Here is a 121,259-nt window from a genome sequence, read left to right as displayed (position 1 = left end):
GCCAATTGTAATTCGCAGGTGGTATATGCTCCGTAGGACCTTGATGCTCTTGCTTTATCGCGACGTTGTCTTTAAGATGTCTACCGATAAACGACCACTTTTGACCGGTCACTATTATCACGTCAAGGGGCTCATAAGTAATGAACTCATTACATTGAAGCCGTTCTTACGAAAACACTCAGAATTCGTCAAGGGCGAAGAGACTTTTGACTTACCTTCAAAGCATATAGATGACCAATCATTCATTTAGAAATTTCACGGCTGAATCTATGGTTGAGAAATAAAGTAGTCTAAACTGTTCTTAGTGACAGGAGAAGTTTAGAAGGATAAAAATTAAAATAGGGTGTGCTGAGTTCATAGAATGGATTTAGTAATGCATTTAAATTGTATGTGTACTCATGCGAAACCCAACTACTTGGACTCTGCCAGGAAATATCAGACTGCTTAGACAAAGGTAAAGAAATAGATGCAGTTATACTCGACTTCTCAAAAGCCTTCGACAGGGTTCCCCATGACAGATTGTTAGATAAAATTGGAAAACTAAATATTGATAAAAGAGTACTACTATGGACGAAGGCCTTCCTACAAGATAGAACCCAGCAGGTTCGTGTTGGGCACAAAATCTCAGAAGAAACCCGCGTCACATCCGGAGTACCTCAGGGTAGCGTGCTTGGTCCTCCTCTGTTTCTTTGTTACGTGAATGACCTTGCGGAATGTGTCAATTACAAAATACGATTGTTCGCTGATGACTGTATACTCTATAGGGAAATCAGCAGCAGCAGTGATCGCGACGTTCTGCAGGGTGACATAGATAACGTGGCTAATTGGATCAAAATCAACAAAATGGAGATAAACATTGCAAAAACTATCCACATCTCATTCTCCAAAAGGAAGGCAGGTGAGGGAAGGGTATATAAAATAATGGGAGAAACGATTGTAACAAAAGATAATTGTAAATATCTAGGGGTACACCTAAGTAAAGACTTAGGGTGGGGACTTCACACAGATTATGTGGTAGGCAAGGCCTTTAAATCGCTCCACTGGGTCATGCGGAGCCTCAAAGGAAGCACTAAATCAACTAAAGAATTGGCCTACAAAACAATTGTAAGGCCTATTGTCGAATATGCGACCACAGTATGGGATCCCTTTGAAATAGGGCATGTGAAAAAATTAGAAGCAGTGCAAAGGAAGGCTGCCAGGTACGTTTTAGGGCGACATAGGCAGACTGACAGTGTAATTGACATGCTAGGCTCACTAGGATGGGGGTCACTAAAGAACAGACGGAAGCTGAATAGACTGTGTGCCATTTTTAAAATATTGAAAGCTGACGGAGGCTGGAAAGAACTGAACGAGAGTGTAAATAAGCCATGTTATCTCGGCAGGAATGATCACCCGCTTAAAATCAAATACATGCCCCAAAGGACAAACACCGCCAAGTTTTCGTTCCTAAATATGGGAATCAAAGAGTGGAACCAGCTGCCTGATGAACTCTTTAAGCCCTTACCCAAAAGCATTAAATCATTTAGGCGTGAATGCAAAAGGTATACATGATGGGATTGTTAAATGCAATACGGCAGGTGTATGGCTGTATCAAAATATATTGTTTTTTCTCTTTTTTTTATTTTGTAAGTCTACTATACGACTATTTAATGACACTGTGATATGTTTTAAGAATGACTACTGTTTGTTATATCATGTCATTGCCACCCGGCTTATCGCCTAACAGCAATGTATCCCAAATAATAATAATAAAATTACTGAAAACTCTCTGGTATCGAGCGTTATTTCAACTTTGACATTGTCGGCATAGGATGCGATAACTCAGCTGGTAACGCTTTGAGATACTGCTTGGGGGACCCGGGTTCGAATAATGGTAACATATGCACACTCCCACATTCGGCTAATCCGTTTGAATTTTGTGTACCCTTGGAAATTTCAGGCGGTTCAGGGTAAGGAACTGGGGGTCCGCCTACCCTGGATCTGTGAATTTCTTAAACCAATGGGTTTAGTGCTAAGTGAAGCTATGCCATCAAATATCAAACCACTCTTCAGGCTGAGTGTTGTGTTTGACTTCATACCAACTGAGCATACCCGTTCTTTGCAAGTGTTGCCCAAAGAAATTATTTCCATTGTACTCCTTTCTGTAAATCATGGAAACCGAGGTATTCCCGGGGTCATCACTCGGGACATATGCTGTGTTTCCTCCTATTTCAGTAGATTATTATTATTGCTATTCTCCAGGCTAAGATAGATTTTGGGTAGTCACATACTTTATACGACGGCACGTCGATATTTTAAGTGAATAATAACAGAGTTAATTCGCGTGGTATAAACTAAGTTATTCATGAATATCTATTTTATTCTCAATCTAGCTATATGCCAGTCAACTTTTTCCTGTGCAGTAGCATCTAGATTAGTCACTTTGAATTGGAGAGCAATAGGACAATGTCGCTTATTTTTCACCTCGAAACACTGAAAACATCCCCATTTAAGGTCAAATTCTCGAGAGTGCATGTCATGAGAATCTCGTTAGATACTCGAGGATTAACAACGGGACCCATTCCAGAATTTTCAAAATAATTACCTCTTAATGCTTAATCACTATAGCATGGCCGAAAAATATTTATTAAATCCTTCTTCAGGTTGTTCGTTTTTCTTCGAAGTGGTACCCTGAAAGCCACAGTAAGGCTGTGTGGCAGGGGGAAATTAAAAAATTCAGTTTTTCCGTAAAAATATATATATAGTATATATTTGCGTGTGTATAAATATATATTATACATGTATATAATTAAAAATATTATGTGCAAGGAGCTCTGGGCACCTGCAGCTCCATCCAAGCTAAAGTGATTTTGCGGGTAACAGGTCTTCCTGGGAAACCATAACCGGCACAGGGAAAGGAACTGCCCCCTCTACCCTGATGTGTAAATTTCACACTTAGCACTGGGTGAACTCTACCATCACCTACCAAACCGACCTTAGGGTTTTTTTATGGTATATACTGTAAAAAAATTAAATCAATGCAGATCATGAAACTATAAGTACATGCATGCACTGTGGTATCTTAGCATGAAATACTTCTCTAGGTATAAGTGATGGGCTGTTAGTAAAAAGAGGGACAAAAACTTTTGGCATGTTTGCGTTTAATAGCCGGCCTTTTACTGTTCTTCGCGTATATGTCGCCCATCTCTACTGACGAAATACTCGACATAGGCCTCACTCAGCATAGGTTATTTGGCATTCCGTTCTTTCGAGGCTCAAGGGAGTGCGAAGTATGCAGGGAGAATTTGAGGGTTTGCGACATTCGTTTATTTTGGGAGTACCGAACGTCAATTTTATTTCGTTCAACGTCCGCACAATATTCTTCAAGCCGTCACGAAAGCGTTCGACAGGGGGTGTTAGGGCATCAGCCATTCATGCATAGATAGGAACTTATGTATAAATATGAATATATATTTTCTCATACGAATATATATGAATTGAATACATATATGTTTGCTCATGTACACATAAACCCACACGTATTGCTGTCTACATCATTCAATAATAAGTGTGTGTTTCGCTATGTCATTAATTTCTTCTTTCATAATCGAAATGAGGTGTAGTAGTCCAGCGGGCAGAGCCCTGAACTACTGAACGGAGTGCCTGGATTCGATTCCCGGGGATGCCTCTGGGAACCCTTAGCTTCACACAAGCTGAATGTTTTTCAGTTATCATATCTTCCGGGGAAAACATAGGTGGCAAAGAAAAAGGAACTGTCTGACTATAACCTGATGTCAAAGTTTCACATGCTTGCAATGCCATATTTATACCTGTATTAATTCTGCAGCTATACAAATATAGAGTGATCCGTCAAAAATGTGTGTGGCATGGGGTGCAAACACCAGGTGGAAAGGGTAAAGGATAAGAGAGAGAGAAAGGGTTTTTTCAAGGGCTTTTAAATTCAGCTCTAACTTCACCTATCAAACCAACCCTCGGACCGATTACTGTGATTTTTTTAATTAAAAATACTCCGGTGATTTGTTTCAATTTTGATATGATTTTGCACCGTGTGAAGAAACAAGGAGTAGGCACTTGGACCTGTCCGTAACGGTGCCTATATCTCTTGTCTTATTTTCGGTGGTAAAATTTTCCAGGATGGGGTGAAAATGACTGTAATTCCTTCGTTTTCAAGTACTCTTTCTTACCTCGTACAATACCCAATCATAACATAATCAAGTCCAAAAGTCCGAGAAAATCAAATTAAAGTGAATACTAGAATTTGATAAATTGGTAAAACGTAACCATTATGTAGTGGTATATAGGCATAAATATGCGCGAGATTTGTAAATGATCTAACATGTATTCAAGTGTATCTTAAGACATGATTCTACATACATTTGTTAGGAGCGTCGAATTAAATTATTGGGATCGGGATCTAAAATTAGAATAAAGGGTTGTTTAGAAAAGGCTACTAAAAAAAATGATGTGGAGCGTGGTTTTGTTCGACACGGAAACATTGGTCTTTGAGGCAAATTACAATTAGTAGTTGTTGTAGATTGGAGACTTTTGAAAGGTGGATGTAAGGAAGAATGGAAAAGGTGAATAGAGAGGAAAACAGAGGTGAAATGGGCAGAGAGGAAAACGAACGAGGAAGTGCTAGTTACGATGGGGGAGGAGAGGGGATTTGTAGGAGAAAGTCAATGGAGGCAGGGAAGGTAGATGCACAGCATTTTGATTGATGATGAAATCTTAAAGATTGTGACTGTGGGAAGAACGTTAGACAAGTGAGAGAGGGGAAGAGTTGTGTCTTCTTGGATTTGGGAAGTGTATCGATGATAAGCCTATGCTCATCCAAAACCAATATTAAACGGTCGAATCAAAATTAAAACCGATATAATAGTATTTGCAAATATTAAGATAAAACCATCTATGATAGCAGCAAAATGAAGAGTGTAATGATTAAAAAAATTAAACCCTATGTATGTAATATTTTCCTTACACACAATTTGTGATGGAGCACAATGTAGATTCCGATGACTATTATAAAAATTATACCGATGCATTAACAATTAGGAAATACGAGAATTAGATAGTAAGAAAGAAGATTGACGAGAACTCCAATTATAACGTTTATTTTCAGGAGCAGTATATACTACTTTGCTCCTATGTCCCCCAGTGCAAACACGGCACAAAATACCCTTAAACCCCATATTTTGATAATGTCTTTTTTATCCTCGCACGCATCTGCATCTACAGACTACCCCTCAATCCGTCGCAAGGACGTGTGGCAGGGGGTGTTAGGTCACCAGCCATACTACGTACATCTCCTTCAATACTTCCACAAACACAGGGCACCCCGTAATCCTCTTAAAGGGAACGCGGGTATCAATCACGCAGAGCCCGTTGTGAACATTACGAATATTATAATTTTAGTTGCCACTCCATAGATTACATTTAGAAGGCAAAGGAGGAAACCCATTTAAAAAGGCCGGGTCACATGCAACGCTTTCGTCAATTGTCAGGCAGATTTCTACTCATGCAGGGTGGCTATCTGGAAATGCGTTAGATCTACAAATTTATTTACATGACAACCCACCAATCGGCCCAAGTTGCAATATTTTCTGCTTCCCTTATCGTAAATCCATCCCAAATGCCTATTATTTTTGTCTCTCTGCCTCGCTTTTCCAGCCCTCTCTATCACTGAAATACTCCAATGGGCATTTTAATATACATCGTGAAATCGATACATTACAAACATTTGGTTTCCTTATATACCGATGTATATTTTAAATATCTCCAGTTTGTATTGTGGAGCTAAGTTTATTTAATTCCCCCTAAGTCAGCGATAAAAATCATTCGATTAATTCGTAGCTAATGCTATCGCGTCGCTGGCATGCGTTAAGTCCTTATCTTCTGGAGACGCGTACCCGCGTGTTGCCGTCAGGTCTGTTGCGTAGAATCTGTATCGATTTCCGTGCCTTGGTGTCTCTAAAGCCTGTGGTTTTAACCATGTTTCCTGTCGCAAAAGTGTAGTAGAACACCCGAGGGTAGGCTCCTCGTACGCTTAGGAAGTGAATATTAGGTACGTATGGTATCTCGGGCGAGGGTCCAAGCGTTCAATGTCTTATTTTTAGGGGCAATTTGTTTCCATCCCGCCAGGGTCAACATTGCATAAGTCTCTGTGCAATCGCTTTGATTTCATCCCGTAAACCCCATTTATCATTGGGACAGAAATGTAGAGTTACCCACCGAGGGACTGACATTTCGTTGCCCCCACTGTTCGGGATCTTGTCACACCGTGAATAATTTTCAAATGGACCACTGTATCACATTGTTCGGGTCCGAAGAGGCAATGTTAGGCGTGCTTAACCGTTAAAAGGGCGTCTCCTGGCCAAACGCGCTACCTTGAATGTGTTGGTTATGATAGTTTATGCATGAATTGTAGTAGTATTAGTTTGATGGGAGGCGACCGACAGCTAAGGTCATTTGCGCCATTAAGGATGGATGGGAAAGGAAGGGTGGAGAGGAACCCGGCGTCGGCATTAGCCTACTCTTGTCGAAACGCGCCATGGGGTCCGCTATTTAACGTCCCATCCGACGGACGCCCTACTCACTCAAAGTGCTCTCCACAAAGCACCTCAAGTAAGGATCGGGATACCTCTGAAAAATATTTTTTGTCGTCAGTATTTGAACCCGGGCCCTCTCGGTGGGAAGCCTGTACGTTAGCCACCGCACGATCCCGATCCCGTATGAACTGTGGAAAGAGATAATGACGGAGAGAATTTATTAGATGACATCCGACTACCCTTAAGCGTCAGATACAGCAGAAGTGTTCGAGTTTGACGAATCATCAGAAACAAAACACTAATTTATCGGTTTTCTCCAAGTAGTATCGAAGTACGTACTGAAATGACAATTAACACAGTCATGTAATTCAATCCGATCCTCTAAATCAATTTTATTACGAAACAGACCGCAATTTCTAGACAAAAGCATCATTATTAAGTTTTACATAGTATGAAGGCCTTTTTTTTAAAGGAGAGGCGGCCGATACCTGTCATGAGCAAAGTCATGTGCTTCATTAGAGGTAGGTGGGTAATTTAGTAGGAATAGGACGCTCAGGGAACAGAGGAAAGGCGGAGAGAAACCCGGAGTAGGCATTACATTTAATGAATTAAGTTATTGAAACTAAGTTAGGCGCTAACTTGTAAAAAATTTGTGCTCCACCTTGCACGTCTTTTGCAGAAGTTTTGAGTGAATGCTTTTTTCCCTTTTCCTAGCAGTCTTATCCTCCCTTATCCCTAAATCCTTCCCCCTTGGTGCTAGCACCCCAGTCACACACACTTTTAGTGGTGTGATGGGTGTATTTGTGAAAACAGCTAAGATATGAAGAATTCTGCATGTCCGGGTTTTCACCGCGTTGTTGTTTGAAGCCGACAACAGTTTCGCCGAAGTTTCATCCGGCGTCTTCAGGTCGAAGTTCTTCGACCTGAAGACGCCGGATGAAACTTCGGCGAAACTGTTGTCGGCTTCAAACAACAACGCGGTGAAAACCCGGACATGCAGAATTCTTCAAGCCACCGCCGCGAAAATCTACGCAGCCAACAGCTAAGATATAATCAAATACATGTCTGAGCTAATATTTCTGCATGTTTGGCTGGCGCCTTAACACTCCCCGCCACCCACCCTTGCGGCAGCTCTCGGGCTATTGTGCAGCCGTAGATTCATTTAACAAAAAAGAACTTCGTACCTTGTAGATTTTCGCAATTCCTTATATTTTTACACGACCTTATAACGTCATCTTCAGGTCACTTGAAGATGACGTTAATCGTCGAAAACATGGTCGTGTAAAATAGAAGAAATTATGGAAATATACAAAGCATGAAGTTTTAATCAAAATTAGTAGTAGTAAGTTCCATTAAGTCACCCCGGAAGCCATCAACTTAATCGTAGATGTTGTTCGAAATCCGAGGTTATTAAAAATTTGAGTAGAAATCAAATATCAGAACAATGAATGCAGTGAAATTCTCATGTTTTTGACCAAATATCATTGCGCACAACGTATTTAATTAGGACATCTTGTGGAGAATGTAATTAACAGTTGACTTCATCTTGTCTGATAAATCTATAACCAAGTCACCGGTAATCCCCAATCCTTCAACTTGCCAAGTGATACCTCGTCAAGCACACACCTAGGTAGATGTGAAGACGAACGAGAGGGGCGTGCGGAGGGAAGCTGTTGACGAGTTCCCATCTCTGGTTTTCCCTACTCCTTTCTTTCCTTGATTTCAAGCTGTCAGAGTAGACGTTCGGAGGGATAGTAGCGACCATATTATTCATTCATATTCTTTCAATATGAGCCGTACCGAAGCACTTTCATTACAAAATATGGTCAAGGTAGCGGGAACATGGTGCCGTTTTCGGTCTTATAATAATAGATTGCTCTTATCAATGGAGCACTTGGATTCACTCTGAGTCACACTAGTCTAGAAAGTGATTGGAATCACTTCAAAACTTGCCAGGTTAGTCAAATTTATCGATGTAGAAATTTCACTAATGGGAACATTAACACGATTGCGACGCACGCAAAGTTTGCCGCACTTCTTTAATTTAGAATGTTTAAATGATGTGTACTTTACTACACATAAGAGATATGTTATCTGTTACATGAAAGTCAATAAACTAAGGTGAAATGAAATAATGACAACATACTAGGTTACATAGATTGAATAAAATTAAAATACACCCCCCTCTCACCCCATCGCTTACAGTTATTCTGATCCCTCGTACCTTGGGAAATTACATCTAAAATCTATCAGTTCTACTATGAATCTCTCTAATCGTATTGTCATGATATCTCCTACCGTGGTACATTGAGGTTGATAATGCATTTTTAAAACCATTATCAATCTCTGCTTCCAATTTATGCAAGAAATTTAATCAGTAATTTAACCTTTGCTCCGTGAGTGATTCCCAACCTAGTTCCTCTAAGATAATTACCTTGATACACTACTTATTTTGTCATAACAACAATTTACAAATACTCGTATATGGCAGCTACTCTACGCTGCATTCGATCCAATGCGGCAATCAATCCAACTTCATGAGGATCCCATACTCTAGCAGCATATTCTAAATGGAACCTAACGAGCGAAAGATAACATTGCTCCTTAAATCTTTTCTTAACATTTCCCAAACACTTTTAATAAATCCTAAACTATCGTGCTTCAGACGGTGTCCAATTGGTTCTCCTCTTCTCCTCGTGAATGTCCTCCATTGCTTCTCTCTCCTCGCGCACTCTTCGAAGTACTTCATTTATTACTCAGTCTATTCAAATACATGGACTAGGAGTCAGTATGCGATTTCATTGGATGAACACCCCCGGCTCCTCATTCTCCTGACTTGGAAGCACATGGATCAAATCGCCGTCGACACAACGAAAATTTTCTTAGAGATTATAAGTTTTGGCAGTCTTTCGTTTAAGATATGTTTTGAATGGGCATATTGTACTAGGCTTCTCAGCTTCGTCTAACAAGATATCCTGACACCCCACACTAAAATAAACCCTTCTTCAATTCAGCATATTTTCTATTTCCATTCATTCCGTCCAACATGCCTATCCTTTTCCCTCTCCCTCTTCCTCGCCTATCTAACGTTCTCTCCTCTGTGTCACAGTGCTCAGTATTCCATCACCTAATTCGTGTATTTATACGCGAAACAGGATTTAGACGAGGGCGATAGCCTCCATTCCCCTGAATTGATAAGTACAGTAGGAGGGAACGTTTTTGTCTACTCATCGTGTGCGAGCCGTCACACTCTTCGCCCTTAATCATTTGGTGGACTTTGCACCAAGGTTGGACTCCGAAGCCGTTTGTGGAGATATAAAATTCCCCGCGCTCACCCTCCGAATGCATTTCTTGTCTCGCCTGTGAAGTTGGGACTTCGATCCTTCCTCCCGGACCAAAGGGAAGGAGTATACACTCGGGCACGTGTGGCGGAGTATTCCAGAGTACAAGCAGATCGCATATGACTGGATCGTCCCGATTGCGGGAAATTTCAACTTAAGAAATAATTGCTGCAAAAAGTTATTTATGTATCACTTATTCATTGGTGTAGTTCATAGAACGTGTTACATGCTTACTGGCGACGTTTCGTGGAACGTCCACCGAAAAGCGATCTAGAAAGTGGATAAAAAAAGTAATGATCTGCACAATATCCTAGCAGCCGCAAGGACGTGTGGCGGGGGGTGTTAAAGCACCAGCTATTTATGCCCAAATATGAGTTGATGCAATAATATGAATACACATTCGTTAATATACATAAACACATACAATACATCATACACAATGGATGTGTAGTTCTAAATCTTTAACTTATGCTTTTTAAATAAAAATATTCTGCTAATTACGTAGGAATTTGTTGTGAGTGTGCATCGTCTGTAGGAATGACGCTTGTTTGAGTCTGTCATTGACTGTATTAACCTCTCTTACGATATTTTATTATCATGTTCAATTGTACCAATATGATTTGGCGCGGCAATGCGTGACTTTTTGTCACAAGAAAATTGAAGTGTCCTCTATCTTGTTAAATGGCTGAAAAGTCTTGTCTGCTCTCTTCGTGAATCAAAGGGCTCGAACCGAATTCCTTCAACATAACCTCCACGCTTACACTTTTCTTGAAGGAATTTTTGACGATTCAAACTGAATTTCTCTGAACTTTTTCTGCTTCCGTAATTAACATTTCTTCACCTACATCCCATGCAGCGTCGTCTAATTGTGACCAAAGGAATACATTGTAACATCACTCTACTACTTTTTTATGACAGTTTCCTTCAACCCGTCTAGTAAAACCTGAAATCATTGCATCTGCAACTATGCACTATCGAGAAAGCCATCGCAAGGATGAGTGGCAGGGAGTGTTAGGTCATTCCACTTTCACGTACACGTGACACTCCGCGATCCACCGAAAGGGAGAATGGAAAGGAAATGACCCGACACCATCCATACAACATCCGTTATGCAAATTACATATATTTATGCTATTATTAACTACTTCACGGAGTACACTAAGAAGACAAATAAGAAAACCTATTAAAAATGCCTCACATGCAAAGCGTTCAATACCAGGTGGTATTTCATTCATTACGGATGGGAGGTTCACAAATACTTTTGATCTACAATTTTATTTACATGGCACACCATCACCCGGCCCTGGGAGACGTGGCGGAGAGTAATTTAGAGGAGCTCATAGAGCCATGGTTCCGGGTTAAATGCACCAGGGGGCGTGTGATTGTATCCGATCGTGGCATCTTAGCAGATAATGAAGAACGGATAGTTGTAATTTTCCACTAAATAAGACTTATTGACCGGGTTTAGATGTATTGGATCATCTTCAGGTGATGATGATGATGTAATACATCGAAACCCGGTCAATAAATCGTATTTAGTGGAAAATTTATATACTTAAGTACCCTTAAAGTCATCACTAGGGTGTGTGGCAGGGATGAATACACACCAGACTAATTTTGACCCGGATATTTTACCCCTACCGCGTTCGATCCATGTTATTGTAATCCCTTATCGTTCGTGGGAAAAATAGCATCTTAAAACTATCTGTTCCACACTTAATATTAAAAATAAAATAAAGCTGCTACTATCCGTTCTATAATATGTTCGAATTCCACTACATCACGCCCGAAACTACTCAATTTGGTCTTAGCGGATGGCTGAGAACTACATGGAGAAGAGAACTAGATAGATAGATAGATAGATAGTGGTCTTTATTTGGGCGAAATTGAGACCAAATGGTCCCTTCTTCCATTTAACCCATCGTCATATACATATTATATTAGCCATTAAACTTATAAATACAGTCATATGTACACATAAATACATGTAGACAGACATCAATTCATTAACACAGATTTGCACATCGAAAAGAAAACAGTATATACATATATATAGACACACACATACACATACATACACATACACACACATACATACCTATATTCATACACATACCTACACATATACATACATATCCACACACACATACACACATAAACATACATACATGCATTCATACACATACATAAATACAAACATAAGTACGCACATACACACCCATACATACATACATATACGAGGGTCATCCGGAAAGTAGTACCCGTTCGTGAAATAAAGACACAAAAGTAAATATTAACAAACATAAAAAATTTTATTTGAAAGAGGATACTTTAAACTACTTCTCAACATAATCTCCAAGCAAATTAAGGCATTTGTCATAACGTGTGACAAGTTTCTGTATTCCTACTGCATAGTCCTTCGCCGCCAGCTCATTGAGATACGCGAGGGACCCATCTTGCACAAATTTTTGCATAATGCAGATGGTGTTTAACAATTTCATGAACAATTGTTCGAGAAACATTGGGAAAATGCTCACAGATGTCATCAATTGTGACGCGCCGATCGTTCCTCACGAATTCGTCAACTGAGCTCACCAGTTGGTCTGTAATGACAGACGGTCTCCCCGAACGCTCATCGTCGTGTGTGTTCCCCCTCCCCATGTTGAAGTTGCGACACCACCGCCGAACAGACGACTCGTCCATTACATTGTCTCCATACACCTCCTTTAATTGGCGATGAATATCACATGGGCGAACGTTTCTTGCATTGAGGAATTTAATCACTGCCCTCACTTCACAACTGGCGGCGTTCTCAATTTTTTTAAACATTGTAAACAATCACAGAAACAACACAGGCAATGCTAGCGTCACGCAACTTGGCTCAGAGAAGGCAGACAAGCCACTGAAGCTATCTGACCTCGTCCAGCGGCTACTCGCGTCGTCAGCACTTCATGCGGCACGAACGGGTACTACTTTCCGGATGACCCTCGTACATATACATATATAAATTAAGAATACACCTACATATACTCAAATTAAATGACAGTGAAGTCAACAGTACAATAAAATGAGGAAAGTCTGAGCAAAGAATGAGGTTTGTGGGAAAAGCTAGGGAGAGCGTGGCATTGCTCAACTAGTAAAAACCCACGCAGGAAAAACACCCACGAAGAGAAGGGGGGTGTGAAAAACCTGCGAAAACCCTATTAATTAGAGGAAAGATACATGTACATTGTAACAATCATTTTTACAGAGTATACATATTATTAAGTTACTGAAATTGAAATGGAGAAATTAAATACATTGACAACACATGCGGAGTAATGAGAAGCGTGATGTTTCTAAAAATAATTACGCAAACTCCTACCGCTTGAGATGACAAAACAAAAAGCAGGGTAAAAAACAAAGTAGACACAGTGATCTGTATAACAGCTGAGTGGAATGACGGAGGGATACTGGTTAAGTTAAGTACCTGAGGAAAATGAACTTGTGAAGTGCTCTTCTAAATGTTGTTGTTGATGAAGAGTTTTTTATGTCATCTGGGAGAGAGTTCCACAGACGGCATGCTGTAACATGAAAAGATTTGTGATAGATTTCCGTGCGATGGTGTGGGACAAGAAGTTTGTTATTACCCCTGGTATTTCTGTTGTGGATTGAGTTGATGAAGAGGAAGTTTTTGTATAGATAATTAGGGGTGTGCTTAGCTACGGCACTACTACTAGCTTAACTAGCTACGGCACTCAGCTGAGAAACCAAACCGGCGACACCGCAGACACCCAGAGATAAAGACCCCTTACCCAGACAATGCCGGGAAGATAGATACCGTGCCAAGATAAAGTGGCAAACTTCCCCTCCATCTTTGCTCACCCAGCCAATAGGAAGGTGGATACTATTCATTCAGGACGGGCAATTCGCAAATACGAGTACATAGCTCTACAACTTAACTCTCAAGACATCCGACCAAAGGGTGCGTTAGGACGACGACCATGAAGTGCATTGAGGGGAATGTAACTTATTCCTTACTGTTCCTAACTATTTTCTCCAGTGCTTATTCATATTTGTGTTAATGTTTTGCCCTTGAGTTTTTATCGCGAATAGTGGGCGAGAAAACCGAGTGCTTGAATCTATCCGTTCGGCAGTCTTTCCTCTTTTGTAAAAATTCTGTTTTGCCGATACAATTGGCGGGCTGAATTATATCTTCCTAAAAAGGATTTTTCACGAATCCTTTTCCCTGCCTTGGCTAAATATATAAAATCATTGTTTTTCTTAGGTGGATCCTATATGCTCTCTACGTACTCTATGTGAGTTGTTACCAAAGAAAAATAGGACGTCTCTTTCACTTTCTCATCGCCACATTCAACAAGCTCACGTTTGATGAAAGACAGCTTCGTAAGTCCCCCTCCGTAAATAGTGCGTATGTGTTTTGGTATGATAATGTTTTCGTAAATAACATTCATATATAAATATGATAACATTCATGTATAAATAAGTTAACACCAAAGACTCAGTAAATAGTGGGTATATGTCTTCTCACTTGTAAGATCCGATGTGATGATGACACCCAAGTATTGTGCGTGGACAACGATCATCCAATTACCTCCCAGCGTATAGATTGGTAATTTCCGCTCGTGGTTTTTTTTTAATTTTCATATAAATTCATCGCCATTCATGTTTTTAGTATTTCTTTTCATATCCCATCCATAAAACCTTTTTGGAATGTTAAGTCATTCTTTAGTATTTGAGAACCTTTGCCGTTCGATAGTTCCATGTAGATTACAGTGTCGCAGGCAAAAATTCTTAATTTGATTTTTTTTTAAATGATATCATTAATGTACATTGGAAAGCGTGCAAGAATTTTGAACGCCGCCCTGATGGACGCCGGATGTTATTTGTGCATAAGTAGACCTTGAGCCATCAAGCCATTACTACCTTGTTAGTAAGGGAGTCCTGAATCCAGTTTTATTAGGAGAGCAAATAAATTTATAATGATTCAGTCTGTGCCCATCTAAAACCTGCCTAAAGCCTGCCTACGCAGTAGACTACGTAATAATAATACCCTGATATGTGAACATCAATCGCCGTAAGTTTAAATAGGTACGATGGGATCTCTCCCCTCATCTATCATTCCGGCTTTCGTGTTGGTTATTAAGGTCTAGACTTCTATGCAATGAAAGCCGGCCACAGAAGAGATTGGCAATGTCGGATGCTGATAACCTATGGTTGCGGGTTCGATTCCCTACTCGGTTTGCTACTTTTCTACCTAGGATAAGCTATAATATGCTACTAAATAGAACGCCATTCAGAAAAACAGCCATATTGACTCTGTATTTTGAGTTTCTTCAATGTTTAATGGTAATAGCGTGAAGAGAAAACCCGAATTATATTGTCTCCTAACATTAATTCCAGAATAAAAAAGGAGTTCGTCACCGGGTAGGGATATTCCTTAGGTTTATGGTATTGTTGATAAGGTAAACGTCAGTCCCGATCTGATAGTAGTTTGTTGATATTCTGTGTTTACACATGTACATTAATAGTGCCACTGTGTTCAGAAATGAGCTTGATTACTTACGCCTAAACCTATGACGGGCGTGTTTTCTGTATTTTACGGACTCTATACCACGGCCTAGAGAGCGGGAGGAGAGTTTGGTCAAACAAATATTACGTAACTTTGACGGCTACAAAATTTGCGTCCAACATGAAGTAATATATTTACGCAGAGGGGAAAATTTTTATCTTTTGGAAGACAAATAGAAAATATTTGGGGGTCTGTCCCTTGGAAGCACGTCGCGGAGCGAAAGAAGTCCGAAGCTCGCTTTTCCATGTGACGTTGAATTACGAGCAGCGTGACAGCGGCGTCGGTTGCGTGCTCAAATGAATGTTCTGCGTCTGATGGTGGGTGGCCGTGGAAGAGGATGAATAGAATGATACGGACGACGAGGCAAACATACGAAGATGTTCTAAGCATTAAAGTGAGAGGAGAAAAGTTTGTAGGAAGAAATTCGAAGAGAGCAGAAAATGTGAAAGCAGGCTATATGGAATGATAGTGGTTTGTACGAGATTTTGATGAGAGAGGAGTATACTGGGTAAATGAGGAAGAGAGGGGAGGGAAAGAATAGTTATATTGGACGGAAAGAAGCGAAGCAGGAATAACGTGGATTTAAAGAATGGTTCCTTGTAATTCTTGCGTAGCGTTAGGCGTGATTTCGAAATGTAGCTGATATTAATTGGTGGATCCATCAAAATCTCACGTTAACCAGCATACTACTCTCATTAATAGGGATAACATTTAACCAACACCTGAACCTGAATAAAATGAAATTACACTTCTCCCCTGCTATTTCATTGCATTCACCATCCTGCCCGGTTTGACTCGGTTTTTGGTGTTGACTTGGATTGGTAATGGGATTGATTGTACACCAAAGCAGACGTTTGATAACGCCCCCCGAACAAATGAGATTATTACGGCGAGCCTGGGATAAGCGTGACCACTGTGGTCATAACCGCCATCAAGAAGGGGTTGTTCGCCCCATCATGGCGGACGGGGGGGGGAGGAGTATGGGTGTGAACGCTGCCCTCCAGAATCGATTATATTTTGAAATTACAGGGATCAGAATACCCATCATAGATCACGCTTTTTTATAGGAGGTCCTAAATGACATAGATTTTAAAATAACGAAAAGTGACCTCACCCTAACCAGCAACTGCACCGTTGTCGAAGGATACCAATTTCACGAGGGATATGGCCGTTGATAGGGTCCAGTCATTGGTTAATCCGGAAAATATTTAGAATTCAATTGCTTCATCATTCGATAGAGGGGCACCTTGATTTCATTATTAATTGGCAATTTTACACAAAATAAAATTTAATGCGGCCGGTTTCAATGTAACTAAATCATCGTCAGGTAACAGTCATACATGGAAAATTGCCAATTTTCAAATAATCATGATTTCCACCCTATCACGCCTGAAACGCCACTTTTTATTGATTTCGTTAGTAGTCATGCATTAGTAGTTGCAAATTTTCAGCTGTTTACAAGTTAGATGCATACTAATTGTGGATTAGCCTCCTATCCCTCCAATGTAATTCTATTTACTGCATTAGATTTATTAATTCTAACCAATTAAATCTATTAAATGCCTTTTCTAAATCTGCAGCACAGACAAATACATTCTGATCGTATTCTATCCTCCTCTCTATTAGTTACATTATTACTACAATGGCATCACCTATGTCTCTCCCCTTCCTGATCCCATACTGACCATCCCCTAAGTATTCATTTGCCCTGTTCTCTCTCTTCTTGATGATCGTGAGAACCATTTCAACTGCGTTCGAAATCAAACTCAAAATCAATGTATTGTTCTATAGTCCTCGCATATGGCTGCCTATCTCTTTTTTTAAGGATGGGAACTAACTCTTATCTGACGAAATATTCCGACCAAATACCTCCCTCGTAAGTGCTATGAAGTAGTCCATGTAAAATCTTCCTTCCACTCTTAATCCTTAAGAAAAATGATATTTTTCTATTAATCATCCTTGGATATAATGTGAATATCATAGTATTTATTTGTGAATGTTATCATATTTATTTATGTGGACGTTATCATGTCAAAAAAAATATGTTCTATTTACGGGGGGACCTAAAGAATCTGACTTTCAATAAACTTAGAATTGGAAAATGCAGCCGTGAAAAAGTCAAAGGGAACGTGCTATTTTTCTTTAGTAGGATAGAGTATGTAGTGAGCGTATGGAATCCATTTCAAAAAACACTCACTACAAAATTGGTCGAGGCACTGAGAAGGGCGGGCAGATTATGTGTATGGCAGATGTTTCATGGATAATGTTCCGTCACCTCCCTTCCACGTGCCCTTTCGGTGAATTGCGGAGTGCCATGTGAGGGCGGTAATAGCGTGGTAGAAGAAGAATGGTTGGTGGCCTAACACCCCCTGCTACTTGTCCCTGCGACGCCTGGCGGAGTAGCGAGTGGATGTATAGATATAGTATTTTCTATACAGCGATGTGAAATATTAAATGAGAAACGAAAGTAATAAGAATACGAATGAGAAGAATATCCATAAAAATACATCTTTATTTTAGTTGAATTATGTATATATATATAGAAAATATATGTACATATATGTGGGTTTCGGTAGTCCAGGGGTAGAGTGTTGGACTACTGACCGGAGGGCTCGGTTTTGATTCCCGGGGAAGCCTCTCTGGGCACCTGCACCTCCACCCAAGCTATGTGATCTTTCGGGTACCAGGTCTTCCTGGGAAACCATAACCAGCGCAGGGAAAGGAACTGGCCCCCCTACCCTGATGTGTGCATTTTACACGCCTAAGAGGGCTTAGTACTGGCTAAACTCTACCATCACCTAACAAACCGACCTTCGGGTTGATTAGTGTTTTTATGGTTTTCTTTTATATTGAAAAAATCGGGCGAAAACATTGGGAAAAATTTTTGTAATAGATGCATTCATACCAGGAGCGTCTAAACCCCGCATTTAGAAGAATAAGTAGGTATATTGAATACACATTTGTCATATAAATAAGATGTGTGATACCCTAATTGTCTGAAATTCCCCTATCCATTTCTCATATATTTTGATTCCTCAGCAAGATCTAATCGTTACCGACCATGTCCATTTATCCTGTGGATAATGATTTGTAGGGAAAGAGCGGAGTCCATAGTAAACAGTTAAAACGGAGTCGGTATATAATGCGGAAGTTTATCCATGAAACCGGTTTCAGATACATTACAGTCATACTTATCCCGATTCAGTAGAGATGAGGCAAATTTTCATGTTTCACAACTTATCCGCATTCGCATTTCAAGATGAGATTGAATCTCACTAATCTCCAGTATCCTCGGGACCAAGCACGGGCTGGATTATTGAAAATCCCAATTTTTTTTAACAATTACGTATTGCATGGCTGCCAATTGGCGGAAAATTTCGTCAAAGTTCACCGTAATTTTAAATACGCTGAGTGGTAATATATATTCGTACATTATACACAAAGGGGTATAAGTATGTCATGTATTTCAAAAGTTAAAAATTGGTATAGTGCCAAGTTAAGTATTATTTTAAGATCAAGGCTGGTTATATGGGTTATAGTTCATCCATCGTTCCATCTAGATAAACGTATACATTTCAAACCACAATCTTAATGTTTGAGGAGAGTTGAACCCTACCCCACAAAAATAAATACACTGATACATGTACAACTATTCTCAGAAAACATACATTTCACTAAACCATTCAAACAAATTTATACTTTGTTTAAATTTTCTTCAAAAGTATATTTTAGTGCGTCAAGAAACCTTCGTGCAATAGTTTTTCGCGAAAGACATCTTAGCTCACGAGCGAACCTGACTGTCGTGCGCCGTGAAAAAAAGAGTAAAGAATTGCGCATGAAACGATATTTTGTTGGAACGTTTCCCAACGGCTTGTGTAAATGTTGGGACTTAAAGCCGCGTGGGTTTTCGATTTTTGCCCCAACTCTCATTTTCTGGACCCACCCCTGGGCAGTGCATGGCGTGAGCTTCACTCATGGCGGGCCCCTGATCCTCTGGAGCGCACGGCGGGTAATTAACGCAGCGTCAAGTGGCGCGGCGATCTAAATTTCATCGGGAAGCATCCATGGGGTTCGCGGTTGGTTGAGGGAATTGTCGCGGCCGTCAGAGGGCGGAGGAGCCAACTTAGCTACTCAATCCCCCTCCCTTTCCACTCTTCCCCAGGCTAGTGATGTGATTTTTCGGTGCCCCTGGCAACGGACCAATCTAGACTACTTCCCTTCTCTCCGAGTGCGAAGAGACGTGGTAAAAGCATGCGTTGCCGCCGGAAGGTGCGGTTATGAAATTGTCACACCTCGCCGCCTCGGGACCTCTCGGCATTGTTGAGGACACCAATCGGAGGGGGTCGTTTCCGCTCAGTGGCTCAACACCGACGCTCCCTCCAACTCCGTCGCCGCAGACTGTAACCGTTCAACTCATGACGTTTTTCAAAAGTGCTCTCCGGGCAAAGCGGTCATCCCGCACTTCTATCGGCTCGGGGAACTTGTCGTTGCGCTAGTGTCACGCAATTTCATTGAGTGAAAAATCGTATTTTTAGAGGAGGCATCCGACGGCTGAGGTCATTCACGCCATTGAGAGATACTGTGGTTATGCGAGATCTGCTTTTTCATACCGGCACACGGTATCAGTGCAATGTCGAGCCCTCCTCAATAGTCCAAAGCTAACTTTTCTAATGCTCGCTGTCTCCAATAAAGACATTTCATCAAGCTCAATGAAGGTGCAAGAAGAACTCGCTAGATTTGTGAGAATTGGTCTTAAAAAAATAAGTGAAGTAATTTTCTACATTTATGTGTTTTAAATTAGGTATCGATGATGTCCGACGGCAATGGATGAGAAGAGAAAGGTGGAAATGACTTGAGAAGTCTAGGTACATAAAAGATAAATTACTACAACTATGAAACAAAAACAAATTACAACACTCACGATCTTATATTCCCAATATACTTGTATGTACCATCGCTTATACTTGTAGAGGACAAAGTGATAATTTCTATCAACGAAAACGTTCTCCAGAAGCAGTTTTTGAGCTTCTCCAAGACGGCCCAAATATACAACCTTAAGATACAAATATGCAACCTTAAGATCTCAACCAAAAATACCCAAATAATGGCTCTCACCGGAGCGATGGAGTTGTCAATTCGGAAACAATTTAAATCAATACAAAGAACGAGTCACATTCATTTTCATGTTACCGTACTGCCTTGAAATAGATGTGCACTAGAAAATTTTCAGATTCAACTACAGTAACGATATAATACAGCTTATATAAAAAAGAGACGCACTGAAATTTTATAGAATGATGAAAATCCCTTTTGGAGCATGCGGCAGCGAGAACTAGACAATGACAAAAGCGAAAGAACAATGATTACGAACAAGTGAAAAGAGTGTACGAACAAGAAGAGCTACTGACTATTCGCCAATGGGCATAAAAATAATCGGATTTATGAGCAAACTCGGCGTAAAAGACATCGTAAGGATAAAATGATAAGGAAATGGATGTAGAGAACACTAAAAACGAATGGATAAAGAGAAAACCCAAGCATATATGAAAATACAGAGCGAGGAGATCTCTGGGACGTCCACGCTAAGTGGTGGATATACCAGAAATGAAGAAAGTCGTATGACAGGCTTAGTGCCTAATACTCGAAGACAGAGGATAGTAGGGTATGTTGCAAAGCTATTAAAGAAACTAAGGAAGGAAGTACTTCGAAAATGTTGAGAGTAAGAGAGATTAGTGCATTCTAGTGCCTAGGTGCCCTTACTTCAGGCGGGAAAAGTTTTGCACAGGCTCCAGAAAACAAAATCAAAGACTAGCCGTGTCTATTAATTCGATTCGCAGATCCTGTAAGCAATGAAATGGAAAATGCACTCGTGTTCTAGAAATATATTCAATTGAGACAGCGTGGAAGCTAATGAGTAGAGCGGCTACTGACCGGAGGGTCTGGCTGACTATTTAGACACCCCCCAGTTTCACCCGAACTGTACAATATTTCGGGTATCACTTCTTCCTAGGAAATCACAGGGATGAAAGCAGCAGGCACCACAAAGATATAATTGTCCCCTCCCCCTGATGAGTCAATTGAACACGTCATCAAGGATACATTTTCATCTCTATCGTTACGCATCGAAAAATCCCTCACGTAATTTTTTATCAACTGCGTAACTTTATGGAATTTACATAACATATTGAAATGAAATTAATAACTTTGTACGCAATTCCAAACACACACAAATAAAGTGTTTGTGGAATTGCAAAGTTACTTACTCAATTTGAAAATCCCTCACGTGTTGTTGTGAGTTTCAAATTCAAATTATGGTCGATTTGGTAGCTTTATAATATTTTTTCCAGAGAGGGATTAATCTAGGGAAATCTTCTGGCTAAAAACTCATTATATTTAATTGGCGGAAGATGTAAAGATGCGGATTTTGAGTCCAGGGTGGTGATTTTTTACTTAGAACAACAATTTCATTTGAAACTGCTTTCTTTATGCAGGTAAAATATAATAATGCATGTGGGGGGGGGGAGGTAGTTTTAAATTTTCTTATGTGATATGTGTCGTCCCTTCAGATGGTAGCCGTCTTAGGAGTGCGTCTTTCGTAATTATCGTAGTTACCATTCATATATTTTTCCGCAAAAAAAATAAAATATCGAATTTTGTTTTAAAGAAGCGGTTTTAATTGCGATATGAACGATAAGTTCACTTACGTGTTGGTGCAAAAGAAGTACATTGCACCAAAAGACGTTTTTTTTAATCAGTGGCAATAGATGAATAAGTGAAATGAAACATTTGGAAACTTTCAATTGGATGACGCATACTTCAAGAATTATGAAACCGAGTTTTCATAATTTTTTTGTAAATATTCTTCTTTTATGATTAAGGATAGTTAAAATATTTCTTCATTTCGAGTGACTGAAATAATTCTATGATATATCTTACCTAAGGTTCCTCCTACACCCAAAAACATTATCCCTCTTAAGGAAACATAATGAAATATTTTTTCTTTCTCCTGAAAAAGATATTCGTAGTGATGGACTTTCCCTTAAAAAGGCACCTTGAGGCTCAGTCCTAAGTTTTTAAATAATCACTGGGTTATAGGTGAGGGGTTATATTCAATCAGGCGATTAATGTTTAACATTCAAGGAACTGTCTGCTGTCGGTCATGAAACACAACGCGTTTCAAAATAGGTTTACAAATTCTTCGGTCGCTTTAATTGCGATTGATGAGAAATGACGCAATAATTATTGCTAATAGCTGACGATAGCATGTTAAAAGGAATAAAGGGAGTTAGACAGAATTTGGAATTGAAGGACAATTTTAGTGTAATAATGTTTAATGTGAAGCGTCAGTGTATAAATTGTTAGAGGAAGCATACATATGAAGCGATATTCGGTCTCGTGTCCATCCAAAACCTACTTTAAATGGTCGATTGCCGTTGATAATAATAAAATGGATAATTTCCCACACCAACTAACCAAATATAACTCAACCTTTGACAAAAATAAGGTCTTCCAATTAAAATTGATTGAGATTTCAAGCATTGCCGAGTGAATTGGAAATTAGGTGCGATAGATATGAGATGAGAATCATTCTTAACAAAACAAAGGTTATGCGATTTTCCAGAAAGAAGAAGGCTAAGCTAAACAAAATATGATGGCAAAAAGTAGAGCAGGTAGAACAGTTTACGTATCTCGGTAGTGTTTTGGACCAACACAGTCAAATTAGTACGGACGTAAGGAGAAGAATTGCACTGGGCAAAGAAGCTTTCACAAGGAGGAGGGAGTTTATGACAGGGACGTTTAGTAAGGATGTTAAGAAAAGACTCGAAAAAAATTTAATATGGAGCGTAGTTATGTGCGGCGCGGAAACGTGGTCATTGAAGAAAGAGATTGGAGGCTTTTGAAATGTGGGTGTGGAGAAGAATGGAGAAGGTGAAATGGACAGAGAAGAAAACAAATGAGGCAGTACTTGGTATGGTGGGCGAGGACAGGGATTTATTGGGAGAAATCTTATGGAGGCAGGAAAAGTGGATGAAGGGGATATTGACCGGCAGTGGGATGTTGAAGACTGTAATAGAGGGGAGAATGTTAGGCAAACAAGGAAAGGACAGGACTAGGATAGGGGCGTTACATGGGATGAAGGGGGCAAGGAATTACACAAATGAAGAGGGACTTGATGTAGAGTAGATTGCTGGATTGTGCACCTCCCCCTTGTCCTTCATATAGTTTCCTCTTTTTGTATCGGTTCTGGCGTTGATAGTCTTCAAAAACTATAAAAAATAAGCTCAAAAATGTGTTCCACAGCCTGGTACCCATTTCCTTCAAAAAGAATCCGTTCAAGGCGAGAAGAGTTAGATGGCATTTTTTTTGTTGCCCATTTCCCAGGCTTTGGGCTCAATCAGTACGGATTGCTTTATAAAATCCTCATTACATTAAATGCTCTCATTTTCCAACCCCTGCTACCTCCTGCGACAAAGGAACTTATTAGACTAGTTAGAGGTTTTTCACGTAGTCTATTACAAGGAATGAATTACCCCAAGAATACAGGGGGAGCATTTTAAATATGCCTGTGGTTTCGGTGATGAACAATTTTTCAAAATCTAGCGGTCGCCGATATACGAAGAGCATTTAAACGTTTTATTATGTCTGTTACGTTGCACACATAGTTGAGCAGACCATAGTCAGGAGAATCCTAATCTATGATTTCTTCATAGTGCGGTTGAGGGCAGCACCAATCGGGCATATCACCGAACTTAATTACATCATCTGGTACAAGTCACCAGCCCTGAGGAAACCAAATGCTTCCTCAATTTGAGCAAAACCGCTCCTTTCCGACAAATTTAAGTTTGCATTTGTGTCCCTTCGCTCATACCAGTCTCGGAAGCACCGACATTTCCGGTGCATTTTCCTCTAAATCACCTTACGTGCACTAACTCGTATCGCCCACGCTATGGTATCACCTTCCGCCGCTCATGTCATTAAGTCCCAAAGCTTAGGGTACATCTAATTTTAAGTTCTAAGTCACGCCCCTGAGAGGGAAATTTAACTACATTGTTGAGCGAGCCAACGGAACACTCTAAATTGATAGTATATCTTGTAAGTTACTATATGTTAATTCCTTTTAGCTACAAACGAGCCACGAAACCGCATGGTCACGTCACCCTATCTTGTGCCTTTGAGGCGATTAACTTTTAACACTAACGCATTTCGTTAACTGCATATTAATTTTGGAATACTTGTTACTTTTTAATTTTTGTAGACTGGATTGTTTGTATTAATTATGGAATACTTAAATATTGAAGTTATTTTTGAAATCTTTTGAACGAGGCCGTATCGAGGAAGACTACGCCGTGCTGTTACGTTCTGTTAATGTTCTTTAAAGTGGGTACACTAGACCGTATGTAATCAGTCTTCCGTCATACGCGACTCAAAACTGTTACGAAACTGAAGAAAATTTTGAGGAAAGCGATACAGGAAAAATAAGTGATTACAGACTGGCAATAGCATATTTCATTTAAGATCAATTTATTGGTTATAGCTTTTAATACATTATATTTTGATATAAAAGTACACAAATCTCAATTATAGAATGCAAAATACCCCCAATTTTTAAATTCTCAGGAACATCGAAATTTCTTCGACGGAATTCGAACAAAACTTGGGAGGAAAAACATGATATAAAATTAAGACAAAGACATCACAACACCACTTAATCCTGGAAGATTCATTACCACCCACAGTCTTTTGTTACTTAAGCTAAGGATTAGTTCGCCACAGCAATGCTTTCGCTAACTTTGTCGTTAGTGGGAACAGCAGTTCTCTTCTCCTCCGTGGAAGATCCCTTATCGGACGTAGCTGTCTTAACAGGCTGCACAGCAGGCGGGGGAGAGGTCGCCTTCTCCTGAATTGAAAAGAAATCAATCAGAATTGCACATTCTGTCAACACGGGGGGGGGTCAAAGGTGGAAGGAAGACTAGCAAAAAGCTATGTAATTGAATAGGTGGTGGACTGGGCGATAGTGATGCCCTCTATGCCGCCCGAACCGTGGCTTCGCTTTTAAGCCGGTAGGCGTTGGTGCGAATTCTGCCCTTGCTTAATCACCGACGGCCTCTGAAGAACTTTAGAAATTGGCATCTAACAAGAATTCCAGTCGTCACTCAAGTCAGCAAGAGGAAGTGCTAAATTTGAGGAAGGATTCTTGGTAACGACACGATGGCGTCAAAGGAAATTATGCTGGAAAAGTGAGATTTCTTTACTTTCAAGGTCATACTCTATATCCTCAAGTTTGAAGGGCTAGTGACGTATTAGCCGTCGTGATACAGTTCGCTGATGACTGGCACCTATCGCGGGCGGCTGATTGTAAACTAAGGCAAGAGGTGTTTTAAGGTTTTAGCAAATTGGTGAACAAAGCTCAGTAGGGTGACTTGGCTAAGCCATGGAATTGGTAGCTTGTTTCCTTTCGGCAGTTCGATTTACTACGATTTTCACGTGCAACATTTGAGGTAGTTTCAATGCAGCGGCTGCTACGGTAGGAGGTTATGAACAGCGCAGGCTATCGATACAATGGGTCTTAGGGAATGTTTAATTAGGGATTGTGCAGGTTCGAGCATTTGCTCGAAAGTCGCGTGTCAGTGATTATGGCTATGCGGGGGATCAGTAATAGAAGTGTAGGTACCCGATTAAAATAATGCTCTGGTACGAGTTCTGTTTTTACTATGGGTTTTGATCTCGTTTGTATGTGGCCAGCCGATCCCAATAGATCGTCGCGTTACTGGAGAAGGGCAACATAAGGTGTCATTTTTACGTAACAGTGTATGTAAGCAATACACAAAGACTTCGTTCCTTATTCCAAGTTTATTAAAGGTTCGCAAAAGTTCGACTTAGTATGTTTAAGTGCGACAACTGAATGGAGTAGCAACACAACAGCAAGCTTACAAATATCGGGGGAATCCGCCACCGCAAATTGTGCAGTAATGAAGAGACTTAAAGCGCACGCTCCCTTCAGGTAATGCCGGCTGTTACGCATTTACTCGAGGGAGAGAGTGCAAATATCTTTCCCACATGCCAAGTAGACGTTAAAAGTCACCTGTCTCATACATAGCAGTTGGGCCCGTTCCTCTGAGCTGTGCCCGTTGGAAGAGTCTTTGTCGCCGTTCTTGGACGAGACCTGCAAAGAAAGGAGAATTAGAGGGTGCGGTACGCACTGGTATAATGAAGTTGTCATGAATTTCATTGGTTGGTTAAGGGTTGAATTCCAATGGCTTGGTTTTTCAACGCAATTATGAGGAGAGTATCACAATATTGAGTTGGTTTCACTATGATGAACGACCAAATGCCTTGGGATTGCCTCTTAAATGTTTATTTCAGTCACCGATTCTAAATGCAGTGTAAGATTTGCTGTTGATTGGTTTCAAATTACGTTTGAGCGCGTGAAATTTTCTGAAATTGAGGCACGAGGCATCCTAAAGGAAGTTTAGGTTTTGTCATGGAATGGACTGGTAAATTTATATTCAATAACTGGTAAATTTAGTAAACCGAGTTAGTTGACTGGCGTGGCTTTACGAATTTTCCTGGACCCGGGACAGGTTGTAATGATAAATAATTACCTGGAAAATTTATGGAACTGTTTCCCAGTTGTAATGTTCCTCAAGTATTGTCACCTATTTAAAATGTAGGAGTGATTTAAAAGATCAAAGCAAACGTTGGATATTGTTTAAAATGTTGCATGTGGGATGTGGGGTCGTTTTCAGCGTGGGAAAGGAACTCCCATTTCCTGTTAATCAATCTTGGTAAGAAAGGTGCGCTCTATTAAACGGATAATATAAATGTTGCAATCAGGCAGTTGTCCCGCTGGCGGCTGTAACTCGTGTGATGTACATGCATACGGACAGGCAAGAGAATTTTTTTCGGTATGACTTATTAAGATGGCCAACCACACCATCACATGGGCTAGGTTCACACCATACTCTTAGATGCGATAAACCGTCTTATCAAATATTACTTTGTGCGAAGAGTGGCGACTACATTGAAATTCGCAGAGCTTTGTTCATCGTTAATAGGCTACTCTTCTGTTTGAAGGCGATGTGATTTCCACGGCGGTGATGAAACAGCGGTAAGTGGAAGTGCCGTGCTCGCGTTTCAGATACCACGAGCAACAGTTAACCCCGAGCTTTCCGTGTACGGGCGGTGTAGGAACAGTGGTTGTGCACCTTATCAAGCAAATAAAATACTTTTAAGTGGTACACTCATTTAGTCCATTCTAATCTTTTGGTGCAAGTACCGCATCCAGGATACCCGGTAATCCAGAAAGTGAGGAATTTTCCCAAATATTCGGGAATGTTCTCTAGCGAAAGGAAATTCATGGCAGGGCGCGCTTATGATAAGCGTAGTAGTTTCTTTCATGTGGGCTGGGGTTTTGCTGCGGGGCAAATACTTCGTTAATGTAGGAAAATGATGGGCGTAGATTGGAAGCGTTTTCAGAGTTGTGGATGCGGAATGATTCCCTTCGTCTGTTTCACCTTTCACGAAGTTAAGTGCCACGCATTGCAGGACGGGGGAATAAAGAATGTGAATTAGGAATTAAAGAATTCGTAACCTTTCACTTGGGTGTTACATGGTTAAACGTTTAATGCCTTCATAAAGGCTTCTAGTCTAACATCCTCGGCAGTGTTAAACCGATTGAGTAAATGCTGCGTTCCCGGCAATTTACAGAAAATAGGGTCTGTGCTTTGTTTGGGGTAAGGATGTGATTTGAAGTCTCTTCAATGATAGATTATTCAAAATGTGTAATCGCGAAAGACGAACGTGGCAGTACATTTAGCAGTCCTGGCTTTTAAACATATCGGGGAATTGTAAGAACAAGATCTAGAGTTACAGCGAAACAAAGCAGTTAAAGGTCATTCCCAACCGAGTGTTGCTGCTCCTCTATACTTACGCTGAGAAACCCTCCAATGATGCTGATCCCGTAATTAGCGGTCGAATTCAGCCTCGAATACACTCCCCCAGGGATGGTGACGATTGTGGCGCGCGCATTGTCCAGGGCTCCTACCACGCGACGGGCCAACTTCCGGGCCATGACCTTAGGGAATCCGTGTCCCTTGTCGCCCTCCTCGTCCTGCAACTGACGGGCCATCTCTGCCCAGGCGGTGCCGACCTTTGAGACCAAAGCCTTTGGGTCTGCCACCACCGAGGTGATCTGGAAGAAAATGTAAGGTCAACTTGTGAACGAATATGCGGATGGTCGAACGGCAGGGTGGATCTTGCCGATCCAAGAGAGCATGAGTGGGTAAATGGTGCCGGGAGAGGGGAGGAATATTGAGATGTCGCAATACGGGGAGGGGGTTTTATCAGGCGCGACTTAGAGGGTTTTTTTGTGTTCCGCCGGGTCAATGCAGCAAATTGCCTTAAACATCCTGGTGCATGCTGTGTTAGCAACTGCTTTAGCTCTGCATATTTTCCCCGCCTCACTTGGCTTCATGCAAAATTAATGTTACACCTCACATATTGCCTAGTACTTTCCTAACTGCATGTTGATATGTCTTCATGTTTCCCTGCGAGCCGCAATAAGGGTCATAATTAAACTACTTTTTCAAGGGAGTAAAATGAGCTTTGAAAAGTCTGTTAGCGCTATGAAAAGCGACGCCTGCTGAGGAAATGCCATGTCCTTGTGGACGTTTCTGGTTAGGTCTGAAATTGTGCAATGGCGATAGAGAGGAGTAATTGGAAAGTTCGGATTGAAGGTTCCGAGTAAATAAATCTAAGAGCGGGTCTTTTTGGCAGCGATCTGCTGATCTAGGTTTAAGTTTTGGTGGACCCAGGTGCTGTGCAACATATGTTCTCCCAGTCTGGATGGGAGGAGAGTACTCAAGCTTCTGGTGACATTTTTATTGAAGTTAATATGGATGTGTAGTTGATACTTCGATAACTGGCGATGGATGGAGTGAGAACTATGCAGTAAGCAATAGTAGTGCCGAGGGGGGCTTTCAGATAATGAATCACAAACGGGAAGGATATAGTAAAATCGTCAGCAGCAGGTAGTTTAGAGTTTAAACTTATGTAGGAAGAGTGCTTTAGGGTCCCTATTCATTTGAGAGGTTAACAATCGGGACTGCGGTGAGGAAGGTTAAGGTATGTGGCCGGTGCGGGAGTGGAATGTCGATATAAAGGAAAATGAACCAAATTATTGGAAGAATGGATGAAAAGAGGAGCTAATTGAGGAGCGAACAAGAGGAAGGGAGAGTTAATTTTGCATCCCGAGGCGAGATTTGTTACTTATATCCATACCTAGAAGGAAACTGGAAGGCCGGGATGGCTTACGAGAAACGTTAGGAGGGAGTTTCTGTAAGAAGTGTGTAAGTGGTCCGGGAAATTTGGCTTTGGCTCAGTGCGGGATCTTCTGAAAAACGAGCTCTTCCTTGAACCGATTTTTCACCCAAGCGTGCAGGGTATGTACATTGCCTTCGATTGCGGGGCGAGAGTGGATCTGCTGCTTCGCGGTATTTTGCTGGGCCGAAACTTAAGCTTTGGAATGTCCAAATTATCAAAAATTTAAACTAAAGTAGTCTTAGCACTCACCACGGGTACAGGGCAGACGTCGCGTGCGGGAGCACTACTGAGAGGCGTCTGATGAGTACATATATCATGGCACCAGATCGCGGGCTATGCGCGTCAATAGGGATGGGAGGGCGTGAGAAAAACGTGGGGGGGGATGGTGCAATCCTGGAAATGGGTTTCGTGACTGAAAAGTACTCACGTATTGTGCCACTCCACCCACGTAAGTCGTGGCTCCCTCCCCTTGTTGTTTGAGGCTCTTGATTTGAGCGGAAGCGATGCGAATCAGGCGGCGCTGCAAGCGGCGGGTGACCTTCTGCAGGCGCAGAAGGGCATCCATGGGGTCATTTTTGGCACCTTAGGTGGGAGAGGACAATAGTACGAGTAAGGATAATGGTGACTATGATAATAACAGTATCGAACAACAACGGCCCAGGCCATAAACGTATAAACTTTAGATTAATAGATTAAGTTCATGTAAGACATGAACGGAGTGGCGCACGGGGAAGAATTTCTTCTGCCACCTAACGTGAATATCCGGTATGAATAAATTCAAAGTAGCCGTTTTGGTGGCAACCGGGAGTTTTAAAGAGCCGAATGCAATGGACCTTTGCAACATTAAATTTCATCGAAATGGTGCGCCCAACCCATAAGTTGGTGATCATGGCGGGATACAATTGTCACTGGCGTTTTAGTGTTCAGGGTGGGATTTGCATGGAAATTCTGTTTCCTCCCTTAATTCCATATAATTCCCTGCATTGAAAGGTTTTACACCAAAGCCTGTTGCTGTTATTATTGCTAATTGTTTGGCCCAAAATTTGGCACTTCTACTAGGAGGCACAGTAACAATACGTTGTCACCAGGACAATATTGGCAACGCAGATGAGCAACCCTACCTTCGCCTCCTTCCTTTGCTGGTACCAAGGCCTTGTCCTCAGCCTCATCTTCTCCCTGCTGCGACGGGAGATAGCGGTCCACGTACCATTCCACCGCGGACACAGCGGTGCGTAGCCCAGCTGCGGCGACACCCACTCCGGCCCCGATGATCTTGGCGGTCGCGGGAGTGTCTGGCCCTTGGGCGTGTAGCCCAAGACCGGTCGCCACATATTCCCGGGTGGTAGCTAGCATCTGCCAAGACGAAATTTGTATATTTGGAATTTAATGCACTGTGGGTATGGAGAAGTCCTTCGACAAGAGGAAATTGGGAATGATAACAGCTGTTCAGAAGTTATGAATAGACCAGAGATGAGAATGCATCAGCTTTAGCTAAGGAGACAGAACATATTGTATAGTCAGGGTATCAGCTATAGATTGAAATTCCCTGCCCAGATCACAATCCTTGCTTTGCGTGCTATGAAAGACAATATTCACTCAAAATATAAATCTCTGTAATACCTGCTGTGCATAATCCAACTCGGGAGCTGGTCTCTTTTTTTTCAATCTCAAATCGAGGCAAATATTCGAATATTAAACAGTCTTTGTACATTGGGTTAAACCAGAGACAAAGCATGTGGAAATTGAGCAAGACTAAAACAGTATGGGCACATTCAAGCCATTCAGAATTAATGGGTTGGGATTGAGCATTATTAAAACAATACTAAGCATTGGACATTCGGCATTCGGTTCCTGTTCCTTTTTACGGTTGGTGACCTAACACCCCACGCCACACGCCCTTGCGGCGGCTTGTGGGGTATTATGTAGATGTAGACAGAATCTGAACCTGCACCAGAACGGAGAGAAGATGGGAGGCCAATACAGGTTGTCACATGTTCAGTTTACTATTCAGGCGGAGGAATGACGAGGGTTTGAGGCTGTGTTCCAGTGAATGGGGCACTGCCGAATAGGTTTACGGGCTATCAAGATTGTCGGCAGGGGTTATTGTTGGAGCCCGGGAGTCTTAAAAATTTGGAAGGATTGACCAAAGTTGTGGCACAAGCTAACATTGGTAACATGGAAATAGCGTACAGAACAAGGGATTGACTTTTCGAAAGATGGCATGAATCGTTTCGCAAAAAGGACTGGGAACTTGGCTCTATAGAAGCCTTCATACCGTTTAAACGAATAGGTGTTCCGATATCCCTTCTTTGTTTTATTAACTAATCAATTTTCTTAATTTGTGCTTTAGAGTGAATCAACAGTTTTAGAATTTCTTATGCAAGATCTCAGAAATTAAAAGACAACCTCGCATGATGAGTGCTCTTGATAATGGCTTGTGTGTCACTTAAAATGTTGCATCATGCACATTCTGGCGCGAGTGATTTCTGTGCCGGCACAAGACTTTTGAACATGAGTTTTTCTTTTACGAGAACATTTTAATTTCTTAGAGAGCGTCATTGGAGTCCCAGGTGACTGAAGTAAACCTAAGAAGATTAATAAAACTTGGGAAGTCTTGTGGCGTGGTAGTGGGTGATGGAATGTTAGTTCGAGGATTTTTGATGCGTGGTAAAGGGAAAGGTGAGGTGAAGGGAGTCTCCAACCAATGGCGGTTGTGTTCGTAATTTTGACACAGGGGCGTTTGTACGACATCTTTATAATCATCCCAATTGAACGAGAACTCATGGCGCAGTTTTCGAAACCTTTCTGTTAAACTTACTTTCCATACCAATGGTCAAAGCACTAACACGATCTTCGTAAAAAACTATTGAATCAAATTTAATGCAAGTTTACGGGGTAACATGCTATTATCAAACGCCGCTACGACTACACGATTGTCGTAAGAAAATTTGGTTCAATTTAGAAATAACTTCCCATTTAATTTCAAGTAATTCCTTTAGACCCTCTTAGGAATAAGTCCAGGATTACTCATTTACCTGACTTGGAGGCATCTTTATGGCTGGCACCTTTTCCTCGACCATGTCTATTCCCTTGCATAGCATGCTGTCCACTGCGTGAAGAGGTGTTTCCAAGCGGGAAGCTACGGGGCCAATGGCTGCTGTACTCACCACCTCCGCATGGCTCAGGGTCCAGCTTACGACACTGTTGGATTCCTGAAATTATTTCACCAAGGTCAGAAATTTTGAAATTGCTTATCCTATTAGTTCTAGCGAATACCCTGCTGAGGCCCAGTAAAGTTTTTTTTCCTTTCGATGGGTCACCTCCACGAGGGTAAGGGAGACATGACTAACGTCCAAATATGTAAAATTGGGAGAGATTTAGATTATTTAAAGTCTGTAAGAGGAGCTAGATGCGTGAAACGTTACGATGAACTTTGTAGCGCATCCAAAATGTTAAAGCAGCTAGGGTGGAAATTTCTCGCGGAGCGGAGGTTAATTTAATTATAGCTTTCTCAGAAACAAGGAAAAAGGTTGGCAATACAAATTTTTTGTTAGAAATGATAAAGTTCAAGTTGAATTCCGGGCACAAAGAACAAATGAAAGAAATGTTTTCTTAATAAAACAGTTGTTGATTGGAACACCTTAGCTGCTAAACTGTTCCGAGCCCTTTCCTAACATTGAGAAGGCAAATATTTTAATAATTCATGTAGTTACTTTTTTACCTGTCGTGTCAAATTGTGTGTACCAGCTTTATTTTATTATTTTTTTAGTTGATCGGGAAAAAATGTTCGTGAGATGAGGATTTTCTTATTCCGGATTTAAGTGTGCGGCGCCCAGGGTGTATAGGCCAATGGAAATAAGTTCCTGGAATTATTTTGAGGGTAGCATGTAAGGTAGTAATTTCGGTCATATAGGTACGTTAAAATGGTCTGCCTTCCACACATGCTCACGCAGACATGGGGAGTTATTTATGCCGATTTAAGTCGGATAGTGTCTTAAGGACAGTGACTGCACAACAAAAATGTTGCCTGCGACAGCAGCCATTTCCGGAGGTATTAATTTTGTGCGGAGGGCAAAACGAAGAAGGGTTTATGTACTGGAAGTTCTAATGTATGGAAAGTAATATTGCGTAGTACAGCGGATGCCTTGCGACTTCCCATTGTCTCCCTAATGCAGCGTCATTTCACTGTTTTTTTTTAACAATATCCAACGTCACTCTTTGCCTGATCAAAATAAATGCAATTGCTCCGTGTCGTCAGCTGTTCCCATATTCCTTTCAGTTCTTACGTCTGCGTAACCTATGCTGGGAAACTGCCCTTCAAAGGAGATAAGCGCCGTGCTCTTTCGAAAAATTTTACTAGTAATGGTCATCCATCCCTTAGTTGGCGGGAGAGAATGCATTAGTGTCTTCCTCTGCCTTTTCAGATGAGAAATAGTATTTGGTTCAACCAATCGAGGGAAAAAAATCAAGTTTACGGTATCGCAGTAAACAGCATCATTTAAAACTGTCATGGCGGACTTAGTGAAGTTGTTTAATGACAAACCATTTCAAAATGACCTCTAAAGATTATAATGCACGAAACAATACTTTGTTAGTTCTTAACATAATATTAATTGTTAACAGAGTTATTCAGATGCAATAAAGTTAATACTGAGCGCCAGCCTTTAGTTCATGATTGAAGCTATGGCGTTACAAAATTAAAATTTTGTATCAGGATACAATTTTTACAGATGCGCGATTGTTTCATCACAAATTGCTGCAAAGATTTCTACAGATACGGTTAAAAATTTAATATGTGGGCAATTTAGATTTAACCATTCATTTATTTCCACGATAAAGTACTTTGTCAGGGTGCAAAGGCAAATTTGATGTAATTCCGACACCACCACGGCATTTGCACAATAGTGCAACCCGCAACACCGTCGGAAATTCAATGGAAACAGGGGATTGCAGATAATCTGATTATCGTCTCTGTGGCGTAAGTTTTCCGACCCTCTCCCATTATGTCCCCCCTCTCCCCCCAAGGTATTCCCCATCAGAGCGGCGCACTATGCCCGGTAGGCGGAGTTGCACTCCTGCCTGCCATGCTAAGCCGAAGCCTTACTGAAGCTCCTCGGGAATGGCAATGAACGGCCGGGTTTGGATTGATGCGAGGGAAACATTGATCCCTTACGGCAATAGGAAGGTACCCTTCCTTCCCTAAAATTCAAATCTAGTAAATGTGAGGAAGAATTTTTGCGACGAGATTTGTTATTTTCAGGACTGGATATAGTAAAGAAGAACATTTTAACTAAACTTAAAATTGAAATTAAATTTAAAACACTTCGCCTTTCCACATAAACCACTTTTATTACGACCTAGGTTTCGTTATGGTATAACATCAGGTCTATACCATAACGAAACCTAGGTCTTAATAAAATTGGTTTATGTGGAAAGGCGAAGTATTTTAAATTTAATTTCAATATGAAGCATTTCCAGCAAGTGACGCCAGAAACTGTTTCATTTATTAAACTTATAACTTTAATTCACCACGTGTTATTCCTGCGATATTTATGTGATTACGCATCTGTCAAATGCTGATGTAGAATACAATAATTGAAATAATGCAAGTAATGTTAAACTAAAAATAAATTTAATGTAATGAAATTATCAAATAAATTTTTAATTAACAGTTTGAATTTTTGGGTTATTGTGCTATTTGGTCAACGCCTAAGATTTCCTGGCGCGTGAATTCTTTTTGATCATGCTTTTAGATGCTTAAGCAATGATTTTTATTGTTAACTGCTAAATTAGAAGTGAGCCAAGACATGGTCGACGTGGTCAACTAAGTTTCATTTTCTCAGGAAGTCGCTCGTAAGGTAGAATCTTAACCATCATCCGACGAAGTTGCTTTTAATCATTTAGGTTTTCATAATATCTGCTGTCTTAATTCGCGTTTTGAGTCTGAGTATTACGCTTGGCTTTCCGAGGTTATCAGAGTGAACACTAAAATATTAAAATGTAAATTCAAGTTAACGAATTTACATCGTCGACATACAAGCATTACCGACTGCAAATCTTAGTTTCCAGCGATATGGAAATTTCTTTCGTAAGCCCTTCAATTATTTGCACAGCATAAATTTTATTTTCATTTGCCTATTGCCTTTGCATTTTTAGAATTGCTGGTAGCAACCGGTCGTGGGGTGTGGGTATAAATTTCGTGTCTAGTTTGAACAACACGTTGAGGCAGATTTGATTCCTACTACGGTTTCCTGCGAGAAGATTCAATAGCCATTAATTTAAGGCATTAAATAAGATTTCTTTCATTTGAAAAGTAGTCCAACCGGAGCAGTGCTGTTGCAGTTACAACTAGTGTACTGTCATAATTAATACTTTTGCATTACATTGATTTAGGGTCTCCATTACTTTATTACTACTAGTTTCGAAATGTGGTAAAATGAGTTATTGTGTCTCCGTCCAGTTTCCAGCATCTGGATATTAGAAATTAACTTTTGCTGCATTCACATTATCAATGCAAGAGAATGAAATCACTCCTCGCCCCGAGGAACTGTCGTCTCAAGGTTCGATGCAAGTTTATTCCGCGATAAGCCTGAAGATTAACAGCAAAAGATTCCAGATAACGCTGTGGGAATTCGAACATTCCAGATTATCTACGTTAAAGTTCAAGCCCTTTCATCGACATTGCAGCGCATACTCGACACTATATTCTTGATGTCTCTTCTCAATAATGTCATTTAATATAATAACGTGGAAAAATTAGTTTCATCTTCCCTATATTAATAGAATACAAGGCTATGTTTCATTCCATCACACTGTAAATCTCCTCCCTGATAACAATTTACGCTCCGGAAACCCTCCTTTGAAAGTATAGCCTTTTTAAATTAAACAATACTCAGTCCATCTCTTCACCTATTTGCGAAATAATCTTGAACGAATGAGGTTCCGTTCATTCAAATGTCTTCACTTAAATTTACCGTCTAAATGTATCAGTGCTGCTCCATGATTTTATTAACTTGGCACCTAATCTTTGAAGTTAAAATTAAATTCTTGACTATGATTCTACTATTTAACAACCAAGGTTTCGACGTTGAACGGCATCGCCTGATGACGTTCTAAGTTGAGACCTTGGTCGTGTTGTTAAAGAAAGTTAGAGGAATAACAAAGTCAATATTTTCATTTTAATGTGTCACGCAAATTCCATCAAGTTACACCAGAGACAAGTTTTAATCTGGGAAATACTCGATTGTCATGTTCAAATAGCGGATTCAGATTGGGGGGGGGAGGGAAGAGTAGGGCTATCCGAAGAAATCTAAGGCAGCTAACCTTAAAGAGTGTCCTGAAATGTTAATTTAAATAGACCAGCTGAAATGAAATAGCCGGTTTAAGCTGTGGTGGCTAGGGATCTTTAACTTTCCAACTTTTCATCAAAAAATAAAAGTGCAAACTTTTCAGTAAGGGTAATAATCATTGGGACCAGCCATAAAATTGCGCAAAGTAAGCAATTCTTTCAGTCATGTTGAATCACGCCACGTAAATTTTACGAACAAAAGCAGTATCAGCCCCTGGCATGTTTTGCATTAAATTGAATATATTTTGTTTTAAATATTTCTTAAATTAATTCCAACTGGATAAAAGTCGGGCAGACAATTTGAAAGGCTGGCCCGTTCCATACAAAAACTTCGCATGAAGTTGGCAGGATGTACACACCGATGCTGCTATTTCCGAAAAATTCCCATCACTCCCCGTGATGGGGTTCTGCCTAAAAAGAAAAGCTGGGCTGCAACACGCTGACAGAAGAAGTTAATTTCATCGAATTGATTAGAATTAACAGTATTTAAACTGTTTTAAGGAAACAACATTGCCGATTCGCGAAATTGGAAGAGCCGCTGTCATCGTTGACTGAAGTGCTTCGCTTAGATAGCGCTTTAAAAATTGAAGAATTGTCACTTCACCGGATAATCTTAGAAGTCACATTTCACCGTCGGCACTGGATGAATTAAAAATAGGGAACTTCAGGCTCGTACAAAGGAATGAACGAAGCACACTACGGAGTGGAGAGTTTTGAAATAGTCTGCGAGAGCAGATAAAACTAACACTGGTCTCCTTATCGCGGGACCTGAGGAGGGGGTCAGACTCCCCCGGGAACTCAACCAACCGGATTAAATGAAACACGCAAAGGGCGGAGGGTAGGGCGGTTGTCGGGGCTATCGCCCGAGATCCTCTCGACATTGACCTTACCTTCACTTTCCCGTAAAACCCGGTGGCAACTCCCCAAACAGACTCCACTATCGGAATCTTCGATATGCGGTTCACCGACTCCATGCGGGGTAGGTTGGAATTTTCCGCCACTGCAGGCGTGCTGCCCTGTTCCTGCATCTGAACAGAAATGAAGTAATTAGCAATCATTGTAGACTGTTCCTCCTATGGCTGGAGTGCTTTCAATAGATAAGGGGTCTTCCTGGGATATGGATTTTGAGAATGATTCGAAGCAAAATGGGCTGTAAGGAAAATCAGCTAAGAATAAATAGATGTGCTATTAGAGTATTGTAAGAAAAAGTTCGGATGAGGCAGGGAAAGTGGATACAGTATTTTTATCGACAATGGAATAAGCGGAGTACGTTGCGCGGACGAAAGAAGAGGCATGTTGACTGGAATTAAGATAAAAAGGAAGTATGCGGAATCGAAAAAGGGTTTACTAGATTCCTGGGTGTGTTTCTCTAGTTAGAGAAAGATACTCTACGATATTCAGAACGTTCTATCTAAGTTAAACTGCATACTAAAAGTTTAGAGAAATCTGGTCACTATATGCGAACTGGTGGCCCGTTGAAGTTCCCAGCTAGTACCCAGGTACGCGGCTTTTCAGATTGGTGGTTCTCCAAAACTCGTGAGCCCTGACAACAGATTTTATTAAGTCGGTCGAGTCTTAACACGCGCCGAGGCCGTTTCTTATATTATCCACACTCTTGCCCGAAATATTTAACTTCCATTCACCATGCGCAAAATTAACAGGTTTAGAAATGCTTGTCGATGAAGAAATTCGAGCTGTGTTGAAATCTCGAGGTCAAGTTTCCCGAATGCACTGTCACACGGTTCGAATGTCAGCAGAAAAATGAATTAAAAGATTACATCCATGGCAATATTCCAATCCCGGTTGACTCGAAATGCCAGTTTCAAAGATTTAAAACTTAATACAAGACCGTTAAGAATGAAGTTGAAATAACAGAGAGGAAGGAGCTTTTCTGTGGCCTAAATGACAAAATTTACCTCCGAGGTCACTGTGAATAAAATTTAAAAGAGGATCTGAACTCTTCCCCTCTGTTGACTGGCGCTAGTTTCCCGATTAACTAAGAATTCTTAACTAATTGCGTAACAAATTGAACGTTTCCATTATCTCAGATAATTTAATATATCATGAACTACGCGGAATTGCGTTGAACATAGATCATTCCCAACTAGACTAGTCCAAGAAACACAGAGAGAGATCACATGCCCTTTTGATTAACTTAGACATAGTGCCAGATCAGAATTTAAGTCTAAAGATTTAAATCTAACTTGCGAAAATATTAACAGAACTTCGTTCAAATAACTTCCAGTTAAACATATAAGCACACCTAGAGTCTCTTACCTTATAAAACGTCGTTCCGTGCTAGAAGTCTGAGTGCGAATGCCTGCTACAACCCTCCAATGCTCGAGCAGTAATCCCTTTAGCTGCTCCGCTTACGAATGCCTGACTTCCAACGCGATAATTCTACCCGAACGGCTCTTATATATCTTCTTTCCCGGGGTCCCGGGGGGGGAGAGGGGTAGGATGACTTGGACGGGGGTGGTCAAAAGCAGATAGAGTGAAAGAAAGAGGGAAACGAGGGTTGGAGCGGTGTTGAAGGGGAAGGAAATTAGAGAGTCGAAGGGGTCGTAGGAGAGAATCGAATCCCGGCTCTTAGCCATTCGATCGAGATCGGGGACAATAATGACTGGGGGTACTTGCATTTTACTTCAGGGGGAGGAGGGGACTCAGGAGAGGACATTCGTCATGGGTGAACATCCCACCCCCAACCCTTGATCACAATCACTCATCCCGCTCCTTTTCTAATGGTTACCCAAAAGAATTGATTATGAAGAACCTTGGACAGGGTCAAGATGCCCTCGTCCGGATGCGCCATACACTCATGAAACTGCGTATTTTTCGTGGGCAGGCATATTACGAAGCGTCTATTGCAAAACTTCCATATCTACTATAGTAGGCTTGGGAGTTAAAAGGCGTGCATTGTTGTCAAATTTCGCTCCTCGTGGCCTATGGCACGAGGGGTTAATAGACGTTAACACTGGAGATGCGACAACAATGGACGCAATTTAATTGGATCCTTATTGAAAGGAAACGACCGCATTCGTCGATTAATTCCACGCGTCTGAAAGGAATACACGCACGCAGTTTTGATTGGCACTTGGAAAATTTTTGAAAGATTCTCCGTAAGAATTGTCTTGGTTTATTTGAGAGCAATATTCAATTGGTTTTCTACCGTTTAGGGTAGATTTTGGATTGAAAATAGGCTCAATATCGTTAAATCCCTCAGGTTCGTCGAACAAGACACACAGTGATTCCAACCCCAAAATATACCCTTCTTTTATTCCGCATACTTTCCTCCTCCCTTTATTCCGTCCAACATACCTTTTTCCTTCCTCTTTCTCGCTTTTCCTAAGATATCATACGTATTAAACCTAAGATATTAAATGTATTAATTTTATTGCTATTTATGTACAATTTGTGATATTTATCTGTATGTTTAATATTGTAAATGTGTGATGAGGGGTTGGGTGGTAGAAGAGACTACATAGTCGCAATCTCGCCTCAAAATAAAGACGGCTATCTAAAATTTTATATTTCCTAGTGTTCTCCCCTCTCTCGTAGACTTCGACATTCCATCACCAAACAATATAACCTTCATCTACCTTTCCTACCTCCTTTAGATTTCTCCCAACAATCTTCTCTCCTCTCCCACCATACCCATTGCATCGTTTGTTTTCCTTTCCGTCCACTTGAACTGTTCCATCCTTTTTCACACCCACATTTCTAAGGTCTCCAATGTGCCTCTTATCTTGCTTAAGCGACCATATTTCCTCGCCATACAAAACCTCGCTCCATATCTAAGTTTTAACGAGCTTATTAATAACATCCTTGCTCAAAGCCCCCGTCATCAATTCCCTCCTCCTGGTTAAAACTTCTTTGCGTAACGTAGTTCTACTTCCACAAATTTGAGCAACTTTATTTTATTTCAGAGAAATACTGGAATATCATGGAACGTATTATGATATTTCGAACTAGAAATTTTGACGTAACAGAAAGCCGAAAGAAGCTCTTGATCGGCATCATGTTGAAACAAAAACATATTTATTCAAATGGTCACCGCCGCTGTCCAATTGTCTTTATACCATTCTGCATCTAAATCTATGAAAAAATACCCCGAAAACGGCCGCAAGAGCGTGTGGTGGGGGGTATTAGATCACCAATCATTCATGAAAAAATCACAATCATTACACCTCGACACCAATATCAGTTCGATCATGTTAAAAGATAATCACACGAAAGAATGTACTTTAAAGTGAAATAATATTCAACAAAAGGATATATTTAAAAATTGTTGTCAAGATTAGTCTATTTAAAGATCATGCAAGTTAACAAAAAAAATAAAAACGCTACCAATGCTAATTATCTCCTTCGCACCTACGATCATATTTATTTTGGTATCTAATCTTACGAGGAAAAAACGACATTTTAAATCTATCCGTTCCACTAGTTATCTTCCCGATTTTACGTTTGTGATCTCATCTATCATAGCAAATCGGAGGCCTGTGCGTGTCTTTAATATCCTCCGATAAGTGACCTGCCTCAAATTTACGCGGTAAATTTAATCTGAATTTATGTCTCCGGTCAAATACTAGCTCCCATCCTAATTATTTCAATAGTGCCGTGACACTGCTACCTTATTCATAACAACTTATCACAAACCTAGTTGCTCTACGTTGTATTAGATCCAGTTCCAACGCTAAGCCTATCTTGTGAGGATCCCATATACTCGCGATGTACTCTAGGAATGACAAAACTAACGTAGAATAACAAAGTTCTTTAACCCTCTCATTATATTTCCCAAGTATCCTCGTAATGAATCCTATCTTTTTATTTGTTATTCCGCAAATTTCACGAAGTCTTTTCCCGAGGACATGCCCTCAGTTATCGTAGAACCCCAATATTTGAACGGTTTGGTGTTCGTTATTGTGATTACCTGTGTGGTGTAAGTATTTTCGGATGAAATATTTTTCCTCCAAAAATTCTTTGAAACATTTTTTTTTCAAATTTTCTAGCTTCAATGTCTCGCACCAATTTTGGATCGCATTGAGGACATTAGATAATGATTTCTTATCTTGATGACGGGATATTTCCCCATACATGCATTTCACTGCATTGTCAGAAAATAGACGAAGTTTACTGGAAACCTCAGGTGTTGCCAGAGTTACCATTGAGGTGTGAGGTCAAATGCCTTCGTGCCCTATAATCCATTACATTAGACTCATCCGTGATTTATTTGGACGTTGTTTTTCCTTAAGTAGAAGTATTTAGGGGAGGCGACCGACAGCTGAGGTCATTTTGCGTCATAGGGAATTGACAGGAAAGGATGAAGGGTGGAGAGAAACCCGGCGTCGGCATTAGCACACTCTTTACGAAAGGCGCCAAAGGGGTCCGCAACTGAACGTCCCATCCGACGGACGGCGTACTCACTCAAAGTGCCCTCCACAGAGCACCTCGAGTAGAGATCGGGATGCCACTGAAAAATATTCAACACCGGCGGGATTTGAACCCGGGCCTTCTAGCTGGGAAGCTAGTACGGTAGCCACCACAACGTTTTTCCTAAAGAAACCTGTATTATTTCATACCATCTCTAACCCATATATTTTTTTTCGTCCATAGTTCCTTCCAGCAGTTTGTATCAGCCCACTTCCAGGACATGGTCTATTAAGCCTTTCTCCGTGCACATTATATGATGAAGGACGTTTTTTAATTTAACCTTTCTCCCTCTTAACTATATTGGCGAATGAATGAATTTTTTATTCATTCATTCGCCAAGGCTTTTTTTAAAACTGAAAAACCACCTACTCTAAAAGCCACCGTTTTGGCGTACGACAGTGAATGATTTCACTTTATACGTGCGCTATCCCCATTATATCTCACAATAATTCCACTAACTAGTGGTAAAGTTTAATTTTTTTTCAAATTATGAAAGTAACTGATGTTAAAAACAGATTTACGTTCACCGAAACATTTAATTGTAGACTGTATGTCCTCTGCATATTTGAAACGAGCTGATATCAGTGGTTAAAACAAGGCAAGAATTAAATGCCTGAAGAAATGGTTGCATAATAGTAAAATTAAATTTGAAACACTTCGCTTTTCCACATAAAAAACATTTATTTTATGTGGAAAAGCGAAGTGTTTCAAATTTAATTTCAATATGAAGAATTTCCACCAAGTGACGGCAGAAACTGTTTTATTTATCAAGTTGCATAATATGCTAATTGTTCTTAAGGAATATTGTTAGTAAAACCATTCTGGCTTTGCGCAGCTAATATTATTTTGAACTTATTTTTTCCGCGTTTTAATTCTTTAAATTTTTTTTCAACGACATTCTTAAAATAAGATGATGAAGTTTTCAATGAATATGCTCCTAGCATCTACAGGAAAGAGATCTGCTTAAAACTTATTTACTTAGGAAATATACTGCATACCAGTTTTACCCTTCGATCTGTAAATGATTCCCACTTTAGTTTCCCTTTAAGTCTGGTGATGATATAGAGTTCAAAGAATTGCATTTATACGAGGTGCGGCTATGAAATATCCGAACATGAACTGCTCCTGGAAAGCAGCGAGTTCCGAAATATTATGAGAATTATAATTTTCCCCTAATATCCTCACACCCCCTCCCATGGACTACAACCTTGACTTGGTGGAAGGGCTTGTACTTTCCGATGACCCCTAGAGCTGCGCTGGCGTGAGAAATGTTAATTGCTCCTAATAGGGTCACCCATGCCAGATAGGTCGAAGGGTAGGAGCCAGACGAAAGGTAGTTCAAGCCTGTTCCTCAGTGAGGCGGCTGGCGTCCGACCTCAGTGAAGTATCCATAAGTGATGGTGTCACGTTAAAACAACATCAACAAGCAGCGGATAGGATATTACTAGTTTCATCCAACGGTCTGCGTAGAACTCCATTTATGTGCTCTCCGCGTAGCACTCCAAGTGTGGGATCGGGTGAGCACTAGGAGCAACCTCCGCCACCCGAGCCCGGAATGTTCATTGTCTGCCCGAACGGGCAAGTATAAGCCGCCTCGGTGAGTGAAAGCCCACCTTTACCGGTCCTTGTACATTAGAAACGCGTGGCATTGGAAAGAAATAAATACGGCGGTGACTTGGTGGTTCCATCGGCTCGTAAACATTCGTAAGAAAGAGCGAATTCGGTCCCACTTGAAAAAGGAGACGTTTTTACCAAACTTTATTAAAAGTCACTCTTTCTTTCTAATTGTAACTTCAGGCAGATAAACAATCTTCATCAAAGGTTCGCGTGGTTCTCTCATACTAAAGAAAATTCACTTCTGCCATATTCGTACATCAGTTAGTAGAATCGCAAACTATTTGGCGCACTGCAATGTGCCTTCGGTAGCTCAGTTGGTAGAGCGGTGGACTGTAGAAGGAAAACACGGATATCCATAGGTCGCTGGTTCAAATCCGGCCCGAAGGAAACTTTTTATACCATCCATATTGCCGAAATGACCCTTTTATTACTAATAAAAAATAGGGAACATTTGCATCGTCAATTGTATTGAATATTCCGGAACTTTATTTCGAGCTTGCTAACGTAATCTGTTCCACCTGCTCCTGTTTTTCCCTCCCATTTAAATGTTAAGCTTTGCCTAAGTATTTCTGGAAATTTGCATAACGTTTGTTTTACTAGTATTGACTCTCATACCATATCTATTGCACTGAATTTCCAATTCACTCAGCAATTCCAAAGGAATGTTCTCAACTCTCACGGCTTTATTTGATTTCATTTCCCTTAACTCCCCTTTCTATCTTTTTTTCGGGTATGCCAAGACCTATGCTATATTTATTTACCCCATATTCTCTTTCTATGTCTAAGCTTGCTGGTATAAGTTCTTTCTAGAGTACTTCTATAAATCCCTTCCATCTCTCATGGATCTTTTCTGTTTCACAGATTATCTTACCCAACTTATGTCTATCTGTTGGCACAGATCTTCCTTTCCTACTTCCCGATAGTGATTAAACTTGCTACATAGCGCACTAATTTCTCCCTTCTTCTGCAAACTTTCCATATACTCGCACTATGTCTTCCATCGTGCTTCTTTTACTTTATTTGTTGCCCGTCTCAACTCATAATTTAACTCTTTGTGCTAAAAATATCATTGTCCGTGGAGTTATCCTTTTGCGTTTACTGGCATAGTAGGATATCCGGTTTTATTTATTCACATTCAAAAAGCGATTATTTTCGTCCAATAAAAATGCTGAGAAAAATTACAGGAAGCTCAATATAAATTTCCAGAATCTCCTATAAAATTGGCGATGTAAATGATTCCTATTTCGCATTAATCATAAAAGGATCATTTCGGCAATATGGACGACGTAAAAGGATTCCTCCGGGCCGGATTTGAACCAGCGACCTATGGATATCTATGTCATTCCGTCTACAGTCCACCGCTCTACCAACTGAGCTACCGAAGGCACATTACAAGACCGAAAATAGTTTGCAATTCTACTAACTCATGAAAGAATATCGCAGAAGTGAATTTTTTATACCATGAGAGAATCACGCGAACCATTGATAAAGATTGTTAATCGGCCTGAAGTTACCATTAGAAAGAAAGAGCGCCTTTTAATAAATATTGGTAAAAACGGCTCCTTTTTCGATTGGGACCGAATACGCTCTTTCTTACGAATGTTTACGAGCCGATGGAACCACCAAATCACAGCCATATTTATTTCTTTCCAATGCCACGCGTTTCTAATGTACAAGGACCGGTAAAGGTGGGCTTTCACTCACCGAGACGGCTTATACTTGCCCGTTCGGGCAGACAATGAAAATTCCGGGTTCGGGTCGCGGAGGTTGCTCCCAGTGTTCACCCGAACCCACAATTGGAGTGCTACGCGGAGAGCACATAAATGGAGTACTACGCAGACGGTTGGATGAAACTATGAACCCCTTATCGACTTTCGTGAATAGAGTAGGCTAATGCCGACGCCGATTTCTCCAAACCCTACCTTCATTCCCCTGAACATCTTACCCCTACCGAGTCACCCAGCTAACCCTATGGCGCAAATGATCATAACTGTCTGTCGCATTCCCTACTAATTAATTAAAGTTTTCTCCCATGCATCCGAAATACTTGCCTCGTATTCGAAATGTGTCCTAACCTAAATGAAGTAACAATTCTGGTTTTACTCCTTAATCGGATCCATGATCGAAGTGTTTAGCTTGCCTGGAAGCAGGAGCGGGTAGAACAGTTTTCGTATCTCGGTAGTGTTTTGGACCAACCTTGCCAAAGTAGTAGGGACGCAAGGAGAAGAATTGCGCTAGGCAAAGAGGCTTTCACAAGGAGGAGGGAGTTGATGACAGGACGTTGAGTAAGGATATTAAGAAAAAACTCGTAAAAACGTTGATATGGAGCGTAGCTATGTACGGCGCGGAAACGTGGTCATTGAAGCAGGAGGATAGACGTAGATTGGAGGATTTTGAAATGTGGGTGTGGAGAAGAATGGAGAAGGTGAAATGGACCGAAAGGAAAACAAATGAGGACGTACTAGGTATGGTGGGCAAGGAGAGGGGATTGTTGGGAGAAATCTTAGTAAACCCGGGCAGGAAAAATGGATGAATGGCTTATTGATCGGCAGTGGGATGTTGAAGACTGCATTAGAGGGGAGAATGATAGGCAAACGGGGAAAGGGAAGGAACAGGATAGGGGTGTTGGACGGGATTAATGGAGGAAGTACACAGAGATGTAGAGGGACTTGCTGTAGAGTAGGATGCTGTATTGTTTTGCTAAGAGATATTTATTTGGTAGCTGTGTCCATCCAAAGCCTACCTTAACTGATAGATTACTTTTAAAAAATCCTAACCCCCCCCCTGTCACAAGCCCTTTTGGGATATTGTGTGGATATAGATACACCCTGCAAACCACAATACAAATTAGAATTGTACACCATGGTGCTGGAAGACCAAAACATGGAAGGAGAAGTTTCATGTGGAGCCCGATATGAGATCGGATACGGCATCAAATTGATCACTAATTTAAAATAAAGGAATTGAAGAACAGCAATTTCTACATGGGGGTGGGTATTCGCATTGAGCACAACTGAATATCCCACCCCACACCCTCTTTTAATATAAATTTGGAAGACATGGCCAGGACGTGCCGGAGAAAAGATATAGGAGTATCATTTGAAGGATCAGGATTGTTTACATCAGGTTTCGTGGTGACATCATCCTTTTTGCCGGGGAAATGAACAATTAAATAGGATGTTGCAACACCTTAATGGTGTTAAGGAGTATGACTTGACCTTAGGAGGATGGTTGCTTGATGACAAATAGTACCAAGACCAAAGTAATGAATATTGGTGTAGATGAGGAAATAAATGTTATAATGGAAGAAGAAAGGCTGGAATAATTGGGTAGTTACAAATATCTGGGTACCGAGGTAACAAAAATCCGGAGGTGTGAAAAGGAAATTAAAATAAGGAAAGCGATGGCCAAGGAGGCGTTCAACAGAAAGATGTGTTGTGTGTAGCAGAATGGATATTCGACTGAGAGAGAATCTATCTAAGAGTGTTGAGTGTTATGTTATATGGATGTGAAACAGTGACTTCGTTAAAAAGGGACCGGGAAAGGCTGGAGGCGTTTGAGATGTGGATATGGAGAAGACTGCAAAGCATAATAAAGTGGAGAGACCGGGTGAGGAATGAGGAGGTGTTGAGAAGACCGGGAGAAGAGAGAGGATTGATGAAAGCAATCGTAAAAAGAAAAAGAAATTGGCTTGGGCACGTGCTACGAAGTGACTTCCTCTTGAAGGAGATGGTAGAAGGAATAGTGGAAGGTCCAGACAAGATAGGGCGGAGGAAGGAGGGAAGGAATTCCTCAGTCCACAGAACTGTTGTAACTACTGCGTCCAGCCGGACGCGCCCGGCCGGGCATCGATGGATCTAGGTTCGCATCCCGGTCAAGGCGAATGATATTTACACTTAGAGGGGAGAGAGTCAAAAATCGAGAAAAGAATGGAGAAGAAAGAATAAGACCGAAAGTTTAAAGTCCGTTTTTCGCGAGTAACCCATAGCTTTTACCACCCGAAGTATTCAACCCGAAGGCTGATGGGTGAAACTAGATCTCACCCAGTACCAAGCCCAACGACGTGGGCTTGGTACTGGGCGACGTATTCACGAAATAGGGTCGAGAGGACAGGTCCTTTCCTGGTTGCCGTCTATGGCTTCTCAATAAGGTCCATTACAAGTAAAATCACACAGCTTGGGTGAATTTAAGAGTGCCCACAGGCATTTCCCGAGGATTGAAACCTGGTCCAATGGTCAGTGTCACAGCGCCAGACCTCCTCAACTATTACGCCCTGCAAGGTATTACTGTGCTCACAATACGACGTGAATTAATTTGCGAATTGGTTCGGGTGGTGACCTGGTAAAGTCCTGTATTAAACGGCAGTTGATTTAAGTGACTTTTTTCTGCGCCAAAAGCATGCGCATTGGCAAAACAATCGTCTTCTTAGTAATGCAAAAAACTTCATCACACATTAATTCTTTCAAGATTTCAACCCAGCTGTGCGGAAGGATATTGGTGTTTACATCAGAACCGTCCCCCCCCCCGGATTGAGGTAGGTCAAAAATCCGGATTTTAATCAATTTCAGAGAACTCGCTCCCGCTTCTTCTAATGTCCCTCAATATTGCTCTGTCCTCTAATGTCCTTTCCTTCGGAATGGAATTGCCAAGAATGTCCTAGATGAAGAAGAGGCAGCTCCGGCCAACGCGAGAGGAATAAGTGCTCAGTGAAGTATTTCACTCCTCATAAAAGGATAAAAGGACGAACGAGGCACCAGGGATATACGAAATACGAGTATCATCGTAACTAATTAAAAATTCTGGAAATGAAATTTAATTGCAAAACCGCACCAGACAAGCATATTTAAATACGTTGCCGTATCCTTCTATCAATTTGACGTACATATGAGGGTTGCGCGAGGAAAAAACAAATCTTTCAATCTGTCACTTAATTCTATCTTCTTTTGTCACAATTGTTTGGTCCACCGATGTTGCCAAGGGAGCTTAGGGTCATATGTTTGATGTGACGAATCATTTGGAAGGACTATTACTTTTACGATAAGTTCACTGAACACTTAGCCTTCAGAAATCAATCTTGGGTCAATGAAGAAAAAAAAACCTAAGTAAAATATTGTTGCCAAAAGTCGTCGTTTTTTTTAACATACATGAAGAAAAATTACTGTTCAAACAAAATATTTCAAATTCACTTACTGTCCCGCAATTCGTTGTTTTGAAGCAAAATTGATACTTTTCTAGCAATCCTATCCATTAGCTTATTTCTATCAAGGGAATTGCCGTAGTTTCTCTCAGTAAAACCAGCAATAAACGTACGCTTGATACTTATGTATTATAGTTCTTTTTCTGCAACCGGTTTTCTATTTCTATGTATCACACTACAGTTTGCGTTTCTCGGAAGGGATCTGGGTAAAATTGGTCAAAGTAATTGGGATATCAGACAAAGAATTGCGTTAGGCAAGGAAGCTTTCAAAACGATGAGGGAATTGATGACAGGGATGTTGAGCAAGGATGTTAAGAAAATGCTCGTCAAAACTTTAACATGGAGCGTGGTTATGTACGGTGTGGACAAATGGTAATTGAATCAGGATGATAGATGTAAATTGAAAGCTTTTGAAACGTGGGTGTGAAGAAGGAGGGAGAAGGTGAAATGGACTCAAAGGAAAACAAATGAAGAAGTAGTAGGTATGGTGTGTGAGGAGAGGAGGGATGGATACTCGTACATGCTCATCGGCAATGAGATTTTGAAGACTGTGATAGAGGGGAGAATGTTAAGCAAATAAGGAGGGGGAAGGAATAGGTTAGCAATGAAAGGAGGAAAGAAGTATGCGGAATTGAGGAGAGAATGACTGTAGTGTTGGATTTAATGTGTAATTTGTTAGAAGAGGCAAGGGAATTGTCACTGCTCCTATATGATTGTATCGCATTAAATAGTACATATCATCTCCGTGGAATTGACTTGCTGGATGCTGTGCGTGGTGGGTGGAACCACACGCATGGAAGCGCATTCCACGTTTACATTGTTTTCGCAAGTAGTTGGCGAGCGTAGATTATGGGTCTCGTAAACCCAACCGAACCCGTTTTATTTAAAAGATCGCCTAATTAATCTCCGCATGTGGCTTTCTGTCGACGCCCATTTGCACGGGTCATTTCTTCGCACCTTAATCGCACAATTAGGTATAGGTTACCGTTAATCTTACCGTGTCTAGGTCTTAGGCCCACCTATCCCCGTTCCACCAATTTAATGAGTCCTTTCGGTGTATCTTTCATATTTGACATTCTAAACTCCAAAGTAAATATTTTCTTCACCTCGTGAATTTTCTCTGTTATCTCTCGCCGGTGTATTTTGGCGGTCCGCGCTTCCGCCCTTTCCTTCAAGGTCACAGGTTTGGTTCCCGTCTCCGGTACACGTGACAGATAACGTCGATTTAGTACTTGGAAAAAGATTTGGTGGAAAGCTGTTATATTTAAAAGTTTGCACGTCGGAGAGAGTAAGGGCGACCGGTACTGGAGGGACAGGGTTTGGAAGCTCGTTGATTTACGAAGATATCAGGCTAAACTTGGACATTTAGGAAGATGCAGGGCCCTCGAGTTCACTTATTATGTCGCAGGAATTATTATAACCTCCTAATTACGTATGTTGGTTGATTAGACCACCGTGGTAAAATAAGAGAAAAAGGCGCCTTCTTCGAAGGATTCAACTACTCGTTCTTACGCGATACGCCAACATAACGAAATCTAACCCAACCGTCGTTAAAATTAACTTGGATATGAAAATGTAATGATTCAGTCAAACGTAACAACTCTTACATGGTATATCTACATCTATGCATTACCTCACAAGGCGTCGTAAGAACGCGTGACAGGGGTTGTCAGAACATTTGCATATATCTATTCGAAATCATGTGTAGAGAGAGAATGACATATAGATAAATATACTATATAGTCGTCTCTATAGAGCTACGTACTGGGTGAACTCTACCGTTTCCTGCCAAACCGTACACACACACACACACACACACACACACACACACACACATATATATATATATATATATATATATATATATATATACATATATATATATTTATTTATTTATATTTATACGTACACAGGGTGCGGCGGTTTTCACCGGACAAATTTCAATTTGAATATCCCGCCATATATTAGTTCCACTGGAGGTCACGATTGGCGGCCTTGAAAGCTACAGGCATCTAGTAAACAGTCATAACCACAAAATGGCCGAGATGTTACGTACAAGTGCGGAGAACATTCGAAGAGCCGCTGTTATCGAAAGTGTTCGTGCTGGTCGTTCGCCCAGTGAAATAGTTCGATTTTTCGGTTACCCCAGATCAGGTGTTTACGTTATTGTGGCTGAGTATAATGCTTCGGAGATGTCTGGGGAATGTTCCGCTAACCCCGCGAGGAAATTTCATTCGAGGAAACGCTCAGGCGCTGATTTCAGAGGAATTTTGCAAACTTTTGCGAATTTACAAATGTAGAAGAATGTCGTGAAACCATAGAGGTACCTGTGGCCTCGGGAAGACAATATGTCTTTCAACAGGACCGTGCACCAGCTCATATGAGTTATTTAGCCCAAAACTGGCTCTCATATAGCATTGACATGTTCTGGTCGAAGGAGTTCTGACCCCCGAATAGCCCGGAATTGAACCCCCTTGACTATTATGTTTGCAACGGAGTCGAAAAAGTTACTAATAACACTAAGCATCCTAATGTCGCATCTCTACGCACCGCTATCGTAGCAGCATTCGCTAATATGGACAGCGCTGTTTTAAAGAGTGCGTTTGATCGATTCAGGTCAAGATTGGAGGCGGTCATTGCAGCTGAAAGGGGTTACATTGAGTAATGTTACTCTTGACTGATACACTACTTGTGTATAAACGGATTTTCATTTTTATATGTATTTTTTTAATACATTTCCTTTTAAACAAAAGTTTAATTTGTCCGGATTTACCTGGCTTACCCCGTGTGTACACACACACACACACACACACACATATATATATATATATATATATATATATATATATATATATATATATATATATATATATAGTTATTGATCAACTACTTTCTCTGCACCGTGGCATCTTCAGGAATTATACATACATATATATATATATATATATATATATATATATATATATATATATATATATATATATATATACATATATATTTAATATATATATATATAATGGCGAAAACTTTTCATATGGATATAAGTGTACACAAAATAAACAACAGACTCTGGCGTATCCTGGTATAAATTTAGAGGCGAGGTTAAAAGAAGATACTGATAACGGCAACGGTGGCGTCGAGGCTTCTGCGTGCGACCTGGGCAAAAAATACTATTGAATGCATTCCAAAATTAGGAGCGACCGACTGAACCTCGTTTGTGCTCAGAGCGGACCTGCTGACTGCTGCGTCGTGCCTTCTTCAGAGGCAAGTCATTCACGAGAGAGGTGCTTAACTCTTTATGGAGTCCGAGCGAATTAATCGGAGGGAGAAACGGAGGAGGACTGACTTCGAAGAGGATCCACTCAGAAAAAAACGGTAAATAACCCCGGAAATATATGATAAAAACGTACACTTTTTCGGTAGTTGGCAATATTGGCTAAGGAATGATGCGCACGGATGATTAATTTTTGACGCGTGAGTTTGAATCGATCGTTAAGCAATCGAAAAAGTGAATTTAAGAGAGTAAATGAGTCTTTACGTTCCACGAAGATAGTTATTGATCAACTACTTTCTCTGCACCATGGCATCTTCAGGAATTATACATATATATATATATATATATATATATATATATATATATATATATATATATATATATATATATAATATATTTTATATACACATATATTTATAATGATTTAATGGGACCTGGTAGTTCAGTAGGTAGATCGCTGGATTACTGACCGTTGGTTACGGATTCGCTTCTAGGTGACACATTTTGACACTCTCAGTTCCACCCAAATTGTATGATTTTTCTAATGTCAGATCTTCCTGAGAAACCGAAAGGCAGCACAGGGAAATGATCTGGTGCCACTTATTATAATTTTGGTGACCGAATTTCACACGACGTGGATCTAAGTATTAGGTGAATTCTATACTCACTCATCAAACCATCCTTGAAGATGATTACATACAGTGGCTGTTGACTTCTGTTTACACTGTGAAGTTTGTGTGTAGGCTTATTATAAACACGTACATCAGCGACCATTAGAGCTCTTTACTGACTAGCACTGTAACCGGGGTTTAGATTTATCGTTTCAAATTTTTATTCACAGTTTTAGGTTGATTTTAGAGTCTCTTGTTACCGACGCACGGTGACCATCTGGTACAAGCTTTCCAAAAAAGTCGGTATTGTTAAGATGCCAATAGAAGGGAGTGTTAAAGGGCGATGCATGCTAAAAGTTCACGAGCTTCCGAAAACGCGTCCTCCTTTCGGCGTTCATTCTTCAGAGTTGCAATTAAGGATGTTACATCGGGAAGTTTTTAGTTAAATGTCATTTAGATAAATATTCCTCTATTTGTAGCCCCAAATGCACTCCAATATATAACGATGATAAAACAGGAAACCATATTCATTTCCAAAGCAATTATCATTGTTTTCCCAAGATTTTATTCACGCTATTATCATAGTGGAACACAACCAGAATAAGAATTGTAGATTAATGGTGCGAATATAATTGTCATATTCACAAAAGACTGATATCGGTGTACATTTATATAATACGAGTACCTACACCCCTTTGTTCAAGTGATATTAAATAATATATGGGGAAATACAGACTAAATTGCATAGTTTAATAAAATAGCGCCTCAGAAATTGTCCAAAAGCGTTATAGATTACGTTTAAAACATTAATTAAAACCTTTTGAGTGCTTAAAATTTGTTTATTCACATCATATCCGCTGAAAGAAGTTTGGCCGAACGGATTTTACATTTATTTCATCACTCATTATTTATACGTGTACATGGACTAAAGCGACACGCCGTCTTGCGCAATCTCATTTAGTATTTTGTTATTCTTGTTCCGAATTCGTAAGAGGGCCATTTAATAATATGTATTGCCAGGTATGTTACAGTTTTGTTTTACTTTTTATGTGACAGCTTAACCCCAACACGTAATCAATTCACACCTTTGCATCTGATACGTGCATACATTGCCTCTTCAAAAATCCGTTAAAAGTTGAACATATCGCTTCAAACCCGGCAAAAAAAATTGGCAAAACAGGTGCTACCCTACCTGCCACATTTCTGTAAATAGAACCCAGAAAGCAAAGCAGTCAGATGTATTCTCTGAGATAAATAAAAAGGTTATATTTTACGTGCCAATTAAAATATCATGGAGCAGTGGGCCGCTGCGAATGAGTCCGGCAGATCTCAAGCTACAAATGGCATTTGTCGATCAGTTTGAAAAACGGAGAGATAATTCAAAACGAGAAAAAAAACGATTGCATTAAATGCCTCCTCAACTAAGTTATCAAATTCTCCCTGGCAAGATATTCGATGGAGCAGTCACGGTCTAAGAGGTTTCAACGTGAAAGTCATCAGCACCGAGGGTAAAAACCGCTACTTGACTCGACGCGCTGGAGAAGGAGTGAAATTTCCCAAAGAAGACGAAATTAAAATAGATCACATACAGGGCATCGAGTTTAAGTAATACTCCCCCATTTCAGTTCTCTGTTATTTAAAAAAAATATTGCATCAACCGTCAAAATTTCAACCCCACCATTTTTGCTTCCAATGACAACCCTCCATGACGAACTTTGTGGAGAGAGATAACAATACAATATCGCCATCACATTCCCATTCTACCGCCGTTAAAAACTCCTCCCCCGCCTACCTCCCAAGGCGCCCGCCTTCGTACCCGCCAAGGCGTTGATATATGTGTTGCAATAGTAAGAATAATACATTAATCTATATTCATATCTAAACACAGATACGGTACATTCCAGTGAAACGCTGTAGAACCTCCACCTTGACCAACAACCAACTTGACATTTTTCCTCCCCGGCATTACTGTTCTTCGCAACGGTTACCCATTTATCCACCAATAAGATTTAAGCTATGTGGAAAACACCGGACCCAATCGTATGTGAATGTACCCAGATTCCACGCTTAGTCCCAGCACTTGATGCCACAGCACGGTGAAACGTGTCTCACCAATGGACATGAGTGGAAAAGCACTGTTGTACCAATGCTTTATATGGAAATAGAAAGACTTCCTCGAAGCGAAACTTAAAACATTTGGGCTAATTATGTATAGCTCATCCTGGAAGCCGCCACGAGGGCATGTGGTAGAGGGTGTTAGATTTGATTTGCTGTTAAAGTAATTAGCGATTAATTTATCATATATTATGTTTCTCACCGTTCTGGTCTCGAATTGAGCGAGGGAAACAGATGTGTGTGTTTATATATATATATATATATATATATATATATATATATATATATATATATATATATACATTTTTGTACACATACACACATGTATCAAAAGACTTAATGCGAACAATACCACATTTGGCCTTGATTGGGACCGGGACCGTGGCGAATGATTTTTACACTCTGACATTGTTGCATTGAAATGCATATTAGCGGATGACTCCGTTAAAAGTTACCGTTGCGTCATATCCCGCAGTAGAGTTTACAACATTATGGTGAATGGATTAAGTTGGGAGCCCCTGGAAACACGAAAGTATAGCAAGCAATACTAAGACTTTCCTAAACAACATCCACAAGTTTTCTATAGGCACCGATGGAATTATAACTACCCAGAATTACATAGGCACACCGGACCACCAGTATAAAATATGAGAGATAGATTACAGCTCCGACAGATTCAAGTGGTCAATAATCTCTTCCGCGTTACATAATTATCTCAATATCATAAGTGACGACTCAATAAATTTCTTAATTCGATAGGAAAAAATTTAAACTTTTACTCAAACACATCCAGTATTGTATGATGTTGGTAGGCAAGTATGTATATGTGAAAGTCTTCGTGAGTTAATGCATGAATGCAAATATATGTATGTAGTAGTGCATATTTAAACATCAATGGCTAGTTTACTTACACCCCCAGGCAGACACCCTTGCTGGAGTGATTTGTGGATGTATATGAAGATTATTATGCCTGGGACGAAAAAATTATATTAGTTTGAAAATAAGCAGATACTTTCCAGGTAAAAACAACTGATTCATTATCGATAAAACGAAAGATTAAACATTTTGATCATATATAAATTAACAGTTTTCTTGGAATAAAAATTATCATATATCCGTGGAGTCATCTTTTCGCATTCACCGGTACAAGTATAGAAGATATCCGGTTCTATTTATTCACATTCAAATATAGATTATTCTCGTTCAATAAAAATACAGAGAAAAATTACAGCAAGCTCGAAATAATGTGCCAGAATCTCCTATACAATTGGCTTTGCAAATGTTTCCTATTTCACATTATTCATAAAAGAGTCACTGCGGCATAATATTGATGACATAAAATGTTTCCTTCGATGATACGTCGGCGCTGTAATCTCTATTAATTTATACTGGTGGTCGGGGGTATCCATGTAATTCTGGGCAACAATAATTCCATCGGTGTCTATAGAAAAGTCGGAGTTGTTTACGAAAGTCTTAGTATTACTTGCTATCCTTTCGTGATTCCAGCGGCTCCCAAATTAATTCATTCACCCTAATCATAACACTTACTCGCTCGTCGCAGCAAATCTTAACAAGCCTAGTGTACAATCCAAGAAACTGTGGGAGATGCCGCAACAGTAACACTTTACGGAGTCATCCGATAAAATGCACTTCAATGCAATTATTTCAGGGCGTTAAAATCATTCGTCTCGTTCTTTAATCACCTGTCGTTCGAGAAGGTTGCCATTCTTTATATTCGTCCAATACAAATTCAAAGAAAAATTACTGTAAGTTCCAGAATATCCTATACAATTGGCGATGAAAATGTTCCCTCTTTCACATTAGTCTTAAAAGGGTCATTTCGGCAATATAGATGGTATAAAAAATTTCCTTCGGGCCGGATTTGAACCAGCGACCTAAGGATATCCGTATTTTCCTTCTACAGTCTACCGCTCTACCAACTGAGCTACCGAAGGCACATTTCAGTTCTTGAAATAGTTTGAGACTCCACTAACTCATGTACGAATATCGCATCAGTGAATTTTATGTACCACGAGAGAGACACGCGAACAATTGATAAAGATTGTTAATCGGCCTGAAGTTACAATTAGAAAGAAAGAGCGACTTTTAATAAATTTTGGTAAAAACGTCTCCTTTTTCGAGTGGGACCGAATTGGCTCTTTCTTACGAATGTTTACGAGCCGATGGAACCGCAAATTGCAGCCATATTTATTACTTTCCAAAGCCACGCGTTTCTAATATACAATGACCGGTATGGGTGGGCTTTCACTCACCGAGACAGTTTAAATTGCCCGTTCGGCCAGTCAATGAACGTTCCGGGTTCGAGTCGCGGAGGTTGCTCCCAGTGTTCACCCGAACCCACAATTGGAGTGCTACGTGGAGAGCACATAAAGTGGAATAAACAGACCGTTGGATGAAACTATGAACCCCTTATCGACTTTCGTGAATAGAATAGGCTAATGCCGACGCCGATTTCTCCAAACCCTACCTTCATTCTCTGAACATCGTATCACCCATCTATCCCTATTGTGCAAATGATATTAACGGTCAGTCGCATTCCCTACCGACTAATTAACGTTTTCTTCCACACATCCGAAATGCTTGCATTGTATTCCTAATGTGTCCTAACCTAAATGAAGTGACAATTCTGGTTTTACTCAAACTTGGATCCATGATCGAAGTGTTTAGTTTGCATGGCGATTATATTTTCCCAGCAGCACAAAATATTTTGATGTTCCTGAATGAGTATTGCATGCCTTTTTTCTTCTTGCATTGATAGTTTCAGAATGAAACCCTCCATTGCACCCGACGCGCTGAAATCCCGGTTATCCGGATACATTTTGTCCATGCTACCACATGGTATCCTAACCTTTTTTAAACGAATCGCGACCGAAATGGCTATACTTAACTTCCAGAGGATTTAGATGATTGAGATTTGAACATAATTATGGGAAAAAATTACCCTGTTTGTGGCAAAATGCCGTCATGTAATGTAAAGCGCCACAAAGTAAATAAAATACGAAAGGAAGAGGAAAGAAAGAGGAGGAGATATCGGAAGTAGTAAATTGAAATCCGTTTTTAGAAGGATATGCCGACAGTTATTGGATGAACATCCGATAAGAATAAGATTTTATATGGCTCTAAGGGTAGTTGGAAATGAAAGAAGCCTTTCCTTGAATTTCGATATAAAAAGTGTTGTATAAGACTGTTTGCACGCCCAAAAATTCTCAGATGCCGCCGAAAAATTTCAAAATCTTACGTAAAAGCAACTAACTAATTTCGATTTAACATCCAAAAACAACATTCAATATTTATGACCGCATGGCTATGATTTGAATGTCATTCATTTTGGAATAAAGTAGGATTCTACCTGATTATTGAAGACTACGCTGCATGGAAGACCACTCTCTTTAATGGGTTTTCTTATTAGTCTTCCTAGTGTAATGATTGGAGTAGTTACTACCAATTGTAATATCGTAATGTGAATGATGGATGTTGCCCCGTTTCTTCGTGCACTTTCAGTCACCCAAGCTTAATGTTTTTTCGGCTACCAGGTTTTCCTGGGAAACCTTAGCGGTACAGGGAAAGGAACTGACCCCCCTATGAGTGAATTTCACACTCCGTCAAGGGCTTAGTAGTGCGTGAACACTACCATAAACCACCAACCGACCAAATTAGTGTTGATTACTGTGTTTTATTTATATACATGTACACACACACGCGTTCCAGAATCTCCTTTTCAATTGGTGGTACAAATGTTTCCTATTAGTCATAAAAGAGTAATTTCGGCATTATGGATGGCATAAAAATTTTCCTTCGGGCCGCATTTGATCCAGCGACCTATGGATATCCGTATATTCCTTCTACAGTCCACCGCTCTACCAACTTAGCTACCGTAGGCACTTTTCAATTGACCAAATAGTTTGAGATTCCACTAACTCATGTACGAATATGGCGGAAATGAAATTTCTTTAGCATGAGAGAATCACGCGAACCATTGATAAAGATTGTTAAGTGGTCTGAAGTTACAATTTGTGCTCATCTGGAGACATAACTTAAAAGATTAAATAATAATTATATATATTATTAGGAAATCTACCGGTCAAGGTAGGTTTTTGGATGGACACAGCTACTAAATAAAACATTTTGTGACTCCTAACAAAACACAAAATCCAGCATCCTATTCTACATCAGGTCCCTCTTCAGCTCTGAGTACTTTCTTCCTCCCTTCATCCCGTCCAACATCCCCATCCTGTTCCTGACCCTTCTTCTTTTGCCTAACATTCTCCCCTCAATTACAGTTTCCAACATCCCACTGCCGGCCAATACCCCCTTCATCCACTTTTCCTGCCTCCGTAGGATTTCTCCTAACAAACCCCTCTCTTCGCCCACCATACCAAGTACTTCCTCATTTGTTTTCTTCTCTGTCCATTTCACCTTCTCCATTCTTCTCCACACCCACATTTCAAAACCCTTCAATATATGTCTATGCTCCTGCTTCAATGACCACGTTTCCGCACCCTACATAGCTACGCTCCATATCAAAGTTTTTACGAGTCTTTTCTTAACATCCTTACTCAAAGTCCCTGTCATCAACTCCCTCCTCCTTGTGAAAGCCTCTTTGCCTAGCGTAATTCTTCTCCTTACGTCCCTACTACTTTGACCGTGTTGGTCCAAAACACTACCGAGATACGTGAACTGTTCTACCTGCTCCAGTTTTTGTCTCCTATTTAAATGATTAGCTTAGCCTTTTTCTTTCTGGAAAATCGCATAACCTTCGTTGTATTAGCAGAGTGTTTTGATAGGAGAGACAAAGAAATGTGTCTATTCTCAGTCTCTGTGCATCCAAAAGCTACATAAACGGTAGACCACCTAAATACGAGGCACGTAATTTGGCAGTGCCTCCATCTTAAAGCGGCCGGAGTACGCATTAGTAGAGGAGCTAGATTTGTGAAACGCTGTTATGACAAACTGAGTAGCGTATCAAAATTATTAGATAATCTAGTTGGGAATCACTCATGGAGCGAAGGTTAAATTACAGATTATATCTTGAAGGATTTCTCTTTAGCAATGATATTGGAAATGCCTATCGTACTAAGGTAGGCGAAATAATGTCAATTAAATTAGAGAGATTAAGTGTAGAACACATAGATTTAAGATGTAATTTTTTTACAGATGATTCGGGATCAGAATAACGTTTTCCGCAAAGGGTAAAAATATTCGGGTCAACATTAGTCTGGTGTATATTCAACCCCTGCCACACACCCTAGTAGTGACTTGCAGGATACACAAAAAAGCAAAATTAGGCGGGCTCACGTTCAATGCAGTCAATGAACTACCGGGTAGCATTCTATTCATGCAGAACGGACATTTCACAAATACGGTAGATCCACAATTTTATTTAAATGTCACCCTATACTTAAGGGCGCGTGTCGGGCGGCACCTTATGACGACAACCATGTAGCAAGTTGAGAGGGAATGTAACTTGTACGTTCCTAATATATATCTTAGCGTTTCCGCCTTGGGTTGTCGTCGTGAATAGTTCGCGGGAATAAGAATGTTTGAATCTATCCTTTCGACTGTTTGTCTTTCCCATTCTGTGACAACAGTCTGTTCAACCTATGTAATTGGGGCTAGAAGCACACATATTCTACCATGGCCATACGAAGTGCTGACTCTGTTTAGGGTCCTCATTGTGCTGAAGTTGGAGTTAGCTGGCTCCTTCGTCTCGCGGCCGACATCGAACCCGGACGGACGCGCGGTCGCTCGCTCACCCATGGATCGGTGGGTGCGTGTCCTAATTTTGGCTCGGTAGGCGGTTAGCAAACACCCTCCCCGCGTATTGAGTGTTTGCATGCGAGCCGTGAGGAAAGTTTTGGCGGAAAGGCAGGGCGCCGAAAGTCGTCACGCCATCCTCACTCCAGGGGTGAGAGAGAGCAGACAATGAGCGGAACAGCACACGGGATATTTAGTTCATCGATTGGGCGGACAGGGGTGGACGCGGCAGCGTCCGTATTTCTTCAAGGAACCCTACAAGCCATCGCTTGGGTTAGTAGGAGGGAAATTTCCCTCACCAGGCAGACAATATCAAAAATTAAATTTTTCTTTAATGTACTAGTGAATGATAAATATGTGAAATTATTAAAAAAATAGGGATTATGTCAACCACAGCTTCAGTAACTTATAGTGGTCCATGCTTAATTTGAAAAACTCTCCTGTTTAAATAGTATTTTTGTAATGCCCAATAGATGATGCATAGGCGTGAAGGCATAACCTGAATCCCAGTGGATGCTGGAGTAATACACGTAACATGAAACAATGCCTCACTGAGAGTGAAAATAATGTATCTACATCATGGAACTCATAGTGTGTGACAGGGAATGATTACCACACCTGGGTTGAAACATCAGATTAAAAATGTTTGCTCTATTGTTAGTTGCCGATACGTAATACATGTGTATTTAAATGAAGATAATGCAGGGGATCGAGATATTGCGGTGGCCATCGTACTGGCTTCCCACTCAGCCCGGGTTCGAATCCCGGCGGCATCGAATATTTTTCAGAGGTATCCCGATCCCTACTTGAGGTGCTTTGTGAAGGTGAAAGTGAGTACGCCGTCCGTCGGATGGGACGTTAAGCTGCGGACCCCTTGGCGCCTTTCGTTAAGAGCAGACAAATGCCGACGCCGGGTTTCTCTCCACCTTTCATCCTTTTCTATCCATCCCTAATGGCGCAAAAGACCTTAGCTGTCGGTCGCCTCCCCTAAATACTACTACTACCACTGAAGATAATATAAACCAATGCAATACGACATCTAGGGCAAAATACACCTCTATGCTTGCGACATGAGTTACTAGTAACAAAAAGAACTCTATCATCGAAGGGTCAGATAAAACAATGAGGCCACAGATAATTTTATAAATGCATTTTTTCTCAAAGCGCGGTGTTTTGCAGTAGTTTTTACAGGTATGCAAGATGCCATTAATAAGTAAGCATCTCCTGTAAGTCAGTTCGTTGTACACCTTTCCTTTGGAAGGGCCGGGGGAACAAATGTGTGAACAAATGTGTGGGAAGGTAGAAGCGGAGAGTTTAAGCTCCTGCCCTGAATTGATTCGCGACTGACAAGGTCATAATAATATTCAATCGGCAATTTTTTTATCAATGCAAGCCTGGTGGCGGAGCGTCTCGGGCTGATAAAATTTCAATCGGAATTGAGGTCACGCATATCGATGACGAATCTCGCAATTACTTCCAAGCGACATCAAAGTGAAAAGTCCTCTTTGCCGGAATGCTAATATTCCTGTTTTTTTCAAACTCTTTATCCACGGTCTGCCATAAAAATTTGGGCCCAATTACCAACTACAAATTCATCTACACAATAACCCGCTATCACCCGAGAGGGATTATTAGTGCCAGCCGTCAAACATAAATATGAACTTTTACGTTGATAAATATGATTTTAGACGTGCATTTACGCATTCAAAAGTTTAGGGAAATAAAATTGCAACGTCCGCGTATAGTTTCATTTTTCACGGCCATGGTTTCGTTTCGAGGTAACAAAATCAAGCAAAAAGTGATACGTTTAAATTCAGTTCAGAGTGCTATTAGTGGAATGACCATGACCTTGTGCTGAGAAAATTAATAAAAGCACTGAGAACGTCCATGCCATGTTTCCAAACGAGAAAAATTCAAACTAAGGATCTTAGCTAAAAAAAAGAGTTTTAGGGGGGAGTGATAGAGAAAATTTCGTCCAAGGAGGCCGAGGTGAAACTTGACATAGTGATTCATATCATGTCTGTGAATAAGGAGGTACCACACGAAGAGATTTGCATGCTGGGAAGCGATAAGTAACCATGTACGAGGGTCATCCGGAAAGTAGTACCCGTTCGTGAAATAAAGACACAAAAGTAAATATTAACAAACATAAAAAATTTTATTTGAAAGAGGATACTTTAAACTACTTCTCAACATAATCTCCAAGCAAATTAAGGCATTTGTCATAACGTGTGACAAGTTTCTGTATTCCTACTGCATAGTCCTTCGCCGCCAGCTCATTGAGATACGCGAGGGACCCATCTTGCACAAATTTTTGCATAATGCAGATGGTGTTTAACAATTTCATGAACAATTGTTCGAGAAACATTGGGAAAATGCTCACAGATGTCATCAATTGTGACGCGCCGATCGTTCCTCACGAATTCGTCAACTGAGCTCACCAGTTGGTCTGTAATGACAGACGGTCTCCCCGAACGCTCATCGTCGTGTGTGTTCCCCCTCCCCATGTTGAAGTTGCGACACCACCGCCGAACAGACGACTCGTCCATTACATTGTCTCCATACACCTCCTTTAATTGGCGATGAATATCACATGGGCGAACGTTTCTTGCATTGAGGAATTTAATCACTGCCCTCACTTCACAACTGGCGGCGTTCTCAATTTTTTTAAACATTGTAAACAATCACAGAAACAACACAGGCAATGCTAGCGTCACGCAACTTGGCTCAGAGAAGGCAGACAAGCCACTGAAGCTATCTGACCTCGTCCAGCGGCTACTCGCGTCGTCAGCACTTCATGCGGCACGAACGGGTACTACTTTCCGGATGACCCTCGTAGTTCGGAAGCATTGGGAGTGTCGTGACTTAGCCTTTGGGTTTGGAAAATTGTTCCGAAGGACAAAGTGGAGATGAGACCAGAAACATTCGGAGCACCATGCTAGGGGTGATTCATGAAAATCAAATATGGAAATTTAAAAAATAATTGAGGAAGAACACAGGACAGGTAAAGATGCTGAAATAACCGAAAGGAGATGAAAGAGATAGATGGACAAAGATGGAGACATTGGACACTGGAAGAAAATTGAAGAGAAACCCGTGATAATAAAGTGAGAGCCTTGTGGAAAATTACGAAAAACGTAAGAATAAGAAGTGGCCTGTCGGCGAACGGATAAAAATAGGTAGTGACTGGTTTCTGCGGGGAAAGCAGAAGGTATCGTAGCCAGTTCGTATTAATTCGAGTCATTCTATTTATTAAAAAAAAGTATACTCTCCTTCCTTCTTCTGCCCCGCTTACCCAACATTATTCCTTCTGTAATGACAGTTAACGACCAAGGACCTTTTAATATTTCCTCTATCCGTGGTCTCTGCCTTTTTCTGATTTCTCCCGGCAACTTCCCACCCCGTTTTAAAGATCAATTGTACCTAAGTAGTGGCAAAAGAAATAAGTAGTGGAAAAAGAATTAAAGGTCACTCTTTTGAGTTTGGTCTCCATAGAAGCACAAATTTCAATTGCAGACCACATCAAGCTTTATGTGTGCGTCCTTTTCACGTGCTAAGACAAATTTACTTTTCCTACTAATTACAAACGATATTATCAACCATATGAATAGTGCGCCAAAAATTCCTTCAATGCATTAAGGCCTTCGGTAGCTCAGTTGGTAGAGCGGTGGACTGTAGACGGAATGACATGGATATCCATAGGTCGCTGGTTCAAATCCGTCCCGAAGGAGTTTTTTTATACCATCCATTTCGGAAAAAAGTAATCGTTTTGTGGCTGAATTTGTTATTGGAAATATTTGTTATGACGGGTGGAAAGAAGCTAATCGAAATTTAGGCCCTTCTGAAGTTTTTCTCTGAATTGAAAGAAAACATTTTTTTTACGAGAACATTTGACACCAGATATCGTAAGTGCAGAAAATGAAATGTTTAATGTAACAGATAATTTCTTTTAATCGGTAGAGAACTGTAATCGTGCGCATAATTGAAATAATGAATTTATCACATTTTAACTTAAATTTATTTATTATTTATCGGCGATGTACTTGCTTATTCTTTGCCCATCCCTTTTTTTCGTTGTAGACATAATAATGTCAATCTAAATCTTAACAATACTCAGCAAGCCGCCGGAGGGCCTGAACATACACTTCTTTCATTCAAGGTATTTCTAAATAGGTATCCAAGGTAATTCTACCTATTTCAGGTAGTTTTTGGAAGGTCCCTAGAAAGCATTACCTTCTACATATCACAAGAACTTCCTCATTCTTTTTCCCAAAATATTTCTTTCTTCATTTTTTCGTAAATTCTGCCTGCCCTCATGCTATCTAGAAAGCCTATTTTCTTCCTTCCTCTACCTCACTTTACCAAAGTTTCCCCTTCTATCGCTGTCTTAGATTGCCCACCACCTCCTAATATTGCCTCCATCCACATTTTCGGCCTTTTGTGGATTTTCCCTGGCAACTGTTCGCTCATTCTATCTAAAACCTATGCGTTCGTCTTCCTCTCTAACTTATTTTCCCCATTCTCCACGACGCCCACATTTCAATATAGGCTCTCTCTCTCCGATCTAGACTCATCCTCTGGCCTCCAAGACGTTATGGTGGTTTTGCGGCTAAATTTAACAATCTTTACTGATGACTGCTTAGCATATTTGCTAATTGTACCCGTCATCAATTGTCTTCTTCAGACAAATGCTTCTTTCTGCAATGCAATCCTTCTCCTGATGCCCTCATTACAATCCATTTTTTTACACTAATATACTGCCCAAATACAAGAACTGATCGACTTGATGTAGTTTATTCCTTCCTACTTAAATACATTTTTATTGAGTTAGGCTTGAGAACCTGATGTTTACGAGCCTTTTAAAATGTGGTAGGCGTTCGAACGGATTTTTTATTTAAGAAAGTATCGATATCAAGGCATATTATATTCACTAACCTTGAGACAATTTAGACTCATTAAGTTCTATCATTTTCGTGATACCAGATTGAATCATAATTTAAAAACTCTTTGATTGATGATGCCTTATATGAATATTATGGTGGAGACTGCAACAAAAAATATATCTTATTATTGAGCGTACAATGGAAATGTGCAACATTCAAAAGAGGTAATTACAAAATACTATTCAGAACTATTTTAACCAATTAACAGAGGAAGCTAGATGGGACTGGATAAAATATAGTATTTTCATAAGCGACAAATGCTGCGAGACAACTCTTTTTGTCTTGAAAGCAAAATCGATAAATCATCTGGATTTGAATAATAATATTGGCAAATTTGACACGACAATGTATATCATAAATATTCTTTCAATGGTCTACGCAATAGTAATTTTCCAAGCCTTCGATCAAAAGAGAGCCTGAATTATCTTAGGAAAAACGTCATGTAGATGTGGAACTTGTCATTATTTATGACTTCGCTATTCGCCTTATTAATTTTCGGCAAAAATAATCTCTCACATCAATGAAATCATTAATTATCCAGCTCAAATATGAGTATTAGGGCGAAAAGGTATTTTGTGACAAAATAAAATGGGTTAGAATATGACCAAAAACCTGGCGAGTTACGTCTCAAGAGTTATAATTACGAAAGTGAACATACAGGACATACAGGCACATTTTGAGATTGCAATTAGTTTGCAATTCTACTAACTCATATACGAATATAGCAGAAGTGAATTTTTGATACCATGAGAGAATCACATGAACCATTGATCAAGGTTGTTAAGTGGCCCGAATTTACAATTAGTGCTCATCCGGAGACATACCTGTATAAGAGGATCACTGAACAAGTTGAAAGAGAACGTTGATGAAATTTCCAGATGTTAACGCGAGATAAATGATAATAATATTTTTCGGGAAAACTATAAACGGCAACGTTCTTTCCTGCATCTTCAAGTGAGATGACGAAGACGTCAGTCATATGGGCGTACGTATTTTATTCGAAGGTCCCCGATACCGTATCCGGCGGCACTTTCGCTAGTTCAACGCAGATGTTCTCGAAAAATAAAACTTTTTAGCAATAATTCCCGCAAAGCATACTTCCGAAAGGATAATTTAAAGGAAAAAACTAACAATGCCGTACTTGACACCTATCTCCATAGTACCCTAAATTTTTTATCTTACTTTTTGTTTCAAGTCCTTTTTTCCTTCAGTTCACTGAGGAGGGCTACATTTTAACCGAAATACGCGTATCCAACGCACACTCTCATCTTTCCCTGTTTTTTGCTATCTTTGCTCAATTTGAGTAATATTCTTCCAGTAGTGAGACCCTTTTTGAATGTGTGAGTTATTGTATTCCTGAGTGCTCATGAGTGTACCAGCTCTGTTTGTCCTTATTTGTGGTACTTATTCAAAAGTCACGGATAGTGTGCATGTGTTCCTCAACCCAAGTATCCTTAATAGAGTCCCTTTAACCCTGTGAAGGATCCCAGTTGGGGTGGATTGTTTGTGTCTGTAGTAGGTCCTGGTGATGAAGTAACATTCCCTCAAACTACTGCAGAAGGGTGTTCAGGTTTAGAGGTTGTGGTTGGTCATTGTCGTGGAATTTCTTTTCCCAGAAACCGAAACAACAAAAAATTTTGTTGTCATTACGGGACGAGTGGTGCTTACTTATTAAGGCTATCGGATTTTTCATTTTATTTTGTTAATTTACGAGGCCGTAGAGCTCAAGTTTCCTTGAATTTAGGACTTGAGGTAACATCAGATGTTAATTTATATTTCAACAATATGCGATGGTGACGGCAAAACATAAAAAAATGAAAACCATAATATGTCCAGTCGAGAATTTTTTTCATTCCTCATAGGTATGATGGACTCAAAAGAAAACAAACGAGAATAGCATATTGGGGAAGGAGGGAAGGTTGTTGTGAGAAATCTGAAGTTGGGCGTTTGGGGAGGAATAGGATGGTCATGTTGGATGGAATGAAGGATGGAAATAAACATACGGAATTTAAGAAGGGTTCAATTTAGTGGGGTTATCATGGCTATTCTGATTATTCGAATCTAAGATGTGTAATGAAATTAGCATAATACCCATTCAATTGACCAGCATGGTAAGACTCATATTTATCACCGTCATTTCTAAGAGTCCACTTAGGGCTACACATTCAAGAAATATCAAAATTACGGCTACTCAACATCTATATGCTTCCACATTAAGTTCGTGCCCATACATAAGCTAACGTAGCATGAAAGGTAGACTAAAAATAGGAACAACAAAGTTTCCAAATGTAAGTTTACTCTAATTTCGCCTGACATAGCAACACGATGCCCTCCGAATTCGGAAAAAAATTGGCCCATGGGGGGATCGAACCCGCGACCTTCGCGTTATTAGCACGACGCTCTAACCAACTGAGCTAATGGGCCAGCCGGAACCTCGGCAAGGATTCTTCCAAGAAATCACACCTCCGACCATGGTGGCTTTCATATAATCAGATAGTTCAAATTGAAATTGCGCATCTTTTCACTGGCTACGAATAAATAGCAACTGAATTGCTATCAGCAATCGTCATACATATTAATAAAAGTTTTCCCCGAGATTTTGGTGCAAATAGTCATGGAGGAAACCACCTCAAGGACGTCACGCTGTGTCGTGTTAGGTTAGGCTTAGAAGTATTGTTAGCATATGAGCCCATCCAAGACCTACCTTAGTCGGTAAATAACCTTATCACTAGGTAACTACATAACGTCGATGCGCTTTCCGGTTTTGAACTGCTTTGCACAGAAAACTCGTGGGTTGATTTCAATGCAATTTTCATCACCGCTTTACCTTGTTCCAGCTCCCGTATGCTCTATTAGGAAAACGCATGGACCGAATTCAATGCAATTTATATCACCATGTTTATTTCCTCTCCCGTTTTTCATAAACAAGCAAAAGTTAGCCAGAATTCCTCTAGCTTGTGCTACTGCAGAATAATTGGAAAAAAATACCCGTTTTCTCCTCTCCTTGCCGTTGTGCAAATTTCGGCGTCGGCAATAAACTCAACCGTTCATTCCAAAACACATTTCCAAAACTTCGAGATGCTTAGACAGGAGAGTTGAACGCAAGAAAATGAAGATATATGAAATATTATCACATTAAAAAAATGTTACAATTTTTTTGAGGAAGGCTAAGGTAAACATAAAAATGGAGGACAAAAATTAGAGCAGGTGGCACAGTGTACCAATCGTTGAAGTGTTTTAAACCAATATGGTCAAAGTAGTAGGGGCGTCAAAAAATAATTACGTTAAACAAAGAAACGTTTATGAGGCTCAAGTTGATTAAGGGTTGCTGAATTAGCGTCTTAAGAAAAGGTTAGTAAACATTTTGAAATAAAGCGTACGACGCGGAAACTCGGTCGTTAAGTCAAAATGACAGGCGTAGAATGGAGGTTTTTGAGATGTGGATGTGGAGATGGATGGAAATATTAAAATAGAGGGAAAGGAAAATAAACTAACAAGTGCTAGGCATGCTGGGGAGGGATTGAGAATGCTTGGCTTGTTTGAAAGGAGGAGAAAATTGATTGGCATGTGGACGGAATGAACGGTAGCAGAATGTATGTGGTACCGGAGAAGGATTTATTGTTTCCTCGGGTCAGGATGTATTGGACAAGGCTAAGAAACGTAGTAGTATTTAGTTATTTTACATCTAAAAACTACCTTAAGCGTACCGAATATAAAAATATGTAATTTTGTGGTTCAACCGTCTTGATATGCGTTGAAATTAAAATACTTTTCAAGAAAGTCTGATCATTAGATAATCCTACATCAAAGTGTGTTTTTCATTGAAAAGTATTAGTATTGAATGAATGTAAAACTCCAATAGCCGTAAACAGCAAAAACTGTTCTAGAAGACTTTTGTAAACTGTTTACGGCTATTGGAGTTTTACATTCATTCAATATTACTAGCCGTATGAGCTCATTTCTATCAATAAAGTATTAGTAAATCACCCTTATTTCGAAAGGATAGCGTTGGAATTATACACTTACCTTATACGTCATGTTTTCAGTGCTTCCGTTCCCTTCACTCCACTGATGTCGACTGGTTTGTGCCCTGCAGAGTGGATCAAAGAGAGAGAGAGAGACGTAGCCGGACACTAGCCGACGATCAAAAGCCAAAGGGTGAAGTTCTATAGATTGGAAGGTCGAGGGGGCGGGGCGGGGAGAGGATTTTGCGGTCACCGGCCAAGGGAAGATGGAGAAGTCCGAGTTTTGTTGAGATGCATGGAGACTGCAAGATAGGAGCGGAATCCCAATGAGAGGTGTTTGTATGCGTCTGTGGCGTTGCGTAAGAATGGAATTTCTAAATAAAACGGAAAAGAGAGTCGTTCTGTGACCACGTGCAGAGGTCGCGGATGGATAAAAGGGAGAGCGATATTTAATGACATGATGTCATTTGTGTGGTGCATAGCCAGTGCTTCCGGATAAATCATCTTCCACAGAAGAAAGTTCCTCCATTTAAGGAGGTTAACCAGCGATAGTCCTATGTTAGGGAAACGTGTTAAATCCATTAATAATTTTAGTGTAAGAATATCAGTTTTATATCAGTACTAAGCGTGAAATAATTAAACTTATGCTTTAATTTATACTCACTAATGCTCTTTCCTAGAAACCGTACCTCTGTCAAATTGCACACCTATCTCTTATGGCGCAAATAACTTCAGCTGTCCAGATTTCCCGAATAACATCGTTGGATGTTCAACAATTCTTAAATGTGATCATAAATTTTTAATTAGTATAATTCACTGTGCACATTTTGAATGTAATCTTCTATTGTTAAATCGCGGTGTTGAGTGTGCGTGGTACCTACTAGCATAATTGATTTAACTCCAGTATTGCGTCAGCGGCGGCCGTTGCAATTTTAAACATGTTGAGTTCGCTTGCACCTACTTCGGATGATGAAAAACTTTCCACAAAGGAGTTTCGGCACATTAGGGAACAAGAAAAATTATTCCCAAGAGGCCGAGTCTGAACTATGGACGGGACGAGGAACACATTTTATATTTATGTTTGCTAGATATACAGCAACAACATTAGTGATGAGCCACATTGAGAATCTATAAATTTGACTTTTTTGGTATTGGTGATACCATAAGTTTCCACACAGAGCACTGCTGTTTGCTCTCAACATCTACATTATATAACCATGCTTCATGCGCAGTGACAACCTTCGAAAGAAACTCCTTTTATCCATGCAACATCCATTTCAAGTGTGAATAAACCAGCATGTGGACGTCCTGTCGTTCGCAGTCTGGGAAAATCACCGCCATAAACACTCCCTGCATGCAATTAATATATTGATACCGTTTTGGAAAAAATAAAATTTCCCATAGTGCTGTTGGTGTTACTCGACGATTTACTCTCACAATGGCTGCAGTGGTGTGAATGTTTACTCCTTTAAGAGCAGGGACTACAGCTCCGGATCTATCCCTCTTTTAAATTGATTGTCCCCTCTTCAAAAATTGTAAACCATCTCCTAGCTAAGCTATAGGGAGGAAAAAGCCAACTCTAAACCATTTGTATCCTTGCATTGGTATCGGCTGACGGTTGGTTCAGGCGAAAGCAAAATCTCACAATTGCGTCGCGTGGTGCTCCACAGGCCAACTGAACATGCTTCAATTTGCAACGGCTGCCGCTGTTCAAATACTTAAGTCAAATCAATGAAGCTTTTGCCACATATGCGTTGGACATCATGTTACATTATTGTGCTGACTATTATTATTAGGAGCATTAGTTTACCGAATTAGGCTAGATTTTTGTTGCGCCCTCGGACTTCACATTGCAGTAATTTGGAGCCCGAACTAATATGACGCAAAAGATCCGTAGACCCTATACTAAATATTACAACAACTTATAATTTAGCTATGCCTACTTTCTATTCCCTTTAATTCCATCCAAAGTACAAATTCTTTTCCTCCCTCTACCTCGCTTTCTCAGCAGTCTTCCCTGTATTACTGTCCTATCAATACCATTGTCCCTCGCTATCTACTGCATCTATTTGTCTTGCTTTCAAATTTCTCCCAACAACCCTCTCTACCTTGCCTGTAACTTCATCATTTATCTTCCTTTCCGCACATTTCATATTTCCCATTCTTTTCCACCCCCGAATCTCAAATGTCTCCAATATAAGTATCTGCTTGTCCTCCTGCATCAACGACCAGGTTTCTGAGCCATATAAAACTTAGTTCCATTTCATTGTTTTCGCTAGTTTTTTTTTCTTTGAAGCTTTGATTAAGATAACTACCATCAACTCTCGACTATGTATAAACACTTATTTAGCCAACGCAATTATTTTTTAAATGTCTCTCTTAATTTTTATTGTCTCCACCACTCTGCCCATTCTCATCGAAAACGCTTCCTAAATAGATGAACTGATGCTAACTTTATAGAATTTTTAATTAATTCTTCCATGATAGAGTATGCGAATGAAACATTTAAGATCACTTGTAAATGAATCGCACTCGTAGTATCAAAAGTGCTCCTAAATGGTTCTTCTACATCTGCCTAAGTTATGAGGTTGATGACTCGGGGGTAGTTCGTAGTGGTTACAGGTGACACTCGGTGGGTAGGTAGTAGATTGGGGCTTTTTGGTCACGCTGTGTTTCTTGAAAGCAGTGACCTTCTTCGTGGATTTCTTTATATCTTAAGAGCACATTCATTCGCATAACCTTAGGCAGTAGCTCAGCTCCACGCGTGGTCGGTATAAAGAGTGGAAAAACGCGTTCCTCTTCGCGAACCAATATTTCGACGCCTTTCTGACTCAGATTTTCCGGGGAGCAGGCTCGGCCGCGTTTGATAATGGTTCTGTGGAACTATCCACTTAGTCAGGAGCCTCTTCTGATGTCAACCACTGTATTGAAGAAGGTATTCAGACTTGTTAGCTAGCCTCGAGAATTTCCAAGAATAAAAATCATTCTCCATCACCGAAATTCGATGAAGAATCCTTGGCATCCGGCCAAGTGCCTTAACCAGATAAACTACCTAGAAGTCCTCTTACACTATGAATTTCGAATATCTAACGGTTTGAACCCATTCTCGGCGAAAGATTCTTACACTGTGAAGGATTCGCCTCTTGGGTGCATATCAGGCTCTTGGATCACGAAGTTGGATTAATTGCCGACTTGGATGGCGTGCAGCGTAGAGGAGCTTAATTTGAAAAACGTCGTTGTGATAAACTAAGTAGAGTATCCAAAATTTTGGAGTGGCTTGGCTAGGAATCACTCACGGAGCGAAGGTTAAATTATAGATCGAAGCTCTTGCATAAATTGGAAGGGACTCCCTTTAGCAGTGATGTTGAAAATGTATCATTACCCCCATCGTACTACGGAAGGAGAGATCATGTTAATAAAATTAGAGAGATGAAGTGTAGAACATAGAGATTTAAGATGTCGTTTTTCCTACGGACGTTGAGGGATCATAATAGCATTGTCCGACCACGGTAGGGTCATGTTCGGGTAAAAATTATTCTTGTGTGTATTCACCTCCTGCCACACACCCCATTGGTGGCTTGCAGGGTACATGAATAAATAAACAAATCAGGTGGTGACTCCGTTAAAATAACTGTTGAGTAATTTCCTGCGGTTATTTGCTTTTTGATAGTTTGTATTTTAAAGACTATCTCTTAAGGATAACAGCCTTGCGTGTCATACTAGCATTAGGAACTCAGTATATTTTATGTTGGTTTAGCTTCGTGGAATTCGATAATGATGATAAAAAGTTACCTGCTTAGTTTTCATGCAATTTCATTATATTGTCGAGCGTGGTTTCAACGTATACCCTTCATTTTCAAGACATGTGTTGCAATGCTGAGCTGTATACGTTCAAACCGCTGTCCACATTCAAATCGCTTGGCAATTATGAAGCATCTTGTAATCATAGTTATGGAATTCCACAAAGTTAAGCCAGACTCAACGTAATATATTTATTCTTTTAGCAACGGGTATCCATCGCCAAGAAACCTGTCGGAAACCATGGAATTTTTGCAAGGAGCAATGCCGATTGCAAGAAAGTAAACACCATTTAGAAATTACGATATATTTTCTATAATGGTTGATATCAATGACTTCCTATAAGTAAAAATGAAATGCAAATTACTAAGGGGCCCATTCCTTTATGTTAATTTTAATGCATAACTTTCATATGAGGATGACCAAAGTAAACTCCCTCTAATAGTCATTGTTATGTAAGTTGACCCTGGGGTCTGAAAACGGCAATAAATTTGAATGGTTGAACCGTTTTTCTAATTAAAGACGTAATCGGAACGTAAAGAGTAATCACTAGGCTTCCTAATTCTCGCTAAAGATTACTGTGAAATTTTAAATGTGTTCTGGATTGCTTTGAATTTATTGCATCATATTAGAATGTCATTATTTTCAAAATGTAGTTCGATGTCGGAGGTTTCTCTGAGAATTGAGATATCTCTTTTATTTCTTGTTTTTACTGAGACTTGTGGTTGTCGCTAGATGAAGAGTGCCGCCTGTTGCTGGACAGGGGTCATGCGGCGAAGAAATATGAGGACAGGATAGAATTAACTATAAAAGTGGTTATTTACACCAAATTAATCCTATGATTGAAGTATGTTTATGATGATTTGAAGACTGGTGATATAATGGTCGTGACGTTACTGGAATTAATATAAAGAAATATGTACTCTGGCAGGGGGAATTTAATCAAAAATATCTTCTCCCAATCACCCTTGTGGATAAATATGACTTTTTGGAAGAAATAACGATTTCTAAGACGGAGTTAATGATGTTGTCGGACAGTAATCGTTCTCGGAGGCAATAAGTTTAGGTATGCCCTAACACGGGAGTGGAACAATGTCGTGAAATCAAACGGTAGTCCTTGGGAATTTTTTATTCCCGTGATAATAAGCGATTTGAAAGACAAAACCATCGCACGTTTGTAAACTACAAAATCGATAGAACAACACGTGTCAGGATCATATCCGACGTTGATTACCACGGCATTGTTGTTATCGCGGGTGAAACCAGGACGAAAACTTCACTATCTGAATAAACACAAAAAATGGATTCGGTAATAAGGGGAGGGTTTTGTATGAGATTTATTTTACGATTTCGAAACATTTCTTTTTCCAATTAGTCATTGCTGTAGGATTATTTTACGGCACGAGGAAAGCTATGTATGCTTCATAAACGAATAAATAAATATTTTGGACCAAATGTCTTAATGTAAAGTTTAGGATCTGAAGGCGAATGAACCAAAGTGCTGCAACGAAGTGAACATGGTTTTGTATCAATGAATCTAAAAATTAAATATTTTGCGTTCATGATATCTCTTGACAAAACAACTCAATTTCGCATAAAACAACCATTTTCCTTTGGTTATACATGTATTAATTATCCGGCAATAGAAGAAACAAACGCTGAGAACGAATATGTTTGTATGGAATCAGGCGAGCGTTTTTTGATGAATGGATGATAAATCTGAAAAGAAAACGATGATATTAATGACGAAAATCATTTTAATGATATTTTTATTTATTCCGAGGTCACATTCATTTAATTGCCTAAATTCCATTAAAATAAGGACTTGGCTTAGTATAATTCTTCGTGACTCTTTGCATGACCTGAAAATTCGTCAGACTATATTTTTTCACAATCAAATCAACTGCATCCATACACAAAATGATTTGTCTGGGACTTAATTTCGTGAAAACATTTACTTACTAAAATAAAATTATAATATTGTAAACCTTTACGTTACTTTTCGGCCCAGGTTTAGATGGTCGGAAATCAATGTCGAGGAAGGATTTATAATAACTCGGATGGTAGTAAAATTTGAGTGTAAACAAATTCCAAGGTAACGGTTTTCTCTTAATTTCTAGTTGTTATGATGCGATGTAAACATTGTTATCAGTCAGACGAATAGTTAAACAAAAATGGGATGGATTTCGATACAAACCGAGAATTGAAGTACGACAAATTGTTACAATTATGATTGGGGAAATTTCCATTCCCAGAGGAGCCTAAGTAAACCATCTCTTCGTTAATATTTACAGAGTAGATGTACTTACCATTGAAACTTACTTCTTTGCCCTGATTAATTGATATTATTTCTCAAAAGGATTGTTCGCGTGTGCAGTACCTGAAAATATTTAGACACTACTAGTTATAAATATGACGATATGTGTGCGACTTTCGATATGTGAGAAGTCTTTGTAATTTTTACTAGCTCCCCATTTGTTTTTTCAATCGTCGATTTGGACGCTAGGTCTCAAAACAGCTATTAACAATTGTATTTCATATTATAGTGATTACAAGGGGCTATTAAAAAACGATTTTGTGTTGTGGTAATAAAAACTGAGGATTGATTAATTATTAAGGCCCGTAATCTGTTTAAAAGCCTTAGATAGTAGTTTATTTAAGGAAAATTTCGAGATTGCACCAAACTTGTTTTCCTTTGTGTGCCCTTCGGAACTGTAAGTACATTTTTCTCAATAAGATTATTGACTGCCTATTACGGATCATTTTTCCTTTTCCTTTCAATTGAAAATGAGATCTTGCTCCGATACTTAAATGGAACCTTAATTTTTCCTGACAGGGAAATATCGATTCGCCCCTCTCAGGACCGACGGTAACCTACCTCAATACGGTGGATTTGGCCGTGATTGGGTCGACATGGTTTCGTGTAGGGCTTTATTAGGTAACCCTGGTCCGTTTTATTTTCGCCACTATGCTTATTGATTTCCATTTACTCCTGAGCTATCCTCTCGCTGTACTATGTGACCTTCGTGAGGAGTCTTCCATCCTTTAGAAGGCCGCCGGACGGCCCACGTCCCACGAACCGGCCCAGCCGTGCGACCTCCCGGGTGTTCCGCATCTTCCCTGCGGCAAATTGGCTTTCTCCAATTTCTCTGAGAGCAGCCCTATCTGGAGTAGTAGTAGTTTTGAGGGGAGGCGACCGACAGCTAAGGTCATTTGCGCCATAGGGGATGGACAGGAAAGGATGAAGGGTGGAGAGAAACCCGGCGTCGGCATTAGCCTACTCTTTACGAAAGGCGCCAAGGGGTCCGCAGTTTAACGTCCCATCCGACGGACGGCGTACTCACTCAAAGTGCCCTCCACAAAGCACCTCAAGTAGGGATCGAGATATCTCTGATAAATATTCAACACCGCCGGGATTTGAACCCGCGTCCTCTGGGTGGGAAGCCAGTACGTTAGCCCCCGCACCATCTCGATCCCCCCCCCTATTTTGAGCAGAAAAGGAATATCACCGAGAGGTCTTATGTGTGTACTCGAGGAATTTAGGCTAGTGTACTGATTCCCCACCCACGAGGACTTCAGGACTTGAATTTCGGCAGGGAAAGAATTTTTCAGAGAAATTCCAAATCCTGTTTGTCTAGATGTGCAATGTGGAGAGCACTCCAAGTATTTCGTTCGTCGAATGGAACGTTAAATTGAGCGTGACCGATTGGGACTTCTTTCGTCAAAAGTATGATAATGCCGACGTCGGGTTTCTCTTCACCCTTTTTCCATCTTTCTCTGAAAAATCCAACCTTTTCTAACTTACCTACATACACGGGCTGTCCCGAAGATATATATATATATATATATATATATATATATATATATATATATATATATATATATATATATATATATATATATATGTATATTTTACGGTAATCTACCGGTTAAGGTAGGTTTTTGGATGGACAAAGCTACTAAATAAAACATTTTGTGACTTCTAACAAAACACAAAATCCAGCATCCTACCCTATTTCAGGTCCCTCTTCGTCTCTGAGTACTTTCTTCCTCCCTTCATCCCGTCCAACATCCCTATCCTGTTCCTTCCCTTTCCCCTCTTGCCCAACATTCTCCCCCCTATCACAGTCTTCAACATCCCACTGCCGGTCAATACTCCCTTCATCCACTTTTCCTGCCTCCGTAGGATTTCTCCCAACAAACCCCTATCTTCGCCCACCATATCAAGTACACATTGTGTATATATATATATATATATATATATATATATATATATATATATATATATATATATGCATTTACATTATATATACATATATAGTGAAATAGATCAAAGTACAAATTACTAATATTCTTCAAAATAACACTCATGTGCATCGACACGCTAGCCGCGGTACGCTTCCTGGAAGGCGTCGACGGGATCCTCGTTCAGGCACCTCGCTCACCCCTCTTTGACGTTATCCATCGTTCCAAAATGGTTGCCTTACAAGCTCCATTATATTCTTGGGAACAAAAAGAAGTCCGTTTACCACATCGAAGCTGTAGGGCAACTGGAGCTGAATCGCCAACTTGCGCTGGGCCAGGTAATCGGGTCACGAGGAAGGCGGTGTGGGACGGCGTGTTGTCGTGGTGCAGCCTCCGGTAGACAAACATTTCTTTCCTACTGGCGCGTTGAGGCACAAACTCGTTGTGAATAATGCCTTTTAAGTCGTAAAAGACGAGGTGAAAGAGATTATTCATTATTCATGTTTGGGACCAACCCTGTAATTTTAATGGCGCAAATGACCTTAGATGTCGGTCCCCTCTTCCTAATAAGTACTACTAAAAATCAAGGGTTGTTACCTAGGGCAAGAAAACCAGGTATCGGTAGTACGATACTAATAATTAGGGTACGACCCCAAGATGGCGATATGACGGTACTAATACCTTGGGCAAGAATCATAGGTATTCCTCGATAACTGGACACTGGTAGAAACCCTCACTATTTGTTTACATCATACAGTGTATCAGGGGTTAATACCTAGGGAATTCTATGTATTTCTCGGTGCGTAGTAACCGGTACCAACCCCTGCTATAAATTAATCAAAAAAGTCTCTTTCGAAAATTTGATTAAAACTCTAATTATAAATAGACTTATTCAGGAAAGAATCCAATCTCTTAGTAGAGGAAGTGATTTTCACAACCGAAATATATATTTGGAAACCCTATCTGAAACTAGCGGTAGATTAAAGTACTAATATATATACCATTGATAAAACCTGAAGTCCAATAAACAAGTGTTTTCTCCGTAAAAGTTTGGTTTCTTTTGATGCATTCAGTCGTAACGACCCACTTTAGTAGCCGTTCTAATTTTGAAAAAAAAATATTGATTAACTATTCCGAGCAACACGTGTAATATCCTGAAACAAATCTTCGAACTAACTCAATTCCACACTTTTTTTATCATTGCTTCTATGAAATCCGCCTAATTTAAAAATAAATGAATCACAGTAAATATACATGTGCAGGCTTCTGTGTATCTGCAGATTTGTAAATGTAATGCAAGGTTATTGAATGTAATTTAAGGTGAAAAGGATATCATAAGAAGGGATATGGTTTATCTGCCCGATATGATTTACTTGAATTCAAGAGGCTGGAAAGACGGCGAGATAAAGTGAATTTGCGCAACCGAATCGATCGTAAACATATTAATGAGGTGAATAAAATGGGCGGAAAGGAAAACAAAGGAGGAAGTGAATGGTGGTGGAGGAGACGAGATTGTTGGGAGAAATCCCAGAAGAAAGAAGTAGGCAGAAAAGGTGGATACGGAACATTTTGATTGGCGATGGGCTGTTGAAGACTGATTGATGGGAATACGTTTGACAAACAAGGAAGGGGAAAATGTAAAAGCATGTTGGACGGAATGAAGAAAGTAAGGAAGTATGCGGAAATTAAAAAAAGGGATTAATTGTAGCGTGAGGTGCCAGCTTACCTCTTTTAAGGCGAAGCTAAGAAATGTAGAGGTTTCTAATTTCGTGTTCACTCATAACCTGACTTAAACCGTAGACTACCAGTCAGTACAAATGGCTAATAGATTGTATTTGCCAAAGGGAACGCCCTAACAATCACTCTATCTTAGTCTCCCACTGAATTTGAGAAATTTCCTGGTTATGAATCATTCGTCTTGACTGGTATTCGAACCCGCATTCTCTCAATATCCGGTCGATTGCTTTATCCCGTTATGCCTGCCGAGGCTCTCCTCTTTCGCCATTGATTACTGCTCGTATTATGCCTACTACGTATTATGCTACTCGTGCCATTTTATGCCTAACATTTTAATACGGTGCACACGATTCATTTCAGTTCATCTCCATGAATAGATAGTAGCCCCTCTCTCAAAAGTGAGTGGTGGTCTTATGGTGAGGAGTCTGAAGGTGTCAGCAATTTTTTTGAAGTCAGGTTGGTGGTGTCTTTCCAGGAAGAGAAGAGAGGTGGGTGACAATTGTGCTTATTTAAGGCTTCCCTTATCCCTCATTCCCTACGTTTCGCTCTTGTCTGCATGACGAAATGCGTGAGTTTCGTTTCCATTACCACTATCAGATCCAACGAGGGCACGTTTAGACGTTAGCATTTTGCAGAATAAGGGTTGATAAGGAACCGCAAATTCATGGTCTAAAATTTTAAATACAGCGATTTAATTGGAGGCTGTCCAATGTTTTAATATATCCTAAATACGAACTTATCTAGAGTTGCATCACCCCCATAAAATTTGAATTTATTTATCGGTAATTACCAGGAAACAATTCCAAAATTTTTAACGATTGTATTTAACTGGAATGGTGTAGTTTGAATGAATAAACATGAAAATTGTTCACTAATGGATTCATTCTTCCGCCTGTACTATTTATCCGAGGGGCGGCTCTTAAGAAGTTGCGGGGAAAATTCTTTTGGTCTTTCACTAAATGTCATGAAATAAACTATCGTGGTTTTACGAGTATAATTAATGGGAAAGAGCTAAGTTGAAAAAAAGGTTTTTCTTATCTCGAAAATAACTGGGAAATTTTCTTTCGAACCAATTTAGGATGCACATGCGATGTATGAGATGACTACAAATGATTGCAAGATTATGAAAGAGACTTCGTTAACTTGAGTTCAAATTACTGGTTCAACAGAACTGCTCATTCTATGGGTGCTTATTAAGAGGATTTCACCTAGCTCAAGAGATAGACGATCCTCTTGATGTATTTCAAAGATAGCGCGGAAGAACAGAGAGAAATAAAGACGCTATAATCAATATCTGGCCCCAACTGCGCATATTTCGTTGGCTAATTTGGTGAACTGAAGGAATGACGAAAGAAAGAGTTTCTGTGAAACCACAAGGTAGATCCCATCCAGTTTTATCCCGGCAAAATCAGCGAAGGAACGCCAATGGACAGGAAGAAGGAGAAGTTCATTCCGATATTTTTACGAAAATCACAACAGGAAAGTAAAGGAGATGAGGTCAAGAAAGCAGAGAGGTTGAAAACGAGGTGTGTATTGTGACTGCTCATAAGAAAAAGTTCAAAATTCGCGTTGCCAAAACATCAGGATAATTATGTGGTGCTTACGACCTGTACTTTAACTGTAGACTGACACCGAAAAATGGTGAGATACCATCACATCAAGGTAAAAAGAAAAAGTGAAACACGACATTATAGTAGTAAAAATAGGGTCAGTAAACTTTTATCCATGCAACTTTGTTTAATTTCAATAATAGGCAGCTGTTACTTGATTATGTATATTTATTTTTTTACATATTGTAGTCAGTATACATAAATATCGTATGCATTTAAAATAACCCCTGTAGTAATCAACAACATAGGATGTGCGTATGTATTTCTTATTAATTTGACCTTAAAAGCCTTCATCAAAGGTGAACAATGATTTTTGTCTGTTATCCTCGAATAGAAGAGTAATCGGTCAAATGTATTGCAATTTTTTGAGGTGTTGCGTACAAGTGATGAAGGCATTAGGTCTTCCCGTGTGCGGAGTTGCCTTGTCATCATCATTAAAATAATCATATACAGTGCATTGTTGAAAGCTTTGACAAATAATAAAAATTTAATTAAAAGGAAAGATCGACAACAACATTTGAAATGCATTTGTATGTACGAAAAATTTCGAAAGCAGCATATACACTGTTGCGTCAAACTTTTGGGATGTCATATTTATATAAAATTTAGTTTTTGACTGAGAATTAGACCCAATTGAAAAGAGAAGAAAATTTCAAATGTTGTGAATGTGGCGACGAACAGTAATATCACTAGAATGTACGTCAAATTTGTTTTCATAATTGGCGGTCTGATTTATAATCCGTTATTCTTCTGTCCGCAAATTACTATCTCTTGAAATACGTCTTCGAGCACAACGTGTAACATGTTTTGAAAATATTTTCGTGTAGATAACATTGCGCAGGAATCAGATATAGTGGTTATTTTCTATAAAATGCTATATTATTTCATTGACCGCATTAAAACAAAGAGATCACATAGAAATCCTCCGATTTTATACTCTCCCAAGGTAAATCATGTAACCTATTTTTGTATTATGATTATTCATCACATTTTTGCGTTTTGAAAGTGAGAATGACCGTTAACAATGTAGCCGCTATCAAGAGGTAAAATTGTTATATATTTCAGACAGACATTTAATGGTACATTTTGCTGTCTAAGGATGCATTCGTTGATGTAATTAAGACATTTGTACATGAAATAACTTGATTTATACCTATGTCGTAGTTTTGCCTGTTACTCAGCATTGCTTTTAAAAAGGTTATCGTTGCAAGAAACTAATAATAAATTTGTATTCATGATTAATTTCAGGTTCTTCCATCGCAGTCGTAGTCCTAATTTCGGCATGTTTTGCTGGGGGAACACAGTCAATGGCGAGCTGGGTCTGGGGGGTATTGAAGAAGAACACATTTTATCGCCTAGAGAGCTGTACTTTAAAGAGGCTGCTAATGTCAGTTATGGTAAGGGCACCATTCACCCATATACACATGTATTTTGAGCAAATTTTGATTAAGTCCATGGTTGAGTGAGTTATTCATAAAACAAACATTTTTGAATCTTAAATTTGGTGAATATTTTGTCCTTATTCCATGAATAGTATGCATGAATTATAAATTCTGCCCATTGAATTATTTCCTTTTTTGTGTTAAGGAATATAACCAAATATCATGGGCAAAAACTCATTTTTCCAATATGTAATTTTCCTTGACTATTTAAAATCAGTGACTTCAGTGAATACAGCGTTGAAATTGCGAAACATAAGTTTCCTCTCCAGCCCATATTTTGATTGACATATCGTTTGTGTTATATTTCAGTTTCTTGTGGAGAAAATCACACTGTGATGCTTACAGACGTTGGCACTGTTTACACCTGTGGTAGTAATGATTATGGTCAGCTTGGACATGATGGGCCTCGTAAAAGACCAGGTAAAATTAATTAAAACCATTATTTTGAAGCTTAGTGTGTTTTAATGTGGTTTTATTCCATCTGGTGGGCCACATTGAAGACCAGGCCTATACTAGTGCCAACTATTATTTTGAATATATGTATATTATTAATTACAGTTTTAAAGTTATCTCGTAAACAGTAAAAATTAATTAGAATAGCGCACTAGATGAATCTTACCTATTATTGTCCATCACTATTTTCTGGTACTGACTGTAATATTAATTGGCACAAAAATAGAAAATACTTTATTATTCTTATCTTTGAAGAGTAAAGAATAGATCAAGGTTTCCCACTAAGTTTTGGCCTACCACTCACTCATATCTATTGAACTCCAAGTGATGTGCAGTTTTGTCATGGATGTTAGATACAACCAACCTGGAGTTTATAGTGAGTACTGAAAAACTAAGTGGTGGAACCTATACTTAAACACTGTGGTCACGTGAATCCTTCATGTTTTCAAATGGCAAGGGGCACGGAAGGTGAACTGGTTTGACCTAAGCAGAGGAAAGAATAGGAGTTGACAGTTGCAAAAGTATTTAGCAAGTGTCAGAGTAACCCCGCTTTCTTAATGGAATGCCAAAAATTAGTAGTTTAAGAGCAACTTTCCTTTTGTGTTAAATCTTGGGGAGCTGTACTTGCAAAGATGAAAAATAACACAATATCTAATGGGTGCTGGAAACCCCTTGGATGGACCTTAAAATGATTTTCATTGTCCTCATGCGAAAACATAATAAGCACTGAATTTGCTTCTATATATGTTATAAAAGCATGTGTAAATACCTAATTCCTGCATCTTTATGATATTATAACTATTGTTGTATCACTATCTTAATTTACCTTAGCTTTCCTCTTCTCACTAAGTCTCAATTTTGCCAAAATAAAGAACTCTATGTGTCTATCTCACTAGTGCATGCATTTTTGGCAATCGAATAGAATGCAGAAAATGAATACCTTCACCTCTCTATGGGTATCGAAAACCTTAGCTCACCACCACCTTTGGGTGATATTTTAATGGGCATTCGGGTTGACATTTGAAGGCTATTGGATTTTGTGATATGATCGGTATTTCAGAAAGAAAATTTGTTTGTTGAATCGGCATTCTGTCTCCAGCTGGCGTAGCCTCTAGTCATGGTGACTTGTGGGCAGGAAAATCAACAATGAAGTCAGTTTATTTATAGAAACAGTTGATCATTACTGCTCAAACTACCTCCTCTTATAAATTCACATTGAAAAATCCAAAATATGCCTCAAAGTTTGGTTATTAAATTTCATCTTTCCCAACATTGGATTCCATTTAATGAATTTGGGCCCTTGTGTTCGTGAAGATACTATTTTGTCCTAGAATTTTAGTTTTTAGAATTGCTGTATCTCTTTTCCATTTAATGTCCATGTCATCTCATGACCTGAAGAGCATTTCCTTGAGCAGGTATAAATGTCGATGAAGGTGAGAACAAGGGAATAGATGCCACTGAACTCCTTCATAATCCATGGTTTTCTTGACCTGCTCCTATTAACCATAATTTGAGAAATGAAATCAAATAGATGAGCGATATCAAATAAGGCAGTGGGGGTAGAAAAAATTCCTGTGGAACTACGGAAATATTTAGGAAAGTGTGCGAGGAAGAGGCTACATGGACTGATTCGTTGTATCTATGAGGAAGGAACCTGGCCAGAAGACTTTGTGAGATCAGTGTTAGTTCCTATTCTGAAAAAGGTAAAGGCTACATCATGTGAGGACTACAGTATAATAAGTTTGATATCCCATGCAGCTAAAGTGGTTTTCAGAATCATCAACCAAAGGATAGAGAGTAGGGCAAATAATTACTTAGGGGATGATCAGTTAGGGTTTAGGAAGGAGAGAGGTACACGTGATGCCATTGCAGTAATGAGATAATTAATCGAGAGGAATATAGAACACAGCCAGGAGGTATTTGCCTGTTTCGTAGATTTCGAAAAAGCGTTTGATAGAGTGAATTGAGAAAAACTAATGAGTATTCTGCAGAAAATAGGAATAGATTGGAGGGAAAGGAGGCTAATCCGCAACCTGTACATGTCTCAGACTGCTCAGGTATGAGTGGGGAACGGGGTGTCCGGTTGGGCAGTGTTAGGAAGAGGTGTAAGGCAGGGTTGCCCATTATCACCGTTGCTGTTCAACCTGTATGCAGAGGAAATGATTAAAGAGGCATGGGAAGAACTTGAGGTAGGAATGAAGGTAGGCGGGGAATTTGTAAAATTAGTTAGGTTTGCTGATGACCAAATTGTAGTTTGTCAGTCAGCCAAGGGGTTGCAAGCATTGCTGAGTGAATTGGAAATTCAGTGTGATAGATATTGGATGAGAATGAATATAAATAAAGCAAAGGATATGTGACGTATAAGAAATGTAGACAGAGGCTAAGCTAAACATTAAAATAGGAGGGCAAAAACTAGCCCAGGTGGAACAGTTTACGTATCTAGGAAGTGCTTTGGACCAACATGGTTTAAGTAGTAGGGAGGTAAGGAGAAGAATTGCACGTGGGAAACAGGCTTTCACACGTAGGAGGGAGTTGATGACAGGGACGTTGAGCAAGGATATTAAGAATAGACTTGTCAAAATTTGAAATTTTGGAGCATACTTATGTGCGGTACAGAAACGTGGTCACTGGAAGCAGGATGGTAGAAAATTGGAGGCTTTTGAAATGCAGGTGTGGAGAAAGATGGTGAGGCTGAAGTGGGCAGAAAAGAAAACAAATGAGGAAGTACTTGGTATGATAATAATAATAATAATATTTTTATTCATCCAAGAGACACTGTGCATAATAGCTCTAGCAAGTGTATATGTTCGGTTATGGTGGGCGAAGAGAGGAGTTTGTTGGGAGAAATCCAATGGAAGCAGGAAAAGTGGCTGAAGGGGGTATTGACCGGCAGTGGAATGTTGAATACTGTAATAGAGGGGAGAATGTTAGGCAAACGAAGAAAGGGCAGGAACAGGATAGGGATGTTGGTCGGGATGAAGGGAGGAAGAAAGTACTCAGAGATGAAGAGGGACCTGATGTAGAGTAGGATACTGGATTTTGTGTTTTGATAGGAGAGAGAAAATATTTATTTGGTGGTTATGTCCATTCAAAACGTATGTTAGATCATTAAAAATTGAAAGTCTCCTCTGTAGGGCTTCAAAATTCTGCAATTTAATCTTTCGACTATAGGCATGAGGCATGAAATTTTGAGAACTATTTTGATTAATTTTTTATCTGCCCATGAATGTCCAGGGGGAAATGCTGAAATGTTTGTTCATGTTTATTTAGTGTGGGTCGCGATAGTCCAGGGGGTAGTGAGTTGGACTACAGACTGGAGGGCCCGGGTTCGATTCCCAGGCAAGCCTCTCTGGGCACCCAAGCTATGTGATTTTTTGGGTACCAGGTCTTCCTCAGAAATCATAACCGGCCCAGGGAAAGGAACTGGCCCCCCTACCCGGATGTGTGAATTTCACACGCTGTTGGCCTTAGTACTGGGAGAACTCGACCATCACCTACCAAACCGACCTTAGGGTTGATTACTGTGTTTATGATTTTTTGTTTATGGTTTATTTAGCATCGTTCATTGGAAAGGGGGAAACAAAGCAGTATAAATGGTAGTACAAAAGTTTGTTCAATGATTTTTCATTGCTAAAAATCCTGGAAAAAAATATGATGTCAGAAATCATCTAATTGCCTGTTCCTATGCCAGAGAACGGTGGTTAAATTTCAAAATAAAAGAAGGAAAATGTCAAATAAAATAATTGGAAGAGGATGAGGAAATCTTGGAGTACAGACTTGTTGTTACAACAGGCAGATTGAATGAAGAAATGATAAAATCTAAAGAAAAAATTACTTGATAAATATAAATAAACTTGATAAAAAATGAATCAGATGATTAAAAACTTGGCAGGAAGAGCAATTTGATGGTATGGAAATGTCTCAGAATAAGTTTGGGAAGTGGGTTCTATGTCGGAGTGTAAAAGAAATGTCAAAATGAAAACTGTGCACAATATCAAAGATGTTACAGGAGAAGTAATAGTCTCACCAAATAAACAAATTGTAAAAAAAATTCTGTTTAAGGTAGAAAGAATGTATAGAACTATGAGATATCACTGTATATTAAGTATATTAGGTCAGTAAATTTGAATTGGTGAAATTTGTTTGAATTTAAGAAATCTTTCCAAGAAGATTTGATGTTGATGAAGATACCTTAGACCTGGGAACACTTGATTGAATGATGGAAAAGCTATTACGGGAAATGAAATTAAAAAAGGCCGTTGCTAAAGTTAACATCTCTGTTCAGATTCCAAAGAAACTGGGGGAGATGCCGCAACAGTAACTTTTAATGGAGTCTACCGCTAATATACATTTAAATGCAACAATTTCAGTGTGTTGAGGCGAATGATTTTTACACTCTGAAATTGTTGCATCTCTGTTCAGCTTCAACTATTCATGGGTTTAAGAAAACATGGAAGGTAGACATGTTTTCTGGAATAAAGTGGGGAATGGGAAATCATAGAATGCAGTTCCCAATGGTGTATATCCTTCACCTTCAAAACCCCCTCCCTCTCTCTGTAACACTTGGTCTTCAAGGTTATATCACAGTAGACCATTGAAGTCCTTTTGAACTCTGAACTTTTGTTGTGATGACAATCTACCTCCATAGTCCTGAAGAGGGTCACCTCATGGCCAAAGAATGATACCCGCTGGTCGTCATACTTATTCCATTTCCTTTTTTCATTCCATTCATCCCTGGTCCAGTTAAACTCTTTTCTCCTTACTGACTTAAGGCCTGTCTTTGTAAGTTTGGTCATGTCACCCATTGGCTGGTAATATTTGGTCCTGAATTCCACTGAACCTCATCCCAAGAAAATGTGTGTAGGTTGAGTGCATTAATATATGGCCGTAGTCTTCATGATTGATTCCTCTGTGCGTTGATCCCAATATCAAAAACATTACATCCCGAGGAGAATTTTCAAACTTTTTAGAGTAATGAAAGTAACAAGAGCTCATTTTATTCATGTTCTATACCATTTGGTGTTCGATTTATTGTGATCCAGAAAAGTGATTCCAATGTATTAATTTTCAAACTCTACTTCTTTAGAAACCATCTTTATCCTTCCTTTGTAAATGTTGAAATGTATTGATACCAGAATGAGTTCAGTGCATTTTATGTGAAATTTTATTTTGGTGAGCCAAAAAAAATAATCCTGTTATTATGACCATTAAGTTCATTAGATGTGTTTAAAGTGCTATTGGATTTTACTCTGTGAAGAATCTTTCTTGACTTCATTATGTTTGTTTGACTGTACTATTTCATCTTCTCTTGAGCAGAGCAGGTGACTGCACTTTCCAACCACAAAATAATGGTGATATCATCAGGAGGAAGCCATAGTCTCTGTGCAAATGAATGGGGTCAAGTTTTTAGTTGGGGTTGTAATCTCCATGGGCAATTAGGTGAGTAGTCTTTTATATGGTTAAGTAATCCTCATAGTTTTTTCTTTGGTTTATTTAAAATGTTTTAAATGTGTTATCTTAGTGGGACACCCTTAGTAAACATGCAAAAGGCTAGAAGAACAAGTGAGAAGCACGGATAAGTATAAAAATTAATGATAAAGAGGAGAATGAATAAAAAAGTGTATAGAACTGTAATGGAGATAGGGCCAAATATTAAATGTTTGCTTCTCCCTTGCTTTTTCAATCGTTTAAGTCTCCTTCTCACATTTTTCTCACCTTTTGCAATATTTCCTTAGCACCACATGGTCTCTCAAGTTTGTTCCTAGTTAATATTGTTTTGTATGAAACAGTGGTTTTGCTATGTGATGAGAATTTTCTTAGGAATAGGAAATAAAACAAGCTTTTGAATGCATGTTTGTCTTTTATTTCAGGTCATGAGTCAATAACAACTTCTCAACACACACCAAAGATAGTGCGATCCCTAGCAGCTGTAAATATTGTTCAATTAGCATCAGGAATTGCACACACTTTAGCAATAGCCAATAGTAAGTTGACTGTTAAACGAAGAATCCTCTGCTTTTGTTTATTTCTTATCATGAATTTTACCTATGTACAAAAAGAAGATATTAGAACCAAAAGATTTAATAAGTAGCCCAGTTTAATTAATAAGAGGCACCCCAGCCTCTTTGATGTTACAATGTACTTTAGTATCCAGTCCATTGTTTAGAATCATAAAATGCAATTGATTAGAATTTTATTACTGACTAAAAACTTCAGACTACTATGAGACAAAATTCTTTGTGGCAAAGTGTGCCTTCCCTCCTGGTAACCTCTTCTTTTCCAATCAGGCATATCTTGTGGTAATGATTTAATTTAATATTACCACATTAAAAATCATCTGGAAAACTAATGAAATAGGAGAAAAATGTTATTTTAATGGCTGGTATATGCAATAATGTGCATCTCCAAGTATTTTGAATGCCATTTAGCACGTGTAAAAGTGACATCTGTGGCTGAAAATAAAGGGGCATTGCCTTTGGCTGAGGAAGCCCTCACTTGAAGTGTTCAGGTACTTTGGAATTTTCCACATGAATGTGAATATTTTTCAGATGGTGACTTGTACTCATGGGGTTCAAACACATATGGGCAGCTTGGGATTGGTACAGTGGGAGAGGATGTCAGTAAACCCCAACTTGTCAAGTCCTTGGCAGGAATACCACTGGCTTTTATTGCTTGTGGGGGATTTCACAGTTTTGCTGTTTCAAAATCAGGTAATGATTATGCCCTATACCATGTATCTTCAAGTTAAAGATGTTTTGATTAAAAGGAAAGGTAAAGATGAAGTTAGGTTTCTTATTTAAATGAAAATTAGTTGAGAGGTATGCAGATGGAAATAGATTACTGAAAAAATAATGATATTTGAAAAGCAATTTGGTGAAGTAAAATTTCATGGCAAGTTTTCTCAGTGGCCATTAAGTTAAATGGAAGCATTTTTCACTGGTCTTATGTTGAATCCAGGAAAACTTTTCATTAGATGCTTAAACAATTTTACTTTTCATCATCTGGAAAAAATATGAAATTTCTTTGTGAACTCAAAGGTATGCAGCAAGTGTGCTTATTTATTTACTTCCTCAGTACTGCCATCATACTTGTTAGTAATCCTCTTCCATTAATTTCACCTAGTTTTGGTAAATAATGTGAGGAAGTATTATCTTGATAAATAATAACCTGGCCATGTGCTTGATGTTTTCATAATTTTAGTTTTGATTTTGTGGTTTGACATGCATCAACATCAACACAATACCTCACAAGTTGTTGCACGGATGTGTGGCAGGGGGTGGTAGGTCACCAGCCATTCTACATGTAAAATGACATACTGTTCAATCACCTTTACATCTTTCCCTTCATATAGGTACTGTGTTTGGATGGGGGAAGAATGCATTTGGCCAGCTGGGGCTAAGTGATTGTGGTGTAAATAAAAGTTTTCCAAGTCAATTGAAAACTCTACGGACTGTTGGTGTGAAATATATCTCCTGTGGGGATGACTTTTCAGTATTCCTGACTAAGGTTAGCTCATTTTATTTTTTTTCACAATAATTTTGCTATTATTCATAGAAATGTAGTACAAGTAGTTCATCTTTTTATTTTTCTATTAATTATTGAATTTTACGTTTAAAGTTGAATTCTATGTAAGTAGAGTCAGCCTTATAGACCAGTTTTAATTAGAATGAAGCTATGTTAAATCTATATAATTTGTCAACCATGGCAAATACATAAATAAAAATTGTAATTAAACTATTTATTAAAAAAAAAGAAAAGTATTCATATATAAAATAATGGATAGTGAAATAATATTTTTGGCCTTTTCTGACATATTTTTCAATGGCCATACTTTTCAAATACTGAATTACATAATTTGATCCATCCTCTACGTTTACGGCCTTAATCCCCGTATTATCTAAATTATAATGCATTATTACTTTTCTTGGGTTTATTTCTTAGTGTTACAAGCCAATACAAGAACTAAAATACCAACCATAAGAGTAATATAAATCATTCTGATCACATAAATATTGAAATAGGCATAAATATTTGAACATATTTATGTCATTAGATAATTCCTTGTGGGTGAACTGGAGGAACCTAAAAATAACTTTATAGATTAGAAAATGTTCCCCAACTGCTCTGTTTTTTATAAAGGTATCAACTGTTTCAATAGGTATGAAAGGTAACTTATTCATTGGCTTCATCTTGAATCTACTGTACAGTTTGTTTTCCATGTGGCATGACCCTTACCACCATATGCTCCCTTCACTCACACTTTGTTGACTTCATCCATATTTAAAATATAAGAACTTGAGCTCTATACAGCCTTACAAATTATTGAAATAAAACTTACAACTTTCTGTTGCAATTCCTTTTTTCCTTCAGTTCGCTGAGGAGGGCTACATTGTAGCCGAAATACGTGGATCCGACGCTTACTCTCGTCTTTCCTTGTTTTTTGCTATCTTTGCTCAATTTGAGTAATATTCTCCCAGTAGTGAGACCCTTTTTGAATGTGTGAGTGAGTGTTTTCCTGAATGCTCATAAGTGTGCCAGCTCTGTGTGTCCCTGGCATGGTATTTATTCAAAAGTCAGGGTTAGTGTGCACATGTTCCTCAAACCCAGGTATCCTTAATAGAGTCCCTTTAACCCTGTGAAGGATCCCAATTGGTGTTGATTGTTTGTGTCTGTAGTTGATCACTCGCGAGGAAGTAACATTCCCGCAAACTACTGCAGAAGGGTGTCTTGGTTGAGAGGTTGTGGCTGGTCACTGTCATGGAATTTCTTTTCTCACTAACCATCGCAACAAAAAAATTTTTTTCATTGTGGGACAAGATGTGCTGACTTGTTATGGCTGTAGGATTTTTTATTTTATTGCATTGATTCCTCCTTATTGTTGAGTTTTTCCCTGTACTTTTCCGAATATAAGCTGGTGTTGTTAGTCATGATTTGTCCTGCAAATATCACCCTTCAACTTAAATTTGTGCCTCAGAGAAAATTCATTTTTTCGGAAAGCTATGCAGTTTATTATGAAGAATAGTATCTTGTAATGTTTTTCATTTAATTTAAAATAGGGATCAATCGATTTTTATTGTTAATATGTCTATTTTTTAACCTCTAGTCAGCTTACAGAGTCAATGTTAACTAATGAATTTTTAGTCAACATTTCATAAAAAAATTAGAATTGTTGACAACTTTTCAGGTGATCTTCGACACACTGGGACAGAAGGCCCAGGGGTTCTAAAGGATGACTGGCGTTTTTTTTTTAAATCGCTATTATGCTTAAGAATAGGTAGCTAAGATTTAACTTCATATGGAGGCTTATTTATACCATCCTCAAAGTAAATTTGACCTAACTCTTGCATCATCATAATCAGAATGGAAATCTTGAGATTGATTTACTGCAGCCCTCCATTGTTCTTTATTCAGTGCTAATTACGTCACCATCTGATGGCATATGTGTTTTATCATATATTATTCATCTTAATTTGTCCTTTATACTTTTCTCTTGGTCTTCCTTGCAGGAACTTCCCTTCAATTTTTCCTTGTCATGTTTTTAACTAATCCAATTTGCCTCAAGGTGTGTCCAATCTAAGTCCGCAAGTACCACATATAATGGCTTTATATCCCTCATATATTTATGTGTATTTTTTTACCAGTACCCTCAATCTGAGTATTGCCTCTCCTGCTCATGGATTTTTCTGAATTTGGATTGGTTATTGGCTTTCTTGTATATTTCCCTTCTATCCTTCAGCTAATTATCCAAAGAAGTATTTTCAATGCATGAGACATCAGGCTCGAGTTCTGTCTTATTATCTTTTTGTTGTTTCTTTGGTGGGATATAATGGGATAAGTATAAAGTTTGTTTTTGCATTTGGCGAAATTATTTACAATCTATTTTTTGTTTCTGAATTAACATTTTTCTGTTGCCTTATTACTACTCTCAAATTGAATATGAACAAATAAAAGTTAATAAAAAAGGTCAAAAGTTGCTGGGACTAAATTAAAGTGCTGATTACTTTTGTTATTTTTTATAAAATGTGACAATGTTTGATGAAACTTATAAAAATACTATTATTTCCATTTTTTATATTTTGAGGAGAGGAGTGAGAATTTTAGCCATGATATTTCTTAATATACTTACTAGGATGGAGGTGTATTTACCTGTGGCCTTGGAAGTTATGGGCAGCTCGGACATAACTCCAAGACAAATGAAGTACTTCCACGAAAGGTGATGGAATTAATGGGACTTGAAGTGACTCAAATATCATGCGGAAGGTTCGAATATAATTTTTACTCTGTTTTTTTTATATTTAAGCAATATTAATCACTCTTATACTAAGGTATTGTCTGATCCAAAATTTAATTTGAAATAATTGGTGACTTCAAAAATATGAAGGAGTTTTCTTGTGTGATTATTTGTAAGTAAGTCCACAGAATAAATAGAGAAACAAATTATTTTGCTTTGATTTATTTTAATTTTTCAATATAATCTCCTTTTAGCTCGATAAATATTTCACATTATTTCTCTTAACTTTTTTTTAATATATTGTTGTCTTGATGGAAGAGAATTTTTTTCTTTGCTAAATGACATTTTTTCTTGATTTCTTTGCTTAATCATTACTGGAAGTAAATGTTTCCTGATACTCCAAGCACCACCTCTTGGATTTTATAAGAAATTACTGAACTTCCCTCAATTTATAGACAATTTTATTCAAGGGTAATTCATAAAATTGCATTTTAGAAAGTATCATTTCATGCATCAAAAGTATTTTTATTCATAAAAGGGTTGTCCATCTCCGCTTCAGATAAAATTATAGAGCTTGTCAACCAATATTTAGAAAATTGAGAATTCTCTCTCTTCTTTGTTTGTTTATTCTATCTTTGGTAACATATTTCAATTATGAATTTTTTTGATCTTACAAAGACCAAATGTATACATAATTATGGTGCTAGGGAATACAATAATTTGTGCACTCTATTTGTTAGAACTGTAGGTACATCTTTATGACCTAAATTGATGGGAATGAAATTGTTCAATAAGCTGCATCATAATCTTTAAATGACTACAAATAAAGCCATAATTGTAAAAAGTGTTAAGGTTATCTTATTGAAAAATATGTGTTACTCAAATAATGGCTTTTTTGTATTATCATTAAGTGTGTGAGATGAATCTTTTATCGATACTTTACATGTACTCTTTTTTTGATTTGCCTTACATCATGTGGAGATTACTCTGAGACAAAATCATTCTGGCAAATGACAATATTATTGCTTTATTCTCAGGATTTAATGCAAATTAAAGGATATTGAACTAGTAAGCATCTACTTTATGGCATTAAATATCACTGAATGCTATCTTAAAATGCAATTATCTTTGATTTTACAGGAGGCACACATTAGCATTAGTTCCAGAAAGGAATAGGTTGTATGCTTTTGGCATTGGTGGGGTAGGGCAACTAGGGAATAGACTTGCTATGAATTCATCATCTCCCCAGCTAGTATTGGGACCCTGGCTTCCAAATAATCTGTACGAATCAGATTTGTTGAATCGTCCATCGATGCCACAGACTCACACTTCTCCAGTGTTGGAGAAAGTCACAAAGAATGGGCTAACCTTTGAGGCGATGACTGGAAAGTGTACCTTGAAAAGTGTTTTTGCTGGTGGTGACCAGTGTTTCTTGAGGGTTGCAGATGTGAAGGTAATCAGAATTTTTTATGCACCTATTATCTTGCTTTTTTCAAAAAAGGAAAGGATTTTGTATAGCGGTCAATGCTTGGATGCTCTAACCATAATATTTCCTTAAGTCCTATGGTACTACACATTCTGAATATTACTACATTTTTATCTAATGTGGTGGAATATACTTCTATTTTCTTTGAATGATTATGCCTTTTATGGTTTAATTTTGAGCATAATAAATATAATGGCCCTCGTATACCACCTGCCCTTGTGCTATCTCAAATCACATCCCAAATATACTGTGAAATATATTAACTTGCCTAAAAGTTTAAAATACTCTACCCATAATATCTGAACATTTTGAGAGCCAGCAACATATTTCTTATTTTTTCATGAATCAAGAGTTTTGGTATCGCTAATTTTTTAGCATTTGTAAACAAAGTAGTCTGAGAATTATTGCAATGACACTAACCTAAAAATGTTCATTATTTGTTCATAGTTTTAGATACCTTTGACATTATTTGGTGGTTTATCGCTGTGTGTGTGCTTTCATACAATCAATAATCAAATTAAAAAATGTGACAATTGGCGGTGAAAAATTTCCTAACCTTTGAGTGTTATGCTATGATATTATCATTAGTATCTTATACTTAAAGCACCAATGGCAATATATGTCTTCGGTGTGAATTGCCCAAGCCATTATTCTATAGCCAACAATTGAAAATATTTTCAATATGGCTTCACTCAACGAAACTGTCTTGATTGTCATGTTTTAATATAATTTAGATTGATTATCTGAATACTATTTACGTTTTTCAATGTGATATACTGCTAATTAGATGGTCCAAAATATAGTAATTGAATTGTAAAATGTGGGACTACTTTAACATGTATTTATTGACTGGCATGGCAGTGGGAAAGGTGGGGTGTGTATGAGGATAAATAAAATATCATATATGATGTGAAAGTACTCTGAGATGAAGAGGGACCTGATATAGAGTAGGATGATGGATTTTGTTGGGAGTAATAAAATGTTTGTCTGGTAGTTGTGTCCATCCAAAAACCTACCTTAACCGGTAGATTACCTTAAAAAAAATATGATGTGACCTTGTTTGTTTCACGTTTTGAGAGGAAAGGCCACTGATTACCATGTTGTCTACCAAACCTGGAATTTTCATAAGATTTGTATGCACTGTTAAATATAGCACATAAGGAAATAGTACAGCATTGAATGAATACTTGATAGGAATAATGTGTGTAAAACTGATTGGAACTTGTATTCAATCTTCAGGATAACATTCCAGCTGACGACTATCGAGAGCACAGTCATTCAACTCAAATTCTCACCATTGTTCCTGAAAGGTTAAAAGAATGTGAATCAGTTCCTGCTGATTCTGCCGTAGATCTAGATTTAATTTCGTAAGTATATTCGCACCATGATGTGAATCGTGATATGTTTCATTTGAGATTCATTTGGAGAATGTTCTATTTTAGCTCATGGTATTTAGCGTCACATGAGCTTCTGAGAGTTCTGATTTTGCCTCAATGGTGAAATAATGCTCACACCATGCCTTCAGAACTTCAGTCATTTAGTTCTATAGGATCCCAGCTTCTTACATGGTGCAGTGCCGCAAATATAGGCACATTCAGGCTAGTTTTCAGGAAAGTTGCTGAGGAATAGTCTGTCTGACAGAAGGGACTGTGTACTTTCAAATTAGACAGTAATAGAAACATTACTATGAAAAAAGTAGAGCATGTCTTTGATGCAGTGCTCCTCATATTTGGTTTGAGTGTAAATACTTTATCTGGTTCCAGCAAAATCCTCTTATGACCTATATGTATTACAGTAAGTCCTCCAGCACGAAACTCTATAAGTTACATTTTTGAATTTTGTAATGTCCCACAATTGACAACACTTGATGAGTTGTACTTCACACAATGTTGCTGTTCTTCTTGCATTTTTAGTAAATTTCCTTTTTGATTTATTGTGTACAATTACTTATGACAATAATGAGGAAACATATTTAAAAATGGCAAGCAAACCTAGGAGATATTTGTTGTCTTCAGCAGATGGAAATCAACATTTCGCAAAATGTTGACTTGTACTTTGACGCTGGTGTACCCCTGGCTAAGGTACTTGATATATCAATTTCAATATTAACTACTGTAACTACTGTTAGTAAAATCACAGAAAACTGCAGAAAAATGTGGAAAGGATTCAGCCTGAAGTTGAAAGGCATCATCTACCCCCTAGGCATCAAATACTCCCTAGTGCGATGAACTTGAAAAAATATTAAAGTCACGGAGAGCTGCAAACAATCTGTTGAGTAGAGTTTTGCTAAAGTATAAGGACCTATAATATTGCAGCAAGATTAGGCATCTATGATTTCAAATTATCAAATGGCTGGATAGAACATTTCAAAATTCAATATAATGTTCTATATAAAATCATCTGTGTGAAAATGTAGACCCTACAACAATTTCTCATTGGAAGTTCACAGATCTGCTTAAGTGTGTTAATTTCTTTGCTCTTTTATCATACTTCTCAGTTATTATGCTAACATTCTATTATTGTGTTATGTATATACTCCCCTTAGCACCTATGGAATCATTGCCGAAAGAGAAATATGCATAATATTTCTCTTTCAGCAATGATTTCATGTGCTTACTTTATAAAAACAACAACGCACAAGCATATGCATAGCTTATTTGTTAAAAAAACTTATTTTTGTTTCTGGTAGCAGTGGCAGTTTGTAGTTTAATTTTGCAATCTTTTGTTTGTTCATTTGTTTCTGGCATATTTCAGTGGCCAAACCCCTGTGAGATAAATTAAATTATGGAACATTTATAATAATTTTTCTGCATGTAATAATTTCTGATTCAAGGCCACAATCTAGAGAGTTATCTAAAAAAATAGATGTGGCCATCACACCATTGTAATCTTATACTCCCATAATATGAAAATATATTTATGTCAGTAATTAAAAATTTTTGCGATTTCCTTAAAAAATTATTTATGCAAAATATTCTCGAAGGTAATGTTGCCTGTTATTTTTAAATGAACAATGCACTCGGATGATAGGTAATGAAATGGTTTCAAAATATTGTCTGATGTTAATCCTGGTAGAACCTTTAAAAGTAAACTTCCAGGATGATATGTTTGACTTTGAATGCTATTGTTTATGCTAATCTCTTAATAGGTATATTGAGACAACATTTGGGAGCCAAGCTTGTGTGAATGGGTCCTTCTTGTTGCCTGGAAATTTGCATTTCTCGTGTTCATCTCGTCACCATGGCATTGACATGACACTTGCTCAACGTTGCTTTTTAACATTAGCCCGATCTGAGAATCCATCAATCGTTGAATTGGTAAGGCTGATATTTAAGAATTATAACCAACCCCTTGTCATTTCTTTCTTCTCTAGTGCTTAGTCATTTTCAGGCACTGGTAATAAACCACGCCTTTTGAAAAGAGGTTAACATTATGCCTCACAAGAAGCATTGCTCATAATACATACATGTATGATCCTCTTTTGGATTTTGGAGATTATGCCCACATGGGGAGTGGAACCCCCTGAGAGGATACTAAAAGTAACACGAGCATAAAATTCACCGTAATAAATGGATAGAATGACCTCTATATTTACAGAATATCTAATATTTCTTATGAGGAAGCTTAAGGAACTTTACTTTCTATGTAATTTGAAAATGTGTTCCTACCAAGATGTGTCTCTATGCAGGATAACTCCCCATGGAATTGGGTGCTAGAATTTTGGGGAATGCTTACACCTGCTGCATCTACTGAGATTGAGGTGGAAACTTTGTTTTTATTTGTGAAATAATTCAGGCTGGACATGTTTATATTGGGTTTTAGGAAGTTAAGAAGACATTATACAATTCATTGAAAATCTGTGCCACTGCAGCTGCTCTTTCTTTTGAACTTGCCTACTGAGGCTGACACAATAATATTTGAAACATCAGCATGTACAATAATGGGTCTATTCCCCTAAAGAATAACTGGTAGATTATTAAAATAAATTTAACATTAAAATGTTTCAGTTTGTACGAGGGTAGCTGATCATTAACACAGTCAAAAGATTTAGTGAAATCAAAAAATAATCCTAAAGTTTCAGCTATATTATCCAAATCCAAAAGTATTTGATGCGCCATGTGATATGTGGCTGTTGTAGTGGACCTGGTTTTTCTAAATACATGTTGAGAACTGGAGAACAGGTGATGTGTTTCGAGATACGATACTAGGAAGCAATAAAACACTATTTCAAATATTTTCGCCAGCTGTTTCAGCGGTATATCGGTCTAAAAAAATTCATGGCCATTTTGCAACCTTTGCCTTTGTATATTGGCACTATTTTGGATGATTTAAGAGGGCTTGGGAAAATTTTGATTTTTAGGGATTCATTAATTTAAGAATAAAAGCTGATCTTTAATTGCATTTGATGACCTTTTTATGACCATCCGTGGAATGCAATCTAATCCAGGACTAAATTTGTTGGGGAATTTATTGATAATATTGGTCAGTTCCATAGCTGAATAGGGGAATAGATGTAATGGGTTTCATGTGTTTGGAATATGACAATAATTAGCTGAATTAACTGAAACCGTGGGATTTTGATGGGATAAGTGGAAATCATTTAGAATGAAGGGCATTTTTGAGTAATGTGGAATAGAATTTATAGTAGAGTTATGCTGTTGAACATCTTGTTGTAAATTGCATTTACCCTTGGATTCGTTAACAATTTACCCAATCTCTTTAGATTCATTGTCTGCATTTGTAACTCTATGGTTTTTAAAGAATTTTTTGACAGATGGTAAGGTATGGCGATTACATTTCTTGAGTGCTGAATATTCCTAACAGCTGGATTTGATTTGTTTTCGTAATGCACGGCTGCATCTTTCATTTTCTTCGAAAACCAACAAATTTCATCTGAGACCCACTGACTTTTGTATTTAACGGACGAGCTTTTGTACTTTATTCAGGAATATAGGAAAATATATCAAAAAAGTATACACTGGTGGAAGAGAAATGATCAAAGCTTTCGTTTAAGGACTTAAAACAGATCAAATTGGACCTCTCATGGGAATTTGATAATCCTTAAAAGGTGATTATGTTCCGATCAGAGAAATACCTTTTGTTGTGCTTTTTAATTTCGTTAAATGTGAATGTGTTGTAATTTTAGAAATAGGTAGGTAATGATCTGATAGGTGGGCAATAATGATATTTGTTTGAACAAGTTCAAGGTCGATATTAGTCTATATATTAACGAAAATGGTTTGAGAACTAGCACTCTCTCAATCGCCCATAAAATTACAATTGAAGTCACCTATAATACTTATACGAGGGTCATCCGGAAAGTAGTACCCGTTCGTGAAATAAAAAGACAAAAGTAAATATTAACAAACATAAAAAATTTTATTTGAAAGAGGATACTTTAAACTACTTCTCAACATAATCTCCAAGCAAATTAAGGCATTTGTCATAACGTGTGACAAGTTTCTGTATTCCTGCTGCATAGTCCTTCGCCGCCAGCTCATTGAGATACGCGAGGGACCCATCTTGCACAAATTTTTGCATAATGCAGATGGTGTTTAACAATTTCATGAACAATTGTTCGAGAAACATTGGGAAAATGCTCACAGATGTCATCAATTGTGACGCGCCGATCGTTCCTCACGAATTCGTCAACTGAGCTCACCAGTTGGTCTGTAATGACAGACGGTCTCCCCGAACGCTCATCGTCGTGTGTGTTCCCCCTCCCCATGTTGAAGTTGCGACACCACTGCCGAACAGACGACTCGTCCATTACATTGTCTCCATACACCTCCTTTAATTGGCGATGAATATCACATGGGCGAACGTTTCTTGCATTGAGGAATTTAATCACTGCCCTCACTTCACAACTGGCGGCGTTCTCAATTTTTTTAAACATTGTAAACAATCACAGAAACAACACAGGCAATGCTAGCGTCACGCAACTTGGCTCAGAGAAGGCAGACAAGCCACTGAAGCTATCTGACCTCGTCCAGCGGCTACTCGCGTCGTCAGCACTTCATGCGGCACGAACGGGTACTACTTTCCGGATGACCCTCTTACATGGGTCATGGATTGACCTTTGGACTACAGCGTGTTATCAAAAAAATCACAAGGTGTATTCTGATACCACTGAAATGGAAACAAGTTTTATTTGATTGTTTTGTACTTTTTTCAGTACAAACAGGTAATTGAACTAATCAGTAAATAATGGGTATTGACAATGCTTTACTCCAACCTATATACACTTACTTTTCTTTTATCAAAAACCAGGACCAATAATTGCCTTAGAGTTTGGGGGGTTTATTACTTTTGCATTCTTACGAAGGTGGTTGGAGGGAGGGAAAAAAAGTCACTCTGTATCCTGAAAAAAAGGTAGAAGTAAAACATAGGAAAATGGATGGAAAGGAAAATAAATGAATAAGTACTAGACAGGCATAGTAGAGGAAGAGTGAGGATTGTTGGGAGAAACCTAAAGGAAGTGGGAAAGGTGGATTTGCAATAATTTGATTGACAATGGAATATTTAAGACAAGGACTAAGACAGAGGAGAGGACTTCGGCAAATAAAGAAGGGATAGGAAAAGGATTTGCATGATGGATGCAATAAAGGGAGAGAGAAATTATGTGGAATCAAAGAGGGGCTTATTTTAGTATTGGATGTCAGTTTGAGTCTTAATAAGTGAGGCTTGGAAATGTGGTAATGGTTCATTTGTGTGTTTATCAAAAGTTACATTATGTAGTAGACTACTGCTAAAAAAAATCAACGACAGAAGACCATGGACAATTTTTCCAAGTAGATTAGCAATTACAAATTAGTACCCAGAGAATATTACTCCAAAAGGTGCAGGTCTTAAAATCATGTAAATTTTTTCCATGGTGGCTTGAATACATACGCTGCCCATATTCTTCAGCTGTTGTGAATCTGTAATCATAAAAGTCAATGGATTTAGTATATAACCATTCATTGTATTATATTTCATGGGTGTAGTAAGCCCTGTGATTATGCCAATTATGTGTTTGTTCACATTTCATTCATAGGAGAAAAATTTGTTTGCTAGTGTATTCAGTATTGCATTTTCATATTAGAGTTAAGAATCAAAAGTTAAAGGTAATAGTATTCCACCCATCTCAATTGCATATTCATTTTTCACATTGGGAGTTCTCATCCCTGAGTTGCCAGACATTCCTCTTATCTGGCCCTGAGGAGATTAGTATACACTTCATAAAGTTGGCCACAGTGCTGATCACTTTCCTTTCTTTGGGGGTCTTCAAACATCCCTTAATCTATTTTAGAAACCTCTGTTCAAAATTGACCTACTGGCTCACTAGCTTTCATTGTATCAGTAATTATTTATAATGTTATACAAACTAAGTAGCTTGTCCACTGGTGCTGGTTGATGAAAATTATTCATTTGTGAATGACTAAGCCAGGTTATTGCATAAAATTGTATACTTAGTCTGTCCATTAGTTTTTCTCCAGCTACGGGACAAAACCTATTGCAATATAATATTTTAGACTAAGTCTATGCAAAAATATCTTCTGAAATAGAAAGCAGGCAAACCATTACCTGTGTCATCACTCTATAGATTATGGCACAGTTGCTTGGTATAATCTATGGTTAATATTTGTACTTAAAACCATTCCATAACAAATGTTTACACATCTTCTAGTTCTGGTTTTGAATCAGTATTTTTGTAGCCTAGTTGGATCAAGTCCTTCAGTACATTCATGTATTCATAGTTTTATAATACTAGTACAAAAGTTGTCCTTCAAGTTAAAATGGATTCATCTTGCTTTTTGAGAAAATATAAATACTTCTTTTTACATTGGATTGAGACCAAGAATTGATCACGATTTATTATTTATTTTCAGGTGTTCAATTGTGTGAGTGGAGCACTGTTACAGAGTTTGACGAGTAACCCTCCCGACATTGAAACTTTGCGTGTGTATCTAGTCTTACCATTGTATCATGGATTTGAGAATGCAAAAAATTACGAAACTCTTCAATGTCCCTTTGGGCAATCAGTCTTAATGTTGTCCACCGAGGCCTCCAAAATTGTGGGTGAGTTTGAATCTCTCACATTGATATTTGCCTACATAAATGTGTATGGGATTTACTTTTGTGTTTTGATAGATTTGGCACACTAAACACAATTATTCTCAAGCATTGAAGTTGTTGAATTGGAATCTACTATATTTACATTTAATCCAAATTTTGTCTCATTGTGATTAAGGAAACATTAATGCTATCCGTGTTGAGCTGGATAATTTTTCCGCCTCAATTTTTGAACCAATGCTGAGTTAATGAAGTCATCAGGCCATTAATTTGTTTTTTTATTGTTCTTGAAAACCAATGTTTTGTTGTAAAATTTTTTTCTATCATGGAAAAACTGACTTTATTTGAAAGGTTACTCCTGTGTCTACTGGTTTGACTTCAGCCGATCAATAGTGCTTATTTGAAATGAGTTCTTTCATTGCAGCACTGCACATTAAAGTTTAATTCATCCCCAGGGATTTCTGCAGTTGATTCTTTTTTTACATTGGTCATGATTTGATTTCGTTTATTTATGTAGATATGTGGTGGAGTGGTGCATCAGCAGATTATTTTGAAAGATTAGTGCGGATATTCAAAAATGTTTTGGAGTACTTGATAAAGACATCGAGTACTGATGAAACAAAAATGGAGGTATGTTGAAAATAAGTTTGCTCTAAATTTATTTAAAACTTTAAGAATGCCATATAGGAATATGATGACCCTTGTAGTCTTTCCATAAAGAAAAAGGGCCTGGGCTCAAAACTCAGCATATTTTTAATCTGGAATATGGTAAATCCTTCGACACATTAAATTATTTTGGCCTAGTTTCTAATAATGCCTTTTTTTATTTTAAACTGCATTTGAAACTTTTGAATTTGGAGTAAACTTGTATCAAGAATGCAAATATTTCTGTATGTTTTTACTGTGATGTATTTTATAAACTTGACCAATTCAAAAAAGTGCACTCATTTATCTACATCTACATCAATACCCTGCAAGCCACCTAAAAGGTGTGTGGGAGGGGGTGCAGCACCAGGAGGAAAGGGTAAGGGATGAGGGGGTTAAGTGTCATTAGCACATTATTTCTAGAAATGATGAGAGTTAAATGTTCTAATATTTGCAATGAATTTCAGAAACAAAACTGTCAATTTTATTGAAGTATAATTTATATCTCTTCAATATTTTAGTTCAAAGGGTAGTTTTTTAACTTCTTAGGACTGACTCAGTGAGGGGTTCCCTTTTGTGAGTGATTTAGAAGGAAGATCTCGTTGCCTTTCCGCAAGAAGAACATTGCATTTACCCAAACAGTAGTGGAAATAGCAGATAAAAAAGGCAGTTAAAAGAAAGGTGCCAGTTCAGTATCCGCTTAACATTATTTGTGTTGATTTTGTAAGTGTAGGCCAGTGGGCAGAAGTCCTTAGTTCACAAACTCCTGCCTGTGAATATAATATCATTTTCATACAATGGGGATCGAGATGATACAGGGGCTAACGTACTGGGTTCCCACCTAGAGGGCCCGGATTCGAAATCCGGTGGCGGCAGAAATTTTTCAGTGTTATCCCGATCCCTACTTGAGGTGCTTCGTGAAGGGTACTTTGAGTGAACATGCTGTCCGTTGGATGGGGCGTTAAGCTGCGTTTACCTTGGTACTTTTTGTTAAGGGTAGACTAATGCCGATGCCAGGTAGTAGGCTAATGCTGATGCCAGGTTTCTCTCTACCCTTCACTGTTTCCTGTCCATCCTCAATGGTGCAAAGGACCTCAGCTGTTGGTCACCTCCCCTCAAACTACTACGTTCCCAAGGCAGCCATTTTTTCCACTTGCAGTGGGTCCAATGTTGCTACCAATCTTGTTTTTTTTTCACCCTTCTGGTAAAGAGCCGTAGCCATCTTTTCTAAAATGCAAACCACACAATAAAATGACTTAACTTCTTATTTTGCTTTAAGGCCCCAAGGGCCTGAAAAGGAAATAATACAGAGCAAACAAGAGGAAGTTCTTAGTTCTTGTAATACATAGAAGATAATAGGCTATAGGGGCTACCCAAAACTTGTATTTTTTTTGCTTAGTTTCTCAGTTATTTTTCTTGCAAAATTATATACAGATAGGTTATTAAATGAAAAAGAGAAACTTTGTTCCAATCCACCACTTTATTTCAGGTACGACTAGTTTCGATGCTACGGCGTCATCCTCAGGTACCCCTGAGGTTGGTACCTGAGGATGATGCCGTAGCGTCGAAACTAGTCGTACCTGAAATAAAATGGTGGATTGGAACATAGTTTCTCTTTTTCATTTATTAAAATGAACTTCCACAAAGTTTAGGCTGAAACTATTGAGATAACCGATAGGTTATTACTCCAAGAAATTCAGAAACTGAAAATCATGCATATGTTTCACAAGTGTTTATTAATTGGAAATGAATAGAAAGTGAATATTAATAGATGAAAAAAGTACCACAAATATAATTTATTTTACACAGTTCTTTCGTATAAAGAATTCACATTTAATACATGTTATTATCATTCTAACCCTAGCAAACCTGAATGATATGATTTGTAGTTCCCATATTCTGTTTTCATCATTGTCTTATATGCTGAGCCATATAAATGAGTGACATCTGACAATTTATCTCTTACAATTGCATATTATTCTTATTTAATACCCATAGCTTTAGTTGTGTTTATTAATGAGTCAGATTAAGTGAATGGACCAAAGTTGAACTATCATAGAACATGAGTTGCACTTATGAATCCCAGTTTCCTATCATATTCATTTATACTAGCAGGAGCTTTTATGGTAGAAATTAAAGTTTACATAATTATACATAACTTATTAATGTCATGGCCATTCATTGAAGGTTGCATGGAATAATAATATCGTGGTCGGACTGGAAATACTTCGAGTTCTCAATGATCTCAACAAGAAATGTGCAGGTGGTTTCAAAGTGCCTTATGAAACATTCTACTTACCAGAATTAGTGGAAAAAGTTAATTTACCTTTCGATTACATCCGATGGCTATCAGAAAAGAGTGGATTTTCAGTGAGTATAGAATTATTATTTTTTTGAATTTTTGACAAAGCCGTGTATATGTCATTACTGTTTTTTAGACTATCAAATGATATGATTTCTTTAGAATGGTGATTATTTTAATAGCTTTTTTCTCTTTTTTTCTCAGAATCCTAGTGTGTTTTTTTGTGATTATCCCTTCTTGTTTGATGTTAAAGCTAAAACATTGCTCCTTCAAACTGATCAATCCTTGCAGGTAAGTACCCATAAGATCTCTATTCCAAGATATTTTTTTTGATATTTGGACATTTAAACTTAAAAAAGGAGAAAATAAGTCCTTATTGCAGCTTTACTTATCATAGATCTTATGACTTTATTTTGTTAATAAAGTTGTAATTAGAAACTGAAATTTCCATAGCACCCATAAATTAGTTTGTAATGTTGTTGTTGTAGTGATTAAGTAGTTCTGTATTCAAATGCATTACTCTTGTCGCAAATTTTAGATGCAAAGTGCTATGAATCAAGCAACTACTAGGGCCTTGTCTGAACTTTTTTTTGGAGGTGGAAGTTCATTACCTCAGCTGAATTACCTCATTCTTGAAGTGAGCAGAGAAAATCTTGTTGGGGACACTTTAATTCAACTCCAAAGCCTTGACACCCGTGATCTGAAGAAACCATTGAAGGTAAAAGAAAACTTGTCATGCCATCAATTTTTATTATGTCTTTAAATACATCAAAGCATGTTGTGACGGAAGGAATAAATGTAGAAAATGTAAGATTTGGGTTAGCAGGAGAGTATGCTAACATTTTTGGGCAACTGAGCTGGCATTATATTAATTTTTGCCTTGTGTTTGATCAATTTTTTTGGAGTTTTTTCTTAATTTTAAATGCTAACAAATGATGAGGTCAAATTAGGAATTCTTAAAAAAAAATTGCATTCTTGGTAAATAATCATTTGAAGTTTTTTTGAAAAGTTTTATACCAATCATGATTTCTCATGTCAACAGGTGAAATTTATGGGGGAAGAAGCAGAAGATGCAGGTGGAGTGAGGAAGGAGTTCTTTCTATTGCTAATGCGGGAAGTTTTAGACCCAAAGTACGGAATGTTTCAGCAACATGATGAAACACGAGCAATTTGGTTCAGTGAAGCTTCTTTTGAGGAAGAAACGATGTATTTCCTAATAGGTAAGAATTACCAGGAAAGCAAACAAATTCATCTAATATAGAGATTGGTGATGATGAGTATACTATTCGCCAGAATTAATAATGTATATATTCTGAAGTAGGGCAGTATGCACATTCTCATCAGCAAATTTTAAGGCAATTTTTGTGGGGTAATTTATTTCAATGCAGACTTTTTTAAGTGTTGCAAATTTTTGGTGTATGACTTTTAAGACATACATTCATAGCATGCATAAAAATGTACACAACAGCCAACTGCATAACTCTAGAAGTTTAGCCATTTTTATATTAGTCTTGTTTTCTTTACATCAATGGATTATTACAGAATTACCTCTTTTTCCTGCAGTTGTACTTGATAATCGTTGTAAATACAATGGATGTTCTTAGGATTTATTGAACAATCCATGTAGATAGCTGCAATTTTCACCACCACCCAATATATTAGGCCATTACATCTCATCAATGCCCTCTGATTGGTTGGTTGCCAGAGAACTCTTTTCTGAGCATTATTTAGTGGATGTCATTATCCTTGGTTGAAGTTTGTATTGTTTTAATTGATGCCATTGCCGAAAATATTGCTTCACTTTGGCTATTACCTGCGCTTCTTCAATTTTAATATCATGCACTGGTTTGCTCCATGCATTTAGAGAGACTGAGAATAAGCAGAACTGTTTTTTCTCCATAGCTCCATGGTGTTCTTTCATTTGACTTAGGTATTCTTTCATGGCCGATATGATAATAGTGCTTATGTTCACATAATGTTTCATATCATGGCCTGTACTCTTTTTTCAAACCAAAATTGTAATGCAATGTAAATAGCTAATTGTATAATTCAATTTTTTTTCATGTTAAATTTACTTATTGCATGCTTTACTTAATGCCCAAGGCCTTCTCTGTGGTCTCGCGATCTACAATTTTACTATCATTGAGCTGCCTTTTCCACTCGTACTGTACAAAAAACTCCTTGGTGAGCCTGTTTCCTTGAATGACTTAGAACATCTCTCGCCGACTATGACTAGGTGAGTTAACAGTTGAACAAGTTCTGACAAAAAGCTTAAGTTTATGCATACCATTGTTTGAGATTCTTGAGCACCTGGCACTTAAAGCTAATTCATAAGTGATATTTTACTTGCAGGAGTCTGAGGTCCGTGCTGAACTATGAAGGCCCTGATATGGAAGAAGTGTTTGGTCTCTACTTTGAACTTTCAAAGGAGGTTTATGGTGAAATGAAAGTTTTCCACCTGAAGCCTGGTGGTGAAAAGATTCCTGTTACGCAGGAGAACAAGTGTGTTTTTCTCATTTCTTATACGATTTTATAATATCCAGATATTGTGAATTTTTATGATTAGGTAATCTACCAGTTAAGGTAGGTTTTCGATGGACACAACCACGAAGCAAATATTTTGTTTCTCCTAGCAAAGCACAATGCAACATCCTACTCTACAACAAACCCCTCTTCATCTTTGTATACTTCCTTCCTCACTTGATCCCATCCAATATCCCTATCCTATCCCTGCCCTTTCTTCATTTACATGACAGTCTCCCCATATCACAGTCTTCAACATCCCCCTGCCAATCAATATGCTTTTCATCCATTTTTCCTGCCTTCTTATGATTTCTCCATTCAATCACCTCTCCTTTCCCACCATATCTAGTACCATCACATTTGTTTTTCTTTCTGTCCACTTCACCTTCTCCAACCTTCTCCATGCCCTCATTTCAAAAGCCTCCAATCTACGTCTATCACACTGCTTCAGTGACCATGTTTCCATGCCCTACATAGCTACGCTCAATATCAAAGTCATCCTGAGCCTTTTCTCAAAATCCTTTCTCAACCTCCCTGTCATCAACTCCCTCCTCCTTGTGAAAGCCTCTTTGCCTAACAGAATTATCCAACTACGTTGACCTTGTTGGTCCAAAACACTTCCATGATGGGTAAACTGTTCCACCTATCCTAGTTTTTGCCCTCCTATTTTAATGTTTAGCTTAGCCTTTTTATTTCTGGAAAATGGCATAATCTTTGTTTTGTTAATATTGATTCTCATCCCATATCTGTTGCACTGAATTTCCAATTCACTCAGCAATGCTTGCAACCCCTTGGCTGACTTACAACCTAAAGCTTGGTCGTCAGCAAACCTAACTGATTTCACAAATTCCACACCCACTTTCATTCCTACCTCCAGTTCTTCCCATGCCTCTTTAATCATTTCCTCTACGTACAGTTTGAACAGCAACGGTGATAATGGGCAACCCTGCCTTACACCTCTCCCTAACACTGCCCATCCGGGCTCCCCGTTCCCCACTCGCACCTATGCCATCTGAGACATGTACAGGTTGCGGATTAGCCTCCTTTCCCTCCAATCTATTCCTATTTTCTTCAATATACTCATTAGTTTTTCCCAATTTAATCGATGAAATGCTTTTTTGAAATCTACGAAACAGGCAAATACGACCTGGTTGTATTCAATATTCCTCTCGATTAATAATCTCATTACTGCAATGGCATCACGCAGACCTTTCTAAACCCGAATTGATCATCATTTTCCCTACTGTCTATCCTTTTGTTGATGATCCTGAGAACATAGCTGTGTGGGATATTAAACTTATTGTTCTGTAGTCTTCACATGATGTAGCCTTTACCTTTTTCAGAATAAGAACTAGCACTGATCTCACTAAGTCTTCTGGCCAGATATCTTCGTCATAGATACTACCAATCAGTTTATATAGCCTCCTCCTCCCACATTTTCCTATGTATTTCAGTAGTTCCGCAGGAATCTTATCTACCCCCCACGGCCTTGTTTAGTTTCATCTCCATTAATACCCTTTCTATCTCACTGTGGGGTATGTCTGGACCTAAGCTATCTTCCTATTGTAGTGATCTCTTGATCAGACATGGAAGAGGAGATTCATCTCGAGTGGCTGCGAAGAATCTCCGGTAGGGTCTTTGGACACTTAAGAGTTATTACTCAAAGTAAATTAGAATCAACAAGGAGTTTATTAGAGTTACAGTAGAGTACAATGGCTGCCCTCTGGGTCTGACGTGACCCGTCCAAGAGCTACAAGTCTAATAATCAGAGAATGCCCCTTCTTTCCCTTTTTGGGGCGTTTAAATACATTCATCCACCGTGGGGAGAGATGGGGTGGGGGTGAAAGGAAAACAGGGGAGGGGAGTGCAAGGTCTCTCGCTCCAGGGTGAACTTTGGCCTGCTGACCCCTCCTCGCGTCTGGTGATAGGGGAGTATGGTTTATCTCTCCCACCATATCGCTTCTTATCTGCTGTCCTGTCTCTTGGATATATATGTCGACACTTGGATATATATATCTGTCCTCTGTCTGAATGTCTGTGGACCTGTCATCGTACTTGAGCGGCGATCAGTACACTATGTTTAACCTTGTTGGCCTAAGTTTTTACCATACAGTGTTTTTATATATTCCTTCCATCTTTTTTGGATCATTTCTGAGTCAACTAATATCCCACCCGCCTCATCTCTTACAGTTAGCAAAGGTCTTCCCTTCTTACTTCCCCATAGTGATTTAACCTTGCTCTATAGCACACCTATTTCCCCCTTTCTCTGCAAACTTTCCATATCCTCGCACTGCATCTCCCACCATGCTTCTTTTGCTTTCTTTTTGCCTGTCTCAATTTATTATTTAAATCTTTGTACTTCCTTTTACTTCTACTAACTCTGTATTTACATTCTTCCATTTACTTCTCTCATCTATCTTTCTAATTGTCTCCTCCATGATCCATGGCTTCCTTGTCCTTATCCCATTAACAGTTCCTATAGTTTCTCCTGCAGCTTTAGATATCCCTTTGTGGATGTATGCTCATTTTTCTACTATAGTACTCAGCTCCTTTCCCTCACCCATGATTTTCTCTACAGCCTGCTGCTACTCCTTCCTTGTCATTCCATTTAATCCTTCTAAATTCTATCTCTTAACCCGCCAACCCTGCCTTATCTTTTTGAATCGGATGCTACACTTCATGAGTACTATATTTTGATAAGAGTTTGCATCTGCTCCCGGGAAGCTGTACGAATTGATGACACTGTTCCTAAACCTGTGCATAACCATAATATAATATAATTGATACCTTTTTGAGTAATCTGGCATTTTCCATGTTTACCTATGCCTCTTGTGGTGTTTAAACCAAGTGTTGGTGATCACAAGCCGGTGTCTCCTACAGAATTTAGTCGCTATGATGGACAGTATAAATTGTAAATGCATACACCAAAGAAAAAGTTCTGACTCAATTTTTACGGCCAAACTTGTTATAAAAAACTGATAAATTTTTGGCTCAGTAGTTGACTCAAATTAAAATACATTATAAGTGCGAGTTTAAATTGTCATGTTCAATGTAAAAGGTGAGTTTGAGGTAAAATAAAAATAGTATGAATTACTCCTTTAGTTGTGAGTATGTATGTGTTTTGATTAACTGGATTTTATTATTCTAATGGAAAAAAGCGCAGTACTTTATTTTAAATCATGATTTAAATGTGTTCTATTAAAATTTTGGAACCCCACAGATATATTTCATTGCATTTTTGCTTGTTTCAAATTATAAATGTCAATTTTAAGATTGGCCATACTTGTAATGTACTTGAAATATTGCATCAAGGTTACTGACATTACTGAAATAATGGATGTATAATTTAATTTTAATATTTTCTTAGACCATGTTACACTTTAAAAATATCCCATATTATTTCAAACTTCACTGGCACAAAATCACAAAATCCTGCCTTTATCCTTCCAGGAAAGAATATGTGGATCTGTATGTTGACTGGGTACTTAATAAGTCGGTTGACAAGCATTTTCAAGCATACCAGACTGGATTCTTGAAAGTATGTGGTGGAAGAGTTCTAAAGCTCTTCCATGCCCAGGAACTAATGGCAGTTGTTGTTGGTAATTATACTGATGGTTTTCATTTGATTTTCTTACCCTAGCATCCTATCCTTCTGAATTGTGGCTGCTCTGCTCAGTAATTTTTTACTGGAAATATTTCATGTCTTTCCATCGATTGAGTTTATTTTGCATTGGCATGCAAAGGACTGCAAAACATTGCTTTTCTTTCTGAAGTCCTCTGGCAACTCCACAGTTCTGGGCTTTAGAGACAATAGGGTGATTAAGGTGAATTTTGAAGGGTTTGAGGCTGATTGGTTAATGAGCCAATCCTGAGGAAGCAATAGGAGGAGACATCCGTGAACATTAGACAAGAGGCAATTAGCTCAGGACCCTGGGAAGATCTCTCTCTTTCTCTTCCTCCCACCCTTGTTTGATAAGCCCTCCCAGAACAAAAACTCAAAGTATAAAAAGGAAACCTCCATTATTGAAAACTTGGCTTAGGACAAGATTCCCAACGTTTTGGTCAATTTGTACCATATTCAGCCCCTGTGCAGAGGATATCATCATATGAATGCATATAGTATTGTTGCTATTAGTGGAAATACTACATGGTGAATGATTTTTTTGTAAAGTTTATGGTAATAATTTATGAGAGATGGTGAAAAAGGCTAAAAATTGGGTCACACTTTTATTTTTTTTCATATTAACTGTAAATTTTGTTCATAACATTTTCATGGAACATTACTAATAGCAGTATTTTAGCTTGTCACATTTTATTCTCTTGATCTCATCTTTACAATTCCATTAAGCCTTAACCTGTTATTTATGTCAATTAAGGTGACCATTGATATTATACATTATTTTTTTCTTTAAAGAGATACGTAATTTGTAGACTTAAAGATTTTTGTAGAGTGAAAACATTTTTCTTTCACAATATACTCACACGTATATTATCATTATGCATACAGATGAATTTTCAATTTGATTTTGAATTATTGTATAGATTGAATAAGTTTTTGCCTTTTCTGTAAAATAAAATATTATAACCCTTTCTGAAATAGCCAATTCTGCTGCATTGGTTCATATGTAATTTTTCATCTGTTCTCATTTGAGTATAAATATTTCAAAATTCCTACAGTTAAATTAAGTAGGTACACTTGCAAAGAATTTCATTAAAAATCAAATAATAATAGATTTTGACCATGAAATAATACGACCGCATTCTTTGTTTGCCAATTGCAGAATTAATAATGTAATTAAAAAAATTATGGGATGCTGCATGTGTGGCTTAGTGATATTTTTTTTATAGGAGATTAAATGATCATCCCTAGTTTTGTATCTTTATCTTCGGAAGAATATTCACAGATGGTAGGTTTTTTGGACTGCAATGTAATAATTTCGATTGCTGATAAAAATTACTGCAATGCATTGCAGAAATTGGTTGATGCAAGATGATTGAGTGGGATGAAACATTAAAATTCCATTTCAGGTAATGAAGAGTATGATTGGGATGAGTTGGAGAGAGAGACAGAGTACAAGAACTGTTATAATTCATCTCATCCCACGATAAGGCTTTTTTGGGAAGTGTTCCATGAGCTCCCTTTGGACGAGAAAAAGAAATTTCTTCTCTTCCTGACTGGCAGTGATCGAATTCCTATCCTGGGAATGAAAGCAATCAAGGTAAATGGTTAAAATCATAGTTGTGATAGATTCAATAGTCTAGTACAATTTGTTGTAAATAAAAATAAAATCAGGAAATGTGATGGAAATGAACCAATCACTCTGTTTTGGTGGACACAAAATCTTGTTTCGTAGACCATGGTTTGATTATTCAACAGCTGCCGTTGCGCATGCTGCGGTAGCTGCAGATATTGATGAGATATCATATTTTTTTCTATTCAATTTGAAGTCTTGAGATGAATATAGTTGTTTACCTACTGTACTACGCTTTGGAGATCATTGATGTTTGTGCTTTTATGTCTTTTTTTCATTGGAAGTACTTGAGAAAGCATTTAATTATTATAATCAGTACTTAACATCCATGAGTCAATTGCAGATGGATTTGAATGTAAAATGTTTGGTTTGAGTATTTAGTAACATTAATCCATGTTGGCTATCATTGAAGACATTCCTGATGTCTCTCTTTTCAAGTATAATAATTTCATTTAGGCATCGTAATGTATTATTTAATGGTTACATATATTTGTTCTTTCAAATGTTTATTCAATTCCCATCCACGGATGGAAATTTGAGGTGAAAATCACAAGTTAAAATGAAAAAAATGGCTAGAGCAATGCATAATCAAAGGATAGTTGTTGGGATGTGTTAGTTGCATTTTCCCCATAGTTCGAAAAAAAAATTTTTTTGATGAAGTACTTCAAAAAGTGTAATTTACTCAATATGCAAATACAATTAAGTTATTTTGATGTCAATTTTTATTTATCATCATTGAACAAAATTAGTTTCCTTTTAGTCATGGACTAAGAAGAAGCATATACTTTTAAGGGTTTCAATTTATAGTACTTTCTCTGTTTTCATATTAACATTTTTCAATAACAGTATATTTTCAGACACTGAACTACTGTATTTTTCCTTTTTTACAAAACAAATTTTGTTAAATGTTGTCAAAAACTAGCAGTATTTGTGTCCCTGTATAAAACAGTGATATTTTTTTTTTAATACTCCTATTTATTATATTGCAAAATCTTTCTATCTCTAAGAACTAATACCTAAACACTTGATGGTAAATTTGACTAATATTAATGTGTTTTTTTTTAAGTAATCTGAGTGCAGTAGAAAGCTTTTTTGTGCATGAATGACTTACGATTGAGAGAATTGTCAATAAGGACTTAATTTATTAATGTCTTTAGCATATATTAGTAGCTTGCAAGAAAATCATTGTTTTTTACAATCTCATTGTAATGGACAATTTTTAAGTAACTAACTGCAGAACCTCAAAAATCCATCATTACAATAATTTAAAAATCAATTTATATGCTTCCTTTTTTTAAAGATTGCAAAAGATTCAGAATATACACATTGAAAGATTGCTCAGTTGCCAGATCTCTGCTAATCCCTTTGAGTCACCTCCGGCAATTTCCAAATAACCGGGTCATCTCATTCTTATTAATGACTTAGTGAAACTCAGGTGTAACTAAAAGTATGGGAACTTTCAGAATAGAGGGCGCGGGTTCAAATCCCGGCGGTGTTGAATATTTTTCAGAGGTATCTCGATCCCTACTTGAGGTGCTTTGTGGAGGGCACTTTGAGTGAGTACGCCGTCCGTCGGATGGGACGTTAAACTGCGGACCCCTTGGCGCCTTTCGTAAAGAGCAGGCTAATGCCGACGCCGGGTTTCTCTCCACCCTTCATCCTTTCCTGTCCATCCCCTATGGCGCAAATGACCTTAGCTGTCGGTCGCCTCCCCTTAAAAACTACTACTACTACTTTCAGAATAGTCTAATAGAAGTTCTCCATGCCTATGAGTCTTGCATGTCACATGTTTAGGTAGACATCTGGCGTGATGGAATGGTGCATGGCTTATTAAGTGTTCACATGACATCGAAAGGAAATATGGAACTGCAATGCTCAACTTTTTTCCTAAAAACTTTCATGCTGCAGTGCTTGGAATAAATTCAGATTCTAATGCAAATGTATAGTCATTGCATTGCATGATGTGTGTTGTTGATTCTGAATGTTTCAAGGCAATTTCATTCTTGCTTTTACATTTAAGAAAAGTGCATTGCCAAAAACTTAATCAAACTGCAACTCAATGGTGTTGCATTCAATAACATTTAGCTTAGTTTTATATCAGTTTGATATAGCAATTGTGACTTTGTGAATTATCTGATGTTAGTAAAATTGCTTGTGAAGTAGTAGAAAGAAATATGTTCATTTTCTTGTTGAAAATGAAGCTATTGTACCATCCCAATTTTTTTTCCATAAGAACACTCGGATCTCAAACCTCATTATTTTTTTAATCCCCCAAGTGTTTGAAAGAGTGTAAATATAATGAAAAGGTTGAAATGGTGATTCTTATTAAACGATTGAATAAGGAATCAGCTAAACCTATGCAGCTCTGGGAAAAAATGCATAAAAATTATAAATATGGCATTCTCATCAATTTTTAATGTTTGTTTTTTCATAGCAATTTTGAATAAATTAACCTAAGTTTTTTTTGTTCCTCAATTCTTTAGTTTCTTTTTGCATTACAGGGGTGATTAAATCGTTTAATTGCTAATCTTTGAAATTCAATTGAGCCCAATGGATCCAATCTCATCATCCTTAATTCATAGTGACTTGGAACACCTTTATATGAGATGCCATCGAATTCATAGATGTATGGGTTTTTTGTTTGTGGCACACAACCGACACCAGAAAGTTGAGATTACCTGTTCTTTCTCAAAGGAATTTCCCATTAGATGAACACATTTAACATGAAATTCACTATTTCATTCATTGTGTGATGAGATTCCTTTTTTCCACTGGAAAATTGGTGATGGTCAGTGACTGAGGCTTTTTGGGTTCATTGTCCTTTCTTTGAACTGTCAAGTATTCATGAACACACATTTTATATGCATCCATAGTACCATCACCTCATGATGGTGAATCGAGATGGTGTTAAATGATTTGCAAATGTAGGATAATAATGATTGCACCCTATTTTTGTATGCCAAATTGTGCCATTTTAATTATTGGATGTTTCTAACTCTGACAGCAGCTATATGAATCTGGTGTACTGTGCTGTACAGGCATCTATATAATGTATCCATAAACAGTACCTGTGCCTCTTATGCTCAACCAAATCTTTCTATCTACTACTGGTCTTGGGATAAAAGTTGATAACCTAGAACTTGAAGGCACCTCATATTTGCAACAGTTTCATTGTATTTTGTATTCATTTTCATTTTTTTAAATTACCACAGAATAAATTTAGTGCCTTAATTTTTATGCCTGGATCTGAAATGTTTGAAATAATTTCGATTGGGATGATTTTAAATTAAAAAAAAAAAGATTTTTCAAAGTCCTCATTGGAGCTAACGGCTCTTAACACAATAGAATAATTGGATAGAACAATGGACCAAATGTGTTTTGAATACTTTTATGCTAGTCATGCCTGTCCAAATGGATTATTGAGGTTTTGAATTATTAGTTTAGTGATATCATAATACCTAATGTTCTCTGCTATTTAAAAGTGTAGTTGAAACATAAACATATTCAATGGTTGATCGTTTATTTTTATGTTGAGTATAACTTGGATAAATTTTAACTTTTGAAACTGAGATTAGGTACTTGTTTATCTCTAACAAGTGATATTTGTTCATTAATGCCATACTTATTTCCCCTAATGCACTACTAATATGGTATTGTATTATCATTGGTCAGCGCTGTTTAAGCAGCATTAACAATTTCGTTCTGCTGTCAAATTGTTAATCTACAAATTTGTGTGGGTTTTATCGGCCATGTGTTTCTGGTGTATGTGAAAGTGGTCATCCTTGTTCTCATATGCATTATGTCCTCTCATGCAGCTTGTAATACAGCCAACAGAAGATGACAAATACCTGCCCGTGGCGCATACCTGCTTCAATTTATTGGATCTACCTCAGTATGCAACAAAGGAAAAACTGCGTTATAAGCTCCTCCAGGCCATCCAGCAATACCAAGGATTCTCTTTGGTTTAAAAGATTTCTTAATATATTATGGGAGTGCCTTTTTAAGTAATTAAGGGTTTCTCCTGACATATACAACAATAACAATGTATTATGTCGAGTTTTTATTTATTATTTATTTGAGGAGGACAACATTTTTAATTATGTTTGTTATTTAATAGTTGTTTGCAGGCGGTGAAATGGTAATTTTGGATTTGTCAGCCTTTTATATGCGTCTATATTCACAGGAATGAGAAGCTTGGTCGATGAATGTGTATCACAGTTGTGTGTATTTTTTTATTGGCCATAGGAGAAACCAGTCTGATTTATTGACATGATTTTGCTTTTTTGCTAAGTGAAAATTGTCTCATGTCAAATTTTGTCTCCTGAAAGTATATCTATTTTAAAACCATACTATATACATACACTTATTTATGGATGCACTTGAAGATAATTTTATTAAGATGACTCTCATTGTTTTTGTGTAAATTCTTAAAAAAATAAATTGGCTTTGTTTCTACATAATGTCTTATTTTTCATTAGAAATAACAATTACCCATGTATCAATAAAAAAAGCCTTAATTTTATTCAATAGTAAAGCAAACAATATACATTTTTTTTACTTAGTACATCACTGAGGTGGAAATATTTAGAAGACAGTAGAATAGGCATTCTTATGTCTTAAGCATTAGCAAGTCATAATTTATACAGCGTGAATAAACAAATATTTGTTTATTCACAATCCATGTCCATTTAATAATTAGCTCACATTAATGCCATACATTTAAATATTTCTGTTAGAAAAGCTTAATTCTTTGGTTGACACAATGTTGTTCTCATAGCCCCTTTCATTTGATTATACTGATGTAATGTAAATAAAACTACACAGAGCTGTGAAAAATCAAAAGAGGATTACATGTCTGAGGGGAGATGCAGATAGCATGATGAAATTAGGTTGGCATATTAGAGATACCCTAGTACACGAAAAAATCAATTTAATTGTTTTTTTAGGGAAGAGAATGTTTTACAAATTTGATTGATAATGGAGGCTTATAACATTTTAAATGCCCTGATTTGAACTGGGATCAAGGGTGAACTTTGAACAGGTTTTTAAGGGTATTATTATTTTTTTTTTAATTTTAACTTTTTCGAAAATACATGTAGAGAGTAGGGTATTTATATAATTCCCATTCATTTGGTTTTGAAGTCGATCACATTAATTGCTGTCAACTAGGCGCCACAAGATAGTGTTAACTTTATCATTTTGTCAAGAGTTGCAGCCTCTTGGCCCAGTCATTTTCTTTTTCCCCTCGGGCTGCCTCCATCCCGTAGATGGTCGCTCCCTGTTCTTTCTTGGCGATCAAAAGAAAAGGAATAAAAGGGGGGAAGCTGCGATGGCACTTGCTCACGATCACCGTCTCCTTCCTTCCTTTCTTCTGTCGTCCCCCTCTACTGTCCATTGCATCCTCGTGATTCACTCACAGGTTCGATGTTCCAAGTTCCTCATAGTGCTGTGTACCAGGAGGGGCCTTGTATCCTGGGTAAGTTGGGGTCAAGGCATTTTGCGCAAAGAAGGACGTGTAATCTTTGTTGACGCGCCTAGGCTTTCCGGCTGCCCTCGCGCGGGCCGCTGCCTCCACCGCCGCTTGCTTCTCTGCTTCCCGTGCCTCCTTGTAGTGGGCTGGTGGCCATTTCTGATCTCCACGCATCCTGATTGGTTCTTGTCGCTTCAGCGCCGGCTGTGATATAAACACTGGTGCAGGAGCCTGCGAGATGGGTGGCTCCAGTCGCAGGGTCACTGTGGAAGGGGGTGGTGGGGGTGGAGGAGATAGGACAGGCCTTGGCGCGTAGACTGTCTTGACTGGTTGCTGATACTGTGGTCGAGGATAGTCCTCGTTTTGGTGATAGTTGTTGCTAAGGCCGTTCTCCCAGGGTCTCTGGCTTGTACCGTTGTAAATTGGCTCCTGTGTGCATACAAAATGGAAAATACATTATCATTGGTGATAAATTGATGATTAGATCAGTGTAGATAAGTAGTTTTGATAATAACAAGAAATTAAAACAAAGATACCTGTATAATTGTAGTCTACAAGTTTTTTTTAACTCCAATATTGTTAATCTGTATGTGAAGTAACTCTCTAATGCTTGATTTTAACAAATTCCTTTCAAAATTATTTAGTGCTTATTTAATATGTGATAAATGTTTTTAAAACCATCCTTTTTGTTAAGGAAAATAATCAGATGTTTTATACTACCCTGAATTAAGATAACATTTTATATTCTTGATAGACTTTTGTGATGGATGTATTATAAAGTGGTAATTTATCTATCAGGAATTAAATTGAAGATTCTCTCCTTTCCTTTATGCATGAAGTGGTATGCAGTTTGATGGAGGTGTGATACAATCCTGTGTGATGAATGGACTTTCACTCATGATGTCAATTTAAACTCTGTTGTGACACGAAGTTGCATATTTTAATCCCTCTACACAGAAGATCCTTATTGTATCTGGACACATCAGGGAGGGCTTGATAAGGTTGGTGTAGTATCAATTTCATTATATGGATTGATTTAGTATGTTCTTCCTTTTGTGAAAGAGAAGCGATCTCACTGTAAGATTCATTTCCATTGCTGTGGCACATATTTTGAAATGCTGCAGTAATGTGCAAATCTATGAATGGTTTGTGATCGTGAAGCCTGGCAATATAGATTTGGGTGATACATTTTTATTTGTGATTAGGGATAAGATATCTTGAAACCTGAATCAGTTATTAGTGTTTTGCAATACTTAGCATATATTTTTGTGTGCATATATATATGGGGTTAAGTATCTTCAGTTACTTCATTTCTTTAAGTATCAATGCAATTTTGAACAATAAAATGCTGCATCATTTTAAACATTTAATAGTTTTTTTACAAAATTGCCAAATAAGTTATGATATCCGGTATCTTAAGAGGGCATATTTTTCTTGACAAAAATTATGGAGCAGGATCACAAATTAAAAAGAAACATTTGAGGAGAAAGATTTTTTTGGTGTATTTGGAGTTTTCATGCATGTGTAAATTCTTTAGCAACTACGTTGCAATTATCAAGTTGTTAACAAAGGTAATACTTTCCAAGAATGCCATTGAAAAAATATTTCTTAGCTTATGTCAAAAAGTTATTTGATTTTTGATTTTATTGGCCAATTGTGGTTGTACCCATTATTGGTTGTTCAAATTTCTTTGGATCATAATTTCCAAGTATAATAATCTGAAGACCACAATTCTTTCACAGTTTTCTTTCTTCTTGCATACTTTTTTTAAAAGTTCTTGTCAATAGTTCATTCTTACTCCTCAGCATTAAATGAACTCAAATATGAACAATTCAATGTTCATATACCTTCATTAAAAATTTTGGTTAACCACCATTAAAGATTCAGGTTACACATATTTAAGTAGTATCATAGCAAGATAAATGAAATTTATTGATCATGCAGATGCTATTTAA

At 38.4% G+C, this 121,259-nt stretch overlaps 2 protein-coding genes and 5 non-coding genes across 10 annotated transcripts; 3 read left to right on the top strand and 4 right to left on the bottom strand.

Annotated features, from left to right (window-relative positions):
- Positions 1 to 24,963: 24,963 nt before the first annotated feature.
- Positions 24,964 to 70,334, bottom strand: LOC139700989 (lipid storage droplets surface-binding protein 1-like). Of its 3 annotated transcripts, none has more exons than XM_071599534.1 (8): positions 70,117 to 70,330; positions 38,019 to 38,156; positions 32,816 to 32,992; positions 30,902 to 31,133; positions 30,208 to 30,362; positions 28,390 to 28,650; positions 26,542 to 26,622; positions 24,964 to 25,356 (listed from the first exon to the last, which is right to left on the bottom strand). In XM_071599534.1, the coding sequence occupies exons 1-8, from the start codon at positions 70,126 to 70,128 to the stop codon at positions 25,219 to 25,221; spliced, it is 1,194 nt and encodes a 397-aa protein (XP_071455635.1). In that variant the 5' UTR covers positions 70,129 to 70,330; the 3' UTR covers positions 24,964 to 25,218. The 3 variants fall into 3 exon arrangements, with proteins under 3 accessions (XP_071455635.1, XP_071455636.1, XP_071455637.1); XM_071599535.1 differs by lacking the exon at positions 70,117 to 70,330 and adding an exon at positions 39,406 to 39,514; XM_071599536.1 differs by having other exon boundaries at positions 25,242 to 25,356; positions 26,553 to 26,622; positions 70,117 to 70,334.
- On the top strand, positions 44,475 to 44,562 carry TRNAY-GUA (transfer RNA tyrosine (anticodon GUA)). The gene is given in 2 exon segments: positions 44,475 to 44,511; positions 44,527 to 44,562. It is a non-coding gene; the product is annotated as a tRNA-Tyr (tRNA).
- On the bottom strand, positions 45,472 to 45,560 carry TRNAY-GUA (transfer RNA tyrosine (anticodon GUA)). The gene is given in 2 exon segments: positions 45,472 to 45,507; positions 45,524 to 45,560. It is a non-coding gene; the product is annotated as a tRNA-Tyr (tRNA).
- Positions 57,240 to 57,327, bottom strand: TRNAY-GUA (transfer RNA tyrosine (anticodon GUA)). Its single transcript is given in 2 exon segments — positions 57,240 to 57,275; positions 57,291 to 57,327. It is a non-coding gene; the product is annotated as a tRNA-Tyr (tRNA).
- Positions 64,789 to 64,877, top strand: TRNAY-GUA (transfer RNA tyrosine (anticodon GUA)). The gene is given in 2 exon segments: positions 64,789 to 64,825; positions 64,842 to 64,877. It is a non-coding gene; the product is annotated as a tRNA-Tyr (tRNA).
- Positions 68,441 to 68,514, bottom strand: TRNAI-AAU (transfer RNA isoleucine (anticodon AAU)). Its single transcript has one exon. It is a non-coding gene; the product is annotated as a tRNA-Ile (tRNA).
- Positions 70,335 to 81,292: 10,958 nt separating the features above from the next.
- On the top strand, positions 81,293 to 119,028 carry LOC139700988 (probable E3 ubiquitin-protein ligase HERC4). 2 transcript variants are annotated; one of them, XM_071599532.1, is made up of 22 exons: positions 81,293 to 81,361; positions 82,694 to 82,842; positions 83,197 to 83,307; positions 88,657 to 88,779; positions 89,211 to 89,324; positions 89,889 to 90,050; positions 90,692 to 90,846; positions 93,470 to 93,600; positions 94,712 to 95,024; positions 96,297 to 96,424; positions 98,206 to 98,374; positions 102,929 to 103,118; positions 103,630 to 103,742; positions 105,945 to 106,127; positions 106,264 to 106,350; positions 106,598 to 106,777; positions 107,102 to 107,279; positions 108,163 to 108,295; positions 108,412 to 108,561; positions 112,033 to 112,181; positions 113,611 to 113,801; positions 117,650 to 119,028. In XM_071599532.1, the coding sequence occupies exons 2-22, from the start codon at positions 82,728 to 82,730 to the stop codon at positions 117,800 to 117,802; spliced, it is 3,228 nt and encodes a 1,075-aa protein (XP_071455633.1). In that variant the 5' UTR covers positions 81,293 to 81,361; positions 82,694 to 82,727; the 3' UTR covers positions 117,803 to 119,028. The 2 variants fall into 2 exon arrangements, with proteins under 2 accessions (XP_071455633.1, XP_071455632.1); XM_071599531.1 differs by lacking the exon at positions 81,293 to 81,361 and adding an exon at positions 82,229 to 82,391.
- The last annotated feature ends 2,231 nt before the right edge of the window (positions 119,029 to 121,259 follow it).

This window comes from Hetaerina americana, unplaced genomic scaffold (genome assembly GCF_022747635.1).
Source record: "Hetaerina americana unplaced genomic scaffold, ioHetAmer1.1.p SCAF_11, whole genome shotgun sequence".
NCBI classification, from domain to species: Eukaryota; Metazoa; Arthropoda; class Insecta; order Odonata; family Calopterygidae; genus Hetaerina; species Hetaerina americana.
Note: the sequence above shows the minus strand (reverse complement) of the source record. Positions and strands in the feature narration are given on the sequence as shown.

Excerpts from the sequence above, each read along its gene's own strand:
- LOC139700988 (XM_071599532.1), top strand. The coding sequence starts at position 82,728 with ATGTTTTGCTGGGGGAACACAGTCAATGGCGAGCTGGGTCTGGGGGGT. Across the intron at positions 82,843-83,196 it reads GGCTGCTAATGTCAGTTATG|TTTCTTGTGGAGAAAATCAC; the intron begins GTAAGGGCACCA and ends GTTATATTTCAG. Across the intron at positions 93,601-94,711 it reads ACTCAAATATCATGCGGAAG|GAGGCACACATTAGCATTAG; the intron begins GTTCGAATATAA and ends TTGATTTTACAG.
- LOC139700989 (XM_071599534.1), bottom strand. Across the intron at positions 31,134-32,815 it reads TAAAGATGCCTCCAAGTCAG|ATGCTAGCTACCACCCGGGA; the intron begins GTAAATGAGTAA and ends TCGTCTTGGCAG. Across the intron at positions 25,357-26,541 it reads AACTGCTATGTATGAGACAG|GAGAAGGCGACCTCTCCCCC; the intron begins GTGACTTTTAAC and ends TTTTCAATTCAG.